General features: G+C 32.2%; 1 protein-coding gene and 1 long non-coding RNA gene across 3 annotated transcripts; one reads left to right on the top strand and one right to left on the bottom strand.

The window, feature by feature from the left end:
- The first annotated feature begins 637 nt into the window (after positions 1-637).
- Positions 638-3,401, top strand: LOC143063715 (uncharacterized). The gene is made up of 2 exons (XR_012975083.1): positions 638-896; positions 2,428-3,401. It is a non-coding gene; the product is annotated as an uncharacterized LOC143063715 (long non-coding RNA).
- Positions 3,402-71,879: 68,478 nt separating this feature from the next.
- Positions 71,880-143,855, bottom strand: LOC143063716 (citron Rho-interacting kinase-like). Of its 2 annotated transcripts, none has more exons than XM_076236040.1 (44): positions 143,765-143,855; positions 138,548-138,752; positions 137,846-138,021; positions 137,291-137,439; positions 134,473-134,568; positions 131,830-131,923; positions 131,001-131,213; positions 129,820-129,973; positions 127,970-128,150; positions 124,924-125,221; positions 124,191-124,318; positions 120,116-120,278; positions 119,419-119,544; positions 118,475-118,582; positions 112,987-113,142; positions 111,367-111,492; positions 110,935-111,015; positions 110,483-110,599; positions 108,860-108,990; positions 107,986-108,561; positions 107,393-107,657; positions 106,265-106,441; positions 105,754-105,828; positions 105,131-105,247; positions 104,648-104,757; positions 104,017-104,100; positions 103,656-103,791; positions 102,317-102,421; positions 101,761-101,901; positions 101,088-101,198; positions 99,258-99,420; positions 96,172-96,411; positions 95,609-95,789; positions 93,504-93,740; positions 92,996-93,101; positions 91,813-91,893; positions 87,704-87,848; positions 85,656-85,897; positions 85,100-85,208; positions 79,721-79,852; positions 78,934-79,014; positions 76,392-76,473; positions 74,550-74,720; positions 71,880-73,939 (listed from the first exon to the last, which is right to left on the bottom strand). In XM_076236040.1, the coding sequence occupies exons 2-44, from the start codon at positions 138,747-138,749 to the stop codon at positions 73,783-73,785; spliced, it is 6,723 nt and encodes a 2,240-aa protein (XP_076092155.1). In that variant the 5' UTR covers positions 138,750-138,752; positions 143,765-143,855; the 3' UTR covers positions 71,880-73,782. The 2 variants fall into 2 exon arrangements, with proteins under 2 accessions (XP_076092155.1, XP_076092156.1); XM_076236041.1 differs by having other exon boundaries at positions 108,860-108,969.
- Between the last annotated feature and the right edge of the window lie 324 nt (positions 143,856-144,179).

Genomic DNA, 144,179 nt, shown 5'->3' with positions numbered 1-144,179 from the left:
GTCTACCACGTCCCCTTAATCATGTTATTTAAATAAAACAAATATTCAATTTTAATTCTAACTTCTTCCTATTTAATTATTTAACACTGTTTTATAATTATATAAATAAAAAAAGTAGCTCAAAGTCATACTGCTGCACAAATCGCCGCGAATTGACTAAAAAAAATCAACAGATTGCCGAAATAATATTTGATTATTGAATATAAGCACCTGAACCTTTGTATTTAATGGTTTACAAGTGATTGCAATACGTTTTATATGCAATTACAGACTGCCGTACGTGGTGAAGAATTTGTCATTCATTTTTACACCCTTATTTAATAATAACGGATGTCGGCCGTGAACACTTGAAAACTTTATTTTTGCCAGACTCATGCGTTTGACTTTCCATCTTTATTTTTTAATGTGTCTATAATTCGAGAGCCTTTTGTAAAAAAAACTACATACCAGAAGCCTTCGTTAAAAAATAAAGTTTGAATATTATAGCAGAAAAAGGCTTATAAATTCATTCAAATTTATATTTGAAATAGGATAAATAATCAAGAAAATGTTTATAAATACGTCAGACACTGTACTTAAAGTACATTTAAAGACCAGGTTACATATATATTAAATGCATACAGCATCATAAAGCTGGTTTAATTTGAATGACTATCCATTAGGGACATTTTTCGACGATAATTAATCAAATCTGACAAGTTTAATTAAAAACGGAAAATAATTCTTCGCCCGTAAACGATTTAACGTTACCGTACCCTCTTTATTTTTGTTGCATTCATGTCGCATGTGTGTCGGCAGTGTCAGCGCTTCTAATAGCTAACTTATTTTACATAAAATTGTTGACATGGTAGAAGGAAACTATAGTACAATATAAGCTGAGCTGGAAATTGCAATTGGTGAGTAGAAATGAATATTTTAATACATGTCTATCAGAATAATCATTGATTATGGATCATCACCCAAGAATTTGAAGGAAAAATGTTCACATTTGTTAAATTTGTGCATACAGGTATGAATCGACGTTCCAATACTCCACACTCTTGGATAGTAGCCTGTTCAAAGGCAAAGTAAGAATGTGGGCTTGTTAAAAAATTGTTCCTGTGATTGGACCCCCCCCCCTTTTTCATGTTTTTTGGAAGATCAATGCATGATTTAAAAAGTTACATATAAACTAGTATGGTTTAAACCTCCTTTTAAAAATGGCGGGATCCACCCCTGTTTATTGCCTAACATGCATTGACATGTGGGGTATTCACAATGGTATGGTTGTGCGGGATGGCCTATACAACAGTTACAAGACCTAAACCCCTGATCGAGTAATCCTATATATTGTATGTTAACATGGTTAATGTATTGATAACTGTCACGTCCTAAATTTGCATGAAATATTTGTCACTTTTTTTTATTAACCAATAACCAACCAATCTTCACATGTTACCATGTAGTCCGAGACAAGCTTGTCTGGCAAAACAGCCGTTTGGACGTCAGAGTAATCTCAGACTAGTTACGACGATGATATACCTATTTATATAGCCACTGGTGGGTGATGTACAATAATTATAATTTGTCACATATGTGTTATGAATACCTTCAACATGTTCAAGGCTTGGGTTTATATATATGCAATAACCTCAAAATTGCCCGGGGCAAAAAAAAGAGTATATTGATATTGTGCCCTGACATGCCTGATTCCAAATGATGAGACGACATTGCGTCCTTAACAATAATTTTTAACACTTTTCATCTTTTGTGATAAGAAATTTAAGATTTTACCGGGTATGATTCATTATTTTGTTATAAATGATTTGTTATGCTCTAAATTTTGTAGAACTTAAATATATGTTATAACAAGAAAAAGAAATTATGTTGAAATTTTTATTTTTATCTTTTGTATATTAATTATTATTCACTGTCATGACTGTCATGACTAAATAAAAATTAGATCCCACGCATGCGCGGCATAGTTACTGTAAATAAGTGCCGGACACGTTATCATCAGTATGTTGATGGATTATAAAGAAGAAGAAGAATCTATTTGCTTTGTCACCATGTCACGTTGGTAGTAATATTCAACAAATTCTATTTTAAAATAAAAAAGTATTATAAATTGATCACAACAAGTATAGTGCTATACAATGCTATGGCCTCTATTAGACAACAGTAACCCTTCAATGAAGTATACACCTAAGAAAACATTGATGTAGAAAGAGAGAACATTTTGTTTTAGAAATAGAACCTCAAAAAAGGGTTTTATTCTTCTTCTCATAAGGGACTTATCAATTAAATTGTATTAGTCATAAATTCATTTCTTTACATCATTAAACTTTGTTGTCAAGCAAATTATGATTGCTAGTTTTTCTTGTAGATAAATTATACAAGTTTATATATAATAAATACTTTATTCTTAATGTATGTTTTTTTTTGTAGATAAGATATCACATTGGTTTGAGACTTTGAGCATGATTCCCAGCCAGATTATGAAGCGGCATATATCATGTATATCAATGTATATATAGGAAATATATAGTGTCACTAAGTTACTCTCATATGGTACCTCATTTGTACCTGTAGCTATAAATTGTGAAATGGTGGATTCATTCATAATTTTGTGTTACTTATTGGTTTGGAAATAACGTTGATAGAGCTAACAGCATTATGTCATGATGTACAGTTGATGGGATGATCTGATTGGACAAAAAGAGAATTGTGAATTGAACAAATAGCAAACTTACAATTCATAGAAAAAATGTAGGAAATACAATGTACTACATTACTTGGTGACAGAGCATACATTTGATATATATATATATATATTTGAAATAAGTAATATTAACAATTTGAAATAAAGAGAATTTAAAGTTTTCTAGGAATATTAGTAGTGCATCATATCTTAATTCCATGATTATCTTGGATAGTTATATCATTAAGAATAGAAAATTGGAATAATGGAAATTTCTAGTTTCAGTGAATATCAATCATTGTCAATACTAAACGTGCAGCATCATGATCATACATCATCTGATTCACCTTGGATAATTATTCATTTGAAATAAGAATTTGGATATAATAAGAGTTTCTATGCTGCCATTGCTATTGTTGGTTACATGTACCACCAGGGAGTGTTAAACCTCCTTTACTTTCCATGAGGGTCTGTCACGGTCCATCACTATTGGTTAGTGTCATATATATGCATGATGATGGAAGTTTTTACCAACCTAGACAAGCTTTAGTTTACAGCCCTGGCATGGTTGTTGGTTAGAGTCGAATGACAGCTTGCTGTATAGTTATAATAGTCTGAATGTATCTACATGTATTTTAATAATCTTCTAAATTACTGTTCATTCTGAAACTGGCATTTTATAATAGTAGTCAAACATATTAAACAATACATGTACTTCAAAGTATCATTTTATTTTGTCTCGCCTTACACAAAAGTCATGAAAGTTGGTTGTATACAAGAAATTTGTATTACAGTCTTGGGGTGATGATGTAAGCTATTTTATAGAGCTTTACATTTTAAAAGCTAAAAGAGCTGGATGTTTCTTGTCTTGTATTCAGATGCTAGTAGGTAATTAATATGTTATGATGTTTCAGTTTGCCATTATATGTACATTGCACCTGACCCCATTTTCATGGTTCAATGACTGCATGTAAAATATACTGTTACTTAATCAATGAAATGCTCTTTTATACTGTATATTTTATATATGTAATTGGATACATTTTATTGTATATGAGTATCTTGAAAGATCTACTTGTCTATCAGGTTGGGTTGGCCTGACCTTGACCTTCATGGATAATTTAAGTGATTAAGGTTATTTCAGTTTGATACAATGTTAACATGGTTAGGTTATCCAATAAAAAGACAGGAAATAAGTCGGTGAACCAAAAAGTTCAAATCTAATTGAAAATTAAAGTGCCCATGAACTCACTGATCATGCACGAGTGATTCTATTCATAAAAAGTGTCCGTGTAACAATTAAGAAGAGTCTGTGTATCATCGAAAAAGAGTCTGTGTAACACCCCTTAATGTACTGTTTTTCTATAGCTCTGCAAGGGGGGGGGGGTCAAAGTCGTTCAAAGGTCACTGTACGGCCTTTAACAATGAGCAAAATCCATACAGCATTCTAGTACGGCATACGTTTTACCTCAGCGAACTCACTGTCTTGGTGATGTATCAATCATTTGCTTCAGGTCGATCCATTTCGCATCTCGTCATGAATATGCGTGATATATTTGCCACTGGACATTAAGGGAGCAATCAATTTATCAGTTTCATTTAGTGATGCATGCTAATTATATATAGTTCTCAAATGATAATTGTCTAAAACTGTTTCCATTTTTGTGTATTTTATTTTTTAGCGTAAATTTTAGAATTTCTTTCCGAATCTTTCTCTTTGCATTTATTTGTTTGTAAACATTTAATAAAGTAGTCCATGTCAGGGGTTAGATTGTATACAGCCAATCTAGGACCAGGGCAGTAGAACAGAAAACAGTCTCCATTGTATACATACATATGCATTTATGTTGAAGCGTAAAACAACGACATGTAGTTGAGCTCGTTTTGGTGAAACAATTACTGTCAAATCTTTATATATATATATCTGGTAAAGTTGTCATAAAAGCAAAAACGGACGAAAAAGTTGGCAACAATTTATAATAAGACTAAACTTATTTTGGCCGTTTCGTTTCTTCTAAAGTGTTAAATTCAAGTTGACAACCATGCGACTGGCTTACTTGGAGATTCAGGTGACCTTTTTCGTTTTTTAGAAATTTCAATCAAAGTTCGTATATCCCTTCAACGATTTATTCACTTTTTTTTTAACGTATAGATAGCGCGAAACTCTCACTACACCATGCATAGACTATTTTTTTTTCGACCAAATGCGGCTGCTTATTTATACAACCGAACAACCAAACGTCCGCACCCAATTTTAGCAAAGATATACTGTCGAACGGGAGATGTGAATATTTCTATACCCAATCAATCATTTGGTTTTGAAAACAATTTTAAAGGTATACATTAATACGACATCAACCCAACGACACATATCAATCAAAACATTAAGAGTCAACACACAGATTTTTGTTATAGAAAGAAACCTATACAGAATAAAAAGCCTAAACCGCAACAAGACTAAATAATACGGGAGCAGTGATTTTTTTTAGACAAAAATGCAAGTGTTCCGTAGAAATATTTCACGTACCATTTTTTTTTTTTTTCGATCGTTGAAAATTATAGCAGGTGTGATATAAATCAGTAGATTCAGGCCAAAACTATAATATGGAAATATAATATGAAAATTAAGCCTGCTTTGTACTAGACCGACACACTGAGATGGATTTTTAACGTGTAAGTTCACAAGCTAACAGTTCGAAAGAAAGAAAAAAACTCTTTGTTAGACCCGTTTGGGATTCGGACTAAAGTCCTCTCGCTGTTGAGGTGAACTTATTCTCACGAGACCAACCAGTAGAGAGGTCGCATAGTCATACCATGGAAGTATTATATTGACGTCAATATAATACTTCCATGGTCATACCAAAAACTCGAGCATAATAAACAATACAGTTTAACAGAATTATCACCGTTACTAATGCGATTTTAAAGTCATGATCTTATCTAAATTAGATACCGTTATGTGATGTTGGTATCTACACGTATGAATAGAGATGGCCGACATCAGAGTAGATTGAGAGGACCATCGCTCTCTGCAAATTGAAAACTCTTCCTCAATGATGTTAGTGGTCCCACTGTAGCGAGCTGTTGCAAGGCTAAATTTCTATCCTTATTAAATCTTCTCTCATTATTCAGTGGTTACCGTATTTCAAGTTTACTTTTAATCTTATTGTCGAACGACTATTTGAAGTGCTTCCTATTATATTTAAAACTTGTGTTCTCGTTATGAACACGAATGAAATATTTGCCACTGGAGGTGACTGAGGCAAACAACAATGAATCACCATCACTAAAATATAAGTATTTGTTCTCACAAAATACTTTGTAATTAATTAGAAGAATGATGACAATTTCTCATCTATTCACGTTTTGATCGAGCCGCTTCAACCTCAAATCTTGCTGCATTGTTTTACATTTAGGCTACTAGTATTAAATACTATTGTATTCATTGAAGTTTACATGCGTCAGTCAGGGGTACTACTTGTACAAGTGTATTTTATTTACTTAAAGAAGTGAAAAAAAATATACACATATAAGTAAATAAATAATGTTTGAATAATCTCCCCTTAATTTTCTGAAAAATTTACTTATACAAGTAAATTTTTCTTACAATCCCACAAAAATCCTCAAGTTTTGAGATGTAAAATCATGCCTTTAATAATTTTTCCCAGGTTTGCTCAAATTTTTTCCTTAAAGTTCAATGTTTCATCTCATTAATTCATCAAAGAAACTGATTGAGCAAAGATCTTGTATATTTGCGCAAGGCAATCAAAAATTGCTCCTTTGGGGCTTGTAAATGAGCAGTGTTAAGAAGATAACAGACAAATGGGACTTTCATTGTCCATGAAATTACACTTGAATGATTAGTAAAGACATCTGCAAAGGGTACACAATTTAAAATTATATTAGAGCAAAGAAATCTTCAGAATTCAAGAAAAGAAGAAAGGATGATTTTTTTACCTATACAAGTAAAAAAATCTGAATGCGGAAGGGACATAACTCAGCCATTTTTTTTTTTACCTATACAAGTAAAAAAAAATCACTTGTATAAGTATCCTAAAAATTTACTTATATGTGTATATTTTTTTTACTTCTTCAAGTAAATAAAATACACTTGTACAAGTAGTACCCCTGACTGTGCGTAGTTTTTTGTATTCAAAAGAATAAATTAATATTTATAAATAAATTGGACTGAACAAACAACACTAATTATTTCGCATTTGCATGTAACGCAGTTTAGAAAAATAAAAGATTGGATTTTTTTTAGATTAGCACACATGCAACGCATCCCCACTTAGGATTCCTCCAAAAAGGTAAAATTTACCTGTAAGGGAACATGCATGTCTGGTGTATGTATATCACTCGTTCCATCTACAATATACGGAAATGACACGACCGGGTATTGTAAAGATTTGAGGGACTTTTAATGTCAAATTCATATCCCTGGGCGAAGAAATTACCAAGTTTGGAAAACACCGTGTGTACACTGACTTATAAAAGTGTTTATGTCTTTCATGCTGTCTAGTCTGAGAATAAAAGTTTGAGCAGTTTTTGAAGGTAAAAAATAAAGGTTTAATATTATTGCAAAAGTCTGTGAATAATTGAAAATAGGACGTTCCGGAAAACACAAGTCGCTATATTAAATGCTTGTAAATCTCTGTTACATGTGGTGCGCTTCTATTTAAATACCTTTCTGTTAATTAAGAAAGTGTAAAAACAGTTATTGAAATCCGGCTGAAAAAAGGGAAAACGAATAGTGACTATCTAACTTATTTTTCAAATATCGAATACACAAATAAATCTCTAACCATCCACGCTTACAATTTGTTTTTACTGACAGGTGTCTGCTGGCATTCGATTGGATATCAGTTTTATGTAGGCGTAACAATTCATCCCATTTATCCAATCAGCTGTCTTGTCGATCTCATACGGTTCACATGGTCTAGTTTTTTATAATGATAGCGATAAAAATTATTCGTGCAGAATATACATACACTATAAAACAAAAATATCCTGTCCAAAAATGACTTACGAGACACCATATTAACCAAATAACTATTTAAAAAATTAGACAGCATACATGTAAAATATTATCATTCATAACAATTACTATTTAAAAGGGAAATATTATACTATTAGTATCATGGTCCCAGCATTTTAACAAATTTATCAAAACAGGACGTTGTTGCAATGGTGTGACTAGGACTTTACGGTGCGTCTAAAAATAACCTAGGCCGCCTCGGTGCACTATAAGCTCTCGAAACTGCACTAAGACCATGATGGAACACTATAGCGAACTTTCTATACTAATGAAATGTCCATGTGTGGAAAAAAGATCTTACTATACACTGTACGGACATTTAGACTTATTCACTAGCTGTGATATACAGTAGAAGATTTAGCAAGGATAGCAAGGATACAAAAATTACGATATTAATAACGCTCAAAATTAAAAGGAAAGTGTACGCTATGTCGCCCGGAATCCGACACTGACCTAGTAAATTACGACATAATTAAACCATTAGCAACTTTGTAAAAAAATATATAGAAAAAATGTCTTTTCTTTTCCTTAAACTGGGAATATTATGATAATCAGATAAAGGTAATGTCTGTCAAAAAACGTATTTTACGAAATAATTGAAATCGGATTGAACAGATACTGGTGAGAACCCAACCACTTTAAAAGGGGGTCCCAACCGAGCATAAAAAAGGGGCGAGTTCCAACTGTATATATATGCCCCCTTTCAAATGCATTGATCGTCTAAAAAGTTTAAGATTCGACGGTTTTCTCCAACAATATGGTTTGATAAATTTCTTTCGAAGTTCATTATACTTTTCACATACTAAAATAAAATGATATTCATCTTCAATTACTTGTTTATCACACCATATTACAAAATCTCGGATATCTCTCAATATTATAAAATCGACAAGTTTCTATATTCAAACAGTGAACAGACTGATTTATGCGGTATTTACAAATAAATGGTTTTATAAATATAATTTACAGCATGATCTAATACATCTATGCAACATACATTTAGGCGAGTCTTCAAAAAAATAGTTCATTTCACTATTAAGGCAGCAACCATTTGATTTTCTTGGGGGGGGGGGGGGGGGGGATTTTTTTTCCAAACATTTTTTTGGCGACAAATTTTTTTTCTTTCAATATTAGCATTACATATAGTGTCAGCTGAGGGTAAAACAAACATTTTTTTTTCTCAGAGTCAAAAACAAATTATTTTTTTTCCAAAACTCGAAACAAACTTTTTTTTCCAAAAAAAACATACCCCCCCCCTTTCCACCCCCAGAAAATCAAATGGTTGCTTCCTAAAGCTACCGTTTAATCTATCTTTGAATTCAATTAAAAACAAGTTCACATTTTTTTTAACCTTAATGTAACCGTATGTTAAAGCGTTGTCATCCGTATCAATAAATTGTTTATCAAAATTGAAGTGCATGAGTATTATTAACGTCTGGGATGAGTGTGAGATTTCTCTGTTGATGGGAATAAACAAAATTTAGCTGAATTTGTATTATTCAAATTAATGAAAAGGCAAGCTAGTGTGTGTTTAAAATGATATTGTTGGAATGGATTTATAACATTAAAAATGTGTGTAACCGATTTTAGGTTGACTTGGACTGCGAATTTGAAAATAATTTATTTGTGAAATCACATTCTTTAAGATGACATATTTTGTAAGTACGTTAACCTTTTATTCTAATTATAGTATCTTTGAAATGCATTTTATAGCTGACTATGCGGTATGTGCTTTGCTCATTGTTGACGGCCGTACGGTGACATATAGTTGTTAATGTCTGTGTAATTTTGGTCTCTTGTGGACAGTTGTCTCATTCGCAATCATACCACATCTTCTCTTGTATATTTATATAGCTGTTACTTACAACTGTCATGTGTACATGTTCCAGGCTCGTGCCGCTGAAAGAGGTCCCTTTTCAAGTTTGAAAATAGGTGAATAGGTCGGGAAAACTATCAGAAATATATATGATAAAAAAACAGTAAAGTTCCCACTACTTTTTTGGTAAACTTTCTTGCTATTCCCGAATGTGTTTTTGTGATTTATGCAATTTTATTCATGGACTAGCTAGCATAAAGAATTACATGTACTTTAAATGTATAAAATAAATTTTTTCTACAATGATATATAATTAGGAATGGAAATTAAAAGCCTAATTCAAAAACATAAAAAGGATTTTTTTATTTGTATCTTTAAATATCCTCGAAAATAACTGCGTTTGAAAGCTTCTTTTAATATAATTTACACGTATATCGAAATGTGTTCATACCAATTGTCCCGCTTAATACCGAACCCGCGTAACCTTAAAAATTAAGACATTACACAATCAAAACATTACAATTTTGTTTATTACAGATATATTTTATCATATCCACGGTTGAATGCACAATATCCCCACCAAGAGAACCGTCTACGGTTAGAGGTGGGACGACAGCCTAGATGTCGTGTGCAAAAATAATAATCACTTGGTACGGTTTCAGCTTGCGTATTGTAATTTTAAATAGTATAGATCGATTCGTGTTTTAAAATCAAACAAACGCTACTGCTTGCACTGATGATCAAAAATTACTTTTATATATATATATATATATATAAACAATGTATTTGTTACATGTTATTGGTATTAAATAGTATATTTTGAAGATCATATTCCGTAATGTTATGCCCTGAATTCTATTCGATGTCTATAAAGCAAATAAAATCTATTTGTACTCGTAACAAGAAGGAGAAAAGATTGGGCTGCCTCTCTTCAATTTTGTCCAGTTACCAAAGTAAAATCAAAATTAAATTCTCCGACAATGCACATGTTGATATATTGTATATGTCATTCCAACACTTACACTTGTTCTTTTATTTGTGTGGCAAATTTAATGACCATTTTAATTCAAAGCTTGGATTTGCATCCTTCATTCTCCAGTACGTTTGAATTTCTACATACATCCAGTCAGTAATTAAAGTTGTGTGTTAAACGTCAATACGAAAGCAAACAATCCATAGTAAAAAAAGATATTTAGAGGGCACATATGTATCTTTCGTCTGACAGCACGTATACACCACAGTTATCGTAAATTATATAAACATATAAAAAAAAAATTCGTTTTTTTTTTTTTTTTTAAGACAAAAAAGAGAAAAGAACTGATAAGTGCGGGTAATCCATGCGCCTTGCCTCCTTCATGTTTCGATATCTTAAAAATTAATTATTCTTTTATCTATTATAACACGTGAAAACTACACCGGTGAGTTCCATACATGTCATAAACTTACAGCTGGTCCTGAACATGCATGAAGTATTTGCCACTGGACTTTAAACAACAATCAATCACACTACAACTTATAGTATATATAGTTGTGAAATACAAAATGTATATTATAATGATACATTTAGATGAATAAATAGAATACAAATACACACTACTTTATATAACTGACACAATTTAAAGGAATACTCTCTAAATTATATAGAGAAGCGAAACGTTTCTTTTGAATACTAAACAAACTTCCTAACAGTACATGTTTTTTTAATGGTTTTACATGCGGCGCTCAAATATTTTGCATGGTCTTTTGGTATATGATATTGTAAGAACCTTTAACGTTTAATAGATTCACATTCGTTACTTTGCTCAATATAAAAAAAAACATAAGCATTAATTTATATTAAAAACTGAAGGTCAGACATCACTAATACGTGTTCATTCATTCTTTATTAAAGTTTAGACCTTTTTATCAAGAATGATGATGAGAGTAATTGTAAAATATAATAGGCATGTAGTTTCTTACGTTATGGATCATTGATTTTGTTACCTGTTGACCCGGTTGATTACTAGCACGTGCCATTGAACTCGACCGTTTTAACTAAAACAGATTTTATTTCAAATCAACGCCATATATATATATATAGACGAGTTGTATATATATATATATATATATATATATATATATATACAAAGTATATACAAAGTACTATATACATATTATATGGATAAGAAAATAAATATTATAAGGATATATTGTTTGAATGAAAATTTTTATACGGTGATATTTTAACACCGTCCCGACAGAGACTGAATGCAGTATATGATCAGGTTTCGGGATCCGGGAAGTCTTTTTTCGAATTTCCGAATGTCGGGAATATTTTTTTCCAACTTTAATAGAGTAACTCGCACGAAAAAAAAAAAAACATACCAAAAAAGCAACAGCTTCAACGGTAAACTAGGACATATATCAACAGAAAACGAATTAAAGAAACTGTCATGCATAAAACAAAAATATGCATGACTGTGTTAATTTGCCTCCGCTGCATTTCTGTGGATTGTCTCATTGGCAATCATACCACATCTCCTTAATTTTTTTAGGTTACGTTTAGGATTTTCCGTTACTAATCTTCAAATACAAAAAAACATTTTTACCGGTGTTCACAACATTTCAAGGTTAAATTTATGGCATACATTCTGGTGTGTATACAATTAACGTACGTCCTTGCATTTAACTATCAATATATATTTATATAAACTAACATTTATTAAAAAATAAACAACATATATATATAGAAGAATAATTTATTAGTTTTTAACAAAACAAGAAAAGAAATAAAGAATTAACACAAGATTTAATCTTTTTTTTTTTAATTAATCAAAATATACTTCAAATTCTAATAATAAAATACATATACATGTATTAATCTAAAATGCATTATCGAGTAGAAGGGGCGCAACTCGTGGTATCAAACCGGTATACTGAACGGATCAAAACAGGGTCTGAAAATTTTGAACGTTCTTTTGTATCCATGGTCTGTTTTGGTCTGACACGGTCTTAACGGGTCTAAACAACCCGCTAGACGATTCAGTCTTTTCCGTCTTGACACGCCTTAACGAACTGATTTACCTGATGAGGCTATCGATCTGAACGGCGACTTAACTATCTGAAATATCTTGACGATTTTTTCTAGCGGTAAATCCAGTCAATCAAGATGTGATCAGACCAAAATGACCGTTTCAGACTGAAATCGTGCTACTAGTGGTTTGTAGATAGATGTTTTTGTTTTCTGTTGAATTGTTCCTTTTAAAATGGTTATACGATGACTGATAGTGGAATTAACTATTTGTGGATTCTTGTAAATTCTATGTAGAACTTTTTGACTATTTTCAATCTCGGTCTATTTCTGATATTTATTCTTACATACTTTTGATTTTTTAACCCTATATGCTAACATTGCCTATGTAAATTTGAAAATTGTTTGCATGCACATTGAACGACAAATTTATGTGACGTATTAAAAATTTTCTGACGTCAGACACTCAAATCAATGAATGTGTTTGTAGATACAGCCCTTGGATGGTGTAAGGTGTATGGTGCTATGGTGTATGGTTTAAGGGGAATGGTGTAATGGTGTATGAGGAATGGTGTGATCGTGTAACGTGCAATCGGGAATGGTGTACGACATTTCATTGGTGGAAATCGAAGTTCTTTTTATTTTATTTTTTTCGGATTGTAAACATAAACAATAATAATAATCTTAATTAATATTTTTCCAGAGTAGCAAATTACTATACCCGGTAGACTATATATATATATTATAGATAAGAATACGATTAATTTTTTTTAATGTGTTTATTAAAGTAATTATTTTATTTTTTCATACTCTTATTTATAGTGAACAATGGCTATAAGATTGGACTGTTATCACTTGCAGCTATCATAAATTAAAAGAAATGATTTTGTTTTAAGTAGAAGCCGTATAAAGAGGTTATCCACGATAGGAACATTATTTTTATATCATGGGTTATCAACATCATTTTTAACGTTGCTTCGTTCCCCATTTTTGACAGGCTCTTCATAAATATTCCATCGTAATTCACGTTTGTTTGCCTTGGATTTACGATTCTGTTTTCCAGAAAATGTTCAAAAGAAAATTGTACACTGTACAGTGTTACAGGTATTGCACATAAGGTGTTGTATAACTATGAACAGTTGTGTTAGATTTGTCATTATGGATTATAAATCACTGAAATTTTGTTGACGCGTTAAAATAATTTTATTATATATGAGTCAGCTTGAGCATTGTTGAGGTATCAAATCACTGAAATTTTGTGGACGCATTAACATGATTAAAATAATTTTATTATATGAGTCATCTTAAGCATTGTTGAGGTATCAAATCACTGAAATTTTGTTGATGAGTTAAAATAATTTTATTATATGAGTCAGTTTGACATGCTTGAGGTATCAAATAACTGAAATTTTGTTGACGTGTTAAAATAATTTTATTATATGAGTCAGCTTGAGGTATCAAATCACTGAAATTATGTTGATGTGTTGCAATGTTGCTGTCATTTGTATAATGCAATGCATTCTGACATCAAAATATACTACATGTACTATGCAGTTATATATATAGATTTACATAATAAAATGTAAATATGGTCAGTTTTGGTTGATGCATTGATACAATTTTATTATGCAAGTCAGCTTGAGGTATCAAATCACTGAAATTTTGTTGCGAGACACTTTTTTGAATAAAAAGAGAACATTCTGGCAATCTAGATTGATTGAAATAAACCTGTTAAATAAATGCGTGCAAATGTAATCAAAAGCTGAGTGCAATTGTAAAACATTTTAATTCCCAAATGTGTGCAAACAGAGCGCATCCATTAAAAGGAGATGTGGTACTATAGTATATGATTGGTAATGAGACCACTCTCCACAAGAGACCAAAGTAGGTTAACTATTAAAGGCCCCGAGATGAGCATATTATCCTGTCTGAAAAAAGGATTCATTACTTTTATTAATTATTTAGTCATGATACGAGATCCTAAGTATTCATGATTACGTACTTCTGGAATATTTGCTGCTGCACAATAAGGGAGGCAACATATAACGTGCAATGGGGATTTCAAACTTATAAGACGAAAACATACCGACAATGCCAGGCAAAATAAAACGAAAAACAGCTGAGTTCTTTGAAATGTCAAAATTGCCTTATTTTGAGCAGGGACTTTCTATACTAAGTCCCTGTTTTGAGGAACTTCGTGTAACACAAAGTAGTAGAAGTAGTACCAACATGGTACAATTAAATAGCTGGTGGTATAATTTTATTGTCGATTTCATGTTTTTAGTAACCAATATATAGATTAAGCGTTATAATGGACATGATAAAATAAAATCATATACTGGGAGTTTTGTACTGTGTCATTCAAGGTTTTCCCCCCTTTCTTACGATTGTGTTAAGAGGTGTGATACGTACTATATAATTCAGGACTCATAAGAACAATATAAACATCGAGCACAGTTGAGGCGAAGAAAATATTTACGAATATAGGAGCAAGAATTACAAACTCCCATGTTTTCAACGCATTTCAACACAGATTATGTGTATTGAGAATAAATGAATCGGGTATTTTCTACATTTCATAACTAAAGAAAATAACAATACATATGTTTGTATATCATGTATATAGTTGTCCATTTGTTTATCACAAGTCCCGGTTTGTTTTCACATGTAGGCGAAACTTATTACAGATAAAAGTTTGAAAAATTGTTTTATATAATTTCACTCATTCAAGAAATGTTTTACTGCATGCATGAATGAATTTATATTAGATATATATATTTAATCATTTTGGCTTTGACAGAGTTTAAACCATAACATATTTATCTCAGTCCCTGATGGTCACATGAGCATGATAAACATATACAATATACAAGGTTGTCGGGTAAAGAAGTTGGATATCAAACTCGAAAAAAAACAACCTGAGGCGAATTCCACACGGATATGTATTTTCTCTTCAACAATATTCTAATTCTCTTTATTTTCATTTAAACTGGACTAATACATTTTCTGGCATATACAATAAAAATTAACATACGATAAAATTGAGAATGGAAACGGGGAATGTGTAAAAGAGACAACAAAACAACCAAAGAGCAGACAACAGACAAATGATTGGTCTCAATCCAAGTGGGGAGGCGACGAACAGAAAACAATGGAACCAATATTTGATAATATAAACTATACCACAAGACCACAAGATACCCTTTGCATATATTTACATACTTAATATATTCTATGGAATTTATTTCTGCACAAAAACGAATTCAGAAAGTTAACTAAATTGTTGAATTCATATTTTAGTGCAAAATTTGATCAATTGATTGTTGATTCCATAACGTCCAGTGGCAAACATTTCATGCATATTTAGGACGAAATATCATTTAAAAAAAATATGGGAGGGTTGGGATCCCGCTAACATGTTTAAACTCGCCACATTATTTATGGATGTGGCTGTCCCAAGTCAGGAGCCTGTAATTCAGTGGTTGTCGTTTGTTTATGTGTTTTTCGTTCATTTTTTTTATACAAACAAGGCCGCGAGTTTTCTCGTTTGAATTGTTTTACATTGTCATATCGGGGCATTTTATAGCTGACTATGCGGTATGGGCTTTGCTAATTGTTGAAGGCCGTACGGTGACATACAATTGTTAATGTCTGTGTCATTTTGGTCTCTTGTGGACAGTTTTCCCCTGGACAATATTATGGTAGTGAATAATGTTTATGTTCATGGACACTTTTTCATACTTCAGGACATATTTTCATAGGAAAGTGTGTCCAGGACACATCTAAATAAGTAGATATTGTCCATGGACAGTATTTACTATGAAATGTGTCCAGTGGACATTTTTTCATGGGGGCCAATCCTACACAATGCCATAAAAAGAGACGAGAAATACAAAAAAAAAAAGATTTAAAAACATAAATAATCAAAATTTCAATCTGCTGACCGAGTCTCTGAGGTAATTTTTTAGATATTTAAAACCGAACTTAGAGAGATATTTTTAATTTTCATAATATAATGCGGGCACGTGTCATCGATTACACACCTACTCAGCCGTGAATTACACAATCAACAAAATCGATTAGAATATCCTTATTGCTTATGACTATAATGATATGAGAACAATGTTTCAATAAAATAGAATTATACATGTTCAACAATGTTTCTGAATTGTTCCATGTTATTAAATACATTAAGGATAGTGTATTTCAGTGATTATGGAGAGACAACATATATGATAATTGACATTTTGTATTGATTTAAATTGAATAAATTTTAATTACAAAGTTGCTTTATATATAATAGTTCAAGAAAAAACTCAACAATAACTTTAAAATGATTTTTTTCTTGTTCAAAGAAATATATTCTAAAAACCGAATTCTAATTGTCTAGATAGCAAACCATGATCGCACACTAATCATCATCTAAGTAAAATGCTTCCCTTTTTTCGTTTGTTGAATTAATTTTGTATTTTATTTTTTGTGTTTTTGTTTTCTAAATATTCCTTTATTTATTTTTGTGTCTTATCCAATTTGTACTTGAACAAATAAATTATGTTTAACTAAACTAAATTGTGACTTTTTGTCCTGTGACATTCTGTCCTACATTCGTTTATTGAACATGAATGACCACCTATAGGATATACATCGATATCCTGTGACACGAGTGTAATCTGTTGAATACCCTCAAAACTACACCATTGTACACATCACAGAGTTTTATAAAAAATACAATTAGCAGTATACGGCGTCAACTCATTCAACATTTTGAAGTCTAATGATAACTTGACCTATCTTAATTTAAAACAAAACACTTGATTAACATCTATATATAGTATGCAAGAATATAAAATACCATATTGCAATTATGATAAAAAGAAACATACTATGGACTTTGCTCATTGTTAAAGGCCGTACGGTGACCTATAGTTGTTAATGTCTGTGTCATTTTGGTCTCTTGTGGAGAATTGTCGCATTGGCAATCATTTCGCAACTTCTTATTTTATTTATACGAATAACTGCAGATAATTTCAAGATTTTTATAGTGTATTATTCGCCATAAATACAAATTTTATTGTCATATAATAGCGGTATTATTAACATTGCCTATAAGAGAAAGAGGGGTTTGGCTTGCCATAAAACCAGGTTCAATCCATCATTCTTCAATTGTGAAGATTCACAATATTACTTCCATGAGTCAGTGTAACTCCATTTACCGGTAAATTTCATTTTAACTTCTCTGACAAAAAAAAAACCAAAAAACCCAACACCTTTCTCAAACATGGATTTTTTTTAACTTTACGAGCTAACAATTTGCCAGAGCAATTTCATGGTTGATTCATATTCACCATTTGGTACATGTATATGTCCGTGTTTAAAGCGATACGTACATGCAGGACAAATTATTTTGTTGAATGAAATCATATTCTAATGGGTGCCGTAGGAGAACCACTAGAGTTTTGAGCAAGAATTTCTTGGCATGAAACAGATCGAAATCTCGGGGTTATGGTATTTCATGTATATTTTGAACCCGGTATTAACCCGGTAACCTTTGCCAAAAAAAATGAATGGTAGTTCCACTGCCATATTCGATGTTTATTCTGAGTCAAGTGTCTGCGGAAACTCCCAAGTAGACAACATGCATGTGTATTAGACCATAGCAGGCTTTTCTTATAAAATAACGAGTGTTGCCTGTCCGGTACACGAAAAGATCGGTTAGAAAGCAAGTTTTTAATTTTAGTTAGATTGGAAAGCTTAATTCGAGGGTTGAAAATTGTAAGCGCCAAAAAGGAGGTTGGAGTGGTCCACTGGCAATATTTTTATTTCATAAACGGTACATTTGATAGGTTTATATGTTCTTTTATTTGATCTTTTTAATAACTAATGGATGCCGTAGGAGGTCCAACAGAGTTGTGATCAAGGATTACTTGGCAAGACCAAAATATGTTGATCCGAGAAACGTTAACACTCAAACCTGACCAACCTTGAATTTCTGCTGACCAATGTCCTTACTGAGTGAAAGATACATACATTTTATTAACATCAAACGAAAACTTTGAATGTTGAACGTATAAGGATTATAACTTAAAAAAAATTGAGATTTTTTTCAAAATTTGAGGAAAAAAATTCGAGTTTCAATTTAAAATAATACATCATATCGTACTATAAAGGAACAAGAAATTGCAAAAATTTACCGGAATATGTTAAGGTTCATTCGTTTTAGTTTTTAATGAAGATGAGATGTGAAAGCTATTGATTTTTGTGGATCAATTAATTGAATAAAAAGTGATATGTATGAATGTACTTTTGATTGGTGCAGAAAAATAATTATTATTTATATTACGCTGGCTATAAGCATGATTAGTTATTGCACGACGGAATCGTAAACTCGCAAAACAGAGTATACTCGATTTTCAGAGTTCGCCCTGACCGGTTAACTGTACACCAATATCGCTTTCATTTATATATGAATATTTTATATGATCTAAGTACTATTCGTTTTTTGCATTGTTTGTCGATTTTATCTGAAAACCAAGTTTTTTAAATTTACGCTACATTTTAAAACCGATCAGAACTTAATATTAAAAGCAGTGAAACCTATATTGTTGTTTATTAACGGAGGCCAATTCGGTCACGCGTGTACACGCAGACACAGCCTCTACAGAAAGGCAGTCCACGGCTTTATTTATATTACAAGCAAAGTTTTATGCGTACTTTATTTACAAATACATGTATATGTATTTGATCTGTATTGTTTATATGACCATAATCACGGAAGTCTGAATTTTATATATTAATTTGCAATATTGTGATAAAAATTCGTTTTTTAACACAAATAAATAATTTTGTAGTCGTTGAAATTTAATTGCATTATGGGTAATTTCGGATCGTGTAGATAGAATGGGGAATGGTGTAACGTGTAAGGTGTATGGTGCAAAGGTGTAACGTGTATGGTGTAATGGTACAAGGTGTATGGTGTAATGGTGTATGGTGTTAGTGGGAAGTTTACACCATCCAAGGACTGTAGATGTTTTTGTGTTCTGTTAAATTGTTCCTTTTAAAATTGTTACACGATGATGACTGATGTACCCATATTTTGACTATTTTATTTATTGTGTTTAGTTTACGCATCAATGTAAATATAACGGAATTTGATGAGACAGTCATCAAAGTGAGAGGGTTAGCGCTATAAAACCAGGTTTAATCCACCATTTTCTACATTTGAAAATGCCTGTACCAAGTCAGGAATATGACAGTTCTTGTCCATTCGTTTTGATGCGTTTTGATATTTAATTTTGCTATGTGATTATGGACTTTCCGAATTGATTTTCCTCTAAGTTCAGTATTTTTGTGATCTTACTTTTTAGTGACCTCTTTCCCTTAATATCTACCGTTTATTCCGCATGAACAGCAAACTGTTATAAACACACTATTGTTTTTGTTTCTTTTTTGAGTACTTACGGCACATTATTGGTCTCTTTTTTCAATAAATACTTAACTAAAAATGAAATGATACACTGATTAAACTTTAACTTTACATAATCATTAACACCACATATATACATTGCCTTTCCAAATATGGAGCAGGATCTGCTTACCCTTCCGGAGCACCTGAGATCACCCCTAGTTTTTTGGTGGGGTTCGTGTTGTTTATTCTTTAGTTTTCTATGTTGTGTTATGTGTGCTGTTGTTTGTTTGTCTTTTTCATTTTTAGCCATGGCGTTGTCAGTTTGCTTTAGATTTATGAGTTTGACTGTCCCTTTGGTATCTTTCGTCCTTCTTTTCCACTTACATAGACATATGTTGTTGACACAGCCTGTGTTATAATTGCATTCATTTGTAAGAAAGAGGACAGTATGTTGAAATCGAGAATAATTTTCTGTAGTATCCCATATTATAGACAAGCAAGACTCAGATTTCATTTCCAATTCATATTCAATAGGATTAAGATGTTTAACAGGGGAATGTAGGGCTTCGATACCCAGCAACCACGCATCCGTTTAATATGCTTCTGCTGTTGGCGTCATCTCATCTTCATTGACCACACGATCCCAAATATTTTTTTAACCTTCTCTAAGAAACCTAAAGATTCCTTTGAATAAATGCCAAGTAGGTATATTCATGTGCACCAATAAGAAAACAACCCAAATGCCAACGAGAATTTAAAGACGCCTAGAGGTCAATACACCATTTCAAACAATCGACAAAATAAAACTAAAAGTAAAGCCAATTGTAATATTTTAAAAATCAAAATCAAAGATATGATAAAAATAAAAAAAAATATTCATCCAGTAAAATACAGACAATAAACTACCACTATAAATAAATAAATTGTCTAATTACAGTGATTCTTCTTATCTGTTTTTTGGAAGCAGGATAACAACGAACAGATGATATCTCGGAAGGTATGTTTCTTCTTCATATTTGGTCCATCTGAAAAATAAACACAAGCAGTCATGAATGAATAAATTGGACAAAACAACTGCATCATTCTTTTTAGTTTTTAAGAAGCAGGAAAACAACGAATACGGAAGGTGGGTTTCTACTTCATGTTTAGTCCATCTGAAAAATAAGCGCAACCAGTTACAAATATAAATTTGACAAAACTGCATTGTTAACTACAAACTTAATTCCAACGTAAAGCGCATGTCCACTACGATATATTTTTGTATTTTTTTTTTAAAGATTACCTCTTATATAAATTTAAATTCAAAAATGCATTTGATGATGACGAAAACATCTTAGAAATGTATGTATCACAAAAACATATTGTCCGAAAAAATGACAATATACATTATGAGATAAAAGAACTTTGGAACTGAGTGAGTTCTATATATATTTGTTATACCTTTTGTTTATCCTCCTCCGTCTGACTTCTATTTTTAGCACCGTAATTTAATGTTATTTATTTCTGTTCCCTTTTTTTTTAGTTTGGCTATTCTCCTCTATTTTTACCAACGTAAAAAGGTTTCTTGTAAAATTTTAAAAATAAAGTTTCATGCATTGTCATAATTAAGAATAAAAAAGACTTTTTGATTAACTATTTTGTATATCCTTTAATTATATGTTTGGTTTTGTTTATTGCAATTTTAATAGTTCATTTCACTATTAACATTCATGATATGTGACAAATTATTACAGTTATATGTCATTGCTGGCCATATTTTATTTTAGGCTTTAAGGTGTATTAGTGACCTCTTTCTTTAATATCTACTATTTAATCCGTATGAACAGCAAACTGTTATAAACACACTATTGTTTTTTGTTTCTTTTTTAGTACTTAGGGCACATTATTGGTCTCTTTCCTCAATATACAAACCTTTTTTTCAATAAATACTATAACTAAAAATGAAATGATACACTGATAAAACTTTAACTTTACAACGCCACATACATTGCCTTTCCAATTACATAGAACCATTGTAACGGCCGTGGCCTGTCCCGGGGGAGATTCAAGTTTAGGAGGGATATTTTTATTATCAAAAAAATTGTCATTGTCAAGTACAGAAATACTGAACGTAATTACCGGTGAAATGGCACTGGACCTACACTATCTTTTTCACGTTATTACAGTTATAAACGTATTGAATGATTATGAAATGTGCTTCTTACCTTTGATTGATACTTGTTGGCATTTTTCTTGGTAGTTTAGCATATATTTTTAGGGATTTAAAAGGTATTGTGCAGCGTTAATGTTGCACGACACGGTCTGTGTTGTTATATTGTCGTCAGCCATTATTGTATTGCATCTTAGGATAGCGCAAGTGGCATGACGTCACAGACGTTACCATGCTATTGGCGTTATGTCTTCAATAAACTTTGTGTCGCACCGTGTCGTACTCATTTTAAAAACGGAAGTTCGCATATCTCGGGTGTGTCGTTCTTGGTAAGAAATGACCATGGTGCCCTCAACTGGTTGTTAAATTTTAAAACCCAGAGGGCTAGATGGTAAGATTTTTTGGCATCGTTCAACTTTACTATCCAGCATAGGCCGGGAAATCAACACAGTAATGCAGACGGCCTATCACGTCGACCTTGTACAGCATGCAGTTACTGCAGTAGACAAGAAGAGAAGGACGAAAGCAATTCGGAGTCCGATAATATACAACATCTACGAGTGACAAAGACCGAAAAAGAACCTGAGATCCTTGGTACCGAAGAAGAAGAAGACACACAGGACAGTGATGAAAGTCTGAAATGGTGGATGGAAGAAGTAGAGAAGAAATATCCCGAGCACAGCAGGCAGATAAGATTTTGGGACAGTTATGGAAACTGAAGGACAGTCCAACTAAACCAAAGTGGGAAAGAATTTCGAAACAAAGTCGGGTATTTAAAGTATACTGGTCTCAGTGGGATAGAATTAAATTGACAAATGGTATTTTATACCGTGATTGTATTTCAAAAACTAAGGGAGAAATATCCCAGTTACTTTTGCCAGCTTGTTAGCAAGTTGAAGTTTTGAGAATGCTTCATGATGACCCTACTGCTGGCCATTTTGGTCAACATCGAACTATGGCAAAGGTCTCCAGAAGGTTTTATTGGGTAGACTATAAGTATATTGTCGCCGAATGGTGTAGGACATGTAAAATCTGCGGTTCCCGGAAAGGCCCCCAGAAGCATCCCAGAGGTCTGATACAACACTATCTGGTGGGGACACCATTGGAACGAGTGGCAATTAATATTATTGGCCAATTGCCGAAAACAGAAGGAAACAAATACATACTGGTACTCACTGACTATTTCAGTAGATGGGCTGAAGCTTACCGATTGAAGGGGATTGGTGCCGAAGAAGTCGCGCGCGTCTTTGTGTATCAGTTTATTGCCAGATTCGGCGTCGCAAGACGGCTCCATTTGGACAAAGGTTCGCAATTGGAATCTAAATTGTTCCGTGAGCTCGGTAAGCGCTTTCGAATCGACAAAACAAGGACCACTGCCATGCATCCTCAAAGCGACGGCATGGTCGAGCGACTGAATCGAACGGTTGAAGATGTGCTCAGCAAGTACGTGGCAAAACACCATAGAGATTGGGACAGGCACCTGCAATTGGCCCTCGTGGCTTATAGGTCCTCCGAATATGAAAGTACCGGATTTTCCCCAGCCATGCTCATGTTTGGCCGGGAAATAGACCTGCCATTAGATCTTCTTTACGGGCAACCTCCTGAAACCGACGAGACAGAAATAAAAACCGAGGGCGATTACGTGCACGAATTGACTCGAGAATTGTGAAAAGTTCATGAAATTGTCAGAGATAAGATGAAAGAAGCAAGCGACAAGAAAAAGCGCGCGACACTACAATGTTGGGGAACCGGTTTGGATCTTTAATCCATTTAAATCTAAAGGAAAGAGCCCAAAACTTCAATGCCATTGGCTGGGTCCATATTTCATAACCGAAGTGTACTCAGATTTAGTCTATAAAACGAGACATTCAGAGTCAAAGGACATCATTATACATCATGACCGATTAAAACCATATCTTGGACAGGTCGATAAATGGCCTGTGATGGAGTCACCAAATCTATCAATCCAGAAATCAGAAGAAGCTGTCCCTGAAAAAGAAGACGAAAATGATTAACCCATTATTATATTTTACTTTTCTTTATTTATTAATAGATGAACACAGGTATGGTATGTATGAGGACATAAGGGAGTAGTGAAAGTTTGAAGAGACACATGAGGTATGCTCACAACGAGAATAAGATTAGATGTAGGTGGTGCCCATGCGAGATTTCATCAAATGTGAGGTTCCGTATGAGAGACCACGAGTGGTCTCAGGGCTGGTATCGAGTCCATGTGGAACAGGCTGCAGCATTGAAAGAGAACTCTAGTAAATACAGAAATCATAATAGTAAAAAGGGAGAAAGGAAGAAGCACACAGCTGTTTCAACTATGAAATCCACTGTCAACAAAATTTGTGGCAAGAAAGAGGAAGAAATAAAGAAGCTTTTCAACGAAGGAATTCCCAAATATATTGCTACACCAATCTTCCACTCAGGGAGCCATCGCCAGTGGACACAGAATTCGTAGAGTTGGTGGCCACTAAACTGACGTCAGATAAATAAGACCGGTTATTTAGTGCGCCGAGGAAGAGGGTGGCTACATTTCCAATGCCGCTGGCAGAAAAGAATGACTTAATGGTGGAGTGTGAGAAGTAGAAAGCAGATTCATTGTCTGTGGTTTCTACAGAAACAAAGGACGAACCCAATGAGAAGGGAATAGGAACAAAAGAACATCGTGGAGATAGAGGAATTAGACGAAGGAAAGAGTAATCGACAGTTTCGTACAGAAATTAATTATACTACAACAGAAAAAGAGGACCTACCGGCCGAGAGGGATAGAGGAACCGATGAAGAGGGTGCAATGAAGATCGCAGAGATAGGGGAACTAGAAGAAGGAGGGAGTGCAGAACCAGAAATTAATCACATGACAACAACAATAGAAATACCGGAGGAAGTGCTACAGAAACTAGAGAAGGATATCCGGTTGGTAGAGATTGACGGAACCCGACCTACCCCGCGATATCTCCCAGCGAAAGTGACGGTAACAGATAGGAAGTATGGCAAGGTTTACGACCATAGGCATTACTTGGTTCCAGAGGAGAAAGACTGGGAGGATCCAAGACATGTACTGGCATGCCCGCCTTCATCTTATAGTCTGGTGGAAGAGGCCTCATTGCTAAGGCGCCTTAGAGAGGAAGCTAGACGGAAGGGGGTGATCTCAACCACTATACCCGACGGGTATTCTGGTCTTATAAAGACAGAAAGATGCGAGTTACCCGATGGCACCATTTATTCAATTACCAGCCATTGGGTACCGGAAATACCAATAAAGAGGAGAAATAGCATCGGTACACCAGTAGAGGAAAAGAAAGTGTCTTTTACAGCAACACAGACAGAAACTGGACTTGAGAATACCACAGAAACAGCCGAGAAGGCGATAGATTGTGATATAATTGCCTGCAGATTTTATTAGAGATACAATTGTATAATATATATTTTGGATAAGTTTCAATGTAATTTTAAATTCATAAACAGGTTGAGATAGAAAGGTTGTAAAATCGAATACAAATTATTTATATTTATAGGGATATCTTTTATCACATTGTATTATGGGAAGATTTTGAATTAGTATGTTAGTTTTGAGCTTCGGCTATTAGGGAATAGTTTGGGGACAAACTGTTTTTGTAAAGGGGACATTGTAACGGCCGCGGCCTGTCCCGGGGGAGATTCAAGCTTAGGAGGGATATTTTTATTATAAAAAAATTGTCATTGTCAAGTACAGAAATACTGAACTTAATTACCGGTGAAATGGCACTGAACCTACACTATCTTTTTCACGTTGTTACAGTTATAAACGTATTGAATTATTATGAACTGTGCTTTTTACCTTTACTTGATACTAGTTGGCAAATTTCTTGGTAGTTTCTTTGCATATATTTTTAGGGATTTAAAAGGTATTTTGCAGCGTTAATGTTGCACGACACGGTCTGTGTTGTTATATTGTCGTCAGCCATTATTGTTGACGTTATTGTATTGCATCTTGGGATAGCGCAGGTGGCATGACGTCACAGACGTTACCATGCTATTGGCGTTATGCCTTTAATGAACTTTGTATCGCACCGTTTCGTACTCATTATAAATACGGAAGTTCGCATCTCTCGGGTTCAGTCTTGTCTTTTCTGGGCACCATATCCAAATATTCAAAGTCTCCATTTGCACAATAATATTGTCGTTAAGGTGGGCACAATTAACATTAGTGTTGAAAGTAATTTCGATTCATTTTATCTATAACAATTAATTTATCCTAATAAAGAAAACAGTTAGCTTTTATTAAAGATAATATACTGTCTTAACAGTGTCTCGAAACGACACGGCCCAGAAACTGCTATAGTGTCATTTCTAGAAAAATAGGTTAAATCCCTTTTGGGAAAATAGATACCCGAAATTTGATATAGAGTTGCGTAATTGAAATTAATTCTACTATTACAAGATAATATTTATTATTTGTTGAAGGCCAACAAGGTTTTTTATTTACACACACAAAAATCAATTGAAAGTCCGACACGCTAGTGACACATTTTTGAGCTATCATATTGAATATTTATTACTATATCAGTATAAAGTAGATTGACACTCACAGAGATAATAAACTGTTTATTATACAAACAATCATAATATCAGACATTGTTTATTGAGAAATATAATTTTATTGCTAGACTTATTGTGTACTATTTTTGTTAACACCCTTGTGTCTATCATATTTTGATACCAGAGCTAACTACCACGATTGCCAGTAATACCCATATATTAATTCCCCTTTTTCTCACTTGAGTTTTAGGTGCACCACATATTACTAGAGCAGCCAATAGTGTTATAATTGTATATACTATACTTATTTATATATATATATTGTTCAGCCTGTATAAACCATAATTATTTTGGTTAATAAATCATTAACTTTATTCAGTATCATTCTATAAAAGCCATACAAGACTCAAACTCGGTACTGATTACAGATTCGTAGGGTGCTACACTTACAAATACAAATAGCAATCCTTTGAGTACGCAACCAACGACCTGTTTTCAGGTATATAAAATTATCAGACACACAACGCTTATAAGAAAGTCGTCCATCACCCGGAAGTTGGAACCCTCAGCCCGCTACAATATGTTGGTGACACAACCTGTTTTATAATTGCATCCATTTGTAAGAAAGAGGATAGTATGTTGAGATCGAGAATAGTTTTCTGTAGTATCCCATATTATAGACGAGCAAGACTCAGATTTCATTTCCAATCCATATTCAATAGGATTTAGAAGTTTAACAGGCAGGGGAATGTAGGTCTTCGATACCCAGCAACCAAGCATCCGTTTAAAATGCTTCTGCTGTTGGCATCATCTCATCTTCATTGACCATACGATCCCAAATTTTTTTTTTTACCTTCACTTAGAATCTAAAGATTTCTTTGAATAAATGCCAAGTAGGTATATTCATGTGCACCAATAAGAAAACAATCCAAATGCCAACGAGAATTTAAAGACGTCTAGAGGTCAATACGCAATTTCAAACAATCGGCAAAATAAAACTAAAGCCAATTGTAATATTTTAAAAATCAAAATCAAGAATATGATGAAAATAAAACATTTATTCATCCAGTAAAATACAGAAATTAAACTACCACTATAAATAAATAAATTATCTAATTACAGTGATTCTTCTTTTCCGTTTTTTTGGAAGCAGGAAAACAACAAACAGATGATATCTCGGAAGTAATGTTTCTTCTTCATGTTTGGTCCATCTGAAAAATAAACACAAGAGTTATGAATATATAAATTGGACAAAACAACTGCATCATTGTTCTTAGTTTTTATTAGTGTTGTCAAATTGAACAGTTTTGATTAACCGGTTACTCGGACAATCTTTCGACCGATTAACCGGTTAACCGATCGTTGAATTGAAGTTTATGGTTTGGTTTGGCTTTGAGCACTCTGATAAAAGTTTATTTTTGATATCTACTCACCGTGATTGGGGGTCATAAAGGGTATACATCATATAGTAATATATAAAGTATATTATAATGGTTGTGTGGCGTTCTAAACTAGATTTTATGAATTGTAAATGATTTTTTGTCTAATCTAATACAGCTGGGATGTAAAATAGTTATCCTACTCGAACTTGGTGTGTCAGTGTTGGATCACCCTCCGGCCATCGGGGTGATCTTACACTGACATACCGCGTCCTTGTGGGATAACTATTAATTACCAGCCTGTTTTTTTGTTACCTTTGTTCAATTAATACTTACTTTTAAATTAGATCGTGCCCGAGCTGATTTAAAAGTTGTCTGTGTGTTAATTAATTTTGTAAAATTGGAGTGTTTTCAAGGTAAACAATATAGTAATCAATATACTGGACAATAGATCTCTCAAATTAATTAGCAAGACTATCATTTTGATAATTAATCAATCATTTCGATTCGCATTTATATCAAATCTATTAACAGGTTAACTAGTTTTTAGGAAGCAGGAAAACAACGAATAGATGATATCTCGGAAGGTGGGTTTCTACTTCATGTTTAGTCCATCTGAAAAAATAAGCGCAACCAGTTACAAATATAAATTTGACAAAACTGCATTGTTAACTACAAACTTAATTCCAACGTAAAGCGCATGTCCACCACGATATATTTTGGTATTTTTTTTAAAGATAACCTCTTCTTATACAAATATAAATACAAAAATGCATTTGATAATGACGAAAACATGTTAGAAATGTATGTATCACAAAATCAAATTGTCAGAAAAAATGACAATATACAATATGAGATACTGATTGAGTTCTATATATTTATGTTATACCTTTTGTTTATCCTCCTCCGTCTGACTTCTATTTTTAGCACCGTAATTTAATGTTATTTATTTATGTTCCCCTCTTTTTAGTTCGGCTATTCTCCTCCGTCTGTCTTCTATTTTTACCAACGTAAAAAGGTTTAATACTTGTAAAATTTTAAAAATAAAGTTTCATGCATTGTCATAATTAAGAATAAAAAAAACTTTTTGATTAATTATTTTGTATATCTTTTAATTATATGTTTGTCTTAGCTTATTGCAATTTTAATAGTTCGTTTCACTATTAACATCAATGATATGTGACAAATCAATACCTGTGTACAGTTATTCGTAATTGCTGTCCATATTTTGGTTTAGGTAATTAAGGTGCATCAGTGACCTCTTTCCCTTTGATATCTACCGTTCATTTATGAACAGTAAAGTGTTATTTGACAGATATTGTTGTGTGCAAAGACATTGGTTTTTTTTTTGTTATACTGGCTATTTCAGGCTAATTTATATATTCATATTGAAAAAAAGAGCCTACATCATAACTAAATAAAATGTATGGTCAGTAAATCAATAGCGAAAAGATAAATTAATTTAGTAATGAATTCTAACTATATACTATAACTAAAAATGAAATGATACGCTGATAAAACTTTAGATTTACACAATCGTTAACACCACATATATACATTGCCTTTCCACTCACATAGACATCTGTTGTTGACACAGCCTGTGTTATAATTGCATCCGTTTGTAAGAAAAAGGACAGTATGTTCAACTCGAAAATAGTTTTCTGTAGTATCCAATATTATGGACAAACAAGGCTCAGATTTAAGTTCCCATCCATATTCAATAGGATTTAGAAGTTTAACAGAGGAATGGAGGGCTTTGTCCCACATATTGGATAACCAGCAACCACGCATCCAGTGATTTTTTTATGCTTCTTCTGTTGATGTCATCTCATCTTCATTGACTATACGATCCCAAACGTTTTCTCTTATCTTCTGTGAGAAATCTAAATGAATTTGTAAGTTGTCCTTTTCGTGTGATCTTTGGAGAATGAGATGGCTTTTTTGGTGAAGGTTGTTTTTAGGAAATGCTGTCCTGTGCTTCAAAAAGTATAATGTACCAATAAGTCTATAACATGCAAAAAGATCATCGGGATTGGTTTCTGCAAGAGAACCTGTGAATTCTGTACCTAATATGAAATCAGAGTGTTTCCAAATGTTGGCAAACACTATTTTTTGTAAATCCTCTGTAGAAAGAGAGAAAGTTAAAAGCAATTACAATGAATAAATTGTGTAGGCATTTATAAAGGTTTTCAATTTTGTTACAAGAGATCATTTGCTATCTAACTGCTTAATGTGTTCATGTCAAGATATCTTTTTTTCTAATTTGCTGCCCTTAAGTTGAATGAGAATTGTTTTAGTTTTATGAGAATTTTCAGACACAATCAGATGTCAACATATGAAGCCGGTACCTGTATCAGAGCTGTAGGACAAAATATTTGTACTCGGAGATGAAGAGGCGTGAAACCATGCTCTGCTATCCCTTTCATCGTGAGTGCTGTTGTCCTTTGAATATTTAAAAATTTCGCCTTCAAGAACACAGATGGCCTTGTCGTCATTGTCACCCTCACAACCCACTGCTGGAACAAAAACAAAATCATGTAACTTTTAAAGTTCTAAAAAATAATTTTAATACTTCGGGTGTTGGCATCAATTCATCTTCATTGACTATACAATCCCAATTTTTTCTCTAATCTTCTCTAAGAAATCTAAATCAATTTGTAGGTTAACCTTTTCGTAGCAATTTTAGTGAAAGGAAAGGCTTTTTGGTGAAGAGATTTTGTCAGGGATTGTTGTCCTAAGCTTTAAACAAATCCAATGTACCATTAAGTCATTAAGTCTATAACATGCCAAAAAATTATCGCGATTGGTTTCTACAAGAGAACCTGGGAATTCTGTGCCTGATATGAAATCACAGGGTTTCATAAAGTTGTCAAAAACTATTCTTCTAGTAAATTCTCTGAAGAAAGAGAGGTAGTCACAACCAGTTACAATGAATAGATTGTGTAGGTATTTATGAAGGTTTTCAATTTTATAGCAAGAAATCATTTGAAACCTCACTGCTTAATGTATTCATGTCAAGGTATGTTTTTGAAATAAATTTGCCGTCAATCAATCATTTGTACAAGTAGACAAAGAGACATGCATCCATACTCTGCTACCCCCCCCCCTTCCCCCCCCCCCCTTGATGCAACAAGAACAAAATTGTGTGACTTTGAAAGTTCTAAAAACTTAACTGAAAGAGACTTTACGAGCTTTCTTGTGACCCTAAACTCTGCTTTCACATTCCAAATATTTTGGGCTTGGACCATATCTTTCAGGATCACCAAAACGTACGTGCATTTCAGACGCATTGTACTGTGCATATAAATTGAGAACCCATCTTTCAAGTAAGAAACTGGCATATGGAAGTAAGGAAACGTTGAAACAAAGTGGGCGATAATTCGTGGTAAACATTCCATCCAAAATAATACCTGTTGTATTAGAACTTGAAAAGGAAAGGCTGTCTGTGTAAAAAGACTTGTAGAGTGATTTCAAGAGGATCACAACACTTGATTCGTCTCCGTTTTTGTCTTCATCAGCAGTACATATAGCTCGAGGCAGTATTATTTAGATGATGCAATTCTTCCACATGCTTTTCTAATGTTTTTGAATAAGCCTATTATTGTTTTCTTAAACAGTGAATAACCGTTTTATTGTCTTGTACTTTTTATCGTTGGTTGTGTTTTGGAGTGGTTGCAGAAAATGTTTTAAGGTTTCTTCGTTTTCTATGAACCTATATTTTTCTTTAGATCTACACAACTTTTAAAATCCTCACTCCTTATTTCCAGTAGTGGAGCATGTCGGTTAAATGTTTAGTGTGGATGTTAATCCTGTAAATATCCGGTGTAATGTTGTATTGGTTCCATTTGTTAATAAAGATGATGTCTTGGCTTTTCATGTCTTCCTTGGATGTTTTTTTTTTAATCATTTTGCCTGATCGAAATTTCCCAATAGTTGAAAATTGATACTTAATTTAAAGCTGTTTTTTTTCAAATTTTGTAGGGCTTTTGCTCTTAAAGGTAATGATAAGAAAGTAGAAGCTAAGGACTGTTTTGTTGTGGAATTCAGTGCTTGTTTGGTTTAAAAAATTAATTTGCATTGCATGCGTTTCATCTCAAGCTACACGGTTGAATTCGGTGCCATTGCTGAACACTGGAAACACCCCTAAGGAGAAGAAATCTAAAATAGGTTCTGGAAAGGTCAACAAGTCTGCTAAATGATAAGGTACAAATTTAAGATTCTTATCTTCCAGTTCCTTGCTGATCCTTGATCTATTGGAAATATACAGAGCAAAGAGTGAGAGTAATTAGTGTGTATGAAGTTGTCCCAAAATCTGAATGTTTCGTTTTCCTCTCTATTTTGGGAACGCCGGGGTTTGAAATCAGAATCTGAATTAAATTGTGAAATTAAAATGGAAACCTCATCTAAGAACTCGTTTTCAGTGAAGGAAGCATTAATGTTTGAAAAAAGAGATATAAAATCATTATGAACCTTGGTACATCTTTAGTTTAGAAGATTTTAATCGAGAACCAGCATGAAGAAGTTAAGCTATATCTTTCAGACCTTCCTCATAGGGTATCTTCATTAATACAGGTTGGAAAATTTTCAGTATATACCAGTCACAAAAATAAATCAAAAGCCACTTTAATGCATGTCATTATTCAAATTTTATTTTCATGAGAGTGACGTAGAATTTTCTATCGCCAACCAATACTACATGTTAAACATATTTTCCCCACTTGCATTTTTAATATGATAAATTTTTAAAACTTTAGCACTGTATCTTTGTCATCCAGCACTGCAACAAAATAAGTATTGGATTTTTTTTAATAGAGCAGGAAAGTATTGAAACCGTGTTGTCATTTTTGTTTAATGCTGTTTTGAATTGGTTCATGCAGTTAAAAACAACCATGCCATTTGGAATAATTCCAAAGACTTTTTAAAATTTTCTGTTGAAGGACCAATGGTTTTCCTATTTGGTCAAATGGTTCGTATAAGCTCTTAAATAGTTCTGAAGACATGTTTGTCTTACTTGACTTGACATGGGATTTTTTCTGAATACTCAGTGGGCGAACTGGTGACAAAATATTACCTCCCCTGTAAACAGTGCGCTCTTCTGACTAGAGGTAATCGGTAAAAGAAAAACGGATGATGCTGTAATTGTTTAGCTTGTTTAAAATGAGCTAGCACAAACGAACTAAGACGTGTCAACATAATGTCTATATGATAATAAATCAGGTAAATTATTGATTGTTAAGTTATCACCTCATCGTATCTTCATATGATAGGTAAATGCGTGAATTTTCGATTTTCAGTGTCGTCAGGGTTCAATCTTGTAATCATCCCATCCTTTCATTATTTTTTTTAAATACTATCCAATGGTCGGAACACCTTGATTTTCTCCCAATTTGTAAAGTTGATTTTGTTGCATGATATATATTTTTATCGGGGGAAAAAATTGATATGCAGCAAAGATTGGAAGTTTTTGATTTGTGTTGCTATGTGAAATAAAGGGAGGTAAATTAAAGTAAAAGAAGGCGCGCTTTTTCAAATAGTAAACAATTTAATTCAGATGCATAGCATTTTGTCAAATGATAAAGAATATAGTAGAAACTTACTAGAAATTCATCTAATTTATAAAAGATATACAACATGACATACTAAAATCTAAAAAGGGGTAAAACCACCATACCTTGAACAAATTCAGTAAGGGGGAAGGGGGGGTGAAAATGCTACGAAATTTAAATTATATTTATCTGGGGTCTACAACCAAAAGATGATGGGACATGCAACTAACTACTTTTTCAATTTCATTGTAAAGTAAAATGGCTGGGTTTTTTTTTTTTGGTTTTTTTTTTTTGCATCTCTGTTCAAACGTTTGTATAATATTTTCAGGTTCTCTTTGGATTGCCAAATAATATTATAATCACCTAATTGAATGTCCAAACTATTTTGCAGCGATGTTCTGTATGAAGGAAGACTTCATAAAATCCAACAGTTCCGGATGGCCCTTTAAACTAATTGCTTAACATCAATAACGATGTTAGATTCAAGTGTCTGATCCAGGACAAGTTTAGCCAGGTTTTCCTTGTAATTGTGGCAGAAAAAAACACTAGACAGTGTCTGGCATTGAAAGGATATCAAACGGATTTTTATGGAATGATTCTCACGTACATATGACAATCATATGCATAGGAATGTGGAGCTAGTCTCTTTCATGCAGCAATTTTTAATTTCAAATATAACTCCGAAAAGACAAGAGCATAGAAATGTACATTAATGAGAAACATTCTTTGTGAATAAAATAATTCCAAAACTTAAATGTGTCATAAGTGTTGCATTATTTATCAGTAGAGATGATTAGATTCCAGTAAGATTGCCCAAGTGAAGGTTTTTGTTGGTAATTTTTTGTAAATCTTGGCTATTTTGCAAGACATGCTGGGCCGTGCAGGTTGACCGGTCGCCCATTTCAGTGTGAGACAATATTTTGTTTATTATATACGAAATCACTGACGCAAGACTGGAGTGGGTCCCCTTTTAGGCAGTTAGTGCGAATCCCCTTAGGTTTCAACCATTACATGCAAAAAGGGGGAGGGGGGAGTTTTTTTTTTTTTTTTTTTACCGAGTCAAACAGTTTTCATAATAATAATACATTGAGATTTAACACATACTTTCCTACATGTAGTGTTTGTATTAAAGTATTGCCAACAAAATTCATCAAATTTTGGATCATAATATTGTTTCAGAAAAAAGCCTTACCCCCTGTACATCATAAAAGTGCAAAGTCTTCTTTAACACACGTGAATGGTTAATTAGGATCACATATTTTCTATTCCGATGTTATAAGAATTGGAAGGTTCATATCATTTACAATATTATTCAACATTTTTCTGGGATTTTTTATTACTATCAACGTTGAACCTCGAGGTTACATTGTAGTAAAAAAAATCCAATAAACACGTTGAATGTAAATGATATGAACCTTTAAAGTCGTATATTATAGGACTCATGTTTTTCAAACATAATGTGTTGATGAATTATGTTATGATGATTTTAATAAACTTCACATTAGGTAATTTGTCACGTATATTGATTACATTATATCGAGTTGTCCAAACGATACACTTGTCGGTGTGCTCGATCATACGAATTTACCGACATTCATATAGACAAAATGACCCAATTTTGAAAAATTCTTGTGACGAAACTACATTTCGGAACACGTTAAAAATTGGATTCTCAGAAAACTACATTATTAAGGTTTGACATATATTTTTTTCAAAAAAAAAGAAAAATATGCAGTCAAATCTGGCAGTATTTTACACACCCCTATGTTAAACAATAGATTGTTCAATTAACAGCATATTTGGCACTTAAAAAATCATATATTAACAAATTTAGCTTGAACATATACTTTACTTATAGTGGTTGTATAAAAGTTATATAATGGTTTTGTGTTTTCAGAGATATTCATCCCTATGCATATCGGTTTTTATGCGTAAATTGTCTCTCCTTTTTTTGACCTTTTCTATCTCTTTCATAAGAAGAGTGACTTTTCTATTGTACTAGTGTCACTGGAAATCCGACTGTACTTTTTATAGTGAGAACTGTTATCAAAGGTACAAGGATTATAATTTAGTACGCCAGACGGGCGATTCGTCTACATAAGACTCATCAATTACGCTCATTTCAAAATATTTATAAAGCCAAAAAAGTACAAAGTTGAAGAGCATTGAGGATCCAAAATTCCAAAAAGGAGGATTTTGAAAATAAATAACTCAGCCTTGATAATCACAAAAATAAAGGGTTTGTTCTGTGGTAGTTTGAAAATAAATTACCTGACTTGCAATGTATTGAAAATAAATAACTCAGCAGGTCTAATCGAAAGTATGAGATGGCACCAGATTCTTCATAAAGTCATCGTTTTCCTTTTAAAAAAAAATCGGGAAACATTTCCCATTTTTTTTAATAATTAAAGTATAGATATTATTTAAATATACTTGAAATGTCTGAAAATTGGTTTCATTTAACTTGAGGTATATTGTCTCAGGAAACCTTACCTCACTTTTATTTTTAACAGGACCGTAACTACATTGAGGCAAATGCCTCATGTAGGAAAAGACCAAACGCTTGTCTCCATATCAAATTGTGTTCACGGCAAGTGCCTTGCAAGAAGCAAGTTCTGTTTTCCCTCAGACGTAGGCCTGATTTTTCGGAATCAATGTTTCTCTATTATTTGTCTTTTGTTCATTGATTGCCCTTCTGTATTCTGTTATTGTTGCATTCCTTTTGTAATCTAGTAATTTTGTTATGAACTTGATCATGAGTGATCAAAAAACCAGCAGCCACAGACTTAACTATGTGAAATTCATTTTTGCTTTATCATGCACATTGGTCTTTTGATGTTGTCCCTAGAAACTTAAGTTCAAATTATTAAAACAAAACTTGCATTTTCAGATTAAGAAAGGATCTGGGAAACACCTATTAAAAGAGCATGATTTTGCATCATTTGTTCTATAGCTTCTTGGGCCTTCAATGGCTCCAGAATCTTTTTTTAAAAAAATTTCCCTCGCTCCGCTCGGCAAAATATGTTTGCCAATATTTTTAAAGAAGCTAGTTACAACTAAACTTTAATACTAAATAAGTATGCAATTCATGTACATGCAGTTGGGAATATAAAAGATTAATTTCTGCAGAGGATGATGATTAATTCTGATTAAATGGTACACAATGACTTGACTATACATGTATTATTTATATTAAACAAATCAATTAAAAAAATTATGTTTTCGAATGTCATAAATATAGTTTGAAAATGAATAATCAGTCCCTTGCTTTAATGAAAATGAAAAATCTGGCTTCAATAGTGCAGAAAATGAATAATCTGTCCTCTTAGTTTACAAAAATAAATGACCGATCAAAAACAAATCCTCCTGCCACTCCCACCCCCCACCCCCCAGAATATCAAATCGTCGTCCCCTAAGCAGGAAATTTATAAAAATGACCACATTATTGATATTCATGTCAACACCGAAGTGTTGACTACTGGGCTGGTGATACCCTCGGGGATGAAACGTCCACCAGCAGTGGCATCGACCCAGTGGTGTAAACAGTTATCAAAGGTACCAGGATTATAATTTAGTACGCCAGACGCGCGTTTCGTCTACAAACGACTCATCAGTGACGCTCAAAATATTTATAAAGCCAAAAAAGTACAAAGTTGAAGAGTATTGAGGACCCAAAATTCCAAAAAGTTGTGCCAAATAAGACTGCGGTAATCTATGCCTGGGATAAGAAAATTGTCAAGAATTCGAGGTAGATCAGGATTCACAGGTGAATTGAACTGAAAAGATGTTGAATAACAATAAGCAGAATTTGTATTTTCACCATGGATAAATTTGGTAAAATTTCAGTGGTTGAAGTGGGAATTTCTGTGGTTGAAGTGTGAATTTCACTGGTTAAAATGTGAATTTCACTGTTTGAAGTGGGAATTTCTCTGGTTGAAGTGGGAATTTGACTGGTTGAAGTGAGAATTTCATTGAGTGAAGTCGACATTTCACTGATGGAAGTGAAAGAGCAACGTTGTATGTGGTTCAGTGTTTTTCATTAGATCATTTTCAGATGATAAATATGTAACAGAAAGTAGTAGAAATTCAGGCAAGCGCTATACAATCTAAACAAATGTACCATATAAACCAGAACTTGATTATCCAGCTATAACTGAGGAACTAACTTGATTTTTAATAATGTTGTCATAAGAACCAATAGAAAGGAGTTGATTCGGTTGTATAATTTTGCTCAACTGCATCAGAAACGTTTATGTGTATATTTAGAAATACAATAACCAAATCTAGATAATTTTGCAAAGCAATATGTGGACGAGTTCAAGTATCTGTCTGCAGTGTCGGTTATAAGCATATGTAGTGGTTTGGTACGTGCATTGTTTTTTAATATGAAATTTAGAAAATTAATCTTTGTAAAAGTCTTTGACTGAAAAAAACGTGTTCTCTTCTTGGTGAGGTATGAAATGAGTTTTTATTTTGATGAAATCAAGAGGCATGTCCTTTTTGTCTGCTACTGTTGTTGTAATAAAATAGACAAAATGCCCACACACAGGGTCATTTCTTTTTTAATTTCTGGTACGATGTCTTTTCTGTATTTAGTTGAATATCGGTTTGTTTGAAAGATGTTACTCAAAAACACTCTGTCTGACTCTCTGTTTTCTATTTCTCTATTTTTATTTTTATCCATATTGGAATCACCATTTTTCAGTAGAGCGTTAGTATGCACATATTTTCATATTCATACTTGTTTTGTACAACATTCTTCCAGCTTTTCTGGGGTTTTTTCTGGAGTATATTCTAACATTGTTTTTGCCAGCTACAACATATTAAATAACTAGCGAGTTTTTTTTAACGAAGGTATTTTTGTTGTTGATCCCTATTTGATCTAAATGTATCATATTATAGTTTGAATAAAAAGTATATAACATTTCAGGTTTATCTCCTAGAAACTCATTGTGAACATGACACACATAATGTTGTAACACATCATATAGGCATTTCTACCATTTTGTTCAAACTGGCCAAGTTTTTCCAATTCATATTTATAGAATTTGTCATGTTGCCTCTTGTTTTTGATATTTCATTTAATTTAATAATACATGCACATGACTGTTTTTGTGGAGTTTTTGGAAGTTTCATCAAATTCAGCCAAAGAACTGAGTGTATTATTATATTGTATATCTGCAATAGAAACCTGCCTGCCATTTAAAATAGTTTTGTAACATGCAATGCATATATTCTGAAATCGACTGTCTTTTTTGATCCGTTTACAATAATGTTGATGGCATAATGAACTGTGTACATTATTATCTGAAAATGTATCCAACTCTCTTTTAAATATTTTATTAAATGAATAAACTTCAAAAGTTTGGATTAAGTTATGGATACTGCTGGCCCTGTAATTAAAAAATAGTAAATCATCTGAAACTGAAGGCAATGAAATAGTATTTATATTATTGCTGCGTTTAATTTTGGCAGGTGGACACTTGTACTCACTTTTTGTTGTTGAAATTTCCTTTTCATTTTTAATTGACATCTTTGGCAAATGCAAACTTCTATGTAATGTAGTGCAGATTACATACAAATGCACATAAAAATGGAAGGGTTTTCTTTTTTTGTTGGAGATGAATATATGTGGAAGAAGGTAATATGGAATACAACAAGGGACAGGGGATTTCTCTAGGTGGAAAGACGGTCAGTTTGACGGTAAACCTGCCATATTTACAGGTTTCACTTCAAATTTAAGTAGATAAATGATAATAATCAGTGTTATATATTGAATGAAGCTAATCATTTGAATTGTTTATTAATTTTAGTTAGTGTTAGCCTAGAAAAATCTTATGTAATTTGTTTGTACACATGAACTTTTATCTCGTTTTTCTTTTTTTCCTATCCCTTGGCAGTTCAAGGAGCAAATATTTAAATTATTACTCATCTAAATAATGAACTATACATGTATTAGCAAAGATTACTACAGAGATATACATCAAAACTAACTGTTCTAAGTAGTTGTATACAATACAACTAAGACTAAACGTATAATAGTAGTAATGCATGAGTATATATAGTATATATGTATCATTATAATATGTGTTTTTTTATAATAATACAGTTTTGCAGCCATCTTATTGATTTTACTTTGTGCTGTAAAATTAATAGATTTAAATATGTTTTTTCTTTTTTCAAAGGTGTAAAATGTACATGTACCTGTATGTATATTGGAGCTTGATTTTCAAAAATTACTTTTTCTATTTTCAGATATTTGGATTGTTCAATAAGGATTGTTCGAGCGCTCAACGACGTTATAACTGTGATCAAATGAAACATATGCTCGACAGTTTTTGATGACGTCTTAAACTTTCCATACAGTTGAACCTGGAAATGATATCTGTTTGTGTAGAATTCTTTGGAGATTTTTGAATGTTCACTTAAAGCTGTTGTGTGTGTCATGTGTTTAAATAAAATACGGATCTGTACTTCAAGTGAATATACTGCGTCAAAAGGATTAGCATAGCGGGTTGTGGAGTATGTGTGTCTGGATAGTATGGTGCAAAAGTGTATGAATGTAATTAGTTTCGTACTTCCTTTGTGTGATGCGGTGTATAGTGATATACTACATATGGTTGCGTACCATATTTGCAATTTCGTAGGAATATTTAGTGGTTGATATATTTTCCAAGTATCCTTGTTTGAATTGCAGAAAATAGAAGATTCGTTTGTGCAATCAGTGCATACATGTAATAAAAGCATTTTGGTGATGGGCTGAATTAAACTAATGCAGCCTAATGACGTGAATAGTAGAACTAATGATCGTTTGTTAACTAGTGAATAAAAGTTTTTTCTTTTTGTTGGTTTAATGCTTGTTTTAAAATTATCTGTTTCTTTCAGACATATGTTTTTGTTGGTATTTTGTGAATAAACATACATATACATGTAAGATAAATTAAACATTACACTGTTTTCTATTTCACGGCCGACACTCGGCTAACCGAGAGATTGGTCGGTTAATCTATATTGAGTATGCGGCTATATCGGCGGTTGGTCTGTTAATCGGGTTGGCTAATGTCTGTTAATCAGGTGTTATCGAGAAAATCATTGAAAGTTTAGCATGTTTCATTGTATTACTTTTTAAATATATTTTTATGATAAACATTATTCATGTCTAACAAAACAATTCAATATACTGAATCCAGTGGTGAAATTATTATTTTTCTAGCTTCGATGTACGATCTATAAAATGAAAAGGCGGGTTACTCATCAATAAATTTATACACATTTTACACACACAAAATGTACACAAATTGACACGTTGGTTGATTTTACTTGCATGCAATATTTTGAACATCGAAAAAAGACAGGCATTATGTTTGTTAACCATATTGATATCTTTGTGTGAAAAATCTACACGAAAATCTGTATTTTGGTGACATAAATCAATCTTTATTTAAAACCTGGTCTGTTAATGGGTCGGATGTATAAAACCCGGTCTGTTAATTGATCTGTTAAGAGTTATGAATGGCAATTAAAATATAATTTTATTGCTATATGGGGTGTTATCGGATCAAATGGGTAGGCTAAAGACGAGCAGCTAAAATATACGGAAACAACACATGAGCAATGAAACATAAAATATACGATAGCAACGCATGAACAATTAACAATTTAGACAATGGAAATTGAAAATTGATAAAAATGGTTTCAAAAAGTGTTATATTAAAGTGAATATTAATTTCATCCAAGAATGGTAGCATATATCGTATGGATTCTGTTTACATAATGAATGACACCAATTTGTCATCTTCATTGGTAACCAGTATATAAATCAGAGATAAACGTCGTAATGTAACTAAACATCAGTAAGTAAAATATATTGGGATGCTAAAATATAAAGAATAGAGAAAGAATAATATACATTTATTTCCCGTGCCTCAGGGAGATATGAAGATTTGTTCAATGACACGTGGGATAGTCTCAACCAATCAGATATTGATTAAACTATCAATGTGTATAAACAGTGGAATAATATACAATTATAGCCTTTGTATGAGGGCAATACAAGAATATATTGACATGAAAGAAGTATATTGACTGAGAACGAAATCTTAGGTCGATATACTTCTTTGGGTCGATATATACGTTATTGACCTCATACATAGGCTATAATTGTTATATTTTTAAATTTCCAACTATATTTGTATCAAAATCGTCATTTGATTTTGTTTGAATTTTATAGATATCATATTGTCTCCTATACATTAACGACATATAAATAAACCCTGCAATATGCTTTTTGCTGTGCAATATGCATTTTGCTATCCGCCGTTTTTGATCACCTTCGAAAATATAGTTTAACATGTGACTATCCCTGAACGAATCAAATAAGTTAAAATATACGAATTAATAATACTAAGTAAGATAAATAAAATGTAGAGAAAAGTGACAGTCATAACAATTTAAAGAATACAGAAATAAACACCACCCCCAATCCGGACCCTCATGGTATACACAAGAATCTGGATGGAGACGCAGAATATAGAATTTATTATAGTAGATAAGGACAGTAGAGATTGACGCAATGCTAAAAAAAGAGAAAAAAATAATAATTGTTTAAGAATACAGACATGAAACACCCCTGGGTGTTGAAACAGTAACGGATTGCGATGTACTCATATTGGTGACGAATGCTAGAAGTTTACATGCGGACAACTGTAGTTCTCCTCTGCTCTTATGTAGAAAGGAACTAAACGGAATAAAATTAATTAAAACTTAAGGTGGTACCCAACACCTTTACTAAAATTAATTTGGCTCGTTTAATTTTCATAAAATTTTGACAAAGTATTTACTTTGACCCTTTGACAAAAATAAATAAAAATTTGAAAAAATGTTAACCAATCATTTTATCAGAAAAATTACACTGGTTATATAGCGGTTTGACAGGCATCAACTTTGATCATTGAGAAGCTTTATATTCCCTTAACAACATAACGTAATTAAAACGTTTAGCTGATTTTTCAGAGTTATCTCCCTGTAGTGTTAGGTACCACCTTAAGGGCATACGATACAGTTTTGATCCCGTATTTACAGTTTGATGAAAATTTCCATATAGGCTATTTTTTGCCTGATTAAATCAGATTTGTAATAAAAAATATACCTTCATGTGCTATTTTTTGAGTTAAATGAGGTCGAAATTTTGTATATTTGCTCAAAATTCGGAATTGTGGCCGTATTTTTCCTTTCGAAAGATGGACACAACTTTTTTGTTTTAAAAGATATACACAAATTGTTTTTTGTTAAATAATTTCTAATTTCTGTATTTTATCAGTATCCTAAAAATTTATGCATTTTTTATTCAGAAGTAACTCATATTTATCAAATGGTCATGAATTGAGAAAAAAGCGTACTTTTTTGCTGTATATTTATCAAAATTAAAAAAATTGCACTATTTACAGTTTTATAAAATTTGGTCCACATAATCTCCCTGCAAAATGAAACAAAATGTCTTTTAAAAAATAGGGGTCCATGTACTCGTTTTCAAATTAAATCAGTTTGAATGATAAAAATCAGTCGAAAAATGCATCTTTTCCCGATATGTCATAGTTTGACGTCGCGAAAATAACATTTTACGTTAGCAACGTCATAACCTCCCCTGTAACTGTATCGTATGCCCTTAAAATTAGGGGTTAACGTCCAGTGACAAATAGCATGTGCATATGAGAACGACAACACGTTATATGTACCCCTGTGTTGTATTAGAAAAACACGTTCAGTCGGATTTGAGAACGTGCTACTTTGAACAGATTCAAAAATTAAGGCTGATTGAAAACGTTGATATTAAATTCATGCATATTTCAGCGGCCAATCCATATCATGCTATATTGAAGTGACACACCCTTCAATAAAATGCAAAGAAAGTCAAAATAAAAATGCTCTTACTAGAACGATACTGTTGCACCGTATTGTCATTTTTTTTTAACTCAAGAACATCTCATTCTTTACTTTTTCAATGGGAAAATATAAATGTAGCAAAACTATTGCCGTGGCTAAATAACTCTTAACTGACACAATTTCAGTTATCCAACCCATTAACAGACTTGATTCCCATAATTTTCACTAAATCGTGGTATTATTCACGTTATATTACAATTATGAAATATTTACTAATGTCAATTTATTTTTTAGAACCAAAGTACTATTTTGTGTCCTTTAAATGATATCTAAAATTGTTTGTTTCGCCTTTTATTAAAAAATTGCTATGCGTATCAGCATAAATTATACATACTTGCGCGACGCCTTTTAGTTTTACTGAAAACTGCGCAGACTATGAAATGTTTTTACAGGTGGAAAATATTCTATGATAGATATCATTTTGTCAGACACTTTTCTTTTTTTGATTTGGTTCTTATAATATGCCAAAAATTTGTATATTTAATAGAGTTTAACATAAAATTGTGTGCTTTACTCTTAACAGACGTATAACCAACCCGATTAACAGACCAATCGCCCATATAGCCGCATACTCAATATAGATTAACCGACCAATCTCTCGGTTAGCCGAGTGTCGGCCGTGTATTTCTACATCGTCAATTGAGAACGTATGATCTAGTATTGTGTCATATTTCTCTTTTTGATTGGTTGATATACATGTACTACTCTTATCAACACACAACACTTCTTATGTAAGATAAAACTGAAGATGACGTAACTTCGGTGGCGACACAAATATGTATCTTAACGGTTAAATGATGGCTTGAATCTTGGACATTTTTAACATAAGTTTTGAGTTTTAAATATTAGGTTTAGGTCATTACTTGTGAAGTTTAGATACACAAACTTAGAATCCAACTGTCAGAATCAGTAGGCTGTAGTTGTCCATTTGTGTGCATTTTTTCAACTGTGACCAAGAAAAAAATAATACAGATTCATTTGGGTTTTTTAAAATCTATGTCTACATCTGAATGTGCCAGAGAGATGTTCCATGTTTAAATTGTATGCCTCCGATGTATTATCCTGGATTGACCTTTATCAAGAACGCTGAAATCCAAACATTTTAATTGATAAAATTCTTGAAAAGACTGTCATACCATTAGTGGTTACGCTCTATATAATCAGTATTGAACCACAACTTCTCCCATTAAAATGTCTTGTAGAAAGTTAGGACTTTAGTCCAATAAAATAGTAGAATTGAAATAATTTTGTTTTTTTTTTAATTTTTATTAAAAAAAAAAACAGATAGAAACCACTAAAAATTTATTGATTTATTAAATAATATTAGTAAAACACAAAAACATACAGTACCGTTACGAATGGAGGATTTTTATTTACATCAAGAATTATGAACAGTTAATTGCTGCAAAACATTTGTCCTAAGGTTTCCTGTTAATAATAATCACACATTCTTGCTTTATTTATGACAGCAATGCTATCACGCCTTGTGAGTAACTTAAATTTGTTCTGCATGAAATTTTTATCTGAATAAAATTTGGGAACTTTACCGTTGATGTCAACTGCAAACTGATCGGCCCCATTTTCCTTAAGAATTTCAATAATATCCTGGCATCCATTTATACAAGCATAATGTAGTGGTGTTCGGTCATCGTTGTCCTTAGCATTGACGTCAGCGCCATTTCTAAGAAGACATGATATGACTTCACATTTCTTTTCCAAATGTCTGTCGTCGATTACAGCATCACATGCCGCCATCAATGGAGTAATACCAGAGGGTAGCGTTGCCTTAACATCAACTCCCCCTTCTGCTAAAATCCTGGCAAGTTTGAACTTCTTTGATACAATGGCTGAAAACAGTTTATCTGTGATAAGCTGGTCTTCTTCAAAACTGGAATCATTTCCATTCGTATCTAAAAGGCTTTTCCTTTTTATGTCCATCGTCAAAGGAAATTGTGATTTGTTTAGTATGCTTACAGTTTATTACCTGACTAAAACGTCTGCCAGATATCAATCGTTTTATATCTTCTTTCCTGTGATACATTGAACGGACAGATGGTTCATAGAATACCAACGGAAAGTTTATGACATTTACATTAACAGTTTGGTCAATCTTAATTAGCACATTCATTAACTATCCTATGCTATGTTATGTGTATTTGTCTTTTGGTCGTTATTTATTTGTTTGAGGATACTCAAATCTTCATATCTCCCGAAGCCAAGGGAAATGAATGTTTTATTCCACTGATTGTGCTTAGTTTACTACCTGAACGCTTTTGATGGTCCTTTTGATTCTGTTAACTGTTTTGATTTTTCTACTCTTTATACTACACTTCCACACTATCTTATTAAACACAAGTTTTCCTATTTAATTAAATGGTCGTTTGGTAAAGCTGAATGTAGATATATTTGCTGCAACTCATTTAAAGCCTTCTTCTCTAATGAGAAAGATAAATATGCTAGATATACTTATTGGAGGTGTGATGAGATGATTGAAGCTGTTAATTTTCTCCTTGATAATATTTATGTACGTTTCGGCAACAAAGTTTATCGACAGGTTGTATGTATCCCCATGGGCACTAATTGTGCCCCTTTAATAGCAGACTTGTTTTTGTACTGTTACGAATCACAGTTTATGACTAGACCCGTCGAAATTGCATTTAATTGATAAATTCAACAACACTTACCGTTATCTTGATGATTTTTTTTCGTTAAATAATCAAGAATTTTCTCAATATACTGCTGAAATTTACCCCAAGGAACTTACTTTAAATAAATCAAATTTATTCGGTAATAACTGTCCTTTCCTGGATTTAGATATTTCGGTTTTAAATGGGAAACTCCACACTAAAATTTACGACAAAAGAGACGATTTTTCGTTCCCTATTGTTAATTTTCCATTTTTTGATGGTGATGTTCCTTTGGCATCATCTTACGGTGTTTATATTTCACAACTTGTTCGCTATGCCCATGTCTGTTGTGACGTTTTTTTATTTTAACGAACGCAACCTATGTATTACTGGTAAATTATTAAACTAGGGATATCATTACCATAAATTACTGAAAACCTTTACTAAATTTTTCCATAGATATAAAGATTTGGTTTTGAAGTTTGGATGTACCTGTAGAAAACTTATTTCAAACGGGATAGCACATCCTCATTTTTACGGAAATGTTGTTAACCGTGCCCGGAAATTTAGAAATGATCCATGTAACTTGTCGCTCCTTTAAAAAAAACTTATTCTAAAAGGTTACCTATTCAACACCGTAATAAGATCATTGAATATTGTTTTTATTGGAATAAATATTGATCAGTAAGTTAAATCAATATTGATCAGTAGATTAAAAGCTAACTAAATTTTACTAGTATGTTATATATATACATATTCATGGATCTACAATCTGTCGATACATGTAACTTGGCATTGCACAAGGTCATGTTTTTCTCTGGCTGTTTATGATGTCTTTACACTAAATCCATTGGATGTTGGATGTGTACGGATTGATAGTTTAGTCTTAGATGCATGATTTTTTTATTAGTTGTTAGTGGCTTTGAACTAGCTGTCAGATAACTGCGAGTACTCTCAGATCTGTTCATTGTGTCGGGATGTATAAGTACCCGGCTACGTCCACTTTTATTTTTGTCCATCTGATGAGTTAAGCCTTTTTCAACTGATTTTTATAGTTCGTTCTTATGTTGTACTGTTATACCACTGTCCCAGATTAGGGGAGGGTTGGGATCCCGCTAACATGTGTAACCCCGCCACATTATTTATGTACGTGCCTGTCCCAAGTCAGGAGCCTGTATATTCAGTTGTTGTCGTTTGTTTATGTGTTACATATTTGTTTTTCGTTCATTTTTTTACATAAATAAGGCCGTTAGTTTTCTCGTTTGAATTGTTTTACATTGTCTTATCGGGGCCTTTTATAGCTGACTACGGTATGTGCTTTGCTCATTGTTGAAGGCCGTACGGTGACCTATAGTTGTTAATGTCTGTGTCATTTTGGTCTTTTGTGGATAGTTGTCTCATTGGCAATCATACCACATCTTCTTTTTTATATACAATATAAGTTTGCATATATTTATTTTTACTTATCCGCATGTTTTTAGAACTAAACACAACATACACATGATTGGTAAACAGTAAGGATCAAAAGTTAATTATTAGTCTTGTTTTGTTTTAACGTCTGGAATGATCATGATAATGATTTTGGGTATCACTATTTAAAAAAGAAGTTCAAATAAAGGCAACAGTAGTCTACCGCTGTTCGAAAGGCATAAATCGATTGAGAGAAAAAAATCCGGGTTATAAAATAAAACTGAGGTAAACACATCAACTATAAGAGGATGTTTTTTCATTCAATTAAGATCCAAGAAGGAAGGCATAGGATAATTGACCTAGAATATAAAACCAACGGCCCACCGGGCGCCCAGTAAATGAATAATGGTTGTAAATATAATTACAATAAGATGACGATGTAGTTGACATTTGTGAACGCCTTCATGTATTTGGGTAATTGGAAGAAAAGGTGAAAAAGTCTGATTACTTCTGATTTGTAGAGTTCGCTGCTTCAAACTATCATTTCGATTTATAAATAGTTGCATTCCTTTCAGATAATCATTGTCAGGCTTTAAGTCCCTCAACTGTGTTCACACGAAGATCCAAATTGTTATTATCTTGCATTCAGTTTCCACAATGTATTGTTGTCATTTATATGTATATTTGACAGTACATTTGCCATAATTAGCTATATGCCACTAGCCTCGTATTTTCAGATATATCGAAGACGGTTCTATTACAGCAATCTACAGTATCTTTATATATTTGTATTGTTTGAATACATTAAGTTTCAATCTGGAAATAATAATATTAAGGCTGTGGCAAGAAACTTCTCATTTATTGTTTTGCATGGCATAATAGAATTGAGGTCTTGTACTTAGATAAAGTTATCATGATGCACTGTTCCATAATGTTACACAGTAAGTGTAATGAGACCATGATCTCGTCGTTAGTTACTTAGCCGACATTCTGACGAAACGATTCTTTTTTCAATTTGGATTCAAAAAAGAAAGCTGAAGACAACTGAACTACAATATAAAACCCGATATCACCCTTTCTTCCTGGAAATAGAAATTGTTTTTCTACAAGAAACTGCTTTGATTAAGTTGTAAATTTCAGGTGTCGTAATTAGTAGTGTTGACTTTACCGAACGCCTTCATGTATTTGGCTAAAATGACAGGTGAAGACTTCTAGTTATAATGTTATCGAACTTTCAGACACAGACTAACTCTACGTTGTCTGTGATTTACAGAATTCTCTCCTCAAAAACATTTCGTTTTATATAGATAGTATCACTCATTTTAACTGATTTATAAAGTGTGTTCTTATGTTATTTTGTTGCACCACCGTCAATTAATGAGATAGTTTGGAGCCAGCAAACATTTTAACCCCAACACATTCCGTATGTGTCTGTTTCGTGTATTAAGCATGTTATTCAGTAATTGTTTGAGACTGTATGACATGTTTTACGTATGTTTTGTTCATAAACCAGGCCATTAGTTTTCACGTTTGAATTGTTAGCATTTGTCATTTGGGGCTTCTTACGGTTGCTATGTGGTATCGAGTTTTCTCATTGTTAAAAGCCATACACTTTTTAACTTCTACGTTATTTGTTCTATGATGGTGGAATTTTCTCATTGGCAATCATACAACACCTTATATTCAAACGTAAGGATTTTGATCCCTCATCCGTGTTGCCACAATCCATGGTAGTCATTTAAATATATACTTGACACAATATGGTTGTATTTATAAGCGATCTGCGGGATTTTTTATAATATAATCTAACCCAGTTTCACAATATAATATTTCACTAAAAGTAGACCTGTAACAATTCATAAGCTTTACGCTGTAGTTTTTCCAACAGTTCAGTTTTATCAACACCATATTTATCCTATACTCAAATAATGTTTCATAAGTTGAATACAGTTTTTCGACAGATGAACGAGCTAGCGTTGCAACAGTGCAACACAAGAACTAACTATACCTATTAGATTTTGCAGCAGAAACAAAATGGGAAGGTATTCTAGATAAAGTTGTAGAAAATTGGAAAAAAATACACTTTCGTGTTAACAGGTTTCAAAAACACTACATTATGTTGGTTTCAATATAGAATTATTCATTATATTTTGGGTACAAACGCTCTATTCCTTAACATGAACCTTATAAATTGTAATTTGTGTACATTATGCAAGGAGGAGCCAGAAACTGGAACATTTACTTTGGGGTTGTCATACTGTAGCCATCATTTGGCACAATCTGAATTCTTGAATTTTCGATATAGTTCATACTAAATTTGGATATTGTCATTTTTGGCTGCTATAAAAATTATAAAATGAATTTTATAAAAAAAAAAAAGCCATGACCTTGTGAAAGGTAAAACAAATAGACATCGACAGGTTGTAGGACCGTGAATGTAAATATGTGTATAACGATATTATTTTATTGATAAAACAAACAAAAATAATATTTATAACAATATACAATATTCAAAGATCTAAAAATTAATATTTATAACAATAAAACAATATTCAAAGATCTAAAAATTAATATTTATAACACTAAAACAACATTCAAAGATCTAAAAATTAATATTTATAACACTAAAACAACATTCAAAGATCTAATAACAGTGTTGACCTTTTAGATTAAGTTTCTATAAAGGATCGATTAGTTTACCCGGATCGTATCGAAATTTATGGTAGGATAACAACATCACCGTACTACCAAACATCAAAACTAAATCTTTGTTTCTATGAAAGATTATAGTTTAAACTCGCTGAAGCTTTGTGTCAACCATCCATTGTTATGATTATAGTCGAAGCTTCTATGTTATAAATTTTCTTTCTTTCTATTTTTTTGGTGTGAATGGTAAAAAGGATAGAAGAACTGGCTATTTCAAATGCATTACTGATGTCCATGGTTAATCAATAACCAAGGTCTAATTTATAATAAATATTTTACTGTTATTCAGTTCTTTTAAAGACAGTATATGTTTGTTGTTAAAGATGTTATTTATTATTTATAATCTACATTCTTTTATTTGCCAGTGAGAAGTGTTTTACGGCAGTTAGGCTCTATGAATGGTCTTGATGTCGTTCTCTATTAAATACTATTTCCAATTTCAGTATTGATTATGTTCTAAAAGATTATGGTAAAACAAATGTTCTATTGGTACCGCTAATGTTATTATTTATTCTAGATATATACTGGAAATAATTAAAGGAGAGGCGAAAGATATCGAAAAGACATGTGAATATTCACTTGCTAGTTTTGATAAAAAAAAATCTGCGGGGAACCGTTGATGACTGTCTCTCATTGTTCTGGCCCGGTACGTGAACTTTGAAAGAAGATAGCAGTGTCAACCAAATTTAACAGTGCGTGTAACCTCTTTCTTGGGCGACATTATTTTTTATAGTTCCAAATATGTATTTTAAAGTCAATATGTCCAATTGGGCTCGACATTGCATCCACACAGCCAAAAGAACGTAAAAGTTGTATTCTTATATAAACAGACACCCATGTCAAGATTAGTTTTAATGACTTTGTGAGTCCAAATTCTATACAAAAACATTTGCATTTAATTACCTGTTCCTAATAAGATAGGACGTGACAATCGAGGCCTAATTTCTTTGCTAGTTCATTATTTTCAATTCTTTTCTCAACTTATTTTTTTTTTTTTTTTTTTTTTTTTGTAATTACCTTTGTACTATCATTAATCCATGAATGTTACTTACAAGGGTCATCATTACCTATATTCAATGAATATAACTTTTGGTTCTTCGGTTTTATTGTTTTGCTGTCTCATTTACTGAACTAATTTTATACACCGTTAAGTATGTTAAAAATGTATTTTAATCAATCGTTACTTGCCAAGTAAGAAAATAAACATGTGTTGTGTAGGTTGCTGTTTAATTAAGCTTACCCCTTTATCTAAATAAGTGAGAGGTTTAGCTAGCTATCAAACCAGGTTTATTCATCATTTTCTACATAAGAAAATGCCTGTACCAAGTCAAGAATATGACAGTTGTTATCCATTCGTTTGATGTGTAAGCTTTTGCTTTTGCCATTTGATTACGGAAAGTCCGTTTAGAATTTCCTCGGAGTTCGGTATTTTTGTTATTTTACTTTTTTATACTTCTTGATATATTTACTATTTAATTCAACTCCAAATAATCCTATCATTTCCATGGTAAAACCAATTCGATATTGTACGATCAAATTGATTAAGATGATACCTACATGAAAACTGTTTCATCTTGCAAATTGGCACTAATTGTATCTATATTAAGAAAACGTTCGTTGTAAATATATCATAGGTTATTGGTTAACTGCAATGTTAAATATCGAGTGACAAAATAACGATGACGTTTGAATTCCATTTATTTTACTAATCTTGTCTCTTGGCTAATGACAGCAACACACACAACATGGAGGAAAGAAACAAAAGTCCACCAGGAATCAACTCACAATCTACTGTTGATGAAGATCAATTCATTACCGATAAACTTTTTGCATCTATTGTGTTAAAACGATTTAAACTTGCTAGAATTTTAGCTGAAGGAGGAGCAGACGTTAAAGCAACACTTTCATCTGGAGTCACTCCGTTAATGGCAGCATGTGATGCAGTCACAGAAAAAAGACACCTGAAAAAGAAATGTGAGGTAATATTTTGCTTGCTTAAAAATGGTGCTGATATCAATGCTAAAGACAAATATGACAGAACGCCATTGCATTACGCCTGCATAAATGGTTGTGCCGAAGTAATCAAAATACTTGAAGAAAATGGCGCCGACAAAGAGGAATTCGACTTGAACGGAAAGAAACCTAGTTTTTACACAGAAAATGAACTCACACAGAAGAAGTTTTCTATTCGAACACAGCGCGACAGTATAGCTACAGAGAGTATGATGAACACAAATTTCTCTTATCGTCACTGGGACTCCAGAGAATTTTTGAACGTATTTTAAAAGTTTGGTTCTTCATGTGATTTTATAAACATATAAATGTACATGTATATGATTTGACTCGCATATTTTTGTTAAGGGTTGTTTGAATTTGTTAAATATTCATTATCTTTGTTAAGTCTTGATTCTTTTTGTTTAGTATTGTTTATTTTTTGTTTAAGGATTTTTAGATTGTTTAGTGTTGTATATTTGGATTTTGTAAGCAAATAAAAGTACCATCAGACGAGTGATAGATTTGTTTTTCACTGTCTGACTAATATAATCATTTTATTGGGCCCTCTGAAAGTGATAAATAAATCGACCACTTACGAACATAAATTTGTTTAAACATATAGAGTATACATGTGGTTCGTATCTTCTTTGGATCGTCTGAATAATGTAATCTCATTAGCATATGAAATAATGAAAACGTTAAATTTGTAGGGATTTGAACTGTAACCTTATTAATTTACAACACGAGGTTAGTTCAAACTATGAACTTATTAAATGTTACAATCTTGAATCCAAATAAAGCGGCTGAACCTGATTTTATTAGTCACAAGCTATTGATCAGCTGTAAAGAAGCAATGTAACAGTGCCATTATGTATTTATTTAGATTTTTTACATGTTCGTGTCCTTCTAAAGGGAAATTGGCTTATGTTATTCATGTCTTTATAAAGGGAGATCCTTCGATTCCTTCTTACTATCGTTTGATTTCACTTAAACACTGTGTAGATAAAATTATTGACAGGGCTATATATAACCGCTTTATAATTTGATAGTTGAACATAGCTTTTTTTTTACCTTTACCGGTCTTGATTTTTTGGCAAATGATTTAACTGCACACCAACTCTTGGACATCTATAATTCGATTGTAATGCATTCGAAAATAAGGAAGATATTTGCTTTGTTTTTTGTAGATTCCGCAAAAGCATTATTTTAGACTTACATAAATGATATAAGCAAAATGTAACGTCTCTCGGTAGATTATATGTGATAACTCCTTTGGGTATTCTTGTAGAATAGCCATACTACAAAATATTTTTCAATTTTAAATCAATTTAATAACTGGTTAATAACGTGGTTAATGTCTTCAGGTTTTTTTTAACTTCACAAACAAGAAACTCCCAGATGACCTTTCATTTCGATTAGACAATCAATAAATTCCGATAGCATCTAATCACAACACTTGGGTATATCTTTAAGATAAGATTGTAAATGGAACGATCTTGTTCTCAAAATTACTAAAAGAAATATTAAATCATCAAGGCTTGCTAAGAAAATTAAAATATAAGCTAGCTCTCTCGGATTAGGAGGAGAGTAAGGCACCCGCTAACATGTTAAAACCCACTACATTTTGTTTGTTCCTGTATATTAGTCAGGAGTCTGTATTTCAGTGGTTGTCATTTATAGTTTTGTTCATTAGTCCATTAGTTTTCTGGTTTAAATTGTTTTATATTTGTTGACATTGTTTTCTAACCTGAAATTGGTTGTTTAAGAAATCCTTCCAACGAATACTGGGATATAGAAATTAGTAACAATTGACTTCTTTCGACCGGAAATAAAAACCTTATCAAAGTAGGGCGTTCGTTTTGCTGTCGGATTGTATACATTCGTAGTCATGTTCATGGTGACATTAAATCTGGTACATCGTGTAGAAAGAGTGTCATACTTTCTGGACGTTAAAGAATCATTGCACCGGAGCACCTGTGATCACCACCAGTTTTGATGGGGTTCGTGTTGCTTATTCTTTAGCTTTCTATGTTGTGTTTTGTGTACTAATGTTTGTCTGTTTTTCTTTTTTTTAGCATGGCGTTGTCAGTTTATTTTCGACTATGAGTTTGAATGTCCCTCTGCTAACTTTCGCCACTCTTTTGGGACATTTCTTTGATTGGTGCTTAGGTGGTCTGCTGCAAAGCAAAACTTCGGCCCCTTTCTAGCATATCAATGTTTTTCAATGCCAATGCAAAGGCCTCGCCCTCCATCTATCTCGCTTCACCTTGCAGAACCTTCCTGTTGTATTACGAGTTAATAGTTTCTCGTCATATGCATGAAACAATTGCCACTGAACATTAAGCAAGTATCAATCAATTACATTTTAACCATGCAGAATAGAGATGAAGGATATTCAAAATATTCATTTGGACAGAAAACACACATTACAATTACGTCTCGGGGAAAAATACTTACAAGTGTCTTAGTATAGTGTGTTACTAGTATGTTTTCCTCAACTTGACCACACTGATAAAAGAAAAATAAAAACCCACGTAGGTAACTAATTTCATTCTTTACATAACAAATGTATCAAATTTGTCGATACAATATGTCGTTGAAATTATGTGCGAATCATGTCCATAGGATTTATTTCTTCTTTGCTGAATATATTTTGTCAAAAGTGTAAGATGTCTTTCAAACAAACAAATGGTTCTGTATCAAATTTATTCGTTCATTGTGTAATCATACGTTTTTTGATTGAGTTAAGTCTGCCAATTGATATTTTATCGTATGTTTTTCTATGGTGTGATGTTATGCTATTGTTTCGGAAAAAGGGAGAAGGTTTGGATCCATTAAAACGTTTAATCCCGCTGCAAATGTTTGCACCTGTCCTAAGTCAGGAATCTGATGTACAGTAGTTGTCGTTTGTTTATGTAATATATACGTGTTTCTCGTTTCTCGTTTTGTTTATATAGATTAGACCGTTGGTTTTCCCGTTTGAATGGTTTTATACTAGTAATTTTGGGGCCCTTTATAGCTTGTTGTTCGGTGTGAGCCAAGGCTCCGTGTTGAAGGCCGTACTTTAACCTATAATGGTTTACTTTTTTAAATTGTTATTTGGATGGAGAGTTGTCTTATTGGCACTCACACCACATCTGCCTTTATCTGTATAACATCTTGGGATAGCATTGATTCAATACTACTCAAAACAGACGTATTATAAGGCTTCAATTGTAGTGCCTAATTTCATAGTACTAAAACATGCCAATGTAAACAGATAGGTCCATTTAAAAGTTTATAATGGGCAAACGATCAAGTTTTTATCCCATGGGAGTTTTTACGAGGTCAATGAAAAAATGCCTCTATGGGCAATTTAAGGTGGCTGGGATGGGGGGCGTCTTAATTAAAATCCATAGAATTTTTTGATAATTTGTCAAAATGAAGGTTTTATCATGCTTTTTTTCAAAAATATAATAAAAAGTACAGGTCACCGGACTTCTTTTCATGCTACAGGTTGTGGTAAATTGTCATATTTTGTATAGATAATGCAGGGAAAATCCTATCTTGTGTGATAAAAAGAAAACTACATGATAGAATTTTAAGATAAAATGTGAGAAGATAGCTCTTATAACATGCTTTCAGAAAAGAAAAAAAAATGGGGTCACCGAACTTGTTTTCTTCCTACATATTAAAATAGGTAAATTCACAACACTTTCTATTATAAAATTTCTTTATCTCAGTTATCACCCCTACTATCTGAGTTATTTCCCCTTATTTGTCAAAATTGAAAAAAAATAATCAAACACAAATATGGTGTTTTATAGAAATTACAGCCGTAAATATGATAATAGTTATCAAAGGTACCAGGATTATAATTTAATGAAACACATAACTTTCTGTATTTACATCAAAAGTCCTACGCATGAATAATAGTTATCAAAGGTACCAGGATTATAATTTAGTACGCCAGACGCGCGTTTCGTCTACATAAGACTCATCAGTGACGCTCGTATCAAAATATTTATAAAGCCAAACAAGTACAAAGTTGAAGAGCATTGCGGATCCAAAATTCCAAAAAGTTGTTCCAAATACGGCTACGGTAATCCATGCCTGGGATAAGAAAATCCTTAGTTTTTCGAAAAATTTAACGATTTTGTAAACAGGAAATTTATTAAAAAAATGACCACATTATTGATATTCATGTCAACACCGAAATGTTGACTACTGGGCTGGTGATACCCTCGGGGACGAAACGACCACCAGCAGTGGCATCGACCTAGTGTGTAAATACTACTCTCAAAATTCGCACATTTCATTAAAGATCTAGACCAACTGTTATCTGCTACTTCAAAATCCAAGATGGAGGAAGACACCCGGAGCCACCTAAAGGGATGAATAGGGTCGAAATTTTAGATGTTTACTCAAAATTTCTGGGTGTTTTTAACAATGTTATCCATTGAGTAGAAATATCCAACGTTTTTTTTTCAAAACGTTCGATTAATCTTCTTTGCATACTATGATCTAAATATGTGTAACAGGGCTTTTGAAATATTTCATTTTTTACTAAATTTTCACGATTTTAGACTCAAGTAATCTTCCTACATAAACCAAAGGTTAAAAAAAAGAGGAGTCAATGTATTCACTTTTCTTATAAAAATAAAAATAAAAGGTGTTAAAATGAATTGTAATACGCCTTTTTCTTTCAGCACACCTTTTGCCTTCTAAGGAACGGCTAATATCAAAACAATCACATAATTTTTATCTTTAAGCGATAATTACCTTCTTTAATAATTTGAACTGTGAAGAATAAGAGAATTTTGATAAAAACATATTAACACTATAAGGACAAAAGAATGAAAAGAGTGTGTAGGCCGGGAAAGGAAATGCCAGATTATTTCATTTGTTATTTAAAAAAAGCGATGAAGAAAAGTTTCTTCGCAGCAGGTCTACAAAACCATCTGTTATTGATCGGGCTATATGGGCTTTGTTTTGATGGGGTTCGTGTTGCTTAGTCTTTAGTTTTCTATGTTGTGTTTTGTGTACTCTTGTTTGTCTGTTTTTCTTTTTCTAGCATGGCGTAGTCAGTTTATTTTCGACAATGAGTTTGAATGTCCCTCTGCTAACTTTCTCCACTCTTTTGGAACATTGTTTTGATTGGTGCTTAGGTGGTCTGCTGCAAAGCAAAACTTCGGCCCCTTTCTAGCATATCAATGTTTTTCAACGCCAATGCACATGTCTCGCCCTCCACCTATCTCGCTTCACCTTGCAGAACCTTCCTGTTGTATTACGAGTTAATAGTTTCTCGTCATATGCATGAAACAATTGCCACTGAACATTAAGCAAGTATCAATCAATCACATTTAACCATGCAGAATAGAGATGAAGGATATTCAAAATATTTATTTGGACAGAAAACACACGTTACAATTACGTCTCGGGAAAAAATTACATAATCAAATTTGTCAATACAATATGTCGTTGAAATTATGTGCGAATCATGTCCATAGGATTTATTTCTTCTTTGCTGAATATATTTTGTCAAAAGTGTAAGATGTCTTTCAAACAAACAAATGGTTCTGTATAACATCTTGGGATAGCATTGATTCAATACTACTCAAAACAGACGTATTATAAGGCTTCAATTGTAGTGCCTAATTTCATAGTACTAAAACATGCCAATGTAAACAGATAGGTCCATTTAAAAGTTTATAATGGGCAAACGATCAAGTTTTTATCCCATGGGAGTTTTTTACGAGGTCAATGAAAAAATGCCTGCATGGGCAATTTAAGGTGGCTGGGATGGGGGGCGTCTTAATTAAAATCCATAGAATTTTTTGATAATTTGTCAAAATGAAGGTTTTATCATGCTTTTTTTCAAAAATATAATAAAAAGTACAGGTCACCGGACTTCTTTTCATGCTACAGGTTGTGGTAAATTGTCATATTTTGTATAGATAATGCATGGAAAATCCTATCTTGTGTGATAAAAAGAAAACTACATGATAGAATTTTAAGATAAAATGTGAGAAGATAGCTCTTATAACATGCTTTCAGATAAGAAAAAGAAAACAATGGGGTCACCGAACTTGTTTTCTTCCTACGTATTAAAAAAGGTAAATTCACAACACTTTCTATTATAAAATTTCTTTATCTTAGTTATCACCCCTACTATTTGAGTTATCTCTCCTTATTTGGCAAAATTAAAAAAAAAATAATCAAACACAAATTTGGTGTTTTATAGAAATTACATCCGTAAATATGATAATAATTTAATAAAACACATATTTTTCTGTATTTACATCAAAAGTCCTACGCATGAATAACATGCTACTCTCAAAATTTGCACATTTCATTAAAGATCTAGACCAACTGTTATCTGCTACTTCAAAATCCAAGATGGAGGAAGACACCTGGAGCCACCTAAAGAGATGAATAGGGTCGAAATTTTAGATATTCACTCAAAATTTCTGAGTGTTTTTAACAATGTTATCCATTGAGTAGAAATACCCAACGTTTTTGTCAAAACGTTCGATTAATCTTCTTTGCATACTATGATCTAAATATGTGTAACAGGGCTTTTGAAATATTTCATTTTTACTAAATTTTCACGATTTTAGACCCGAGTAATCTTCCTACATAAACCAAAAGTTAAAAAAAAAGAGGAGTCAATGTATTCACTTGTCTTATGAAAATAAAAATAAAAGGTGTTAAAATGAACTGTAATACGCCTTTTTCTTTCAGCAGACCTTTCGCGTTCTAAGGAACGGCTATTATCAAAAGAATCACACATTTTTATCTTCAAGTGATAATTACATTCTTTAATAATTTGAACTGTGAAGAATAAGAGAATTTTGATAAAAACATATTAACACTATAAGGTCAAAAAGATAAAAGGAGTGTGTAGGCCGGGAAAGGAAATGCCAGATATTTCATTTGTGATTTAAAAAAAGCGATGAAGAAAAGTTTCTTCACAGCAGGTCTACAAAACCATCTGTTATTGATCGGGCTATATGGGCTTTGTTCTCTCCTTGGCTTCACGTTCAAAGACATGTTAGTTTGTACTATAAAAAAAAACAGGACAAGACCTCAAATAAAAATATAACCTATTGCAAAACGTTAATCTTCAAAACCTGTCTATTCTCTGGATTATTAAATCTGAGACATATGATTAAGATAGTCGTCGTATGATGAACATGAACACCGTTATGTATAAATCCTACTGTTTTAAGTTGTTGTTGTTCGGTTTCATAATTCACTAATTAATGAGAAAAGTAACATAATACTCATCAAAAAATTATAAAACATGATATTATGGGGATTAACTCCAAAAATCTATCCAATACGCCTGTAAATTGACTTTATTTAGTTCCACGAGAAAAAATGTCAGTAAAAAAAATATTCATGAATGTTCTTTCAAACAGCGGCAAAAAATTACAAATATATTATATATTAGTCAAATGTAAAGTGCAAGGTTCACCTTTCATATGCGCAATATAATATGGCCTCTTTTATCATGGATTTCAGTGATAACTATTTCATTAGAGTATACATGTTTATTTAACTACAATCTACACACACAATGTTTACAATTTCAAAAACAGCAGCATACATAAAAAAAGTATTTTGATGTCATGGGAAAAGTTACTCCATAAAATCTAACAGAATATTATAGTTGTGAACAATGTTTTGAGTAAATAAACTATTGATGGACACATTTGCGAATCTAAAGATTCAGCACTTTCAAATAAGCTTGATGCAGATTAAAATCCCCAAAACAACAATTAACGTTCAAAAAGTGTTTCATTCTGCCAACAAATTGACATTTAACAACACATCTAAATTATGTAAACGTACACACTTTTCTCCTTGGCATAAGTATCAATGACAGACCAAAGTAATATGTGTAGCAATAATCCAGTGCTAAGATACTTTGATGATTTGATTAAATAAAGCAGCAATTTTGAGTATTAAGATGACCCTAAAAGTTTGAATCATTTTTATTTTTTTTTAATAGTTTACTTTTTAGTTCTTTGTTTTTTTTTTTGTTTTTTTTTTTTTTTTATTATTATTCATGGATTAACAGGCATTTACATAAATTATCTATAGTGGCACATAATAAAGCAAGCAAGAAAAATAAGCATCATCAAGCAAAAAAAGGTAAACAAAAATAATACTAATAATACGATATGATATAACGGAATATGGATGAAGTATAACATTTTCATCAAAAAATATATAGTGATAATGGGAAGAACATTTCAAGCACATCTATACATAATAATTCACTATCAAATTAATTAATGACTTTCTCCCAGGGGTTCCAGTACATGTTATAATCTTTCACAATCATATTTTTTGAGGAAATATGTTTTTCTAAAATTTAAATTTTCTTTAATATAGTTTTTATGTCCCTCTATATGAGGTTTTTCCTCTTGCATCTTTGATCTGTATATAAAATACTTTACTAGTAAAATGACTTTATTTTTTATAAAATTTAGTTTATAGTTATCATAAAGACCAAACATGACTATGTCTACATTTAGTGGAATTTCAATATGTGTTGTTTCAAAAATCCAGGCATTCAGATGGTGCCAAATGTCTTCTACAATATGACAGACCAACAATGAGTGTTCTATTCTTTCTGGTTCTTCCTTGCAAAATGTACATAAATTACACTGTACACGGTTCATCATTAAACATAAAGTATTAGTACCTAAAATACGGTGAATAATTCGGTATTAGTTTACTCTTTAATGCTCTTCAACTTCGTAAATTTTTAGGACTTCCGACTGTTTTGATTTTAGCGACATCGATTCGACTTGAAACATGAAACGCGCGTCTGGCATGCCAAGGTATAAGGCTGGTATGTTTGGGTATTCGATGCAATTCTTTATCCACGTTTGTTCTTCGCGGGGTTTTGCGTTCAAACTGTTTTAATACGAGCGTCACAGAAACAAGCGACTGGCATACCAAATAAGCAATGTATAGTTGATGATTTGTTTCCTACGTCCGTAATTAACGTTTATTTGTTCCTCTTTGACGTACAAGTAAAGGGTAATATTTAAATCATAGTGACCTTTCTATTCATTTGGTTGATTGATTCGATCCACCAAAATATCAATCTTATACAGGTAAAACAATGATGAACATACTTTCTAACCTACAATATGAAATCAAACAGACCTAGAAAAATACAATTGCACGTGAACGCTATTTGTTTATATTGATTTTGATGTTTATATCGGGTAATATGACCGTCGGCAGTCTTCGGAGGTTATCTCGATGGTTAATGATATGACGTCTAGACAAAAATACATATGAAATGTTGATACATATTATCGTCCATGCATTTTAGACTTTTTTTAATTTGGATATATATGTTTTATTATATTATAAATCAAATATGAGAATTTGAGTCAAATCGGTGAACATGATTTTGAGAGCTTATGCTCCTTTAAATCGCTGGAATAGGTACGGTGAAATCGCATTTTGTTTTGTTATTTAGTATCTACTGTCGATGCATTTTCTTGTACATGTGTTTATTTATTTACTAGTACTGCGTTTGCAATCAGCCTCAAAGTTAAATGTGACTATTTAGATTTATTGTTATTGAGCTATTAAGAAAAAACTTTATTGAAACATATCGCATTTTTTAAACCATATACATTTTTTGTAGAATGCTAAGAAATAATGTTCCATTTTTTAAAGTTTGCTACTACAGGGACTCCTGTAAATGAATCGCAGTAAGGTATAATAGACTATTTTCATTTACCGACTTTTGACTCCGGATTATATAAATTTTCGACAGGTTACCTACTCTGCGGTTGAACATCCTGGTATTCAGTCAAGTAAGAGCGACCAGAAGAAGTAAAATCAAATATACAATTAGTGCAATCTGGTAGGAAAGATTACTGTTTTCTGATGATTTTGTTGTGTATAGAAAACATAAAACAGTTAATTTCCCCACAAAAGTATACCGATTGAAAGTTTGATTTGACTTACCTGACCAAGTTACAGGATTTTCTACAAGATGAAAGGTAATCTGTCGAAAAAATATATATTCCGGAGTCAAAAGTCGATATTATGAAAATGGTCTATTGTATAAAGACAACAGTAGTAAACCGCTATTCAAAGTCAAATCGATTAAGAGGAAACAAATTCGGGTTACAAACTAAAACCTAGGGAAACACATCAACTATTAAAGGAAAACAACGGAACAACAGAAACACTGAACAAAACAAAAAAAAATGCCAACATACATAGAAATGGACTGTTTGATATGGACAATTTAAGACAAAATGGTGGGTTGAGCCTGGTTTGGTGGCTAGCCAAACCTCCCGCTTATATGGCAATGTTAAAAATATCGCAAAAATGACAACACTGCGTGACAGGCATACAGTACAAACAAACGCAAGAACACTCAGCACAGATAAATACATAAATAAATTATATACTAGTACATTACAACATGTAAACCACAGAATAACAACGGACATCACAAAAAGTGGCGTATTTTTGTGTACAAAATGTCATTTTGTTAAAACATTAATATGTGCTGACTTTTTTCATTTTGACTCTCGCCTTCTTTCCACAGGTGACACAACTTTATATCCAATAATAAACCAACCAGATAAATGTTTTATCCCTAATGATACAAATATAACATACATGTACATTAAGCATTGACTTTTTTTGGCACAAAGCTGCAAAGGTTGACAAAAGATTGGGTTGGATTCTATTTAAAATATTTTCGTTTGTATTAGTTTCTTAGTTTATTGAATATCTGATAGCATCATTATATTATTTTTATATCAGCGTAATGAATTATCAGAATAAAATTAGCATGACATGTAGTCATGTACAAATGAGACATGTACATATTTTAAGCCTGGTATTTATGACGTGATAATGACAGAGATAAGCTTCTTCAATATTCAAATATATGTGTGTGGTTTTTTTTTATTATAAATTATGGTGAGAGGTTTTCAAAATAGTAATAACTTGAACAAACATTTTGTGAAAATAATCAATTGTTCACAATTTGTGCATAACATTAAAATATAGTTTTCTCTTGTTTGTTAATGCTTATAATAATGAGTTATTAAGATAAATCCAATGGTTGGAGTTAACCTAAATCCCATTTGAAGCAGCCGTAGTGATCTACACTACAGCCGGTTTCTCATATGAAATCCTAATTCAATTCCACAAATAAACAAATGCAAATCTTTAAAAAAAATTAACGAGTGACTTATAGCTGACTATGCGGTATGGGCTTTGCTCATTGTTGAAGGCCGTACGGTGACCTAGAGTTGTTAATGTCTGTGTCATTTTGGTCTTTTTGTGGATAGTAGTCTCATTGGCAATCATACCACATCTTCTTTTTTATATTATCACTTAGTTTATAATAATGCAATATTTCATTTGACCGACTCCTTTTGAATAATGTTTCAGAGACGATACAAACTCAGATGGTCAAAAGTATAAACTGTTGCTCATCTTATTTTCATGGTGATGGTTGTTTTTTTATCATATATTTATACGATAGTAGGACTATTAATTGAATAACAAACTAGAACACTTTAAAATGAATATTTCAAACAACAAGTTTGATTGTCGAGCAAGTCTTTATTAGTATCTTTTAAAGCCCCGGTCACAACAGATCGTACGATTTTTTTGTCGTGGAAGATCTATAAAATAGTTGTCGTGGCGCTGTCGTGCAAAATGTCAAAAAAAAATTTCGAGTGGTCACATCAGCTACGACACGACCGACAATCAATGTTGTGCGATCATCGTACGAAATTTGGTATTCGTGAGACAATCGTGCGACTGTATTACGAGTGTCTTGCGACAGTCGTGAGATTGTGGTACGACAGCCGTGTGACGATTGTTTGATTAAAATGCATTGTATTGATACCCACGACAATGTGTTTATTGCACGCAGGCTGGGGCCATTACATTGCAATGTAATTACAATTACTTTGCCTATGTAATACATTACATTACACATTACTTTTTCAATATAAAAACTAAAAACATTTCAAAAACAGATTTTTATAAGAAATTATTACCGGGGTACATGTATATGTACACATATATACAGTTTTATAGACATAGACTTCAAAACAACAGTGCACATGACACGACATAGAAAACTAAAGAATAAACAACACGAACCCCATCAAAAAACTAGGGGTGATCTCAGGTGCTCCGGAAGGGTAAGCAGATCCTGCTTCACATGTGGCAGCCGTCGTGTTGCTTATGTGATAACAAATCCGGTAAATAGTCTTTATTCGGTAGGTCACATTCATAAAAGTGAAGGGGATTGTAGTTACGACGTAAGGAACATATCCGATATCATTTGTGAAACGGTTATTCCATAACGGTCAACCAACTCATGATGGCGTCCGTAAAATTTACGAAGGGATGATTTGAACTTCACCATTTGGAACTCTTGGTTTAATAGCTTCCTTGTGAGCAGTAACCCTCTATCATGATAGGAAATGCAAGCACGGGAATATGGTATCAATTGGGAAATATATACCCCGTATGCAGGTGCTGCTGGAATGTTGCTACTTAGAAATGGAAAGTTCACAATTGGAAAGCTGAAATCATCTCTTTTGTCGTAAAGTTTTGTTTTCAACCGACCCTCATTGTCAATTTCTAGATGTAATTCAAGATATGAGGCCGACTTAACTGTATCTGTAGTATCCTTTATCTCTAACTCGATGGGATAGATGCGTTCCACATCGTCACCAAATTTTGAATTATTTAGTGAAAGAAAATCATCTATATAGCGGAAAGTAGAGTTAAAGGATATTGCTAACTTTTTATCTTTCTTCCTCAGAAGTTCCTGCATGAAGTCAGCCTCATAATAATAAAGAAACAAGTCGGCAAGTAGAGGGGCACAGTTTGTTCCCATTGGAATGCCGACAGTCTGTTGAAAAACACGTCGTCCGAACGTAACAAATATGTTGCAATCAAGAAATCAAGCATCTTGATAATATCAGTTTCTGAGAATTTTTTGTTTGAATCAGAGTGTTCTTTTACAAAGTAGGATTTATCCCTCCCTAAGACAAGATACTTGTATCTACGTTGGCCATTCTTTTTTATGAAGCAAAGCAATACCAACTCTTTCAATTTGTCTCTTAGTTTGGAATGTGGAATACTTGTGTAACGAGTAGAAAAGTAAAATATTTTAATACTGTTACAAGATGAAAGAGAGTTAGATTGTGTGTACTCTAAAAAAATCTTTGGAATTTTTAAGTATCCACATCTGATTCACACCCCCTCTTGAATAGGCAGTTTCACAATAACTTTGAAGCCCGTCTTTAATGCTGATAAAATCGATGTTAATAATTTAGAAAGAGGTTTCGTGGAGCACTTGGAAGATCCAGCAATATACCGTTGTTTGTAAGGACATTTATGTAGTTTAGGTATCCAATACAGTGATGGAAGATCCAGTTCTTCATCTTTGGTTGAAATTCCAAAGGAACACAGAACAGACCTATGATTATCCAGGATTTCCTCTTTGGTAAGTGTCGTGAAGGTATATGTTGAGTTTCCAAGTGAATTGTCAATACCTAATTTGTTTATCAAGCAGTTAGTGTAATGAGTTTTTCACACAAAAACAATGTTGTTTGGGGCTTTATCTGCGGGGGCAACAACATATTTGTCATGAGGTAGGATAGGTGTTTTGCAACATTTGGGTCTTTACAGATTGACGTAGCATGGGCATTGATAGGCCCATTCAGTTTCTTAATTCTGATTTGTGTCAACGACCTCACTGCCTTAATCCATTCGGAAAGAATGTCTACGTCTTCCTTCTCGCGCTTAGCCAATTGCCTGGCATAATCCTCAACTGAATCCATCAAAATTTTAAAGTTGTATTTCCAATTGATGGATTTAGGCTCACGATATTTCGGACCTTTCATAAGTGTTTCAAACACGCTGTCATTAAGAGAACAATGATCAGGTCTGTACACCTTTCCGGCAATTAATACTAAAAAGCCTTTCAACAGGAGCTGATGTGGAGGAAAAGGCTAAATACTTGATATAGCTGTATTAGCTAAAGAAAGATGTACTGAATTTGACTTCACGTATTCCAGTGGATTGATTGACATTTCTTCACATGGCTCTGACAAGTAAATATCATAATCATGTACTGCACCAAACCTGTGTCTACTCTTTGGTGGAGTAGTAGGAGCCATGAAACTGAAAAAGTCACTTTTAAATTTCTTTGGTGGTGATCACTTAATCATTAAGACATCATAAAGGGATTTCAAAGGGATATGATAAACGGTCATTGAAGGGTTATCTTGTTAAATGCCTACGAGCTCTGTGAGGACAAACATAAGTTGAGAAGATTTGATTGCAATAAAAACATTTTGATATTAATTAGGTGAAATAACAACACAGACAGGACCCAAACCCCAGTTTGGTGTCAAAATGTTGTTTGACATATTCAACATGTTCAATCTTTCATTGAAATAGTAAGGTGTGTATAGAATTATGAAGGTTTGATCTTCATATTTTTTTTCCATCCATTTATATAGTTTTGTTTAATATTTTATTAGATTTTTCATAGACCACCAAACACCAAAATATTCCCAATATCTTTTTATACAAATATCAGAAACCAAAATTAAGACTTGATGATTTTAACAATATTATATTTCTTACCTTAATATGTGTTTTGTGCTGACATGAATTGTCATAGATATGGTTATATTTATAAATTTACTGTTTACAAATTTTTGAATTTTTTTTTGAAATACTAAGGCTTTTCTACCTCAGGCATAGATTACCTTAGCTGTATTTGGCAAAACTTTTAGGAATTTTGGTCCTCAATGCTCTTCAACTTCGTACTTTATTTGGCCTTTTTAACTTTTTTGGATTCGAGCGTCACTGGTGAGTCTTTTGTAGACGAAACGCGCGTCTGGCGTATATACTAAATTTAGTCCTGGTATCTATGATGAGTTCATTTACAACCACTGGGTCGATGCCACTGCTGGTGGAGATTTATTTCCCCGAGGGTATCACAAGCCAGCACTTTTTGTGCTGACATGAATTGTCATTGATATGGTTATATTTATAAATTTACTGTATACAAATTTTTGAATTTTTTGAAATACTAAGGCTTTTCTACCTCAGGCATAGATTACCTTAGCTGTATTTGGCAAAACTTTTAGGAATTTTGGTCCTCAATGCTCTTCAACTTCGTACTTTATTTGGCCTTTTTAACTTTTTTGGATTCGAGCGTCACTGATGAGTCTTTTGTAGACGAAACGCGCGTCTGGCGTATATACTAAATTTAGTCCTTTTATCTATGATGAGTTTATTTTAACGTTTGATGCAATTTATTTAATCAAGGATTTGTATAGTTATAGCTTGTATAGCTTGATTTAATACAGTAATTAACTGTGACAATAATTTTATTCAATACTTTCTTTTGTTTTTGTTAATATTTTATTTTTATTTTACAATATTCTTCAATTTCATGTATTTAACAAATTGTCTTTTATTTTTACATAAAAATCACAGTGTCAAAGGTTCATGTCCGTACTTGAAATTTTTAAATATGTCGTATGTGTTGAAATAATTAACCAAATAGTTATGACTTATAACTTTTTAAAATGTTTTGGAAGATTATTTAGAACATCCGTACATACGTAACACTTTGTAAAATAACATCATAAATTTTTGTTGCTAAAATTAATACTTTCCATGTTGTGAGACTTCCTTCTTCCTTAGATACTAAATTGATTAATACTTTCTATTTCAATAACATTATCTATTCTAATTTATATTTATCTCCCAATTAAACCATATATTCATTTAAGTCACATTACATCTACAACTAACTGATGGTAAACTACGTAAAATTGCATGTACCTGCATCATTCTCGTTTTGTGTAAGAGGAATATCGTGTTGATCTATTATAACAGTGCATACGCTAAAGTGTATCACTTCTTATCATTATATTGAATTGTATGTTGAAAAGCATTCATATGAGGTTGTACTGCAGGTATGACATGTACTTGACATTATCAATGATAAATAAATGTGTTTGTTACATTTTAATGTTGTGTTTGTGTCGTAATTCTCTTACATTTGATGCGTTTCCCAGTTTTAGTTTGTAACTCGGATTTGTTTTTTCTCTATCGATTTATGAATTTTGAACAGCGGTATACTACTGTTGCCTTTATTTATAAACAAGAGTGCACACGCTGAAATGTCTCAACTTCTATACTAATCATTGATATTATGTTGATAGTCCTAAGTATAAAGCTTAGTTTTATTACAACTGTCTCATAAACTTAACATTAACCAAGATAACTAAACAAAGACCAATGAACCTTGAAAATGAGGTCAAGGTCAGATGAACCATGCCAGGCAGACATGTACAGCTAACAATGCTTCTATACAACATATATAGTTGACCCATTACTTATAGTTTAAGAAAAATAGACCAAAACACAAAAACTTAACACTGTGCAATGAACCGTGAAAATGAGGTCACTGTCAACTAAAACCTGCGCGACTGACATAAAGATCATAAAATATTTCCATACACCAAATATAGTTGACCTATGGCATACAGTATTAGATAAAAAGACCAAAACTCAAAAACTTAACTTTGACCACTGAACCATGAAAATGAGGTCAAGGTCAGATGACATCTGCCCGCTAGACATGAACACCTTACCATCATTCCATACAACAAATATAGTAGACCTATTGCATATAGTATGAGAAAAACAGACCAAAACACAAAAATTTAACTATAACCACTGAACCATGAAAATGAGGTCAAGGTCAGATGACACCTGCCAGTTGGACATGTACACCTTACAGTCCTTCCATACACCGAATATACTAGCCCTATTGCTTATAGTATCTGAGATATGGACTTGACCACCAAAACTTAACCTTGATCACTGATCCATGAAATGAGATCGAGGTCAAGTGAAAACTGTCTGACAGACATGAGGACCTTGCAAGGTACGCACATACCAAATATAGTTATCCTATTACTTAAAATAAGAGAGAATTCAACATTACAAAAAATTTGAACTTTTTTTTCAAGTGGTCACTGAACCATGAAAATGAGGTCAAGGACATTGGACATGTGACTGACGGAAACTTCATAACATGAAGCATCTATATACAAAGTATGAAGCATCTAGGTCTTCCACCTTCTGAAATATAAAGCTTTTAAGAAGTGAGCTAACACCGCCGCCGCCGCCGGATCACTATCCCTATGTCGAGCTTTCTGCAACAAAAGTTGCAGACTCGACAATAAAAATCATCTAGGTCTGACGAACATTGCAAGAATGCGATAAACATGTTAACCTCACTAAAAATACGGATAATGCTAAAATAAAATTTAATTGTATTTTATTTTTTATTTTCTTGAATTAAGATCATTAAGGTTTTGGATTTCATTTACTTTGGCCTGAAGCATCGCCTTAGACAGTAATTGTCAATATGACGAACTGGTGCCGTAAAGCTTGGTATCACAAGCCCGTTAGCCAGTAATTTGGCACTGGACTCAAAATACAAATGTTTTAATGAAATTTGCTCATAAAACATTTTGATAATCATTTTAAGTATGGAATTTATCTCGATATGCATAGCTATGACTTTTCTTTTGGTCCCCATGAAATATACTAACTTCACCTTATGTGATATACATTTCCCAACTTATTCCGTTTTCAAGAACTTGCAGCTACTACTCCGACTTCACCAGTGTCTGCGCAAAAAGTTAATGAACCAGGGGTTCATCAAAGAATGTCTCGTCCTTTTACTAAAAGTTCATCGGAAGGTACCAAGACCTTGTTAATAAATATTATTTAGCAACATCACAAATGTAAAATGGTTTTGAATGATAAGATTCAGGATACTGGTGTTTATCATCTTTTAATAACATCCTGTCATTGTGTTATTGTGCTTTGTTACATATTTGGGTTTTTTTTTATAGCGATTTAGTTATTTAACACAATGTCGACTGCTGTAACCCTATTTCTGACATTATTACACAATATGTCTGCTTGTTTTCTTCAAATATCGTTGTCAATATAATGGAATTTGATGCCACTGTCATACAAGTGGGGGCTTTAGCTAGCTATTAAACCAGGTTCATTACACCATTTTCTACACAAGAAAATGCCTGTACCAAATCAGCATTATGACAGTTGTTATCCATTTGTTTGATGCATTTGAGCTTTTGATTTTGCCATTTGATTAAGGACTTTTATTTTTTAATTTTCCTCAGAGTTCAGAATTTTAGTGATTTTACCTTTGTCTTAACTAAAGGAATCTGTATATAATAGATAAGGTATCCAGGTTTTCGCTTAATTGATTAATGACTTTTGAACAGTGATATACTAATGTAACTAGTGTCACTAGCCACCACAAGTGATACTAGTATATATTGCAAATTATTGTATGTACATGTATATACGCCTCACATGCAACTTGAGAATTTCTAACACCTGTACTACAGCATTTGTCATATAAATGTTTTAACGTTAGTAAGTAAGAATTTACAAGTCACTTATAATCAGCTATAAATGAACATGGCTTATCATTTATCTTATACTTCTATAAAAAGGCCTCAACTGAAAACCTTATATTGAAGCAATGTAAATAGTCAACACAAACCATTACTCAGACGAATACAGTACCATTTTCTTTTTTGGAGCTGAAATTGATTAATAGCATGCTAATGCATCATGTCATATAACAATGGTCTTCAAAAACTTCTCTTCATAAACACAACTAATCAGAAAGTTTATGAATTAAAAAGAGGCTAAATATCTGAGACAGCAATCCTTAAACATTATCACATACCTTAGAATATGATATTTGACTATCAAATCAGTCATCGGTGATTTTACTATACCACATGTATTAGAATTGTTTAAATAAAGGCAACAACAGATCTGCCATCAACTTAAAATTCATACATTTAAACAGACACAATTAAGTTGCTAAAAATCTGCTTCATTTGGTCTTTGTTGGATTATTGTCTAGTTAGAAATCATCTCACATTTCCTAACTTTATAACAATTGGCAATTTAACAATCTTATAAAGTCAATTGAGCTTGACTGGAGGCATTCTAAATGGAAGGATAGTGTCAAAAAATCCTAAAGCTCAAATTTTAGATGTCATGGATCAAGATAAGCACACAAGCTTTTGTTAACTTTATAAAAGTAAAAATAATTTATTCAGAAATATCCATAAAAGATTATTCAGTTATATGCTCATGCCAAATTTCTATTTTCAGTGTAGTAAGTATCATATGTGACGTTGGATTGGGTTATAAACCTTAATTCTATAATACCTTTTGAACTTATTATTTTCCCAAGGTTAAGTATCCTAAAAATGTTCAACTGCTTCATATTTTAAAATGAGTCATGCTGGTAGGGGTATATAGTTTTTTATTATTTTCCCAAGATTAAGTATTGTAAAAATTTTCGACTGCTTCATATTTTAAAATGAGTCATGCTGGTAGGGGTATATAGATATAAGAAGATGTGTTATGAGTGCAAATGAGACAACTCTCCATCCAAGTCACAATTTATAAAAGTAAACCATTATAGGGCAAATATGGTCTCAACACCCAGCCTTTATATGTATATAAAAATAAAATAAACAAAACCATCATTGTTGTATCATATATTTTATAAAGTATTATTTTTTAACTTCTACAGAACACATGTGGTGGAAGATGTCACACATTATTTAATTACAACAGAAAAAAAATATTACAAGCGGTTCTAATTTTTGCACCTGTCAAAGAGATCATAATGTGTTGTACATGTACTACAGATTATTAACATTACAAGAGAACACAAAGATACTAAAATGCTACTGAAAACCATTCAAAAATTTAAAAAGTGGCAAAATGTTTCTTTAAAAATATTTTTTTATGAAATATAAACTAATCACTTTCAGTTCTGATGGAAAATATTTATTTACATTTCCGTCAAAAAAAATCAAATCAGGTAGTAGGAAATAGCACCAATTAAGATCATTCTTCATTCTAGTATTAAATGGAAGAAGAAACAGTTAAGGACTATAAACACAAAATATTTTATGAGATATAAGATGAAACCAAGGTAAGAATATTCACATAGTAAAATACATAAAAATGTACACACATTCAAAAAACTACACAATAGTCATGTATAAATTAAAATGATATGTACCCTTCAAAAGCAATGACTACATACAACTATATACATTTCTACATTCATTTTCTTTCAGACTGAATCAGCTTGCCACATGAACTGGTATTAATATAATGATTCAGGAAAAATGAAACTAAAAATGTGGCCTCTTTAGCACAGACAACAGTACTGTTTGTCTAAATTGCATGGAAAAGTTTACTAAGGAGCTATAGGTCAAATACTGTACTATACAATTTAAGTTTAAGCTTCCTAATCAACATAATTAAGAAGCAGTCAGATTTACAAACAAACAGAAAGCAAGAATATAGGAAAACAAACATGTCTAAAAATAATCTTTTGTAGGAATCATAAAATTTGATCTATAGTGAATATGAGATGTAACTTGAACTCTCTGGAGTTTGCAAAAAATACAAAACTAATTTATTAATATGAATATACCTTAAAAGTAGGAGTGCATCAACTCAGATATAATAAACACATGGTAATCCACTGGATTTTGTTTTCACACATGATTAAGAGGGATGGAGTTTCATTTCATTATATACAAAATTGAGTATTTCTATCATATAATAAAGATGAAAATAGAAAAATTAGTGACAATAATATGACAGAATACAACAAACTGATAACTATAACATTGATTTCATTTATTTGTTTAGCTAATCTATGATTGGTTTCAAATGAACAAGAAAACCAGAAAATGTGGGGATAGCTAATTCAAGTAAAACCACCTAATATGCATGCTTACCATCCCTTTTTATTATTTCTTATTCCAAAGGCAATTAATTTTCCAAATTATTGCATTAATCAATTCAAGCAGGATGTTTTGGCCGCAAGACTTTTTGAAAAATTGTAAAAATTGAAAAGGAGCTAGTCTTTACTTAAAATCTAATAGAATATGAAAAAGTTAATTGAACATTCAACTTAATCAATTAGAAATAACAATCCTTGTAAAAGGAGGGGCTGCAAAACCTGTGACTTGAGGTTTCAAACTCCTCCTACATTCATTACTGATGAAGATTAGAATTGTATTTCTAACTAACTTTCTATTCATCTCAATTTTATAAGAAGAAATATTTGAATAAAAAAAGATGGATCCACCATCATCATTTTCTTTAAATCACATTAGTCAAGTTAGTTTACTAGCAATGAAAAGTAATTAGATTGAATAACCTTGAATTATAAATTGATTGACCTTGGAATGCTTTTTGTTTACTCCTACTTGTTTTTAATAACATGACCTTGGACAGTTGTTTATAACACCTATCTTAATAAATAATTAGCTAGGATTCCAAATGTCCTTGAATCAGTTTGTTTACTACATCAATGTTTACACCATCTTAATCAATTGCTAAATTAGATTCCATGACTATTCACACGTCTGATTCTACTGTCATTCGACTATCTGCACTTAATACAGATATCTCACTAAAATTACTGTCTAAAGAAGTTAAAGAGAGTTGTCTCCTCATGTTAGATGGTTTCACGCTTCCTTTTTTTGGACTGAGGAATCTTCCTGGTGACTTTGGTCTACAAGTAAAACAAAAATAAATGATGAATAAATGTAATATCATATTGCAATTCCTTGTCTTTGATAGCTGATCGAGCATGAACATTATGTTTAATGACCACATTTTTACCAATATTATAACAAAACAAATCAAAAGACAAATCCAAAATATCTAAGAAAGATTAAGCATTGAAAATAAAAATAATTAATTGAGTAAATTTGAAAGATAAACTTGTGATTGATAAACAAGAGACACTATGTCAAAAAAACAAAACAAAAAAAACCCCAAAAAATCATCAATTCAAGTAATTTGTTTTTTAGTCTTGACCATTACTAGGAGGTCTTAAACCTCATCTTGTGGAACAGACCTAATTTCTTATATACATTTCTAACAACAACAAAAATGGCTATTAAAAGCAAATCTTAAATTTTTACAATAATGTTTCCAGAAGGTCCAATTTATCTTTAACAAAATAGCTTTCATTAGAACATTAATATTGTACATATGTTAACATTGCCATTTTAAAAGTATAAAACATTTACTGTGTATATTTTAAAATTATCATTTCAGTATAAAAATTGAAACAGTCTGTTATAACCCACTCAATCTTTTGTTTTTTAAAAACTGACCTATTTTCTTTATCGTCCTCATCCTTGAATTCTCTAGAGATTCCATCGTTTCCTTGGAGAACTATTAACTCTGTCAGGTATCCTGTTCCCATGGAAATGTAAACAGTACCACGAGTAATACCTACACCCAGAAATCGGGGGCCTTGAATATCTATACAGGTCTGTTTACCTCTATAAGGATAAGATACCAACAAAATTATTATTAAAAAACTCATTTGTATAACATTTCAATTAGAATTTTAATATTCTTACTAATTGAAATTGATGCAACCTACCCATTGGCAATATTCACTAAATTTGGAATATTATCAAGCTGAAATGTAAAAAATTTCAAAAATGTGAATAGACCATATAAACACAAAATATTAAATACACAGGGGACACAGCACTTTACAAATATTAGTGAAACAAGAGTGCACACGCTGAAATGTCTCGCCTTCTATACTAATCATTGATATTATGTTGATATTCCTAAGTATAAAGTTAAGCTTTATAACAACTGTCACATAAACTTAACATTAACCAAGATAACTAAACAAAGACCAATGAACCTTGAAAATGAGGTCAAGGTCAGATGAACCATGCCAGGCAGACATGTACAGCTAGCAATGCTTCTATACAACATAATAGTTGACCTATTACTTATAGTTTAAGAAAAATAGACCAAAACACAAAAACTTAACATAGTGCAATGAACCGTGAAAATGAGGTCACAGTCAAATAAAACCTGCGCAACTGACATAAAGATCATAAAATATTTCCGTACACCAAATATAGTTGACCTATAGCATATAGTATTAGATAAAAAGACCAAAACTCAAAAACTTAACATTGACCACTGAACCATGAAAATGAGGTCAAGGTCACATGACATCTGCCCGCTAGACATGTACACCTTACAATCATTCCATACAACAAATATAGTAGACCTATTGCATATAGTATGAGAAAAACAGACCAAAACACAAAAATTTAACTATAACCACTGAACCATGAAAATGAGGTCAAGGTCAGATGACACCTGCCAGTTGGACATGTACACCTTACAGTCCTTCCATACACCGAATATACTAGCCCTATTGCTTATAGTATCTGAGATATGGACTTGACCACCAAAACTTAACCTTGTTCACTGATCTATGAAATGAGGTCGAGGTCAAGTGAAAACTGTCTGACAGACATGAGGACCTTGCAAGGTACGCACATATAAAATATAGTTATCCTATTACTTATAATAAGAGAGAATTCAACATTACAAAAAATTTGAACTTTTTTTTCAAGTGGTCACTGAACCATGAAAATGAGGTCAAGGACATTGGACATGTGACTGACGGAAACTTCGTAACATGAGGCATCTATATACAAAGTATGAAGCATCCAGATCTTCCACCTTCTAAAATATAAAGCTTTTAAGAAGTTAGCTAAAACCGCCGCCGTAGCCGCCGCCGGATCACTATCCCTATGTCGAGCTTTCTGCAACAAAAGTTGCAGGCTCGACAAAAACTATATTCATATATTATTTTCAGTAATTTGGATTATAATTCACAGCACTAAATGCCCATAATTAATTAATCTGATAGAAGAATGTGTCAATAGGCCAATGTATGGGATAGTTGAGATTTGATAGAACAATGGACCAACAGACGGATTCCGAAAACAACACCCAATTTAATTTTTTGTTAGGAATTTTCATGTTAACATTTTATATGGATTGGCTAACTAGAACAAAGATTCTCACTCAAGGAAACACCAGTGACTTTGCAGACAATGACAAAAAGAAGTTTAAAGTTTTTAAAAATTTCTCATTAACAAAGAATTTCTTACTCCAAATCATTTACAAACCTTGTTTCTCTTTTGTCAGCAGGTATTGTAATACATTGTACACTACTAAAGTATGTCACATATAGGAATGGTTCACTGTAAGCTGTAACAAAAAATGATTTTGTTTTAAATAAAAAAATAACAGCCTAACAGGTTCTCTATAAAGTCTAACCATATTAACAGCAAATTCATTCCCTGAAGATTATGAAGTCAGATAAATGATTAAATAAATTACAACTAATAGTTTTAGAGTCACAGAATTCCTTGTGTGTAAATATGCTTAAAGGTGGACAACTAAGAAAAAAAAGGTTGATAAAAAATACAAACTTGTAATTTCATATGACATAATTTTTCAATCTTTTTCAAAAAAAAAAATAATACAAAAATTAAATATTGTTATATAAATTCATAAATTATGGCATACATTTATTAGTCTGACTTTTGAAAAACAGACTTAATGCAAGATAAATAAGTACAATTTCAGAAAGATCTGCATACAGATGTATGTATCAGATACCAGAATGTGAGTTCTAATTATTATGATATTCTCCCAGTTAGTTTGAACATATTTTATTGGTCAAAAATGAGAAATGGTTAGACACAAGTTTTTGAACTAAGTAACGTCTTCTCCAACTCACTTGCATTATTCGCATTTATAAAAACCTCATCATAATTTCTAAATTTACAGTATAATGTACAACAAAAGTAAACTAGAGGCTCTAAAGAGCCTGTGTCGCTCACCTTGGTCTATGTGAATATTAAACAATGGACACAGATGGATTCATGACAAAATTGTGTTTTGGTGATGGTGATGTGTTTGTAGATCTTACTTTACTAAACATTCTTGCTGCTTACAATTATCTCTATCTATAACAGTACTTTCTGTGGAAAATGTTATTGAAAATCTTCAAATTTTAAGAAAATTGTTAAAAATTGACTATGAAGGGCAATAACTCCTTAGTGGGTCAATTGACTATTTTGGTCATACTGACTTTTTTTAGTTCTTACTTTGCTGTACATTATTGCTGTTTACAGTTTATCTCTATCTATAATAATATTCAAGATAATAACAAAAAAACAGCAAAATGTCCTCAAAATTACCAATTCAGGGGCAGCAACCTAACAACCGATTATCCGATTCATCTGAAAATTCCAGGGCAGATAGATCATGACCTGATCAACAATTTTACTTCCTCTCAGATTTGCTCTAAATGCTTTGGTTTTTGAGTTATAAGCCAAAAACTGCATTTTACCCCCATGTTCTATTTTTAGCCATGGCGGCCATCTTGGTTTGTTGGCTGAGTTACCGGACACATTTTTTTAACTAGATACCCCAATGATGATTATGGCTAAGTTTGGTTAAATTTGGCCCAGTAGTTTCAGAGGAGAAGATTTTTCTAAAAGATTACTAAGATTTACGAAAAATGGTTAAAAATTGACTATAAAGGGCAATAACTCCTAAAGTGGTCAACTGACCATTTTGGTCATGTTGTCTTATTTGTAGATCTTACTTTGCTGAACATTATTGCTGTTTACAGTTTATCTCTATCTATAATAATATTCAAGATAATAACCAAAAACAGCAAAATTTCTTTAAAATTACCATTTCAGGGGCAGCAACCCAACAACGGAATGTCCGATTCATCTGAAAATTTCAGGGCAGATAGATCTTGACCTGATGAACAATTTTACCCCCATGTCAGATTTGCTCTAAATGCTTTGGTTTTTGAGTTATAAGCCAAAAACTGCATTTTACCCCTATGTTCTATTTTTAGCCATGGCGGCCATCTTGGTTGGTTGGGCGGGACATCGGACACATTTTTTTAACTAGATACCCCAATGATGATTATGGCCAAGTTTGGTTAAATTTGGCCCAGTAGTTTCAGAGGAGAAGATTTTTCTAAAAGATTACTAAGATTTACGAAAAAATAGTTAAAAATTGACTATAAAGGGCAATAACTCCTAAAGTAGTCAACTGACCATTTTGGTCATGTTGACTTATTTGTAGATCTTGCTTTGCTTAACATTATTGCTGTTTACAGTTTATCTCTATCTATAATAATATTCAAGATAATAACCAAAAACAGCAAAATTTCCTTAAAACTACCATTTCAGGGGCAGCAACCCAACAACGAAATATCCGATTCATCTGAAAATTTCAGGGCAGATAGATCTTGACCTGATGAACAATAATACCCCACGTCAGATTTGCTCTAAATGCTTTGGTTTTTGAGTTATAAGCCAAAAACTGCATTTTACCCCTATGTTCTATTTTTAGCCATGGCGGCCATCTTGGTTGGTTGGCCGGGTCACTGGACACATTTTTTAAACTAGATACCCCAATGATGATTATGGCCAAGTTTGGTTAAATTTGGCCCAGTAGTTTCAGAGGAGAAGATTTTTGTAAAAGTTAACGCAGGACGACGACGACGACGGACGACGACGGACGCCGGACGCCAAGTGATGAGAAAAGCTCACTTGGCCTTTCGGCCAGGTGAGCTAAAAAGAGAATCAAAAACACCCTGTACTTGAGGTAAAGAGGCCAACTTCTAACTTCACCTACCAAAAGACAATGGGAGACAACTCCATTTCAGCTCTGTTGGTCTGCTTCTTTTTCCCTTGGAATCAACATAAAATCCAAATTCTGCAAAAATAATCAGTTACATATTGACTTTTTATGTTCAATGTAGTCATTTTGGTTTCTGCCTAAATGCAAATAAAATCTTAAATCCTTTTATTTGCAAAGGAGTTCTTTATTCTTACAAACTTTGTAGCTTAGTACCAGTATCTATATTTCATTAGAGAACAGATGTATATTACTATAAATTCATCATCATTTGTGAGACTACAATTTTCATGGATTTCATTGGTAAGGTAAACCACTAATTTAAATATTCAATTATTGTAAAATTTTCTACAGGCTTGTATGCAGACATAGGCAAATCCACAAATTAAGATGTACATAAAAATGCAATTTTTCTGCCAGAAATTGAATCGGTATCCACGAAAATAAATGAATTCAAATTAATTAAGGTTAATGAGCAATTATCTGGAGGCCTTTTGTATTGGAAAACAAACGCTCACAATGTAAAGGTTAAAACTGTAATGTAAAACATAACACATTTTAACAAGCTACATCTTCAAAAAAATGACCTTATAATGTAATCTTCAAAAGAGATGTTTAACAACCTTGTCTACCAAATTATGAGGGTCTCTCATGATCATTTTTTGTTTTTATCTCACATGGATATATGCAGTAACCAGCCTCTGTAGAGCTGTGTGAAACCCACAGGTAGAGGACTCATCTTGATTTTTTTTTAGTTGTAATTAATATTTAACAAAATCATTACCATGGAAACAGATGAGAAATTCCAGCGGCAATCCTTCAGGTGATACTTTTACAACTGCTAAAGGAAAGCTATTGTGTATTGCTGCTCCAAAAGCTGCAAATGCTAAAGAGTTATCCCTCTTGTCAACAAAATCTACAAATATAAAAATAAAATCACAATATGTTAAACATACAACATTGACAAATTAATTTGAACAGCTTGACTTTCATTGTTCATTAAATCTTTCTTTTTAAAACAATACTCCAAATTGACAACAACTCTTCAAATGGTCTGCAATTTTATTTGCTATGGTCTACATGTTTCGCCTGCCAGGCAGGTTTTATCAGGACAATTTACGTTCAGAAACTAATTACTGAAGTAATCAAAGTGGTACATTGAATTTTACGTTGTCGTGGTGAGAGAAACAATGAAAAGTGAAAGTAGCAATAAAGATTTATAAATAGATAAGATAAATATAGAAAAAATAAAGTTTGTTTACAATGTATATTGATTTGGTATTACTTTTACATGATACATGACATTGTTCAAAAAGCTTGGTCTCTTTATGGACGACCTTCCCATGGTCCCTACCACTACGCAAGGCTTCTCTTCCAACCTGACCATTGTTGGATGTTTGTTTTAAAGATATTAAAGTTTTTCAAACCTTACAGAAAAAATCAAAAATGAGAAAATTAAAGTAAAAGTATTATTCTTGAAAAATAATTAGATAGGCATGCACATATATTTGGGTAATACAGTACTGGTAGTTAAATTGATTGCCAATCTTTGGTATTATAAATTATTCAATACAAAAAAGAATAATAGTGGTTCAAGTTCAATCTATAATTTAAACACAAAATGTTACAGTGTTCACATCATTCATGGTAGAATCCTGGATAAAAAAAAAATAAAAAAAGAAACATAAAAAAAATATGCATAACCTTGCAATGTAATAAGAAATTTATTCAACATTCAGTTTAAATTTTTTTTTTAACAAAAAACCATTTAATATCTGTGTATCATTCTATTCTTAAAAAGAAGCAATTAGTAAACATGCTAATATTTCCTTTCTGCAGTGACAAACCACATGTTAATACATTTTCTCTGAATAAATATTTGAATTTTATACAGTCGACTCCACTAATTGCATACCGCTTTTAAAATAGCATAATTCTGTTTTAAAATTACATAATTTTCTCCTGCACAAAACCATTTCCCATTCATCTAATGTTTAATTGTCCAGTTAAATGCATAGCTCTTCAAGTGGCCTTTCAGTTAATTGCATAGAAAAAAATGCCAGCTATATGTGCTTAGTTAAAACTGACGAGAATTTTGACCGGAAACGGCAATTTGGTGAGTATATTTTTCTTTAATGCATCATAATTTTCATTATTATTTCATATTAACTTTTGTGTTATCTATACAATTAAACGAGAAGACCTCATTTTGTGTGTCGCTTCTCTTCCTTCCACAATAAATTAATCATCATGCCTCTGTGACCTATAGGTACCATGTATTGTCGCATTTGTCATCCATTCTTATGATTATTCAGTTTGAGTTATTTTGGGAGAAAAACGAAAAAAACTGCGTCCGGATATTTTTCCGTCATTGGACGAAATTTTAAGTCAGACTAGACATCCGGTTTGCGTTTTTCTGTACTTTGTACATACCAAAGACTATGAATAACGTGTATTTGCTATCTGCTATCATTTTCAAGTTTACTATCCACGGCGGTCACTGAGTTTATTAAATAGAGAGACTCAGAGTCTATATATTGAAATCAATAGAAAAAAAAAATAGGAGTTTTGGAGGAAAAAAATTAGGAGCCGGGCTAGAAAAACAATTGTCATGTCCCAATAACTTTTGATACCTTTTCTGAAATTCTTCAGTCATAAAATCTTTTACAAAAAATCATCGGGTCACAAAGTATATTAAATAGAGAGGGTCTATATAATATATCAATGACCGCCGTGGATTGATTAGTTAACTGAGAATTGATAGCATAGTAAATAGAAAACAAAAAATTGGAAATTTTGGGAAAAAAGGAGAAGGGGTTGAAAAACAATTGTCCCGCTGTCCCCAAGTACCTATAACTTTTATTATGTGACCTTTTCTGGAATTCTCCAGTCATTAATGTTTTTACAAAAATTCATCCTACAACACTTTACATACTTTCAACCACGCTCTGGATGCCCGCGGGTGTGTTCTAGCATTTATCATCCTTGCTTAAAGTATTTCAGTTTGGGTCATTTTGGGAGGAAAACGAAAATATAGGTGTCCATATATTGTTTCCGTCATCAGACTGACTTTTTGAGAAATATAAAAGACTTCCGTTGCCCTTTAGGCCTGTTTTGAAATTAAACATAATTTGCATAAGTACTTGGGACAGAACAATTATTTTTTGCGTTTTGCTGTATACTATGATCATACATATACTATAGATAAAGTGTATTTGCTATTTATATATATTGTCAATTCCAATAGTTTTCTATCCACGGCGGTCAGTGAAATATTTCTGTATACTACATACATATATACTATGAATAAATTGTATAAATTTGCTATAATTTTCTATAAATTCCACTGAATAGTTTACTGGGGTGATTTTTAATATATCAGTGACCGTTTTATATAGTAATGTATGTTCATAGTATACAGAAAAACAGAAAGAATAACAAGAGTGCACACACTGAAATGTCTCGCCTTCTTTACTAATCATTGATATTATGTTGAAAGTCCTAAGTATAAAGCTTTATTACAACTGTCACATAAACTTAACATTAACCAAGATAGCTAAACAAAGACCAATGAACCATGAAAATGAGGTCAAGGTCAGATGAACCATGCCAGACAGACATGTACAGCTAACAAAGCTTCCATACAACAAATATAGTTGACCTATTACTTATAGTTTAAGAAAAATAGACCAAAACACAAAAACTTAACACTGTGCAATGAACCGTGCAATTGAGGTCATGGTCAAATAAACCTGCGGGACTGACATATAGATCATAATATATTTCCATACACCAAATATAGCTGACCTTTGGCATATAATATTAGATAAAAAGACCAAAACTTAAAAACTTAACTTTGACCACTGAACCATGAAAATGAGGTCAAGGTCACATGACATCTGCCCACTAGACATGCACACCTTACAATCATTCCATACAACAAATATAGTAGACCTATTGCATAAAGTATGAGAAAAACAGACCAAAACACAAAAACTTAACTATAACCACTGAACCATGAAAATGAGGTCAAGGTCAGATGACACCTGCCAGTTGGACATGTACACCTTCCAGTCCTTCCATACACCAAATATACTAGCCCTATTGCTTATAGTATCTGAGATATGGACTTGACCACCAAAACTTAACCTTGTTCACTGATCCATGAAATGAGGTCGAGGTCAAGTGAAAACTGTCTGACGGGCATGAGGACCTTGCAAGGTACGCACATACCAAATATAGTTATCCTATTACTTATAATAAGACAGAATTCAACATTACAAAAATTCTGAACTTTTTTTTCAAGTGGTCACTGAACCATGAAAATGAGGTCAAGGACATTGGACATGTGACTGACGGAAACTTCGTAACATGAGGCATCTATATACAAAGTATGAAGCATCCAGGTCTTTCACCTTCTAAAATATAAACCTTTTAAGAAGTTAGCTAACGCCGCCGCCGTAGCCGCCGCCGCCGCCGCCGCCGGATCACTATCCCTATGTCGAGCTTTCTGCAACAAAAGTTGCAGGCTCGACAAAAACGGTATTTGAAAAAAAGGGGGAGGGCAAAAAAAAAAAATGTGTTCAGTCCCCAAGTACCTTTGACTTTTGATACCTCTCCTGGAATTCTCCAGTTATAATTTTTTAACAGTTTACATACGCTCTTATTCCCCGCGATTTCGGGGATTTTAAAACAGTTTCTTTCATGTTTATATGTTGGAATTTAATTATAAAATAAACCGTTATGTGTACATAGGTAAAGTTTCCCATGTTCTATTAAGTATTTTAAGCATCGAGGTCACAAAAATGTCAAGAAATTAATTAATGTAAAAACACGCCAATTCTATCTCAAAAGGTATTACTTATTGATTGGATTTCAAACATTGTCCATAGATTACATTTGGGGTTTTATGTTAAATATTACAGGGAATTTATAGAGTGGGGCGCTCATATTCGCCATGGACACAATTTCGCCGTTTCATGATTTTGAGGTGTAAAAACTTCAAAGGATGGTTGAAATTGAAGAAATATGCCAGTAAATTATATTTTTATAACAAATATGATTATTTTTGAAAATGATACCAAATTTCGGCAAGCAAAGGACCGAAAAACTGACAACAATTTTTAGCCAATTTCCTGAATGGAAAAAACGATTTCAAAGAAGTATTTCTTTAGTAATTCTTTGACTGATTGTCCTAAATTTCAGTTTTTTACACCTTTCAAATGTCTGCTATTCATCTATAATGAAATTTATTTGATAAATATTGTTTAAAGCTGCAGTTATTTGGATGCAGTAATAGATGTGTAACAATGGCGAATATGTGTCCCCCGTTGACAAAACATCAGGAAATTTCAAACACCCTTTAATCCAACATTTCAAATGATTTTTCTCAAAACAAACACGTTTTAAAGCTAAGAATATTTTGCATTTGAAGTTATCTTCATATACATGTAGATATATCAGTATACTTCAAAAACATAAAGACCTGAACATAAACTGAAAAAAACATGGAAAGATATGGCAAAAATGAGCACCCCACTCTATATGGTTGAAGAATTTTATACATCAATCATTTATTTTTAAATTTATTTTAATGAGCATTTACTTCTAATTATTATATTTGCTCACTTTCAACACTCGTGTCCAGCAAATAACCTGTGCAGGGCCCCATTACCTGTTTACTGCTTTGCATATATGAAACTAACAAGGTTAAAGAAACAGTGTTATATAACTGTGCAAGCGGAAAATACTGTATATCAAATGCAGTTCATTGCACATCTATTGTTAAAAATTATTAAAAACGGTGTAATATTGTTAAACAGTTTATTTCAATCAAAGCGTAACAATGTACATTGTACATACGGGTCATATAAACAAATCTATTTATAGAACAATTTGTTATTTATTTTCGTATCCCAGGTAAAAAGAAACTTCGGTAAATAAACTAAAACTAAATAATTTAGAAAAATTATTGAAAAAATACAAAATAAAATAGTATTATGCATACAACTTTTATTAGAATAAATAATCATTCGATATGTATTTTGACTCTGTAATTTGGCATTTTGAATATAAGCATACTCCGCTTAATCGCATAATTTTGTCTGACAATTAGGCTATGAAAATAACGGGAATCGACTGTAATACTAATTAATCAACATACCAGTAATGTTTGAATGATCTAAACTCAAGCGATAAAATTTGTCTGTTCCCACTATTGCAAACTCATGGGATAAACAAACACAGCTACATGGCTCATTAGTCATGAATTCCTGCAAAAAAAAAAAAAAATCAAAAGTTTAAAATCATTTCACATAAAATAAAAACTTTCTAAGCTAGTTCTGCTGTGAAAAAGGTTTTTTTTTTTTTTTAATTTTAAGGCTGTCTAATTTTTGCATGTTGCTTTCATTTATGCTCTCTATAAAATACCAATATAAATGTAAAATGCTCTAATTTTACTTGTTAGAAGGTTTTCAAAATAGCAATTATATCACATCCTTTTATTCTATATTTATCAAACATTTACTTTCATAGAACCAAAACTTAACTTTTGAGTTCACATTTTTTTATTTTATATTTATCTAACATTTACATTCACAGAACCAAAATTTAACATAAAGCATTCTTTTCTTAAACAGAATGACTTCATTACTGAGTTCACATCTTTTTATTCTATATTTATCAAACATTCTATATCTAAGAACCAAAACTGTACATACTTTTCTCAAGCAGAATGACTTCATTTCTGAGTTATATTTCATAAGCAGAACCCTGTCTGCCATACCAACAACCATGTAGGAACCACCATGACACTTGGAAGCATCCATCACAGTACATCCCACAATTCCCTCTATGACAGTATGAGGGATAGGATTTGTCTCTTCTTTAGCAGCAGAGTTAGCCTGATCTATTCTGGAATGTATCATACGTTTGTCTATGGTGACTACAGACCTTTCCCTTCCTGCAACAAACACATTTTGTTAGTAAAGGATTGAAATGGTACATGATATCAATAAGACCTTTTCTTGTTCAGTGCACATAGAGAAAATGCATATACAAGATTGGTTTTTTTTTTTTTTTATCAAAAACACAAACATATTATGTACAAGATTAATTTTTGATTTTGTCACAGAGGAACTGCAAACTAACACTTACTTACTTTTCTAGTTTTTTAACTGTAAAAATGAATGTTCATAATTTTGCAGGGAATGTGGACTTTTCTATTCTTCATATACTGTAAACCAACTTAGTATTTTTGCAGATACTTTTATTTCATGTTTTACCTTTTCTAGACCAGTTCGCAGCTATTTAATTTCGCGATTTTCAAATATACTTGATGTAGTTAAATAAGGAAAGATCCAAATCTTACAAATTTGCGACATTCTGTATTTGTGTTATTTTTCTACTCGTGAAAGTTGCGAAAGGTAAGTTGATTTACAGTATTGCTCAAAACTATTAGTCTAGTTTGAAATTACTTATTGGTCCTGGTAATGTAAGTTTCAGCTTGTCAAAATAAAATCAAGGAGATATGGCATGATTGCCAACCTGAGACCAAAGGTAAACAGCTATACGTCACTTTACTGCCTTCAACCGGCGTTTTACGTTTCCGCAAATTGGCATTACTTTTCCGGGAAAAAAAGATGACGTTTCCGGAAAAAAAAGTTTACGTTTCCGCAAATAAATATCTTACTTTTCCGGAAAAAAAGTGACTATTCCAGAAAAAATAAATTATTACTTTTCCGCAAATAATTAAGAAATACCTGTTGATCGAAAGCAAAGCCATAATAAAAAATAAATATTTATTGAGTTAAAGGTCATCATAACATGCAAGTAAAATTCATTATTAAAATGTATGAAAACGAATATTCAAAAGTCAGCACTAATCTGATATATCTTGATATGAGTTCATAAGTCAGTTCTTGCAGAACATTTGTAGCCAACACGTCGGACAAAGTCCATAGTAGTACATTCACCGTTAACAAGTTTTGTATTTTGTTCAAGAAGGAAGTCTTTCTTCTCCTTTTCATATTTCCGAACGGGTGTTTTTACAGTTAGAGTTTTTGCATTTGGATGTAAGATGTTGTTTGTAGTTTCAATAACACATCGACAAAGACAAAAATGTTAGGATGGCTAGCGTTTAACTGCTCGTTCAGGTGGGCACGAAAAGACTCGGCACCATTCGTTGTTCACTTTTCCTCGGGGTCAGGAAGTGAAGCCCAAATGGTTGGTGCCATCTATATACAATTCCAATATATAATCGGCAAACTTCATGCTTTTATCGTCAGATGGAGCATCGGCTATTAATTCAACAAAGCATTCTTAAACCATGTCAGTTGGCAAGTAAGCCAAACCAAAGATTTCTCAATGAAGTTTGATTTATCCTTACCAGAGTGTAGATATAAGATCAGAACCTCTTCTTTATTAAAAAGATAAAATAAATGATTTATCTAATATATATTGAAATACTTACATTGTATTATTCCAGGTAAATTTCCGGAAAAGTAATAAATACAAATTGCGGAAACGTATACTCTAAATTTGCGGAAACGTAGTATTGGGACTTTGAAAAATTAGCGGAAATGCAATACGCCCCCTTCAACAATGAGAATAACCACTACCATATGGTAACAATCTGATTCAAGTTTCTAAATCCCACATATTTTGATTTATAGCTTCTAGGATGACACATTATTTATAAGATTTATAAGATACATCTGGTGCAATATAATCTGGTTTCTCATAAAATCAGTACTAATTTTTTTTTTACCTGTTATTAGAATGATCAGGTTGAGAGATGATATGTATACAATTTGGTGCACACATTTAAATCCTGTCAGCTGTGTTATAATGGCATGTGTACCATGGTATAAATTCACACAAAATAGTCCCTCGTCTGCACCTAGTAATACCAGCTGAAGAAAAAGAAGAAAAACTGTTAACACAAAATCAAGCAAATAGTTGTATTCATATGCACCACATGTTTATATTTACAATTTAACAATGTTCTGAATATATTAACCGAATGGAAACTGGATAAAAAGATTATTTCCTATCTCAGCCATTAGATCTGCACAATAACAATGTTTACTCTATGATTTGTTTATGGTGTCTTCTACATAATACATCACTTATTATTCAAAAACATCTTTTAATTTCCCAGTTTCATTTTAAGATTTTCAATTTTATATATATTCTATTTTGTTTTAAAAATTAAACTAGAGGCTCTAAAGAGCCTGTGTCGCTCACCTTGGTATATGTGAATATTAAACAAAAGAAGCAGATAGATTCATGACAAAATTGTGTTTTGGTGATGGTGATGTGTTTGTGCATCTTACTTTACTGAACATTCTTGCTGCTTACAATTATCTCTATCTATAGTGAACTTGGCCCAGTAGTTTCAGTGGAAAATGTTAGTAAAAATTTACAAATTTTATGAAAATTGTTAAAAATTGACTATAAAGGACAATAACTTCTTAGGGGGTCAATTGACCATTTCAGTCATGTTGACTTATTTGTAAATCTTACTGAACATTATTTCTGTTTACAGGTTATCTCTATCTATAATAGTATTCAAGATAATAACCAAAAACAGCAAAATTTCCTTAAAATTACCAATTTAGTGGGAGCAACCCAACAAGGGGTTGTCCGATTCAGAGCTCCAGATAAGAATTCACAAATTGGGTTTTTTTACCCACCATTTTCTTATACAATTGGGTGATAAAGTTTTTTAATTGCATTATCAATTCCAATTCACCCCTCATGTTAATATCAAATTGGGTTTTTCACCACCAAGCTCCTTAATGTATTGGGTTTTTTCATCAACACAATATTGAATATTTAGGCAATATCAACCCCAGATTTTTTCCATCTTAAATATGTTTCTTTCTTTGTTTAGCTGTTTTATTTGGTTAAGAATTAGGGTTAGGGTTATTTGCTAGCTGTTTTATTTGGTTTATTCACTGAGGAGCAATTGTAGGTTTAATTTGTGTTCCGTTTCAAACCTTCTGCCAGTTTTGTATTTTCTCATATAAACTGTAAAAAAACGGATATGTGTATTCACAGGCACTCGTCTTATACCTTTACAATGCTTTATATAATAAATTCTGAGACCAGTGCCTGTGTGTGTATTCATTAATTAACCGTAAAATGAAAAAAATAGTATTTAAACTCTAATTATACTTGAATGTTTTTGTTTTATTCCATTTTTCATAAATCTGGGTTTAGTTGTCTTTTATTAGAACTTTTGGTTTCTGATGATTTTGTTATCATGTCATAATTGATTTGGCCTTTCACTTTTCAACTGATTTCGTTTTTGAGGAAACCCTGTTTTTATTAGCAATGTTCTCGTTAAGGTACGCACACACGTACTCCCGTGTGTTCGATGGACGCTTCCTAAAAACACTGGCTGAGTCTTGTTATCATCATAACTTTCCGTCAGCTTTTCAAAAGAAGCAGAAAACATGCTTCTATTCAATATTTTACCGGACATTCACTTTCGTTTTAATTCAATGTATGTTTTGATAAATCCCGAGCAATGCGAAAAAAATATGACTTCATGACACACGCTAATTGGATAAATGCCGAGAAGATCGAAATGTTTTCAAAAACACGTGTACCTATTGAGCAACGGAAAACTCTAACAGGGACCCATTTAAGCTACATGATGCAGGGATCTATTTTTAGAACGAAAGAAATTTCCAATTATAAATATTATAAAAATAGTTTACGCGACGACTGTAAACAGATAAGGGTAAATAACGCAAATGGTAGCCAATAAAAGGGTTGAGAACTCATGGTTTTGGAATATAATTGGGTTTTCCTTTGCATTAATTGGGTTATTGAACCCTGCAATGGGCAATTGCATTGGGTTTTTTATTATTTGTATTGCGTGATCACGCAAATACGCAGCTTATCTGGAGCTCTGCCGATTCATCTGAAAATTTAAGGGCAGATAGATCTTGACCTGATAAATTTTTTTACCCTCAGTCAGATTTGCTCTAAATGCTTTGGTTTTTGAGTTATAAGCCAAAAACTGCATTTTACCCCTATGTTCTATTTTTAGCCATGGCGGCCATCTTGGTTGGATGACCGGGTCACCGGACACATTTTTTAAACTAGATACCCCAATGATGATTGTGGCCAAGTTTGGATTAATTTGGCCCAGTAGTTTCAGAGGAGAAGATTTTTGTAAAAGATTACTAAGATTTACGAAAAATTGTTAAAAATTGACTATAAAGGGCAATAACTCCTAAAGGGGTCAACTGACCATTTCGGTCATGTTGACTTATTTGTAAATCTTACTTTGTTGAACATTATTGCTGTTTACAGTTTATCTCTATCTATAATAGTATTCAAGATAATAACCAAAAACAGCAAAATTTCCTTAAAATTACCAATTTAGGGGCAGCAACCCAACAACGGGTTGTTCGATTCATCTGAAAATTTAAGGGCAGATAGATCTTGACCTGTTGAACAATTTAACCTATGTCAGATTTGCTCTAAATGCTTTGGTTTTTGAGTTATAAGCCAAAAACTGCATTTTACCCCTATGTTCTATTTTTAGCCGTGACGGCCATCTTGGTTGGATGACCGGGTCACCGGACATATTTTTTAAACAAGATACCCCAATGATGATTGTGGCCAAGTTTGGATTAATTTGGCCCAGTAGTTTCAGAGGAGAAGATTTTTGTAAAAGATAACTAAGATTTACGAAAAAATTGTTAAAAATTGACTATAAAGGGCAATAACTCCTAAAGGGGTCAACTGACCATTTCAGTTATGATGACTTATTTGTAAATCTTACTTTACTGAACATTATTGCTGTTTACAGTTTATCTCTATCTATAATAATATTCAAGATAATAAACCAAAACAGTAAAATTTCCATAAAATTACCAATTCAGGGGCAGCAACCCAACAACTGGTTGTCCGATTCATCTAAAAATTTCAGGGCAGATAGATCTTGACCTGTTGAACAATTTAACCTCTGTCAGATTTGCTCTAAATGCTTTGGTTTTTGAGTTATAAGCCAAAAACCGCATTTTACCCCTATGTTCTATTTTTAGCCATGGCGGCCATCTTGGTTGGTTGACCGGGTCACCGGAAACATTTTTAAAACTAGATACCCCAATGATGATTGTGGCCAAGTTTGGTAAAATTTGACTGGGTAGTTTCAGAGGAGAAGATTTTTGTAAAAGTTAACGACGCCGGACGCCAAGTGATGAGAAAAGCTCACTTGGCCCTTTGGGCCAGGTGAGCTAAAAAGAACATGTAGGATCACCAAACTTTTTCATGTTTCACAGAAAGCAAACATCACTCTGTATGGGTCTGTCAAGAGCCTGTTTTTAAGTTGTTGTTCTTTGTTGCTGTATATCATATTTGTTTATCGTTTATTGTTTTGTTCATATATCAGGATGTTAGTTATCTCGTTTGAATTTAGCGGCCTTGGCCTGAACTGGTCTAAGTAGGCAAACTACTGTATCATTAGCCTGTTACTGAGGTTGTGAGTTGGAATCCATGTCAGGTGTGTTTGACTCCAATCTTAATTGTCTTGGATTGTCAGTTTTCCTATGGCAAGTAGTTCTCTCCATGCACTCCAGCTCATTAACCACAAACTGACTGCCACAAAATAGGGCAATAGTGCTGATAGTGGTATTAAACACAAATCAATCAATTGTTTGAATAATTTTATATTTTGTCATGTTGGGCCATTTTAATAGCTGGCTATGAAATATAGGCTTTTCTCATTGTTGAAGGGTGTACATATAGTTGCTGAAATCTATATCCTTTTTTCTCTACTGGAGACTTGTCTCATTAGAAATCAGACCACATCATCGTATTTTTGTATCAGAAAAACTATTCATTTAATTGACCTACCTCTTTACAAAGAGCAAAGGAGCAGTTGAGTTCCAGTCTCCGACTTCCTTCTAATTCTAACAGTGTTTTGGAAAACATTCCCTGTAGAATAAAAACAGTATTATATTCATTAGAAATGTAGGTTGCTAAAGTTAACTTTGAACATGAGTAGTTTGTATTCAACATGTCAGAGTGATTTAGAATTCCAAAGATTCCCCATTCATTTTCCAACAGATCTAAATCTTTGGTTAACATTGCAAAGGGTGGATGTCAAAGATAACATTAAACATGAGTAATCTACAATATCAGTTTCCCTTTCATTTCCTACTTACAGAATATCAAATCGTGGTGTACATTGAAGAGGGTGGACATCAAAGATAACATCGGACTTGAGCATAGATGCCAACCCCCTTTTGACACAATCAGTAACAAACTATCAAATTTTCCGTATTTTTGAAAAGTTTTCAGTAATCATTCATAAACGTGCATTTACCAATAAAAATTACTGACGAGTGGTTGCAAAGTGATGTACACTAAAATTTGTCATTTAACATGTTGTCTGTAGTATGTATTCCATTCATTAATTGTTCAGATGTTCTCGACTCAAACATTTTTGTTTTGTCAAGGAGAAGTAGAGAAAGCGGGAAAGCTACTTAATAAAATGCAAGTTTGCCTCTTCGGAAGTCAGTTAGTTACCCAACGATAGGTCGATAACTCCCGAGAAACCGGAAGCATTACATTGGCGTTTCCTAAATACTGGACCAGGACGGAAAAGTAATGATAAAAATCCGCGTTTTACAAAATTGAACGTCGATGATTGGGAATCCGTAACTATTCGACTTTGACCGTAATAGCGTAGTTTTTATCGCAAAATCGGAAAAACTACGGAAAAATCGTAATGGTTGGCATCTATGCTTGAGTAATCTAGAATATCAGTTTCACTATAATTTTCCTATTGACAGAATGTAAAATCTTAAGCAATAAGAAACAGAATACAGGCAGTTCCACAATTAATTTTGCCTAAAATAATGTACCATGAAATAGCATTACCATGAAAAATAATTTCTTGATCAATAATGCTGAATAAGAAAATATTTCGAAACATACCCATATTATACAGAAACAACATCTACAAAACATAAGAGGGATCTACTTTTACCTGTGAAATCTCAAAGTAAAACTTTGTAATATTTTATGGACTTACCGTTCTGACAATGGTGTCTTTTCTCTGTATACTTTTGACAGCAGCCTCTAAACATGCTACCCATTTCTGCTTATCTGAGAAATTACTAGCCATCAGATACAACACTCTGAAAATAGATTATAAAGACTGGGTTGAAGGCTGAAGGAATAGTTGTTTACACAAATTAGGTTCATACTTTTCCTTGTCCTGCCATTATCTCCAATGAGCCAAAATTATTTTATAGGGGTTCAAATTTGCTTCAAAAAAAAAAGTTCTCTGGACTTTCAAATATTCAAGTAAAAAGATCTTGAAAAAAGTAGAAAGTAAAGAATTCCATATTTTAGTGGATACATCTAAATCAAACAATCAAACTTTATATATATAGTTGATAGTTTCCAATATTTTGTCTTTCCTTTGTAAAATACTGATATAGATCCTCAACTTATCTTATCTTAATTTTAACCTTTTAACTTATAAATAATAGATTATTATCTAACAAATTTTCAAATCTGGAACCTAAAATTTTTACCTTCCTGGCCAGCAGGTTGTGAGTGGTTGCTGTTCTAGTTTCATGACATGAGCAAGGTCAGTGTTTGTTGTGTTTGGCAGCTCTGCTGTACTGATTGCACTATGAACTGTAACATCTGTGTTTGGTGGACCAAGATCAAAAGTGTCAATAGGACTAGCATCAGATTCATACACAAATAATAACAATATATTGTTTTCTAGTGAAGCCCATCGTCTCTCCCAGCCTTGTTTCTCTGTTCTGTTAAAAAAAATAAAAGCACATATCGTCGCTGTTATGCAGAAACCACATATCTAAGGTTTTGATAATTTTTCACCAGGCATTAAAAACTGAAATCTTTTAATCGATTATTTAGAATTAAATATGTATGTTCAACTGTATGCCAAAATATCTGATCTTCTAACCAATCAATTACCAAGACGAGCAAATATTTCTGCACCTATATTGTTTTTTCAAAGCTTTTCATTATTTTTAAGCTATATTAGCTTTGAAAACCTGAAATTGATAAAACTGTACCTGTTATAATATAATCTGCCGTGCCATGTGTTTTCTTTTGAGATACGATATTTTCGCACAACAAAATGTCTCACCGATCCGACTACACTTTTTCGTCTCGTGTCAGAATTCGAGTAAATGATTGGTTAGAAGATCAGATATTTTCGCATACAGTGGATCATACCTATCTAATCTTAAATAATCGATAAAAAGATTTCCGCAAAAAATTGAGATACGAGGTTTTTGCATAACAGCGACGATATGTAAATTAATAAAGATAAATTAAGTTCTAACTAATATTGAACACTATATATCATTCCACTGTATAAAGTAAATATTGATAGCTATATTAATATTTGATTGGTAGAGACTATCCTTTGTGACATGGAAAATATTTCATATTACCCTCTAATTTTGTAACATGTGCATCTTTTCAGCTCTTTCTTAATATTGCCATAGTAAATATATAGACAATAACTGATAAGTGTATTTAAATATCAGCTGTATTTGTACAAGGCTAAGAAATAGGTGTAATGCTAGCTTTAGCTAGCTATTACTCCTGTTTCGTGCCGAGTACAAATACAGCTGATATTTAAAGACACTCAACAGTTATTCTCTTTATCCTGCAATTAAATCTGTATGTTGTTTGTGCTTTAAAAGACACAAAAACTCTAATATTTTGCATTTATTTTCGATTTAAAATCCCTTAAGGCCAGCATATTAATATTAACATCACACATTCAGCTACAGACTGGTTCGCAAAAAAGAATCTTGAATGGTCAACAATAATACATCACTCAAGGTGAACAACTAATTTCGACAGTAAAAACAAATAACAAAACATTATCCAATTTGAAACAGAAGTGTACGAGTTGTCCTATGCTTCAGAATTTTAAACTGAACTTGACGTTCACTTAACATGCATGCCGAAATTGACATGATTGATTTGGTTACACATGTACACATTCAAATTTTGAAATCGACTATTGTCATGGAAGAACATACTGCTGTTCATGTTTGTCTATTATCAGAAAATTGGTTTAATTCTTATTGTTCGAAAGAAATGTTTGAAAACGAACAGAACATGTAAAAGTAATCGTTAGTTCGCATAAGGTCAAACAATACGTCATTGGTATGCGACTGCAATACAAATTCTGAGGTCACGCAGGTTCATACAACAATAGTCAACAGCAATACACAAACGTAGTGCGGCAGTGGTCAGAATTTTACAGCGATACCTGTATAGTATACAGATACAGTGATATCCGTAGGGCTGTATTTGTGTAGTAAAACGCCCAATTGCAGGATAAATATATATATAATGTTTCAGCATATTTTATTATAAAGTGTACAATCTAAATAGAAATGAAATTTATAAATAATGAATTACTAATGTACTGTTTTTGCCATATAGTTATAAAATCAAGCAGGTATGAAAAATTATATGTTTACATGATGTCATGCCTAATATATCACAGACCTTGAACAAATGGCCCTAAAACACAATGCACCATGTTTTTTCTTGCTTTGAGTCAATACATATTTTCTTTTTAAATAAAATAATAAAAAACATTAAATAAGAATTCACAAATATACATAATAAATCAGTTTACCTTGGAACTTTGAGCCATCCTTCCATTTTGATAGGGACATCGGAAACTATTGGTGAATACCTGTGACTAGACTGTTCTACCTGACCCATAATGCTTGAGAATTGTTGGATATACTCTGTTGGCATGCCACAATTATCTTTAGCAGATGACACACATTTAGGATGGCATATCATGCCACATTCTGAAAAAATTTATTCATAATACATTGGTGAAGCATGTACAATGTCATATCTCCCAAAAGTTCAATCTTGTCATTATCAAAGTGTGGTGAGAGTCGACTCATTCTCCTACAGTTATTTCCATACAACTTTATTTCTGACATTCCATTTTCTTATCAAAATACAAACATGTTGACCTTTGTTGAATTGGCAGCCCTTTAAAATACTTGTTTAACTGATTTTTCTTCTATCTCAAATAGTCAAATGTGCTATTATCAAAAATATACAAAACAAATTTAAAATAATGAAAAGTCAATAAAACGTTTTGTTGTTCAAATTCCTGTCTTATTTTGTCCGGACTTGCGATAGTCACATGAGCCCACTAGGTAAATTTAATTTCCCTACCTTGACACTTAGATGCCTGCTTGACAAATGGAACGCTCCCTAAACACACACCACACTTAGTGGCTCTAGAGTTTAACCCTGTAACAAATCTATGTGGAATCTTATGATGCATTCTCTGATGTGTCGAGTTGTAATTCATGGTGGCAGCTCTTTTGACACTTGGTGTAAGAAGTCCAAGGTTCACTGCTTTCTTCACTTCAGGGGTGATGGTGTCCGTTAAAGGTCCTTTTAATCGTAATACTGTAAAATAATTAGAATTATTCATAACATTAATTCATTTAAGTTTCAACAATCATTCAGAAAATCTTTATACAATACAATATTCATAGTTTGACCAAAATCTTATGTTACAGATAACTTCAAAATATAATCAAGTCCTGTTTACTTAATTTTATATGTTGAAATATTCAAACTAAAGATGTCAAACATGCTTTATTACATTATACCACTGATCCTTGAATTAAAAAGTAAGTAGAACCATGTATATCTGTTAGAAACATATCTTGTCAATGTGAAATTTAATTTGAATGGCTAACTTTTTTAAACCCCAATTTTAATGAAAACTTGAACTATAAAGTTGAATTAATTTGGCCTATGCAAATACAAAATAGATTGATGCTATCCATTAGTCTAGTACAGTGATTGCATATAAACTTAATAGGTATCATTATAATGTTTATTTGAAAATAATCCCCTTTCCATTATGTTTCCCCAAAATAACAATTCCCAAATCCATCCATCCTGTCACAATGTATTATAAATATTGCTCCATAGAAATAAATTTTCTCTAATTCTGTATTCATTTAAATTTGTTCTTACCACTCATATATTTTAATAAATCCAAAGTCAATCAAATTTGCATCTTGTAATTTTCCTCTCCACAACTATTTGAAACATTACATTTTTTTTTTTCATTAGAGAAAGAGATTCTACCACTTAAAACTAATGACTACAGCAATTATCCAATCTTGAATGTCAAATTTTCTTATTTTAAAAATCTCAGCAAGTCTCTATTTTAAAGTTTGAAATATAACTACTAAAAGAGTATAAATATTTTGTTCAACGTGAAGAACCTGTATTTATACATTTAGAAGAGAATTTACTTTACCCATAACCTTCTGGTTTTATTCAAGTATTTTAAAACCTCAATATTCAATGAATAATTCATGACACTGAGGGCTATATTGAAGTTTATGGACAAGATGGTCTTCTCCAACAACAGAATACTTTTTTGTGGAGTTGAACAACTGTTGCTTTAAATGCCATTATGACAAGAATATTATAGCATATTCAAACAAAGAAGGGTTGTATTTTTACCATGAATACAAACTTATTTTTAAACCAAATTTATTTGTAATATAAATCAACACATTTGTTGTAGTAATTGCATATTTTAAGTCAACATTTTAGTATGTCAGTACATAAATTCTGTTTGTGAACCTTAAATTGTTCTTCCTACACATTTTCATAATTTCACAGCCACAATTTCAAAGGGAAGGATTTGAAGTGTCATAATAATAAACCCAACTTAAACTTTAACCCACAGAAGTGGACTAAGAACACCTTTACTAATAAATAACATTGAAATGCATGTTTTCACTATATACAATGTCCTCGCAAGGTTATCACATTCATGAGAACTTTATATATTGAATTCAATCTTGGATATAGGGTAAAACGTATCCAAATATAATTGGGAGGAGTGATATGACATGATCTCAGCACATTTGTTTGTTTCTGTGAAATTCTTTATATGATACATACATGTATAATGTTAACTGTAATTTATGTTGTTATTAGAATAATTGGCTTCTATATTTTATTGATTTAAGTACAACGTATGGAATAATAGGATATGTTTTTTTTTAGCTTTCTAAGCACCCACTACCAAAAGCAGTTTCAATCTGGATTATAATATGTTATACTTACTTGGTGCTAAAGACAGTTTAAATATCATTTATTTTAAACACTTTACAAATATACAAATACAAATCACTTATTCCCTGCTCTGATGATCAACTTATTGAAAGGTATAGCCAGTGCAGGAGATTAAAAGAAATGGAAAACACTGTGGTATCATTCAACAGTGCTGTGATAAAATTTGATAGTACACGTGTACTGAAAATCACAGGGATAAATCACTTTGAGAGAAGACAGTTTTCTGTATGGCCCTGTAAATATATGTACAAATTAATTTTTAAACAAACCAAAAGGAGCTCACAGCCACTTGAATCATATTTCATCCAACCCAAAAGTTTTCAATTTTCATCCTCAAAACTTTTAAGCTTATCTCATGGCAATTAGTTTTTCGTGAAAACATCTTTCCAACAACCTAGAACTGTGCTCACAATAGAAACCTTCAAACCACAGAAACTGTGCTATCCTTTTCACAATCATCCCAATTTTACTTTTTAAATACTAATATTAACACAAAAACTGAAAACTTTCTTACTTGATATAACCTTGTAACATTTACCTATGATAAGAGATCGAATATCCGTAATTACACCCCTAACTATATTTATGTTAACCAATTTCATAAAAGTGGCTTATTGCTAATTGCAAATAAACATTGATGATTAATTGACTTTTCCAACATTTTACACTCAATCTTAAAAGATGATACATAATGGTCTCCATGTGAACTGAAAATATGATCTCTGTTTCTTTTTATCTAGTTTTCAATTTATTTTTGACAATAGATTTTCCTTTAACTTTTGTAAGTTATTAAATGGGTCCATAGACTTTCAATACAAAAACCTAAAGTCATGGACCTCATCTACTTGAAAAATTTTAAAATACGCATATTGTCCTATCAAATTATATATAATTATCTGCCCTTAAATTTTGAATTTTAAATGTTTCTGTTGCATATCAAAGGATACTTTGTAAAGTATTTTTTAACAAAAAAAGTATTTCCAACATCAGGAGGAAAGATCAGAGAAAGACACCAGAAACCTGATCTACTAAATATAATACTATTATTCTTGCAACTTTTTTCTAAACAACATCAAAGGAATAAAAATAAATTTCGTAGAGTAAATCATGCAAATATAGAACAATAAAACTATTGTAACAATGCTTACAATCTTGTGCTTGTGAATAATTTTCTTGTCTTAGTCTTTCGTTCTGTTCCTGAAGTCGTGCATTCTTCTTCCTCTCCTGATCAAGAGCAGCCTGTAGATCTCCACATACATTCATCACAGGACTAATGGTGTCTTTGCCTTTATTACCAAATAATTTGCCAGTCTGATGAAAATAGTCGAAAAATGGAAATTATACGTTTGAAAAGTTATCTTTGATATGTTGAGTACAATACATCAACTGAAGTTAACTGTAGTTTATTTCAAGGTGATAATATTTTGTGGTTTTCTTTTTAATCTTTTTTTCTCTGAAGTTATTATTGTTTCGGCGGTTGTAATTTCATTGAATCTTCTTGTACTAAAAATTAATTTAAGACAACTAAATTCTGATTGAACATTAATTTCTGCTGGAACATTAATGACGAAAACTTCTATATAAAAGGCTGACCACACCCTATACCTCACATGCATGAACCACATCTACATGATGTGCATCTTTGTCTAGTATATATGATTTAAATATTTTTGTCTAGTTATCTTAAATGTGCAAAACTACAAGTCTAATAATTAAAAGTAAAAATTTATTTTTAATACCAAAAGACCTCTTTGTCTTCATTGTATTTATGTATATTTTGTTGATAAAAAAAACTGTAAATATGTGCAAATACATAAACATATAAAAAAAACTGTAACATCTTAGTTTTTTTATTCCTGTTGCTGACACAAACAGAAAAGCATTTGAAAGAGCAGTAATTCAACACACCAAATTTGCAAAGCTTTGCAACTCTAAGGCAATGCAAAAAAGACAGCTGGTTTGTCCTAACCCTGTCTAATATGTTAATACCCTCGGGGTCATTTTTTTTCTCTCTCATACAGATGATTTCATTATCATTCTTAAAGCTTAAAGTTTAAAATAGCTTACATCACAATATGGATCAAGATTTAATGGGACCAATTTATTTTTAACTTGTTCCCTAGGAAAAAAACTCTGTTGAGCAAAACTGTATATGCTTTGTTTGATTTTTTCGCCAAAAAATAATAAATACAAAAATAAAATTCCTGCCTGCCAACCCTTATATGTACTTAAATTCAAGGTATATTAAAATAAAAGTTTGTTCATTGGACACCACACCCTGCACTTACTATCACATTTCCATATTTAGTAAACTGTGAAATCTAAGTCTAAACCCTAAACTTGCATATATTTATATTAAAAAGATCACACCATAATCAACATATGAACTTTTTCAAGTTGATGTAACTTCAACTTCATGATGAACTACCTTACACCAAAACATTAACCTGATATGGCCAATCAAATTAGTGTTTTCTTAGTGCTCTGTCAGTACAAAATAGCTATGAATATGCAAGCGGTATAAAATTTCTGATTATTATGTCATACTTACATCATTCTATAATAAGAATAACAATATTCATTTTATTTGAATTATAACAAAGTTCATCCATTTACCTTTTACCTTATACATTGGAAAATTAACTATTGTTGTTGAGTACAATACATTCATCTGTACTATACACTACTTTTTTTTTATCAAATGACTTTTATTAAGTTGCCTTTTTTTTTAATTACAAGATTCCAGTTGCAAGAGGGTCTTTCCTAAAAGAAGCTGTATTTACATTCAATAATTCAAAAACATCTTTACTTATCAAATATTGTATCCAGAAATCGTTGCTAAAAATCTATAGATTGATCTTAAATCAACACTATTCAAAATATACACTGTAAATTCATCCAGTTGCACTATTCACATAAATAAAAACCTTGCAATAGTTGAGAATGTACAGTGACTGTTAGTGAAATAAATGACAAACCTTCTTCTTTTTGCCATTATTTTCTTTATATAATTCCTGCAGATAATCTATTAACTTCATTTGTTGATTTAAGGTACTTTCAAATCTGTATTTATCTAAGAAATGTAATCCCTGAAACAACAAGTATATACCACATACTAAAAGGAAGGCAAGAATACAAAATGCACAATATAATGGTGAAATTGTTTCCAATGTAATAAGGAATGCATGTAAATTTAAGGAGCTTATTATCTGAAAGTACAAGTGCTGTCAAGGAAATGTTCAATTACTTAACTGTTCAGGGAATGTAAACCCTGAAAATACCATTTCATCTTAACTGTTCAGGACATATTTGCCCTTAAATTACAGAATACTTTAATATCATAGAAATCTTGACTCATTAAATCTTTAACTCTCTACTAATGGGTATATTGACTGAAATTACTAAAACAAATGTCTTTTAAGGTAAATAATTAACAACAGACTCCTAAAAACAGTGTACTAACTTGGAAGAGTTAACCCTGAACAAACTTTTGAATCACCCTGTACTATTTAAGTCATTTCCACCAAATTAGCATTATTAACTGAACAATATGTCCTATCAAAAGAAAAACGGAAAAGATATTACAGTAGTATAGAGGAAATAACTTGCAGGAGAGTTCTGTTTTTATAAAAGATAATTCTATAAATATACCTGTAATGCCTCTGCAAAATTTTCCAGATCTACTTTCTCTCCAAATATCATTTCAAATTTGTCCATAGCATCTTCAAGTCCATGTTTAAGCTTCAGGCTTTTCTTCCTTAATTCTTGATTTTCTGTTATCAACTGGGATATCTGGTGGAAAAAAGTATGCCTTTATTGTAAACTATTGATCATTATAACACGTAATTCTATATAATTTAAATATGTTGATGATGTTCATATGACAAAGTTTTTCCATTTTATAAGTTGTTTGAACGAACATATAAAGCTGATATGGAAATGTGCATACCAAAAATCAAATGGCAACTAAAATAAAATTTATTCTGAAGTAGAATCAGTTTTGATAACTTCACTTTTCAATTACTAATGTTTTATTAATATTAAAAGTGTTTCCCTTTATTTGAGCTTTGATCCTCAGTGATATTTAAAAAAAAATATGAATATTAAAGAAGGAAGTGTACTCAACTATCATAAAAAGATAACTTTCTACATGATCTTTTCATAAATAACTGTACTACAGTACTATATATATTTTACATCTATTTACCTCTTCTTTCAATGTCCTTTTGTCGTCTGCTTCCACTTCCATCAAACGTTTGTAATTGTCTGATGACATTTCCCTTTTCTGTAGCTGTTCACGTAACTGACCAATCTAAAATAAGTTTGTTTTATTATGTAAGTGATTTTGTCTATTCATTTTGTGCATACCAATTTGCATGAATTCCAAGATTTTATGGTTTTAACAAATCATGCAAACAAAAAATTTAAAAAATTAAGGTTTTGTCGAATATGTTAACTCATGAATATAAGTAACCTACAAATGATTACAAATCCTATGTCAATTGAACTTGTATTATCTTTTAAAAATTAAAATCACAAAAATACTGAACTCAGAGGAAAATTCAAAACGTAAAGTTCCTAATGATGACATAAACTATGACATGAACATAGGGATAATACCTGATTGATTGATGGCTTCTAAATGTAAAGTGACAAACATTTGATGAACTTGAACAAACTACCAATATAAAATGTTGTAATTCAACTTGATTTTTTATTGCAAAACAAGAATGTGTCCAAAGTACACGGATGCCCCACTCGCACTATCATTTTTCATGTTCAATGGACCGTGAAATTGGGTAAAAAACCTAATTTGGCATTAAAATTATAAAGATCATATCATATGGAACATGTGTACTAAGTTTCAAGTTGATTGGACTTCAACTTCATCAAAAACTACCTTGACCAAAAACTTTAACCTGAAACTCCCACTTTCATTTATTATGTTCAGTGGACCGTGAAATTGGGGTCAAAAGACTAATTTGGCTTTAAAATTAGAAAGATCATATCATAAGCAACAAGTGTACTAAGTTTCAAGTTGATTGGACTTCAGCTTCATCAAAAACTACCTTGACCAAAAACTTTCAACCTAAAACTCCCACTTTCTATGTTCAGTGGACCGTGAAATTGGGGTCAAAAGTCTAATTTGGCTTTAAAATTAGAAAGATCATAGCATAAGCAACAAGTGTACTAAGTTTCAAGTTGATTGGACTTCAGCTTCATCAAAAACTACCTTGACCAAAAACTTTAACCTGAACGGACGGACGCACAGACGAACGGAGCCACAGACCAGAAAACATAATGCCCCTCTACTATCGTAGGTGGGGCATAAAAAGTTTTACATACACATCTTTTGCTCTCTATTATTAAGAATTTTTTTAATTTTTTTATAGCCATTATTTCTTGGTGAAATGACTAAAATTTTGTTATAATAACACATGTATTCAAATTTTTCTTTAAATCCTTTGCACCCAGGTAAGAGTTAATTACGTTTAAAGTTCATACTGATTATATCTTCAAGAAAGCAAACCCCTGAAAGAACTCACCTCTATATTATATTTTTGTGCTGCTCTGTTGGCCTCCCACACTTTGTGATTTAACTCTTCAACTTCAGCTTTATGTAAAGCCTTTGACTGTTGTACCTGCTCTTTCATTTTGTGCATTTTCTGACTAGCAGATTGCCTACAATATCAAAATAATAATAACTTATATAACGATATTATACTGGTACCGGTAAAGTATAGTTAATGTGCTTATAACAGCCTTGGTTTGCTATCTTATTGATGTATACCCCAAATCTTCTTTCATTCATTCTCATTACGTCATTATATATTTCTTTACTACTTGTTGAATTAAATATTTGTTTTTCAAGTTGTGTACATGTGAAGATACACAAAATTGACTCACTTTGCCTGTTCTAATGCATGAATTTTCTGGGTCGTTCCTTCAATTTCATCTTCTCTTTCATCAACAGCTGTCTCAAATGTTTTCCTATAAAGACAATTAAAACATTAAAAGTATTCACAAAATGAGAGAAATCAGAATATGGATATGAATATAATGAGAACAAATTAAAAATATATCAAAGTAGATTCTGCAAAGTGGTTTGACAAGGATGGAGGAGGGAAAATTTTGACTGCCAATGGCAAGAATGGCATATTTTGGTTATTGGCAGAATATTTGCAAAGCAACAGGTCACCTACAGATCCCTAAGATAGTTGAAGCAAGAGTTTATTAATGTGCAGAGATTATAGCCATAAGATTTAATGGCCACATTCCAGCTAGACTTAGCTGCTTATTTATAACATCAGCTTCATTTATTACTGTGATTTCAATTATTTTCATGGGTACTAATTTGAGTAGAGATTTGATTTTGTGGTTTTGGCTGCATACAGGCAAATAGAAATTTTTAAATTCATTGAACATTTGAATTTGTGGTTAACCTTTATCAACAAAATGCATGAACAATTATGAATCCACAGAACCTGGCATTTGTATCAGAAGTTAAATGCTGCTTATGATGAAACATGTTTCTTACTTGATATTATCCCATTCCACATGTCTTTCCTCATTTTCTGTATTAATGGCTTCTAAATCTTGTATTTGCTCTTCAAGTTCTCCACATATCAGCTGTAGTTTTTCTGCTTTCTGTTAAAAATCAAGTGTTTTATTAATAACCAGAGAAACAATTACATAGATAGGTGTATATACATGGAGGCACCCTATAAAAATGCCAAACCTGCCTATCATTTCAATAAAATATTGCTTTTATAATAAACCACCTCTGCATTTTCTTTAAACCTTCCAACCCTCTGCATTCATCTGTGATATGCCTTATAAAATAGGTAAATTTACATTTCAAAAACCATCAAAGTTAAGGATTTTATTCATCAAAATCCTTCAATAAAAAGTTTTATATTTCAGCACAAATCACAAATGCAAATATAAAAAAATTTATTATTGCAAACCTGATCTTGGCACATACTCCCAAAATCCTTGAAAGCTCCTTTACACAACATACCGTGATTTCAAGTTCCAACTGATGTTCCTTTTGCTGTAAAGTATCTTTTAATGTCTGTTTTTCCATAAAGGCTGAGCTTTTCTCTCTCTGGAGTTTACTCATTTTTTCATCTTGCTCCTAAAATTAAATAAGTATATGAAACAAACCCAATTTGGACACTTTAAAAGAGCAACTTTAGATTGATAAAAACAGATTTTTCACTTAAAACAATGTCAATTAAAATTAACCCTTTTTTGTTAAATATAATTATCAAAATCAAGTTCAATTTTCTGTTAAAATCCACAGTGCCTATATTACAATCCTTCCAAAAGTCCCCAACAACAACCATATTCATTCTTATATCTCTGGTGGATAGTTATTTCATTGGCAATCATACGGTATCACAGTATTTTATACATTCTTTGAGAATTTATGCAAACAGAACATCAAATGAACATTTATAAGATCATAAAAGACCAATATAACATGTTGAAAAACTAAACTTCCGTTTTAACCCACTCACAATCACTTATAAAGGGAATAGCTTGAAATGAACTTTGTTGTGTGGTTGCCTGTCAAATACTGCAATAAATGATTACATTTTACACAGATCGATGTTATAATAAACAGTAACTATATTTTACCTTAATATGTCTATTCAATTTGTCTCTCTCAGACTTCAATACATTAACTTCATCATCATTATCTGGGCCTGATGTCTAAAATTAGAAAATATTATTGAAAAAATAATAAAAAAATCTTAATAAAATCAACAACTTTCAATATCTTATAAAATACCTGCAACGTGTGTTAGAATAAAAAAAAAAGGAAATATGTGTAAACAATTTCTTTTCTGGAAACTTATATTTACTAAAGTTATATTAATTCATGTACAAAGGACCTGGGAAGGTAACATGAATTTGCCACTATTGGTGGGTGGTGGGTGTGAAATATTTTGCTGTACAAGTTATATAATGTATGCAAGTCTGACATATTGTATATATGGATGGTTATTCTGTTTCCAAAGTGCCTTCCATGGATACCACAAATGTACAATAAACATTATCTATAGTGCAATGCAATACAAAAAGATAAAATTCAAACAAACAAAAAATACCCCAAAAATTAACATGGCATGAAGGTCTCAAAGTTTACCTCTAATTTGTGAAGTTTAAGTTGTAATTCTCTAATATCTGATTCCAGTCTCTCCCTCATACTTTTCTCCTGTCTCTGTGTAGCAGCCAACAATGACCTAGCTTCACTCAGTGCCAAGTTAGACTCCTCTAGTTCCTGCCGCACCTCCTGGATAGCTTCTTCATGACTTTTTCTTTCCTACAACAATAAGAGTTGATTTGTTTGCAGGAGGCTTAACATAAATAGGCAACAACTCTATTAATAGAGATTCAATAAAGACTCTTCTTACAGCAAAATCTGATACATTTTTATACCATTGATAACCAACTAATCAGAAGTACATCAAAATTTCTACTGTAGTTTTACCAGTCATTGCATTAGTAACAGGTCAGATGTGTACCAGAAAATGACTTACTCAATTAAACATGTCTATCAGGGCCTTTTATAGCTGACTATGGGGTATGGGCTTTGCTCATTGTTGAAGGCCGTACGGTTACCTATAGTTGTTAATGTTTGTGTCATTTTGGTCTTTTGTGGATAGTTGTCTCATTGGCAATAATACCACATCTTCTTTTTTATACTATATGATATTTGATAAAATTGAGAATGGAAATGGGGAATGTGTCAAAGAGACAACAACCCGACCAAATAAAAAAACAACAGCAGAGGGTCACCAACAGGTCTTCAATGTAGCGAGAAATTCCCGCACCCGGAGGCGTCCTTCAGCTGGCCCCTAAACAAATATATACTAGTCCAGTGATAATGAACGCCATACTAATTTCCAAATTGTACACAAGAAACTAAAATTAAAATAATACAAGACTAACAAAGGCCAGAGGCTCCTGACTTGGGACAGGCGCAAAAATGCGGCGGGGTTAAACATGTTTGTGAGATCTCAACCCTCCCCCTATACCTCTAACCAATGTAGTAAAGTAAACGCATAACAATATGCATAATACATTTAAGCAAATTTCAACACCATCAAATGAATCCTCTGAAAAAAATTTGATGTTCAATCAAAACAAACAAATAATGGTCTAGATAGCTTCTATAAATTGTTTTTAAGATGTTTTAACAATATGCAAATATGTACCTACACAATTAGATCCAGATAAAAATAATCTATCTATTAAACATTATACACTGTACCTTCTGGAATCTTTCCTCTACATGTAAGACATCTTTTTTAGTGTCTGTACTCTGTCTCTGTTTTTTTTCTAGGTCACGGTTCAGTTCTGACAACTTGACCTCTGTTGACCTTTTCTCCAGACGTATTCTGTCTAATTCTTCCATTAGACTTTTAATCTTTCCATCTTTCTTGCTGATTTCTTTAGTCTGTTCCTCAAGGTTTCTTAGTTTGATTTCTAATTGTTCCAATGTTTCTTGCTGTGTCTTTATTTTACTTTCTAAATATCTGGCAAAAAAATTCCAAATAAATTATGGTATATATGAAGCTTTTTGCATTTAAAATTTAAAAATGAACCAAATGAAAGTTTCAAGTTGGTGTAATTTTCTTTTTTTTCAACTAAAACATTTACTTATCATCCATTTCATTTGCATATTTACATACCATAACCTCAGGGTTTTTTTTATGAAATGCATTATAAATTAATATAAGACAATTAACACTTGTAAAGTTATCCCATTTTCAAAAGCCATCCCTGGATTAATTGTATGCATAATGGAGATGTCTTAAAAATATCAGTCTGCTTATAAATATGAATTATTAAATCATTATTTACTTGTTTTCTTGTTGGAGATCTTCTGCATCTTCTACCTTGTTCCATCGTTTAGAAGATAATATTTTCAAATCACTTAAATCTTTCTCAAGATTCTGCACTTTAATTTCTAAACTATCTCTTTCATGTTTGAATTTATCGGCAGCTTCAGCCTTTTCAGCTGTCTGTTCAAGTTCTTTCACTTTCAAATTTAATCTGTCTTTTTCTAGTTTTATTCTCTGAAATTCTCTTTGGCCATTTTGCAATTCCTCCACTTGTTTTTCAAGACGATTTACTGCATCTTTTGATCTTTTAAAAGAAGTTTCCAGAGTGTCATTCTCTAACCGTAAATCCCGGACTTTTTTATCCAAGTCAAATTTCTCCTTCTTACACTGATCCATCTTTTCTTGAACACTGTTAAGTTTTTCTATATTATCTACAACTTCTGTTTTTAATCGAGAAATTTCGTCAGTTTGATCGTTGGAATGTTTTGATGTTAATTTCAGCTTCTCTATTTCTTCTTCCAGTTCCCTGATTTTAACCTTTAGATCACGATTTTGTTTTTCAAGCTCTGCAAATCTTTCATTGGAAAGTTTAGTCCTATAAAATAGCAGTTTAACTTTAAACATACAAAATTTTTTCAAAAGAATGAAATTTCATTTTAGTCACTGCATTTCTTTAACATTTATTACATGAAAGTTATAGTAACAGAAGGTGTACTATGTCAATGTAGAGCTGCATTTTGTCATTTCAATGTTTTTTTTAAAAGAAAAATATATTTCCGCATACCTGTGCATATTTTCATGATAGATGCACTTTCAAAGAAGCTTTTTATCCTACAGTTCATAAAAGATACATATGTATTTTTCACATTCTGCAGACAGACATTACAACTTACCGAAGTTCTTGTTGTTCCCTCATCTTCACCCTCAAATCAATGTCTCTGTCTCTTGTATCATTCAGTTGTCGCTCCACTCTTTCTAGCTTGCCTGTCTGTCTTGAAATTGTCTGTGTAACATTAGCAATAACCTATTAACAAATGACATGTCATGCATGGGTTAACCATCACCACAAGAGCTATATTGCCATGCTGCTAGGAGCTATATATAGGAGTTAATCATATCTGCTAACCTTAACAATGACAGCTGGTGAATGCTCTCAGGAATTCCTGGGATTTAATGTTCCAAACCCAAATGGACATTAAAAAAAACAATGAAATCCATTTCATTTTCATGTGGATTTTTAAGATCTTCATGCTTGTCAAATTAATAACAGATATATTTTGGTAAATTTGTAAGTTTATAATTCACTAAAACTAAGGTTTCAACTACCTTAGGCAAACCTGGCCAAAGAAATTGTTAGCATAAATTGCTGCACTGGTAGTACACTTCGTTTTGATGCTCATAAATGTTTTATGTATTAAGCTTCTAAAATTTGTGAATACCTGATGAAGGATACTGTGCACTGAAAACTGAATGTAAAATTCAAAGTATTGGCCCGTTCTCAAAAATTCAAGCAGTAAGCATACTATCATTTCAAGAAACACAACTGTTCCAAATCTAAACTGTTACATTCAAATTTGTGTCAGTTATGGAAATACTGTGAAGAATTAAAAACTAAGGCAATCTTTCTAGAAGGTATTTCTTCCACAAAATTCTGAAAAGGTTAGCAAGTATGTTTTTAAATAAAAATCATGCTACTACAGATAAATACTAAAGATGCTACTATTAGTTGTATTCCACTTTTCTCATTACAAAGTTAAGAAAGAATACTTACCTTTTAGACAGGTATTTTCAAATAGTATTTAAAGAAATTCTAAATGTGTTATCCATTTAACTACTCTAATGACACTTAAATTTTTTATTTGTTTTGCGATATTCAATAATGCACTTTTCACCCTTCCTTAAACATTTCTGAAAGGGAGACAACATTCTTTTTTTATATATATGGAGACAACTTCTTTTTTAAGAATGAAAATTGGGAATACAAATAATAAAAATGCATGTTAATGATATAAATATACAATAGGTAATTCTAGCTACAAACTACATTAAAAATAACAGTTTTAGTAAATTAAATAAAAATAATAATAGGACAAGTATATAGGAAAAAAGTAATCTAAATCATATGCAGCCATGCAAAGCAAAGCATATACATGTAATTCACTTAAAATAACCAGATAGTATTAAAGGTTAATGATATATGCATGTGGGATTATAAGTAAAGAACTTCTCAGAAAACATATCTTTAAATATTGCAAAAATATATAATAAATGTAAAAGACAATATTTTTTCTTTATATAAACAGTACATTTAATAATTAACCATAATAATGCAATTAACTCATCTACATGCTGAGAATAATTTAATTTAGATCTGTTAAAAATTCAGTCAAGCCTGGTAGGTTACCAAGTACACAAATTTACTTTTGGATATTTAATAACATCAAATTTAGATTTTTTAAAACTTATTCTTAGGAAAAATAGAAAAAAATCTGTACACAATTGAATTTACTAATTACCCTCTCTTGTTCTGCCACTTTAAATCTTTTATCTTCTAGTTCTTGTTGGTGTTTGGTGACATCACTCCGTAACTTTCTTTTGTCTTCATGTAACAGATCAACTTCTATCTCTAGGGTCTAGATATATATAATATTATAGATTCATACATTGTCTGGGGAGTGACTGATTTTTATGACGTTGTTGGCGTGGTCTGTTTTTCCCTCCAATTGTTTATTCTGAATTATCATATCATCATGGCAAAAAGAGGCAAAATCACTTTGATAAGGCAATTTTTTGCAAAAATGTCCAAGGACATCAACTTTAATATCAAGTTTTTTCTTAAATTTGAAATATCTAACCACAAAACAAAATAAATGAAAAATGGACCATATGCATTTGATTTATACACAATTTTTTATTAATAGACATAGTTCTTCTAACTTATCCTGAAAAAATGGTTATTTTTATTTACCTTGACCTGCTTCTGAAGAGCATCCTCTCTTTTGGCAGTATCTTCTGATTCCATGTACAGCTGAATACTTTCTTGTAAACTCTGAAATAAATATACATCATATTTGTTAATGTAACTGGGATTTGTGGAAATAATATCTAGCAACTGCATAATTAACATAAAGATATGTTTGCACTATGAACTTGTTAGAAACTTATTTGAAGGATTTGCGATTGACTGAAAAGATGGTGGACACAAGTTTTAAAGGACTGGGCTTAAAAAATAAAATGGAATTTTAAATTAAATGGATACCAGCTGAAATTAACAAACAGGGTCCAACTATGTATAGTGAGAGTTTGAGTCAATTTGGTAAACATGAATGTTGCAGTTTATGACTCTTTTTAACTTTTTCCTTTTTGAAAAAAAAAAAAAATTGTCATAATTATATTATACCTTGATTTTGTTCTTTAGTTCATTTATTTCCTCCTGATAAACTTTAACTTGTTCTAAGAGGTTGTCTTTAGTTTGACTTGAAACATTTGCTCGATGTCTCAGCATCTCTATTTCTGAATGTAATTTCTGTAAGAAAAAAAATACAATTATACATTCATTTCTTTCATACATGTTTTTTTTCATTGGTAAAGAAATGTATTTGTATTACAGTTCATATACTTGAGCATGTACAAATATCAATAGATAATAATTAAAATTGACAACAACACTTCAAAAGATCTGCAATTTTATTATCTATGTCTACATGTTTCGCCTGCAAGGCAGGCTTCATCAGGACAATTTTTATACAGAAATTGAGCCCCTGAAGTACTCCAAAGTGGTGCATTGAATTTGACGTCGTCATGGTGAGAGAAACAATGAAAAGTGAAAGTAGCAATACAGAGTTATAAATAGATAAGATAAATATAGAAAATTAAAGTTTGTATACAATGTAACTTGAGTTTGTTTTACTATTATATGATACATGAAATTGTTCTAAAGGCTTGGCATCTAATAGGACGAACTTCCCATGGTTCCTACCACTTCGCAAGGCTTCTCTTCCAACCTGGCCATAGTTGGAGGTTACTACTTCCCGGCGCGTCGGCAACAATAGGAAGATTATGATCGCCGCTGTGGATAATAAAATCGTCAAAAACTGTTCCTTTGTTAATTATTTGGTGACTCTATATAATTTTTGGATCGTCTGCAGTAGTTGGTCTGTATAATGGCATAGTTGTGATAGAATTGCAGATCTTTTGAAGTGTTGTTGTCAATTTTAATTATTATTGGCCACGGGCGCCAATCTTAAATGAACCAGGAATTCACAACTATGCCATTATACAGACCAACTACTCCAAAAATTATATAGAGTCACCAAATAATTAACAAAGGAACAGTTTTTGACGATTTTATTATCCACAGCGGCGATCATAATCTTCCTATTGTTGCCGACGCGCCGGGAAGTAGTAACCTCCAACTATGGCCAGGTTGGAAGAGAAGCCTTGCGAAGTGGTAGGAACCATGGGAAGTTCGTCCTATTAGATGCCAAGCCTTTAGAACAATTTCATGTATCATATAATAGTAAAACAAACTCAAGTTACATTGTATACAAACTTTAATTTTCTATATTTATCTTATCTATTTATAACTCTGTATTGCTACTTTCACTTTTCATTGTTTCTCTCACCATGACGACGTCAAATTCAATGCACCACTTTGGAGTACTTCAGGGGCTCAATTTCTGTATAAAAATTGTCCTGATGAAGCCTGCCTTGCAGGCGAAACATGTAGACATAGATAATAAAATTGCAGATCTTTTGAAGTGTTGTTGTCAATTTTAATTATTATTTAAGGATTGCATTCATTTGCATGATTTGACAACCCGGCATACCAAGGTATCCACTTCAGGGACTCTACCAAAACGATGTCACAGGCGTTGGTTCACCTCGCGGAATTTAAATATCAATAGAGTTAAGTTTGCTTATTTTCAAGTACATTTTTTTCTTAACAATAAATATGTCGGCAAAATTCTTCTGTAATTCTTTATACAACCGTGGGTCTATTTTGATCTACGAGAATTACCTGATTTTGTTCTTGGAAATCCTCTTCTTTTTCCCTAAAAAGATCAGCTTCTGAAGAGTGCTTCTGAATTAAACTTGTTAGTTCCTCTATCCTTTTCCTACTTTTACCATCAGATTTCCTGCTTCTGGACTTAGTGTGAAACAAAACATGTAATTCCTATAACAGATAATATCCATTAAATACTGAGTTAGTTTTCAACTCCATTTACAGTTAAAAATGACAACTTTTTAGTTTGTTAAAAGTCCAGTTGCAGTGACAAAATTGAAAATAGGCAGATACTATATTAGGTACAGATGTGTGAAGACAATCCTTTTCTCCAAATACCCAAATTATAAAATGTAGTACTATACTAACTGATAGAAGCTGTCTCAACATATTCCATCAATGTTAGGAATGTTTGTAAGTAACAGTCTTCAATAAGGGTAAAAAAAATCTTATAATTTCACTTTCACCAATTTTTTGCATTTAACAGATACAAATTTCTTTAACGGATCAATTAATTATCTTCAGATCAACCATTTAAAAAAAAAAAAATGAATTATTCTGATAATTTCTAATGACATGAGTTTTTTAAGGGGAAAACCATTAACAAAATGTTTTTTTCTAAATATTTATATTGGAATGCAGGCAATATAAAAGCATATTACAGGATTCGGCCAAAGTCGTGCTTGTAAGATAAAAATGATACAAATAGTATGCCAATGAAATTTCTTTGAGGAGAGTAGGCCTGCTTTGTTAGTCTGTCAAAACAATAGGGCAGCCATTTTCAAGTAAATTTAATAAATAAATCTCTTTTGAGCTCAATGTATATCTTTCTTGTGAAAATTATAAATACTCAACATGTACAGTTAGGAATATTATCAAAACAAGAATGCATGCATTGTCATGCTAGCATACCACTAGTTGTAATTCAATTTATCAGAAAATATGAAGTAGATGGCTGAAAGATAAGAAAGAAAAACCACTTGTAACAAAATATTGAGTCATTTCATTCTGTCTAAAGAGTGTGACTAAAATATTTGTTGGATGAACAGATGCTATATATAGGTCAGAGCAATATAACAATAAGTATGGTATGTATAATAATAATTGAGAATAATAATGATAACAAACAAAAAATGCAATTTCATTCAAAATTACACCAAAACCCTCCAATCAATTGCTCTTGACTCTTATAAAACATGATCTAAGTGAGCGCTTGGGAACTTATATAGACATCAGGTATATATCATTGAGGCTTGCAACCTTAAAACACAAAACTAAAAATACATCCAACATTGTGTCTAGTTTATTTCAGGCCATATAACTGAGGAACTATATAAACTTGGGACTATTCTAGTTTTGTCACTGGGTCTTTTTCATTATCAAACAAAACATAAATTTTGAACCCCTCTACCAATGAAAACTTTACACACACAGACCAACCCTTATGTTATAGAGTGAGGACAATCTGAATGTAAACTTTATAAGTTGTTACCTTATAAATATGATCAGAGAACAGATTGTCATCAATGCTAAATTAACATAGCATGACCATCAACCATGTGTAAAAATTATAGATACAAGCAGTAACATTATAAAACATGTGTACAAATCAAAGATACACACAGTTACATTATAAAACATCAAATTCTACTTTCTAGTACAAACATAATACAGATACCTCATATTCCTAGGTAGAATAAATTTAAATAATACGTTTTGAATCTGTTTGTTTAACCATTCTGGAAATTATGCACACAATGCACACAAACTATAGTGTACACAAAGTGATGTACATATTGTCAATGTGTGTACATAGAAATTTATTAAACTTGTAATTGTACATTTAGCAAATAAGCAGTTAAACATTGAGTAAGTTCTGATATCGGGGAAAATTAGCAACAAATATTTGAAAAAATGGACAAAAAGTGGACAAAAAGTTCAATGCAAATTTAAACATTTTAACCAGGTGCTCCGCAGGGCGCAGCTTTATACGACCACAGAGGTCGAACCCTGAACAGTTGGGGCAAGTATGGACAAAACACTCAAGCGTGATACAGCTCTGAATTTGGATTGTGGTCAAATTTTTGACATTATATGGGTTTTTTACACAAAACAAATGTCAAGATTTTACAAATCAATTAAAGATTTCTTCTTCAAACTTATTTAAATCTAAAATCAAATAGTTGACACAGCATAGGTTTCTGACACAGAATGAATGTGGTCTAATGAACTTAAAATTATTTTTTTTTGCCTTTGAGCAATTCACTATGCTGTTGAATATAATCCTCTCAAAAAAATGTTTGAAGAAATTTTCTTTTTATTTATGAAATCTGAAATGAGAAAAATTTAACCCCCCCCCCCCCCATTTTTTTTTTCACATCCCCCTTTCCCTTTTTCCAAAACTGATATCAATTCAAATTTCTAATGGAGTTTGCAACAATAACTACTCTTAAATACATCATAAAATATTAAAATGTAAAATAAAATGCTTGTTATCACTGAATGGTAAAGATTGGTTGGTAGTAAAAGTGAATATACATTGTATATTGTATAAAACAATGATTTAAGTTGATTCAACTACTATTCTGAACAAAGAAAGATAACTCCAATTGAAAATTTCTTGCTATTGCACAATATTGTGCAATTAGATATTTCTTGCTATTGTGCAATACTGTGCAATTGAAAATATTTGCTATTGCACAATATTGTGCAATTGAAGATTTCTTGCTATTGCGCAATACTGTGCAATTGAAAATTTTTTGCTATTGCACAATACTGTGCAATTGAAGATTTCTTGCTATTGCTGAATACTGTGCAATTGAAAATTTCTTGCTATTGTACAATACTTAATATAATAATTTTGGATCCTGATTTGAACCAACTTGAAAACTGGGTCCATAATCAAAAATCTAAGTACATGTTTAGATTCAGCATATCAAAAAAACACAAGAATTCATTTTTTGTTAAAATCAAACTTAGTTAAATTAAGAATCTACATACACAGTTAGATTTGGCATATCAAAGAACCCCAATTATTCAATTTTTGATGAAATCAAACAAAGTTTAATTTTGGATCCCGATTTGGACCAACTTGAAAACTGGACCAATCATCAAAAATCTAAGTACATTTTTATATTCAGCATATCAAAGAACCCCAAGGATTCAATTTTTGTTAAAATCAAACTAAGTTTAAATTTTGGACCCTTTGGACCTTAATGTAGACCAATTTGAAAACGGGACCAAAACTTAAGAATCTACATACACAGTTAGATTCGGTATATCAAAGAACCCCAATTATTCAATTTTTGATGAAATCAAACAAAGTTCAATTTTGGACCATTTGGGCCCCTTATTCCTAAACTGTTGGGACCAAAACTCCCAAAATCAAACCCAACCTTCCTTTTATGGTCATAAACCTTGTGTTTAAATTTCATAGATTTCTATTTACTTATACTAAAGTTATGGTGAGAAAACCAAGAATAATGCTTATTTGGGCCCCTTTTTGGCCCCTAATTCCTAAACTGTTGGGACCTCAACTCCCAAAATCAATCCCAACCTTCCTTTTGTGGTCATAAACCTTGTGTTTACATTTCATTGATTTCTATTTACTTATACTAAAGTTATTGTGCGAAAACCAAGAATAATGCTTATTTGGGCCCTTTTTTGGCCCCTAATTCCTAAACTGTTGGAACCAAACACCCCAAAATCAATCCCAACCTTCCTTTTATGGTCATAAACCTTGTGTTAAAATTTCATAGATTTCTATTTACTCAAACTAAAGTTATAGTGCAAAAACCAATAAAATGCTTATTTGGGCCCTTTTTGGGCCCTAATTCCTAAAATATTGGGACCAAAACTCCCAAAATCAATCCCAACCTTCCTTTTGTGGTCATAAACCTTGTGTTAAAATTTCATAGATTTCTATTCACTTTTACTAAAGTTAGAGTGCGAAAACTAAAAGTATTCGGACGACGACGACGATGACGACGACGCAGACGACGCCAACATCATACCAATATACGACCAAAAAAACTTTGCGGTCGTATAAAAAGCTTCACAAATGATTACACTATTTTTTTCTAACCTGCCAAACTTCATGCAACCTTCCAAAAATGTGACATAATTACTGTTTTTTCTGTTCTGGTTATCAAATAATGACTTTTATATTCTGGCATTAAAGCAACTATCACCACCACTAATATACTGAATATATGAGATTCTCTATTTTTTCCAATTCTGGTTATAAATTGGTGTGGGCATTTGTTCTTTGATAAAATATTTACTTTGAACTATTCCAAAAAAAAAAATAATAGAAAATGGTAGGGGTTCAGATGTCTGATGTAGTTATCATATTTCTCAATACCTATTTCTATGAAAGTAAAAATATTATAAGTCTCAACACATTTTCTTTAAATATACAAAAATATATTTCTTAACGTCTTTTTTTTTATGTTTGAAAAAATATTAAATAAGGAGATGTGGTCTGATTGCCAATGAGAAAACTATCCATCAGAATTCAAAGTCATCATATAGGCTTCAGGCCCGTAGCCAGGAATTTCCAAGGGGGGTTCGTTGGACTCATGAACTCGACTTTAACAGTCACAATTTGAACAAAATGTTGACTTTAACAGTGATTGTTTGTAAGCACTGTTAAAGTCAGGAGGTTCGGATGAACCCCCGAACCCCCCTGGCTACAGGTATGGGCTTCAAAAAGTATATATTCCTCCTAAAATCTTGCTATTTTAAGTTTATTGGACCTTTGTACTTATTTCATTAAATTTTGTTTGTAAAAAAAATGTCCAAATCAAATTTAAAACTAAGATGACATGCTTATTTGATTTTCCCAAGTCTGAGTAAAGGGTAATTTGCATGACCAAGAAATTAAGAAAAGATCCTAGCATTATTTGGAACAAAATGTGATATAATAATTGCAGTGTATAAAATCTGTAGAATCAAAGAACTGTCCATGCTGTAAGCAGTATATTGATGGGTTGCTTTACCTGCAGTTTAATAGATGCTTCAATGGATATGTTACAGACCTCTATCATATCAACCTAACAAAAACAGACACAATGGAGAATCAATTATACTGCACAATTTTTTTTGGTTTTCCCTAACCCTACCTACCAAGAAAATGACTGCCTACTCAAAATCTTGTATTGTCTTGATGTGATTTTTTTTTTTATTCAGCTAAGCATCACAACTTAAAAAACATCTAACACTTAAATTTTTCTTAGATGAAAAAAAAAAGAAAAAAACTATGTTCATGTACCTACCCACTGTCTCTACCTTTGGGCAAACCAAAAAAATGTAAGTGTGGCCTTTTTAATGTACAAAATTAACCCTAGTATAGATAAACACATATTTTAATATCTATATTTACCCTACATAAATACAAGTTCTTACATTTTTTTGTCTCTAAACTAAGAATTTAACTATTTAACTAATGAAAAACCTAATAAAAGACAGAAATAAATAAATTAATGTATTCTATTACACTAACCACTTTATCAACTTCTTGACTATCTTGCAATTTACTCAAAAGATACTGCTCTCGTTCCATAAATTCTTTTTCTTGAACTTCAAAAGCATCAACCAAATCATCCATTTCCTGTCAAAGATATATGTACAAGTGTTGAAAAAATATCTTGAGTACATCACTACTTTATACCATGTTAACTAGCAAATGATATTGCATTTATTTGCACTTTAGACGAAGTATCATATATTATTGCTATGAACACTTCAGTTTCAATCGTTTTATATCTATATTTACCCTACATAAATACAAGTCCTTACATTTTTTTGTCTCTAAACTAAGAATTTAACTACTAATGATCTGAATATGTTACCAATAACCAAATTTGTTTTTACCATCTAAATCAGTAATTTTTGAGTGGTCTCTGAAAATAAACATAATGAATTATAATTTTGCAGCATGATGCTTTATGATGTAATGCCTATTTTTTTCATATTTAATAATTTCCTATGGAAAACAGTTTTGATGGAGCAGCCATAAATAAATAAACATATGTGGGACTCAAGTAAAACACTTTGAATTGAGGGGAGCAGGGAGGGCTCAGATACAGTAAAAATTAGGGTTAATTCTAAATTTCATCTCTAAAGATGCTTATCACATTTTGAAAGTGCCTTTCCTGAGTACCACAAGAGCCATTACATCAGAACAAAGGTTAGAACTTATCTACAAAGAGACTTTATTTTTCACATCAAAATTGCACAAGCCGAACTTAGATAATTCCTGATAAAGTATCCTAAATTATGCTGTTTTATTTTAAGCAATTTTAGAGAGAAATTTATCTTGTTTATCTCTATGTAAAACAGATGTGACTTCTTTCAGGTAAAAGGTTTACATCTATATAACAGTATTACAGACAAATGAATTAATGTTTTATTTATTTTCTTTTGTTTTAATATCTGTATACAAACCTGCAATTTATTATTAAGTTCTGCTATTTCAATATTTTTGTCTTCTAACTGACTTCTCCATGTATCTTCCCTAGTTTCTAGTAATGTCAAATCCCTCTTTTGGTCATCTCTAGATTTTCTTCTTTCCTTAAATACAAAACATTTTAAATATAATACCAAAGATTTTCTATCTGGGATTTCTCAATAAAAGCAAGCAGATGGTTTTTCTATGAATTAATTTTAACACCAAATAAGGTGTAGTAAAGTAAACAGATATGCAATGACCAAAAGATATTAAAAAACAAGAATGTGTCCCTAGTACACGGATGCCCCATCCGCATGCCCCGTCTTCACTATCATTTTCTATGTTCAGTGGACCGTGAAAATGGGGTAAGATTTCTAATATCAAAAACTACCTCAACCAAAAACTTTAACCTAAAGCGGGACAGACAGACAAACGAATGCAGAGACCAGAAAACATAATGCCCGTAAAAGAGGCATAAAAAATTGCTGTTATTTTCCTTAAAAATCACAGTAACCATTAAACAAAGAGCAAAATCCCAGCCTTAACATTCAAGAAGGCTCCTACAAGTTACAACAAGTTTAATTGCAATTCTTTGATGGACATCAATAATGCTACATCTGTGTTTTCTAATTGTACATGTATGTAAAAACATCTTATTCCAAACAACAGACAGAATATTATACGTAACTGTACCTTGTCTAAACGACCCTGTAACCTATCTATTTGCTTTTTGTTCTGGATAAGCTGTTCTTTGTTTAACTTTAGCTGCTTATCTCTGTCCGCAATCTTTTTTAACATTTTCTTCTTTTCTTTTTCTAATTCTGCTACCAAGTCTTGCAGTTCGTCTACTTGTGATCTGTGAGAGAAAATAATGTATTTCACCAGTTCTTGAATAAGTATATATAACTTTTGCTTTAAATTTCATTAAATTAAAAAAAGCATGAAAACCAGGAATAAAATTCTCAAATATACATAGACTGCCAAATGTTAGCTTATCTTGATTGAATGCTGCTTAATGTCCAGCAGAACATTTTACATTTATTTTCTGGACAATTACATGTTAATGGTAATTATATACTTGGAATTTCAAAGTAGGACATCAAAACATTTGTCAAGAATTTGAAGGTTCATTTAGAATTATTTGACAGTTTATCTGATTTACTGTTTTGTTCATTACTGATATGTTCCGACAAAGCTTTATATAGTGGTAAAGAGTAGTTCAGTTTTTTTTTATAATGGGACAGACACAATGAAATGCAATAAGCAATGTCCATAATTTAAAAATTTCCTTTGCTCAAATTTTTTCACAGAACAGAAACTTCAAGTTTGAAAATATCTTTAATATCTTTAATAATACAATCAATTACCAAACTAGAGGCTCTAAAGAGCCTGTGTCGCTCACCTTGGTCTATGTGAATATTAAACAAAGGAAGCAGGGGGATTCATGACAAAATTGTGTTTTGGTGATGGTGATGTATTTTTACATCTTACTTTACTGAACATTCTTGCTGCTTACAATTATCTCTATCTATAATGAACTTGGCCCAGTAGTTTCAGTGGAAAATGTTAGTAAAAATTTACAAATATTATGAAAATTGTCTATAAAGGACAATAACTCCTTCGGGGGTCAATTGACTATTTTGGTCAGTTGACTTAATTTTAGGTCTTACTTTGCTGTACATTAGTGCTGTTTACAGTTTATCTCTATCTATAAAAATATTCAAGATAATAACAAACAAGAGGCTCTCAAGAGCCTGAATCGCTCACCTGGTAAACAATGCCTTATTGAACATATTGAACCATGCCAGGCAAACATGTACAGCTAACAATTCTTCAATATTACAAATATATATGACTTACTGTTTATAAATAAAGAAAATGAGACCAAAACACAAACACTTAAAACTTAGCAATGGACTGTGAAAATGAGGTCAAGTTCAAATAAAACCTGCGTAACCAACATATAGATCATAAAATATTTTCATACACCAAATATAGTTGACCTAATGCATAAAGTATTAAAAAAATAGACCAAAACTAAAAAAGTTAACTTTGACCACTGAATTATGAAAATGAGGTCAAGGTTAGATGACACCTGTCAGCTAGACATGTACACCTTACAATCATTCTATACACCAATTTTAGTAGACCTATTGCATATAGTATAAGAAAAACAGACCAAAACACAAAAACTTAACTATAACCACTGAACCATGAAAATGAGGTCAAGGTGAGATGACACCTGCCAGTTGGACATGTACACTTTACAGTTCTTCTATACACCAAATCTACTAGACTTATTGCTTATAGTATCTGAGATATGGACTTGACCACGAAAATTTAACGTTGTTCACTGATCCATGAAATGAGGTCGAGGTCAAGTGAAAACTGTCCGACAGGCATGAGGACCTTGCAAGGAACGCACGTACCAAATATAGTTATTCAATTCTGCCGCCGGATCACTATCCCTATATCAAGCTAACTGCAACAAAAGTTGCAGGCTCGACAAAAATGATCAAGACAATTTTTTTAACTAATCATTTATTAAGAGAAAAAACTTGCATACATGTACTTACTATACATCTTTTTCTAAAATAAAATTTTACCCTGCTAGGTAGAGAATAGGTAGGTAGATTATGTTGGACATTGTTAAACTTTGAACCCCTTAACTAAGAAACATTGACTATGAAGATTACCTCAGTACCATAGTATTAGTGTGTTAAAATATGGCCACAATAAAAAATCCTCAATTCTCATCCCCTCCCATATTGATTTTTCGAGTCCACTGCTGAGAAGGGGCAAGGGGCTCCAATAACAGCAAAACAGTTAAATGATTTCATTAATAACAGTTAGGCATGGACCATTTAACTTGTAGGGGGACATGGTTTTTTTTTCTGGTCAGAATATTTTCTATTTTTTGGAAGTAGCACAACAAATTATTTTTTTTGCAAATTGCAAATTGAAAATTTCAGGACAGGTAGACCTTGACCTAATAAATATTTTAACTTCTAGTCTTATTTGCTCTAAATGCTGGAGTTTTTTAGATATAAGCCAAAAACTGCATTTTACCCTGTGTTCTATTTTTAGCCATGACGGCCATGTTTTTAGACAAAATAGAAAATAAAACACAAACTTTATTTTATACACCCTACTGATCATTCAGTTGAAGTTTGGTTGAATTTGGTTGAGTAGTTTTAGAGGAGAAGATTTTTTAAAGTTAGCAAATATGATGAACAAATTGTGAAAAATTGTCATTAAAGGACATTTACCCCTTAAGGGGTCAATTGACAATTTTGGTCATATTTAACTTATTTGTAGATCTTACTTTGCTGATCATTTTTGCTGTTTACAATTTATCTTCATCTATAATAATATTCAAGATAATGACCAAAAACTGCAAAATTTCCTTAAAATTACCAATTAAGTGGCTGCAACCCAACAATGGTTTGTTTGATTCATCTGAAAATTTCTGGGCGGATAGATCTTGACCTAATGAACATTTTTACCCCATGTCAGATTTGCTCTAAATGCTTCCGTTTTTGAGATATAAGCCAAAAACTGCATTTGACCCCTATGTTCTATTTTAAGTTACGGCGGCCATGTTTTTTGACGGATCAAAAATCGAAGCACACACTTTGTGCAGGATAATCTAAGGAACAATCATTTTAAGTTTCATTCAAATCCATTCAGTAGTTTCAGAGAAGATGTTTGAAAAATTGTTAACGACGACGACGACGACGTCGACGACGACGGACACCAAGTGATGAGAAAAGCTCACATGGCCTTGTAGGCCAGGTGAGCTAAAAAACGGCAAAATTTCCTTAAAATTACCAAATCAGGTGCAGCAACCCAACAACAGTTGTCCAATCCATCTGAAAATTTCAGGGCAGATAGATCTTGCCATGATAAACAATTTATCCCCGTCAGATATGCTCTAAATGCTTTGGTTTTTGAGTTATAAGCCAAAAACTGCATTTTACCCCTATGTTCTATTTTTAGCCGTGGCAGCCATCTTGGTTGAATGGCCAGGTCACCAGACACATTTTTTAAACTAGATACCCCAATAATGATTGTGGCCAAGTTTGGTTTAATTTGGCTTAATTTGGATGACAGACGCAAAGTGATGAGAAAAGCTCACTTGGCCGTTCGGGCCAGGTGAGCTAAAAATTAGTTTGAAAATGTTTAATACGATGTTAATCAATAACCAAAAAATTATTTAAGGATGTACTCGAGTGATCTTAGGTGAAATTAAATAAATCAAGAATTTAAAATTGATATTATAACCGGGAACAGTATTTGTAAAGGATCAAAATAAACTAAATATATTGATAGGTCATGGATTTTCTCTTCGAGATATTTGATTTATAAAATATGGTGGGAAAAGACTGACTCAGACTTTTACCTTATATTTGCATTGGTATTATTTGAGTCTCAAATCAAAAGAAAGGAAATCGAGAATATGGTTATATTTTGTTGAATGACCTTTTATGAGCTTTAAGTCTTATATTATATATGAAAAGATACATGGGTGTTATGGGGCAAAATATTTTACCTTGTAACGTATGGAAAAACACTGAGGAGTCCGAATATCTGACACAAATTTCAAAACCTCACCTAAGTACATCCTAAACATTAATAATCACTTATTACAATTCCAAATTTCAAATGATATGCAAGTTACTAAAAAATAACCCGACAGTTAAATGCAGGAAGACACAGTAAATCAGTCCCTTGTTGCATGAATGATGCCAATCTTTTTAGAAAATACCTTAGGATTTCTTCCTCAATTTGTAGAACTTCTGAATTCATATCTTTTATTTCTTCATACAATTTGTAGGCTCTGTTTTCCAGAATTTCTTTTTCCTCTACAACTTTATCATATCTGTCCTTTAAATTCTAAAATAGCAACATACAGTTTTTCAAAAATATCAGTATTTTTTCTCTCAATAAGTTCAGTTTTCTTTATATAATTTAAATGAAACCTTTTCTATCATTTAATGTTCAAACTATATTTCAAGCAGATAATGTTATACATCACACAATGGTAAATTCAATACTGTATAGAGGATTAGTTTCGCGGGTGTAAAATTTCGCGATTTTCATTGTCAGAGTAAGGTATACGAAATATTAGGCTGTTAATATTTTGGTGGATTCAAACTTTTATCAATACCTTTGCATGTGCCGTTTTAAATTGGCAGAATTTATTTTGGTGATTTTGTTATATCCGTGAAAATAAGCGAAAATTTGCACCCTACGAAAAATAACCTGCTATACGTTATGTCAAGTTAGATAAGAAAAAAAATTTCATGATTAAAAGGGAAACTATATCATTTTGTTTATAGTTTTGTGTAGGTTTAATTTATTTTCATATTATCTGAAACCCTTTTGATATCTTTTGTCCCACAATGTGTCCAATTCATGTGAGAAATATTCAATTCCATTTTCATCCAAAAATTTATGAAGATGTTTTCCCCATTAATTTAGATAGTTGATTAACTCACATTAGCTTTGGTAATGTATGACTGCAGCTCATTCTCCAAAGCATCTTTCTCCACAGTAACCTTCATCAATTCCTCATCTTTCTCATGGTATGACACTCTCCATTTATCTACCTCCGATTGTAAGGAGCACTCCTTCTCTTCCAGCTGGTGGTATTTTCTTTTAAGACCATGCAGCTCATTTATTTTTACAGTAAGTGTGACTTCCAAATTACGAGGTGGAGTACTACAACTAGAATCTGCACAAGATGAGGAGGCAGTTGAGTCAGCATCACTAAAACTTTCTGAATGTATCTTGATCCTAAAACATAAAAATCCCTGTAGAGAATCGTTTCTTTCAATGTAGAATAAATTTCCTTTATCCTGTATTATCTACCATTAACTAAGGACTCGTTTAACATTTTGTTGATTTGGTAAAAAACATATTGGAAGGTAAAAAAGAATAATGAAAGTACATGTTCTACTACTTTCTTTATTTCTCCCAAAGGAAAGTTTACTTGAAACCATTTATAATATCTATAATACTAAAATTACGAGGTCCAATTTGTCAGCCGTCATCACGTAAAAACAATGAATCAATGAATTCACTTTTATATATAATTAATATAGTACAATGGTGTTGATTGAAAATTACACCACTCCAGGCCCATTCGTTTTCCACGTAATTAATATTGCCAATAATTAAGAAGTTCCGGATCGAGTCCGACACCGATACCAATAGTATATTCACCTGTTACCTATTACCTTATCTGTACGTTCTGCATCTGACAGGCGCACCACCAAACGGTGTATTTAGAATTTTGCTGTATACTGTTGAGTAAAAAAATACTCCATTCCAGGCCCTTTTGTTTTTCAAATTATTAATATTACCAATAATTGATAGGTTCCAGGTCAACGGGTTCAAACAGTAAGATTTTGAAAGAAAATGATGAAAATTGTGCATTTTATAATCGGCATGACTTTATCAGATGACAATACCAATACTAAAATAAGGCATACGCATAGTTATATACTTTAATTCAGTCATGGACCAGTCGCACCTCCAAACGGTGTATTTATAATTTTGCTGTATACTGTTTAGTAAAAAATACTCCATTCCAGGCCCTTTTGTTTTCCAAATTATTAATATTACCAATAATTGAGGCCACAATTAAAAATATTTCAGTTTGCCCAAACCCAACCCATGATGACTGGGTGTGGGTAGGTAGGTAGGCAAATTCTTTTTTTTTTTTTTTTTTTAATCCGAATTTGCATGAAAATATTAAAAGATCTTAAAACAGTATATCTTTTTTTTCTCTGTCAAACCATTGTAGAGACAGCCAAAAGCCATGAAAACCTCTATAAATAAATTAGTTTACTATATGATTTGTATCCTGAGATGTTTATAACCCTGACAGTTGCTAACTGTGTGAAAGGGCTGTTGGATTTGTGAAGTGATTTTCAACAGTTCCATCAACACGATGTTTGTGTAAAAAAAAATATCAGCTGATTATGTATCTACCATTATGTAATGATTAAATTTGTTTGCAGTTTTTAAATCCTATTTCTATTAAAATAGATTAAATGTCCTAAAATATTTATATGAATTCTTAGTTTGTGTCTTTTTTATGTTTTAAATTTTTTTTTATATTTTACATTATCACACAGGTAAACTAATTTGGCTATAAATAGATCAAAACATGTTCTGTAGAATCTCCAAACTAAAAACATATTTGTTATAATTTTATTTCTTTAAATAATCAAGTTTAAATTTTTGAAAATAATCATTATTGATAAAATATAATTGCATAAAGTTAACGTTTTCTGAAGACTTTATTTTTAGGACATGGTTCTAGAGGCTCACAAATTGTATAAAAATCCAATATGGCGTCCATAATTTGCACATGTGAAAAAATATTTCTGACAAAAGTCAGATTTCTCTTGTCAAAAGGGATTTATATTTATATTGCAATAAATTATTCAGAAGGAGTTACAATCAGTTAAGATTATATTTCTGATTCTGTGAGCAATTATAGTTTTATCAAATTCTCCCAAACTGCAACGTACTGACTGTCTAATGAGACTTGTAAATTTGAACTATTTGAATAAAAGGGCATCTAATTTACATGATAAAGGAAGATTATAATTAAAGACAACAATTTATCAAGAAATAATTCCTTTTTATTCAGTAAAAACAAAATCTTGCAAGATTGTAAATTCGCAACTTCCGGATCCATTTCCTGTCAGAATAACATTGAAAATATTCGATTGCACATGGTTTTGAACAAATCTACCTGAATATTCTTATCAGATATTCGATAACACGATGAAATTAACATTGAGCATATAGTTAAGGGTTTAGTAGTACAAACAACTACAGCGTAAAAAAACTGTGCCACTTCACATGTTTTACTTCTTTACGTTCGTTAAATCAGAGGATAAAAACAGAGAACATCGAATATCGATTAACTGCGTCTCTTATACGCTTTCTTTTAATCTTATTCACAGTTACTTTCAAACGCAAAGACGACAAACATTAAGTTTTGTACGATGACGGAGCGGACCCAATATAAATCCGAAAAAAAAATTTCTTCCAAAAAAGGTCAAAAAAAGAATTTTGGGTCGGTCGCGTTTGGGCAAACATACAATCTTTTTATTTTGGCCTGATAGGTTCCAGGTCGACGGGTTCAAACAGTAAGATTTTGAAAGCAGACGACTTTATCAGATGACAATACCTATACTAAAATAAGGCATACGCATAGTTACATGTATATACTTTAATTCAGTCATGGACCCGCGATATCACGGGTGTGTTCTAGTATACACTAAAAATCAACATCTTATGGTATTTTCAACATCAACATTCTTCTACCTTTTTTTCAACCAAATAAATTAAAACAATGAAGAACATTCCAGTCCATATGACCAGAACTTCATGGTTAACAACCTTAACCACAAGCTTTAACCTGATACTGGAGAGACTAATGGACAAAACATACAGACTGGAAAACATGATGCTCCCTTCTATTAATATCAGGGCATATAAATGTGCAGCACCTTCCTTACATACCCTGAATCTTCTTCTTTTACATTCCTGACATATGTAAAGCCAACAAAAGGTAAGTCTTTCCCACTAAAATCTCTGGTATCATTGTACTCATCAAATGCTGGTTGGTATTTAACTCTCTCAAACTCATCAAAGTTTGATGTATCATCTAAACTTGACAAGTGTGGTACAAAGGGTGGCGTGTCTAAAATTGCAAATCACATAATGTAAATTCAGAAATATTTTTTTATTGCGATTTTGGAAAAATAGACAACAAGAATGTGTCCAAAGTACACGGATGCCCCACTCGTACAATCCTTTTCCATGTTCCATGGACCGTGAATTTGGGTGATAATCTAATTTGGCATTAAAATTAGAAAGATTATACTATAGGGAACATATGTACTAAGTTTCAAGTTGATTGGACTTCAATTTCAGAAAAAACTACCTTGACCAAAAACTTTAACCTGAAACTTGCACTTTCATTTTCTATGTTCAGTGGACTGTGAAATTGGGGTCAAATGTCTCATTTGGCTTTAAAATTAGAAAGATCATATCATAAGCAACAAGTGTACTAAGTTTCAAGTTGATTGGAATTCAGCTTCATCAAAAACTACCTTGACCAAAAACTTTAACCTGAACGGACACACAGACGAACGGACGGACGGACGGACGGACGAACGAACGAACGAACCGAGCCACAGACCAGAAAACATAATGCCCCTCTACTATCGTAGGTGGGGCATAAAAATGTGAGATTAGTTTTTGTGATTTTAGAAAAATCGGTAAACATTGTACATATATGTTCAGATATCATAATGCCAGTTTTAATTATTGCAAACTCATCCAGGAGCATTAAACCCATTGATAAAACCTCACAATAATTTCTGTTTTTACAGTAATGATTCAAAATAACAACATTTGATAAGCAACTGCCATAAAATGAAATAATCAACTTATTAAAAATTAGGTGTTCAATTCTTCCCTATTTCACCATATGGATATTTATCTGGTAATGGTTGATAAGTATGATTGTCATTTCACTGCAATTGCTTCACATATACAACCTTCTGCTGAAGTTATGAGCTAATATGTTTAATCTGTTTAACCAGTTGATCAGGTTGTAGAGGTAAAATTCAAACAGCAATTGGGTAAAACATTACTGCAATTCATGTATCATTCTACTTTGAATTTTGCTCTGTAGGACTTAGAATTTCATGATGACTGACACTTTGATTTTAATATCACACAGATACTTTGAGGTAAATCATCTCTAATAACTTTAAATCCACAGAAATTAGTACCAATGACACTTAATGAATCCATAGTAAGTCAGCACCCAACAAAAAAGTGTCCAAAGTACATGGATGCCCCACTTGCACTATCCTTTTCCAATAACCGTGAAATTGGGTAATAATCTAATTTGGCATTAAAATTAGAAAGATTATACTATAGGGAACATATGTACTAAGTTTCAAGTTGATTGGACTTCAATTTCATAAAAAACTACCTTGATCAAAAACTTTAACCTGAAACTCCCACTTTCACTTTCTATGTTCAGTGGACCGTGAAATTGGGATCAAAAGTCTAATTTGACTTTAAAATTGGAAAGATCACATCATAAGCAACAAGTATACTAAGTTTCAAGTTGAATGGACTTCAGCTTCATCAAAAACTACCTTGACCAAAATCTTTAACCTGAACGGACACACAGACGAACGGACGGACTGATGAACGAACGGAGCCACAGACCAGAAAACATAATGCCCCTCTACCTTGAGGTTCATATCTATAACAGGTGAGTATGTATTCATCTATATGTACCCAAGATATTTTCCGAAACAAACATTTTTATCAATATATATTTAAACTACCTTCTCTAATGTTCCCAAAATTCAATCCTTTAAAGAAGTCATGTAAGAGTAGACTTCTGTAGCCAAATCTGTCTGATTTGTCTGTTAATAGTTTTTTCATCAGATCAACAGCATGCTTAGATATTTTTACTTTCTCTGGGAAGGTCAAACATTCCTGAAAAGATATGGAAAATGAAATTATTATATAAAAAAAAAAAAAATGTTTCATGAAGAATAGAACGAGTAAATGTATCAATATGCTGGTATAACTTATTATCCTTCCATATTAGTGTATATAAAGACAAGAAAGTGTCCACAGTACACTGATGCCCCATTTGCACTATCATTTTCTATGTTTAGTGGACTGTGAAAATTGGGGTCAATACTCTTATTTGGCATTAATATTGGAAAGATCATATCATATGGAACATGTGTGCCAAGTTTCAAGTTGATCGAACTTCAACTTCATCAAACACTTCATTGACCAAAAATGGAAAATGAAATGAAAATGAAATGAAATTGCAAGTTCATTTTCTAAGTTCAGAGGACCATGATATAGGGGGTAAAAATTCATTTAAATTAGAAAGATCATATCATAGGGAACATGTACACTAAGTTTCAAGTTGACTGGACTTCAACTTCATCAAAAACTACCGTGACCAAAAACTTTAACCTGAAGCCGGACAGATGAACGAACGACCAGATGCACAGACCAGAAAACATAATGCCCCTCTACTATCGTAGGTGGGGTATAAAAAACAAGAATGTGTCCATAGTACACAAATGCCCCATCTTCACTATCATTTACTATGTTCATCAGTGGACCATGAAAATGGGGTAAAAACTCTCATTTGGCATTGAAATTTGAAAGATCATATCATAGATAACATGTGTGCTAAGTATCAAGTTTATTGGATATCAACTTCATCAAAAACTACCTTAACTAAAAACTTTAAACTGAAGCAGGGCAGACTAACAGACAAACAGACCAGAAAACATAATGCCCATAAATGGGTCGTATTAAGGAGATGTGGTATGATTGCCAAATGAGCAAATGATGTAGACGGTTTGCAACTATGAGTAACCAAGTCTTTCATCCTTAAATTTACTTTTCAAATTCCAAAAAATTGTATGTCTTTTTTTTACGTTTGCTGTTGTCACTGATATAAGTGTTATATTGGAATATATATTTGTTAACTGACCTTGAAGTTCATGATATTGGAATAGGTGATGACCATGGAGCCACTCTCATCAGTGAATGGTGTCTTCCCAAACAACATTTCGTACATACAAACACCTAATGACCACCAGTCAACCTCAACACCATATCTGGAATCACTGCTATGGTTGTTCATAGAGGTCAAAAGTTCAGGAGACACATAGTCTGGGGTACCAACAGGCATCCTTGATGAAACCTAAAAATAGAAATAGAAAGAACCATGAAGATCCATCAGAACATGAAAAAAATATTTTTATAGTAAGCAAACAAAGTTGGCAACAAATATATACATTAGTGTAAAAGTGTATTCATTTGTGGATTTAATTTTGTGAATTTGTGGGTTTAACAGCATCTATTAAATTAACACAGATACTTAGGCATATGATGATAGTTTTTATGTATTTGTCTGAAGGCATAATTTCAATGTGGTTAAAATGCAGCATAAAAAAAGAGTAGATGTGGTATAAAAATCAATGAGAAAACTGAATTTTCTGAATCCACCAAAGTTCAAATGAAGAGGATGTATGTTTTATATTATCAGACTATTCAATCCATTAAGGTTGGAAACTGTTTGTATAAGTGTTGCCTATTGGTCCAATCCTTTGTTAAAATGTATGTTTGATATTAAAACAATAAAATATTTCAACCTGAATTGAAGTGGTTGTAGCTAGGCAATTATAGACAACCATACATGAATTTTGACCATGACCACAATGTTTATTTCAAATAAATACTGAAAATATTTGTTTTTGCCTTTCCATACCCCTCACATTACATTTTTTTCTGAAGTAGCCCTTTGTAATTATACTAACCAACATATCTGCTGATAACCGGGCAGCTGATCCAAAATCTGCTAGTTTTACATGTCCTGTACTATCCAATAGTATATTTTCTGGTTTAATGTCCCTTAAAAAAAGTTCAAAATGTATCAGAACAAAAGATATTGCAGTATCTATACCAATCCAAGTGTACAATTATTAATTGTTTGCTCAAGCAACAACATGTATTCTAACAATTCCATGTGGCAATCATGACATTGTTTTTATGGATGTGAACAGCTGATTCCGGTCATGTCAATTTCAATGAACTGCTTTCCTCCAATCATTTAAAGATTGTGTACCCATCTTTAAATCCTCAACTAAATAATACTAAAATGTTGTTGTCTTTGTAAAAAAAAATCCCCTTTTTAAGGCCTAGTATATTTTTTTTGCATTTGAGTATTAACGGAAGGTAGTGTCAATAAATTTACAAGAGTTGCTTCAGTAAGAACAATCTTATTACTACTATCAATCCTTAAAATGTCACAACCTATTCATAGACCAGGTGCTCTGCAGGGCGCAGCTTTATACGACCGCAGAGGTCGAACCCTGAACAGTTGGGGCAAGTATGGACAAAACATTCAAGCGTGATACAGCTCTGAATTTGGATTGTGATCAAATTTTTGACATTATATGGGTTTTTTACACAAAACAAATGTCAAGATTTTACAAATCAATTAAAGATTTCTTCTTCAAACTTATTTAAATCTAAAATTAAATAGTTGACACAGCATAGGTTTCTGACACAGAATGAATGTGGTCTAATGAACTTAATTTTTTTTTTTGCCTTTGAGCAATTCACTATGATGTTGAATATTAATCCTCTCAAAAAAATGTTTGAAGAAATTTTCTTTTTATTTATGAAATCTGAAATGAGAAAAATTTAACCTCCCCCCCCCCACCCCCCATTTTTTTTTCACATCCCCCTTTCCCTTTTTCCAAAACTGATATCAATTCAAATTTCTAATGGAGTTTGCAACAATAACTACTCTTTTAAATACATCATAAAATATTAAAATGTAAAATAAAGTGCTTGTTATCACTGAATGGTAAAGATTGGTTGGTAGTAAAAGTGAATATACATTGTATATTGTATAAAACAATGATTTAAGTTGATTCAACTACTATTCTGAACAAAGAAAGATAACTCCAATTGAAAATTTCTTGCTATTGCACAATATTGTGCAATTAGATATTTCTTGCTGTTGCACAATACTGTGCAATTGAAAATATTTGCTATTGCACAATACTGTGCAATTGAAGATTTCTTGCTATTGTGCAATACTGTGCAATTGAAAATTTCTTGCTATTGCACAATACTGTGCAATTGAAGATTTCTTGCTATTGCTGAATACTGTGCAATTGAAAATTTCTTGCTATTGCACAATACTTAATATAATAATTTTGGATCCTGATTTGAACCAACTTGAAAACTGGGTCCATAATCAAAAATCTAAGTACATGTTTAGATTCAGCACATCAAAAGAGCCCCAGAATTCATTTTTTGTTAAAATCAAACTTAGTTTAATTTTGGACCCTTTGAACTTTAATGTAGACCAATTTGAAAACAGAACCAAAAATTAAGAATCTACATACACAGTTAGATTTGCCATATCAAAGAACCCCAATTATTCAATTTTTGATGAAATCAAACAAAGTTTAATTTTGGACCCCGATTTGGACCAACTTGAAAACTTGACCAATAATCAAAAATCTAAGTACATTTTTATATTCAGCATATCAAAGAACCCCAAGGATTCAATTTTTGTTAAAATCAAACTAAGTTTAATTTTGGACCCTTTGGACCTTAATGTAGACCAATTTGAAAACGGGACCAAAACTTAAGAATCTACATAAACAGTTAGATTCGGCATATCAAAGAACCCCAATTATTCAATTTTCGATGAAATCAAACAAAGTTCAATTTTGGACCCTTTGGGCCCCTTATTCCTAAACTGTTGGGACCAAAACTCCCAAAATCAAACCCAACCTTCCTTTTATGGTCATAAACCTTGTGTTTAAATTTCATAGATTTCTATTTACTTATACTAAAGTTATGGTGCAAAAACCAAGAATAATGCTTATTTGGGCCCCTTTTTGGCCCCTAATTCCTGAACAGTTGGGACCTCAACTCCCAAATTCAATCCCAACCTTCCTTTTGTGGTCATAAACCTTGTGTTTACATTTCATTGATTTCTATTTACTTATACTAAAGTTATTGTGCAAAAACCAAGAATAATGCTTATTTGGGCCCTTTTTTGGCCCCTAATTCCTAAACTGTTGAAACCAAACATCCCAAAATCAATCCCAACCTTCCTTTAAGGGTCATAAACCTTGTGTCAAAATTTCATAGATTTCTATTTACTTAAACTAAAGTTATAGTGCGAAAACCAAGAAAATGCTTATTTGGGCCCTTTTTGGCCCCTAATTCCTAAAATATTGGGACCAAAACTCCCAAAATCAATCCCAACCTTCCTTTTGTGGTCATAAACCTTGTGTTAAAATTTCATAGATTTCTATTCACTTTTACTAAAGTTATAGTGCGAAAACTAAAAGTATTCGGACGACGACGACGCCAACATCATACCAATATACGACCAAAAACTTTTCAATTTTTGCGGTCGTATAAAAACCTACCTGTGTACATATCCCATGCAATGTAAAGCATGTATTGCCTGTGTCATTTCTCCTACATAAAATCTACACATGGATTCTTCAAATATATCATCGTTCCTAAAAAATTCAAACCAAAACTAGAGGCTCTAAAGAGCCTGTGTCGCTCACCTTGGTCCATGTGAATATTAAACAATGGACACAGATGGATTCATGACAAAATTGTGTTTTGGTGATGGTGATGTGTTTGTAGATCTTACTTTACTAAACATTCTTGCTGCTTACAATTATCTCTATCTATAACAGTACTTTCTGTGGAAAATGTTATTGAAAATCTTCAAATTTTAAGAAAATTGTTAAAAATTGACTATGAAGGGCAATAACTCCTTAGGGGGTCAATTGACTATTTTGGTCAGACTGACTTATTTTTAGTTCTTACTTTGCTGTACATTATTGCTGTTTACAGTTTATCTCTATCTATAATAATATTCAAGATAATAACAAAAAAAACAGCAAAATTTCCTCAAAATTACCAATTCAGGGGCAGCAACCTAACAACCGATTATCCGATTCATCTGAAAATTTCAGGGCAGATAGATCGTGACCTGATCAACAATTTTACTTCCTCTCAGATTTGCTCTTAATGCTTTGGTTTTTGAGTTATAAGCCAAAAACTGCATTTTACCCCCATGTTCTATTTTTAGCCAAGGTGGCCATTTTGGTTTGTTGGCCGAGTTACCAGACACATTTTTTTAACTAGATACCCAATGATGATTATGGCTAAGTTTGGTTAAATTTGGCACAGTAGTTTCAGAGGAGAAGATTTTTCTAAAAGATTACTAAGATTTACGAAAAATGGTTAAAAATTGACTATAAAGGGCAATAACTCCTAAAGTGGTCAACTGACCATTTTGGTCATGTTGTCGTATTTGTAGATCTTACTTTGCTGAACATTATTGCTGTTTACAGTTTATCTCTATCTATAATAATATTCAAGATAATAACCAAAAACAGCAAAATTTCCTTAAAATTACCATTTCAGGGGCAGCAACCCAACAACGGAATGTCCGATTCATCTGAAAATTTCAGGGCAGACAGATCTTAACCTAATAAACAATTTTTTCCTGTCAGATTTGCTCTAAATGCTTTGGTTTTTGAGTTATAAGCCAAAAACTGCATTTTACCCCTATGTTCTATTTTTAGCCATGGCGGCCATCTTGGTTGGTTGGCCGGGTCACCGGACACATTTTTAAATCTAGATACCACAAGGATGATTATGGCCAAGTTTGGTTAAATTTGGCCCAGTAGTTTCAGAGGAGAAGATTTTTCTAAAAGATTACTAAGATTTACGAAAAATGGTTAAAAAATTGACTATAAAGGGCAATAACTCCTAAAGTGGTCAACTGACCATTTTGGTCATGTTGACTTATTTGTAGATCTTACTTTGCTGAACATTATTGCTGTGTACAGTTTATCTCTATCTGTAATGATATTCAAGATATTAACCAAAAACAGCAAAATTTCCTTAAAATTACCATTTCAGGGGCAGCAACCCAACAACGGAATGTCCGATTCATCTGAAAATTTCAGGGCAGATAGATCTTGACCTGATGAACAATTTTACTGAGTGTCAGATTTGCTCTAAATGATTTGGTTTTTGAGTTATAAGCCAAAAACTGCATTTTACCCCTATGTTCTATTTTTAGCCATGGCGGCCATCTTGGTTGGTTGGGCGGTGCACCGGACACATTTTTTAAACTAGATACCCCAATGATGATTATGGCCAAGTTTGGTTAAATTTGACCCAGTAGTTTCAGAGGAGAAGATTTTTCTAAAAGATTACTAAGATTTACGAAAAATGGTTAAAAATTGACTATAAAGGGCAATAACTCCTAAAGTGGTCAACTGACCATTTTGATCATGTTGACTTATTTGTAGATCTTACTTTGCTGAACATTATTGCTGTTTACAGTTTATCTCTATCTATAATAATATTCAAGATAATAACCAAAAACAGCAAAATTTCCTTAAAATTACCATTTCAGGGGCAGCAACCCTACAACGAAATGTCGGATTCATCTGAAAATTTCAGGGCAGATAGATCTTGACCTTTTGAACAATATTACCCCATGTCAGATTTGCTCTAAATGCTTTGGTTTTTGAGTTATAAGCCAAAAACTGCATTTTACCCCTATGTTCTATTTTTAGCCATGGCGGCCATCTTGGTTGGTTGGCCGGGTCACCGGACACATTTTTTAAACTAGATACCCCAATGATGATTGTGGCCAAGTTTGGTTAAATTTGGCCCAGTAGTTTCAGAGGAGAAGATTTTTGTAAAAGTTAACGCAGGACGACGACGGACGACGACGACGACGACGACGGACGACGACGGACGCCGGACGCCAAGTGATGAGAAAAGCTCACTTGGCCCTTTGGGCCAGGTGAGCTAAAAATAAATTAAATAGCAATTTCAGCATTTTTTAAACAAAATTAAGATATGAATTGCATATTTGTACATATTTAAAGATAAACTGGAAGCAACTTGGAAGACATTCCAACATCTAAAAAGACTACAGATTGTTTGTTATAAGTCTTAAAAACAATGATTAAATTAAAACACTTTTTTACTTTGTGGGCTTTTCCAAAATTCAATGAATGGGTTGGTAGGAAGGCACTCCATTCAACCCAAAACTGCCATCCATACAATTGTAATGAAAAATTCAATGTGTTATTGAGTGAATCTTCTTTTCAACCCGACTAACCCTATATTAGTATCAACTGCTGCCTTTTAAACCATGTAACCCCATTGTCATGAGGATTTCTTTTGATATCAGAAACAAACCTTGATAATAAAGATAAGAGATCCCCTCCACCATGGAATTCCATCACTAAATATAAATTCTGAGCATCTTGGAAAGCAAAGTGTAGCTGTGTTATCCACTCTGATGTGGCCTTGGCCATAATGTCTCTTTCCTCTTCATAAAAAGTTATCTGCAATTTTCAATTAATTAAAATTGGGATAGTTCATAAAATATGCAGTGTATATAATTTATGTGAAGCTCTGAAATATATAACTATAAAAATATAAAAATTCAGTGCACATTCTTCATTATTCTTATATTCATCAAAATTTCATAATATTGCAGTTTAATTTAAGAAATTCAGAAACAGTATCTATGAACTTATTGCAGTATATAAGAAATGAACAGAATCAAACATATTATGTTGATATCCAACAATGCAGAGATAACAGGCTCTTTAATATATCTATGAGGACAGCAGTCCATTTTTTATATATGTATGTACAGTGATGATTTGGTGTAATACGACAGTCAAAATACCTAAATTCCAAAAGATTTCATGTGTTATTTCTTATTTTTCTAAGTGTCTAATGTACCTCCTGTTGTGCCAACGTCTCATGTTTATGTAAAATTTTCATAGCATATACTGTGCTTGTCACTTTATCTCGGACTACTTGTACTTCACCAAAATGGCCTCGTCCAATTACATCTTTCACCTCAAAGTCTGCCATTTTCATTCTGATCTTTCTCAGTTCTTTAACTGTTGATTCATCTAAAAACACATATAAAATCTTCAAAAAGTTCAGACAGCATTTTTATCTTAAAACAATTTTTGTCTAATATCTTGTCTAAAAATAAAGTTTGGACCAAGGAAATGTAAATAAAAACAGATGTAAACTAAATTAGCCATGAATTAAACATTGAGTAATATGGGGTTATTTAAGGGGCCAGCTGAAACCCACCTCTGGGTGCAGAATTTTCTTGCTGTGTTGAAGATCCATTGGTGGACTTTGGCTGTTTTCTGCTTTTTGGTCAAGATGTTTTCTCTTTGACACATTCCTCATTTCCATTCACAATTTTGTAAATATGCCAGTAAAACAAATGCATCTTGTAAATAAATCAAATTTAAATGCTACATTTTTCATTGGAAAAAGAAATGCATGAAATGGTTCGACAGACATAGATAACACTATTGGCTCCATTCAATCTCATGCACCATCATACACGTGAATACAAATACATAACACTGATCATCAACAATATCATAAATGTACAAATTAAATTATTTTCTTGCTTACATTTTTTCACAAAAGCCAAAACATGTTTATTTTTCATTAGATTGTCATGACTACACTCATCAAATAAGGCCAGCAAACTGTCCATTAATCCATCTCTTGTCAATAAAGATGTATGAACATCATCAGTTTCGACTTGTCCTTTAACAAAGCCATCCAACACCTGTATTCTGTTGGTGATAGATTCCATTCTTAAGTCCCCCATGGCCTAAAAAGAAAAGTATACACTGTCACATGTACAATGACATAAGTCAATCAGATATATTACTACTGAATATTCAACAAATAGATACATCATGTGTATTATATGAAAGTATAAAAATTAACATAATTAACATATTACTCAAATTGTTGGCATGCCAGACCCTCTTTTTAAATCCTGGAACCACACCTAGTATTTCTAAATGCAGGAATACAAAACAGGATTTTAGGGTATACAAATTATATTTTTTCTGGTTTTAATTGAGTTTTGGGGAGTTTTTAGGTTACTGTTTAACCAAATTTATATCTCAGTTTATTTACATGAACTACCAGTTTCATTGTCATTTTGTTTAGTTTCTTTTGTTACCCAGGGATCTCCATGGCCTGTTTAATGATGGCGCCCTGCCATCGTTCAAATGTGTTGTGCCATCGTCAAATGTAGCTTTATCAGAGATACTTATTGCCAACTATGTATGATGGCTGATCACTTTATCTTGAATGATACATAATGAATAAATATTTGAAAACCCCTTATTTCCTATTTTTATCAAGTAAAAATGGATATGCAGGCATTGAAAGGTATTGAATTATTGTTCCTTTAACCAAAAACAAAGAGGAAGATATATGCAGTTTAAACACACAAAAAAAACCATTGTGTACGTCGATAAAAAGGTCGATAATAAATCTCCAGTTATAAGACCTAAACTCCAGCTGAAAATTTCCAAATCTCCAGTTGTGGCTTGACAATGCTGTCACATGTCTGATATTAATACTTCTATAATGAAAATTCTAATAAATATAATTTAAATAAGCTAATGAATTAGCATGTTCACCATTCCTAACATGGAGGGATGAAATACTTTCGATCATGCTACACTGAACAGCATAGACACGGTTTGTGATGATGAAAGTTCCTCCATCGTTCAATTTTCATCCATTAGAGATCCCTGGTTACCTATTCTGACATTGGATTATAGGTTACTGTCTTGTTGAAACATTCCCCATTTCTATTTCTATCATATGTGTATCATTATAAGCCTATGCAGGGCTCACACTACTTCAGAATTATAGGGAGAAGTGACTTCTCTTTTTGAAACTGATAGGGAGAAGTTGTGAGATTTGAAAGAGAAGTGCTCATTCGCGCAGTGCGCTACAATGTTTGGATTTTACAATAGTATAAAGGGCCATATGTAAATAATGTTCTTTTTATATTGTTCAATTCATATCTGAGTAAACAAATTACAATTAAAGTAACAAAGTGAAATTAAAAGTTGTTTAAGTTTTACCAAGGTTCTTGTGAGAAACTACCAACTAAATATCTAGCACTAAAAAAAAAAAAAAATATTTTAAAAAATGTAAAGAAATTATAATATATCAATTACAATTTAATTAATCAAAGAGCAGAATTCTCTGAGGGATACGATTGCCATATAGTTTTCATTGACACATGTATAGCAGTTCTGCCAACTTTTCATTAAGCAAATTCGTGAGATTTGGCCAAAATAGAAAAGATCAAAGAGGAAAAAATTGATCCAAGGATACTGCTGCAAAAAAGCATGAACATGCGTGAGTCTCACACATTTTTGGCAGCCCTGGCCTTGATAGTCCAAATAATTATGACGTCTTGAAAGGCTATTATATTTTTTTTTCTTTGACGCCTTACTTCGACGTCGAAGTAAGGCTTCAAAGAAAAAAATTATAATAGCCTTCCAAGACTCATAATTACTTGGACTATGGCCTTGAAGGCTTAAAACTTTGCTCAGTGCTTGGAGCACAAAAATCATGCTTGAAACAAGAAATCAAGCACTTTCATTGGTTGATTTTCGAGTAGGAGTACAAAAAAACTGACTCGAAAGTTTTATGACCGCAAGGCCTGGTACAGCTGGATAGTATTATTTTCAAAACTAATTCAACTGCACATGCAAAGGTAATATAAATCTGAATAGTCACTCAACTTTAAAAATAGCTAATCCCGGATACAAGTGTACGAGCAATGTACTTATTGTGTTTTATTTGTGTGCTATCAATTCCAAGTTTACTTTCCATAGCAGTCACTGAGAGAGAGAGGGAAGGTATTTCACTTCATAGTTCGAGATTACTCTGATGTCCGACGGCTGATTTGCCAGACAAGCCGGGACCGTGGGGGACTTTTATGCTAGTATACTTAAATTACAAACTTAAATAGTCCCAGTCCCATATATTATATCAAGTATTATTGGATGCCGAATTGAATTTTAAATAGGTGCCGATTTGACTAGATGCCGATTTAACCAGGTGACGATTTGACTTTTTCTATGGGTGCCGATTTGACCAGGTGCCGATTTGACTTGTACCCAGTAATCTCGGGACTATTCACTTCGTATCTTATCACCGTTAATTCTAGGAGGAACCCCATTTCCCAGTCCCGTATATTATATCAAATATTATTGGATGCCGAATTGACTTTTAAATAGGTGCCGATTTGACTAGATGCCGATTTAACCAGGTGCCGATTTGACTTTTTCTATGGGTGCCGATTTAACTTGTACCAAGTAATCTCGGACTATTCACTTCGTATCTTATCACCGTTAATTCTAGGAGGAACCCCATTTCTAAATCTTAAATTATTAATTTCCTTTGGGTCAGTGGGCATGAATCCTTCCGTACACACTCCTCTGTTTAAATTGAGATCGTTCTTAATATAATACGACGCTTATCGACATCTAACGAGTTATTTTTTTCTTGACAATTTTGACGGGAAATACTTCTGAAAGGGAGACAACTCGAAACGATAATATGGAAGACTCCATTTCGGCTAAAGGGGTGTTATAGGGAAAACTTCATTGATTTTAATTTAAATGATGCATACGATTTTAAATTATGCAACAACATTATTAAACCCTCAATAGCAGGCAGACATAGAAAGAATCCAATGAGTTTCAAATTAATTAATAAGCGGGGAATCCAGAACAACCACTCAATCTGATACCCCTTGAAATCAAGAAAACTATACGCATGCGCATTAATACATAAACAAACCCGTGACTTGCGATTTGGAACAAGAACGTTTATTTAATTTATGACATGATGAATGAGTCTCAATTTCTTTATGAAAGTACAGTATCAGTTTCATAACGGTAAAATATAGAAAACTCCACTTCAGTTCTTATATGACAGAAATAGAATTATCGGATTCAAAGAACTCTCGCATTTATCAAAACTGGGGAATTCCCTCTGACGCGTTTCTAAATTTATAAAAACACTAAATATAAATACTGCTTAATTCTGATTTTCCGTGTTGTTAAAAACACGCATATAAGTCAAGGGAAAAATCAAACATGAAGATTATGAGAAGAACATTACAGGAAAGTTGTTTATGTTCAATCCTTTTGCTTGTTTTTACCTTTTAAAGCAAGACAATCATAAGAATCTGAGATGTTGCTGAATGTTTAGAATAAAACGGTTGACGTGAGGGAATGCGCTCTGAGTCAATGGTAAAAGTCTACAGATTGCTTAAAAGCAATCGTATCCCAAAAATTATCTTGTGTATGAAATTCAGTGTTTCTCATAAAAAAATATAAAAGTTATTAAGCTGGGCCATAATATATTGATATTAGTGTAATAGTCTCAGAGTTAAGCAACTTTAATCAATAGTTTGAAACAATCCATAAAAAATATAGGGAATTATATACACCAATCAATTAGATGTAACCAAAAGTCTCTTAATGCGTGTGGAATGCGTAATTTTTCCCTTTGGGATCAATATTTTTCTGTCAGCTGTTCCATCCGTGCGTCCGTAGTAATTATTGTAAAAGTACGGATTTCGGTCATAACTGGTCCGATTCAGATCCGTAGTTTAGAAATCAGTCAATGGCGGACGAATGCAAAAAAATTTACAAAAATAAACGATGTTTGACAAGTTATTTGGAAAAGAACATGACGTTTTAAATGCAATAAATGGATTAAACGTTTACTGGAGGCAACTTTTATCACGTTTAAATGAAGTAACAAACTTATTTTGCCGCCGAAATTAAGGTTGATGTACGTTTTCGAGTAACAAGCACCGGAACTTGCGGAAATGCACGAAGTGATAAAACGTTGAATTTTTATCAAATAACCTGCTACACACTGCGAAGACAATGCTTCAACCTCTTTTCTAAAGATAATGAATCGTTTATGTCTGAATTTCTTAAATTATCAATAAAAAATTGATGTTTCATCAACTTGGTAAAAATTTAAATGTCCGATGACGGAAGCTACTAAAAGCGCGTATCGTTAAGTACAGGGCGACTTGTTTTTGCTTTTAGGGGTCAGGGAAAGCGAAGTGACGGTCGGGAAGGCGACTTCTTCGCCCAAGTCGCCTGGAAGCGTGAGCCCTGCTATGTAACCATCAGACTAATACTATGGATGGTTGGAAAACAAGTCAAGTTTATTTTGGTGAGCATTATACGCCTTATGTGAAATATTGCCTATAATTTTTCAGTAATATTGTTTGCCTTAAATTACCGTAGAATGAAAGCTTTTTCCCCTGGAGAAGAATTCCAATTTGAAAAAAAAAGGCGCAAGATTATTCCCAAAAAGACCACTTTTTTCCCAAACAGTGTAGTCTCAGTAGTAATTGTGCATGATAACAAACTGAAAAACACTCATATTATACATTTTTCATGCTTAAAATGACTATATGTGCAGATTTGAGGGTCTATTTATGTATCATTACTGACAATAAGGGGTCTTATTTCAAAGCAGGGGTTGACTCTTGAAAGAGGTCTTCAAATTGAAGTTTCAGTCAAATTCATGGTTTATTCTAAATTTTCCAATTTGAAAAAAATGAAGCATATTTTCCCAATAAAAAAGGGTAGAGATAGTTTTGAAAAAAGGCTAATATCACTGTTTTTGAGCTGGAAAGGACAAAATCTCATCCAATAAAATTAACTTTGCATATACATCATTATTTACTTGCTGAATATGTTTTTTCAACAATATACTGGGGATTAAACAAGTATATAATTTCTGGTGGCAGTTTATTATCTGCAAACTTACTGCTAGTGGAAGGAAAGTATCACAGTTTCATTTGTTGTTTATTATGTTATTGAATTCGAGCGCCATTCATTTTCAAAAACACAGCGCCACCTGTGGGGGAAATGATCCAGTTCAGTACAGTTTCGTACCATACGGATTTCGTACCATGACCCTTTCATATTATCCTATAAACCTGGGAACAGTATATCTAAATATATATGTTTCTGTATAAACCATCTAAATAATTTTATTTATTACAACCATTTACTTATTATAATCATTTACTTTTTATACGATTTTTAAAGAGACAAGATATCTAAGGTAATGAAAAGGATCTAAATGTTATGGTTTTAACCAGAGACATATAATACAATGTAATAATGTATTATATGTCTCTGTTTTAACTAATTTCATTGAAAAATACTTATTTAGTGGT

The sequence above is a fragment of the Mytilus galloprovincialis genome, chromosome 2, assembly GCF_965363235.1.
Source record: "Mytilus galloprovincialis chromosome 2, xbMytGall1.hap1.1, whole genome shotgun sequence".
Lineage (NCBI taxonomy): Eukaryota > Metazoa > Mollusca > Bivalvia > Mytilida > Mytilidae > Mytilus > Mytilus galloprovincialis.
The sequence above is the reverse complement of the archived record's forward strand: the minus strand, read 5'-3'. Positions and strand labels throughout refer to the sequence as shown.

Coding starts and splice junctions, on each gene's coding strand:
- LOC143063716 (XM_076236040.1), bottom strand. CDS start 138,749: ATGGGGGACTTAAGAATGGAATCTATCACCAACAGAATACAGGTGTTG. Junction 104,101..104,647: donor GTGGAATGGGATAATATCAA/GTAAGAAACATG, acceptor TTGTCTTTATAG/GAAAACATTTGAGACAGCTG. Junction 101,902..102,316: donor AAAGGACATTGAAAGAAGAG/GTAAATAGATGT, acceptor TTTTTCCACCAG/ATATCCCAGTTGATAACAGA.